Source organism: Peromyscus maniculatus, chromosome 10 (assembly GCF_049852395.1).
Source record: "Peromyscus maniculatus bairdii isolate BWxNUB_F1_BW_parent chromosome 10, HU_Pman_BW_mat_3.1, whole genome shotgun sequence".
Lineage (NCBI taxonomy): Eukaryota > Metazoa > Chordata > Mammalia > Rodentia > Cricetidae > Peromyscus > Peromyscus maniculatus.
This window is the reverse complement of record NC_134861.1, coordinates 40,465,641-40,583,790: the sequence shown is the minus strand read 5'-3', so window position 1 is coordinate 40,583,790 and position 118,150 is coordinate 40,465,641. Positions and strand designations below refer to the sequence as shown.

Below are 118,150 nucleotides of genomic sequence, written 5' to 3'. Positions count from 1 at the left end.
TCTCTCCTTCCTCTCTCTCTCTCTCTCTCTCTCTCTCTCTCTCTCTCTCTCTCTCCTCCTTCCTCTCTCTCTCCTTCCTCTCTCTCTCCTTCTCTCTCTCTCTCTCTCTCTCTCTCTCTCTCTCTCTCTCTCTCTCTCTCTTTTTACTCAATGCATAGCAATGAATGCCCTACCTCTACTTGGGAGCTTTGGTAAAATCCTGCCCCAACATCTCAACATCTTTAAAGTGGCAGCTTCAGTCTGCTCCTCTTCTCTGGAGGTCTCAGTTCAAACCCAGCCCTGGCTGTTAAAGTGCTGTCTGGTTAACTGGCCTCTCTGAGTTAGACTGACTTGAAACAGACTCACATTCATTCCAGCAGGGTTTGCTATGACTAGATGGGTTGATATCTCCAAGGTGTTTATATAATTCCTAAGACATGATAAGTGATTACTGAATAAATGTAAGTTATTACTGCTTCCTCTAGGAGGCTGCTGAAGAGATGGGATTTCATATTTGATGGGATGTTTGCAACATGTCTCATATGCACTAATACTTCACCCCAAGTGGGAATCCCAAAATACAGTGGCTTTTCCTGCCCTCTCCCTTCCCAAGAGGACATCTATTACTTAAGCAGAGGCTTGTCACATAATGGATCACACAGGATTTCCATGGGACAGTCATTTTCCAGACAGAGGGCATATTAGGTGCAAAAAATTGAGGCCAGAAAGCCCTGTGTCCTGTTTTTAGGTGCAGAAAGTCAGCCATCATAGCTAGACTAGAAAATGGATAGGGGATAGTTTTGAAGGTAGCAGGAGAGCAGGTCTCTGCAGCTCTGTAGCACAGGAGGATTTTTTTTAAGTGCATTTCATATTTTAAAATTTTTGCTGCCATTTTGCTTATTCATTTGGTGTGCATCTGTGTGTGTGTATGTGTGTATGTGTGTGTGAATATATGCCACAGCACACAAGTGGAGGTCAAAGGACAACTTTGAGGAGTCCTTTCTTTCCCTATACCATGTGTGTCCAAGAGGTTGAACTCAGGTCATTAGACCTGACAGCTGCAGAGGACTGTACAGGTTGGGCCACCTCACCAGCCCACCTTTCAGTTTTAAACCATTCAAAGTCAGTGAGTCACCTAGTGTGCCAAGGGAAAGGCTCAGTCTGGCTTTGGAGAACAAAGATAGAAACATAGGGACCAGGTATCATGACTTTACTTGTAGAGCAGTAACAGAATGGCAAACTTAAAAATGATCAGACCATAGAAATGGTTCCAAAGTAGAAGCAATATGATTTGCCATGTGGTTTGCAAGGACAGGAGGAGTCAATGATACCACCAGTCCTTTTTGGTCTAAGAAGGGATCAAAGGACAGACCCTATTGCTGGGTATAGAAATATGAAGGCTAGAATGAAGTATCTTCAGTTTTGGGGGAAAGGCATAAGTGGAGAACTCTGTTCAGATGGAGTTAAGTTTGAGATCCCAAACAGGAGACACTGAGTTGGGTATAAGTCCAGAGTGATGACAAGGGACCAGTGTTATAGATCTGGTACATGAGGCTTCTTCAACTGAGCTTCAGAACAGGCTTGTAAAAAGGATCACAAGGTCACAGAGAGACTGTGTAACAGACAGCAGGTGGAAGTTTCAAAGTCTCATGGGACATGCTTGAAGCAGGAGCCAGAAAAGTGCAGGAATCCCTGTGGTGGTAATCTAATTGTACTGAAATGTGATTTTGATTGTATGTTAATAAATAAAGTTGTCCGGGGGTCAGAGCTATTAGAGCCATAGACAGAGTGTGGCGGTGGTGGCACACGCCTTTAATCCCATAGATCTCTATGTGTTCAGGGATACAGCCAGCATTGGAGACATATGCCTTTAAGACCTAGGGGGCTGTACATTCAGACAGTGACGAGGCAGTCACGTGTTTGGGTTTACAACCAATGAGAAGGCAGAATGACTGGAAAATCGACTTACAGACAGGAAGTAGCTCTCTTTCGCGAAGCTGGGACAGCAGGAGGAAGGGTGAGATTTTATCTCTGAGCTCTGACCTCTCGGCTTTCTCTTTTACATTGTTTCTGTGTTTCTTATTTAATAAGACAATTGATTACATCAATATCTGTCGCCCAACGTGACAAGAATCCATTAAAAACCGCTTGGCTTGGCGGCAGGTCCGCTTTCCCCGCAAGGGCAGCAGACGGGGCGGCCGGCGTCCTAGTCCGAGTGGCGGCCCCCTAGTCCTTGGCCTCAGGCAGGACTAACTGAGCTGCTTGCTTAAAGCCTGCTAGCTTAAAGCCGGTGCTACAAACAACTTAGACCTGCCCTGCCGAACAGGGCCCTGCCTGTAAAGCCAACGCACATGGTCGGAGCTTAAGGAAGCCAGACCCAAGCCTTGACTAGGCACAAAAGGGAACACGTGGCTGCATTTAAGCTTTAGCCAGCTACGCTTTCTTGTGCGCTCTCTCTCTCTCTCTTTCTCTTTGGATTTACACCTGGGACACTAGGTGGCTGCTTTGAAAATCCCCTTGGATTTCTACTGTTCTACGCAGATTTGGTAAGTCATAACATATCAGATGTTTTAAAGGAAACTATCTAAAAGAGAATTTTTTCCACATTAAAAAACAAATGGGTTTTATGTGTACATTGGAAGAAAATTGGTTTTTGTTCGAAATTTTAGGCAGTCTGATAATGGAAAACTATATAAATTAGTATTGGTGGAATTATGCAGTTTATCACTATACTAATCCACATTTTAATATTTAAAAAGATAGTCAATTTAAGTGCCAGGATAACAGCTTTAGAAGAACTTGTTAAACCTGTAAAAATTCAGACAGAAGAAATTAACAGTGAAGCTGTTTCAAGTCGGGATCATAAGGTTGCAGAAAGAAAGCCTGTTTTCACACAGTCACCCTTAATTTATCCTGTAACCGTACAGCAGATGCCTGATCAAATGGCTACACAAAATATTTGGGCTCCAATTGAAATGTTGGATTTAAAAAGGTTTAAGGAGGCAATAGTATCTTATGGCATGCATTCCCCATATGTAAAGCAAATGTTAAACTCTTGGTCAACATATAATAGGATAGTACCACAGGACTGGCAGGACCTTGCACAAGGTGTTCTGGAACCCAGCCAGAGACTTCAATTTCTGACTTGGTTTAAGGAGGAAGCTAAAAACATAGAAAAACAATGGAGGGATAAAGGAATACAAGTTTGCCAGGATCAGCTTATTGGAGAAGGCCAATATGCTTCAGTACAAACACAATGTTTATATGATGTCCAAACCCTAATTTTATGTCGAACGGCAGCCTTGAATGCATGGGACAGAGTTGAGGAACCAGGAAAAAAATCTGAGTCATTTACAAAGGTGATGCAAGGCCCAAAAGAGTCTTTTACAGATTTTTTGCAAAGACTGGCTTCAGCAGTAAAGAGAATGGTCTCGGATTCAGAAGCTGGTAAGGCAATAATTGAATCTTTGGCCTTTGAGAATGCGAATGCAGCATGCAAAAGAATAATCAGGCCATTAAGGGCAAGATCTGCACCTATGGAAGATTGGATTAGAGAAACAATTAATGTTGAAGCTGATGAGCATGATGATACATGGGTAGGAGAAGTAATTTCAAAAGGTTTGAGGAGTGTTAGATGTTTTGGATGTGGAAAGCAAGGACATTTGAAAAGGGACTGTAGACAGGTCATTCCCAGAAACAATGTTTCTTCAAGGAACAATGGCAACAGAATGCCCCTTCCTTCTGGAGTATGCAGAAGGTGTGGTAAGGGAAAACACTGGCCCATCGAATGTAGATCAACAAAGGACAGACAGGGTAATCCTTTGCCTCAGTCTTTGGGAAACTCCCAGAGGGGCCTCACGCAGGCCCCCAGTGCAAATCCAGTTCAAACCTTTCCTGCAGCCATAGAGGAAATCCCTGCTCTGGAGAGCAATTAAATAACCAAATGCCTATTGGAATAAATCATGCTGGTCAGGTTGATGAAACAGAGAGAATAGAAAATTCAGGAGAAAACATAAAGAAAATTTTTTGGCAAACTTCTATTAATGAACAAAGACCAAAATTAACGATAAAAATAAATGGTGTTTGGTTGTCTGGTCTGGTAGACACAGGTGTGGACGTTACCATAATTGCACCAGAATTTTGGCATCCAACTTGGCCTCTTCAGGAGGTAAACGTTCAACTGTTAGGAATTGGGACATTATCTCAGGTGAAACAGAGTGCAAGATGGCTCGAATGTATAGGTCCAGAAGGACAGAGAGGAAAATTAAAACCATATGTGGCTAACATAACTATGAACCTGTGGGGTCGAGACTTGTTGCAACAATGGAATACTCAGATTAACATCCCTCCAATCTCAGAAACAAATCATAAACTAGCACATGTTACTGAGAGAAATATTAGAAGATATTGTTCTAATGAGTGGTCACCAACCATCCATATTATACAAGAACAGGGCACAATAGCTGATGATCTTCCAAAGACACCAACAGCTCTACCTTTAAAATGGTTAACAGACAAGCCTGTATAGGTCCAGCAATGGCCTTTAACAACAGAGAAACTCCAGGCTTTAGAAGAGCTGGTAGAAGAACAGTTAAATGCTCAGCATATTGAAGAATCAAGTAGCCCTTGGAATTCTCCTGTATTTGTTGTTAAAAAGAAGTCTGGTAAATGGAGAATGGTAACAGACCTTAGAGCAATTAACAAAGTAATTCAGCCAATGGGCTCTCTACAATCTGGGATGCCTTTGCCTACTCTGTTACCAAAAGGATGGCCTCTCATGGTTATTGATTTAAAAGACTGTTTCTTTTCAATACCCTTACAAGAAAAAGACAGAGAAAGATTTGCTTTTACAGTACCTACTTATAATAATTCTCAGCCGGTTAAAAGATTTCAATGGAGGGTCCTCCCTCAGGGAATGTTGAATAGCCCAACTCTGTGCCAATATTTTGTACAACAGCCATTGGAAGTGATACGTAAAAAATTTCCTAAATCTATAATTTATCATTATATGGACGATATTTTACTAGCTGACTCAAATGCAGATACTTTAGAAATAATATTTGAAGAAGTAAAGAAAATTTTGCCTTGCTGGGGATTACAAATTGCTCCTGAAAAGATACAAAGAGGAGATTCTATTAATTATTTAGGCTATAAAATAGAGCTACAAAAAATTAGACCCCAAAAGGTGCAAATTAGGAGAGATAGACTACAGACTCTTAATGACTTTCAAAGATTATTTGGAGATATTTCTCATCTACGAACTATTGTTGGGGTAAAAAATGATGAACTGACTAATTTGTTCAAAACCTTAGAAGGTGACAAGGACTTAAATAGTCCAAGAGAATTATCACCTGAAGCTGAGAAAGAATTAGCCTTGGTAGAAAAGAAAGTGCATGATCGTATTGATCCAAAGCTGGATTGCATTTTGGTTATTTTACCTTCTAGGCGTTCTCCTACTGGAATATTAATGCAGAGGGAAGATATTATATTGGAATGGATATTTTTACCAAATAAACCAAATAAAAAATTAAAAACTTATGTGGAAAAAATCTCTGACTTGATTTACAAAGGAAAATTGAGACTTCGTCAATTAGCAGGCATAGACCCAGCAGAAATTGTCGTACCATTAACTAAGGAGGACATTGAAAAATTATGGACAGAAAGTGAACCTTGGCAAAGAGCTTGCAGTAATTTTTTGGGAGAAATTAACAGCAAATATCCCAAAAGCAATAGAATTGATCTTATAAAGAGAGCTGATTGGATCTTGCCTCGAATTGTACGGCAAAAACCCATATCTGGAGTTCGTACATTTTATACAGATGCCAACAAAGAAGGAAAGGCAGGTTACAAATCAGAAAATTTAAGTAAAGTGGTTCAAAGTCTGTATAATTCAGTTCAAAAATCAGAATTGTATGCTATTCTGTTGGTATTAATGGATTTTTCAGAACCTCTCAACATAGTAACTGACTCTCAGTATGCTGAAAGAGTGGTGTTACATATTGAGACTGCAGAATTTATCCCTGATGCTTCAGAATTAACTTCATTATTTATTCAATTACAAGATACAATCAGGAAAAGGAATCATCCTTTATATATAACTCACATTCGATCCCATACTGGTCTGCCAGGCCCTCTAGCACAAGGCAATGATGAGATTGATAAATTATTGATAGGAAATGTGCTGGAGGCCTCAGAATTTCATAAAAAACATCACGTCAATAGTAAAGGTTTAAAAAAGGATTTTTCCATAACCTGGCAACAAGCCAAAGAAATAGTAAAGAAATGTCCTACTTGTTCCTTCTACAATCAAAGGCCATTACCAGCAGGATGTAACCCAAAGGGTACTCAGAGGAATGAAATCTGGCAGATGGACGTGTTTCACTTTGCAGAATTTGGAAAATTGAAATATGTACACCACACTATCGATACTTATTCAGGATTTCAATGGGCAACTGCTTTGAGTTCTGAAAAAGCTGATTCTGTAATCACTCATTTGCTAGAAGTTATGGCCATCATGGGTATACCTGCACAAATCAAAACTGACAATGCTCCATCATATGTCTCTGTAAAAATGAAACAGTTTTTTGCTTATTACAATATAAAGCATATTACAGGCATACCACATAATCCTACAGGTCAAGCAGTTATAGAAAGATCAAACAGAACTCTAAAGGATATGCTAAATAAACAGAAATGGGTAACAAAAACCCCCAGAAATAGACTGCATAATGCTCTTCTAACTTTGAATTTTCTGAATGCCAATGAGAAAGGAACAACAGTTGCAGAGAGACATTGGATAATAGAAAAAACTACAGAATTAAATCAGCCTATATACTTTAAGGATGTGCTGACCTCAGAATGGAAACCAGGGTATGTATTACATTGGGGACGAGGTTTTGCTTTTGTTTCTACAGGAGAAGATAAGCTGTGGGTACCATCAAAATTGATAAAGGTTCGATTTGAACAAGAGAGACCTCTTAATTGAGGAGGTGATAGTTCATCAACCAGCATGAACATCCAATTTAAACTAACTTGTACCAGTAACGCATGCCTTTTCATTTAATCAGATAATAACTTGTCAAAAAGGAACATCCCCAAAATTAGTCTTGGGGAAAGGTTTTTGTTTTTGTCTTTTAGGAGAATGAAGGTTAAGAAATCTGAAGAACACTGGACAAATGAGACAACTGAAGAAAAGGGACAAATCATCTATCCCAAGAAACAGAATGAAACGGTGTATGGGTATATATTATCTAAAAAATTTTATGTCTTCCAAAATGTTTGTTTCTGCTTTTCTCTAAAGATTTAACACTATTGGTTTTCTAATAGTCCCAGTTCAATTAAAATTTAAAGCTGACTTTGGAGTTGGAGAATGGCTCTCTCCTTCTTTAATATCAAGCATGTTGTTAAAAGGAAAATGCAAACTCCCTGTATCATGCCAGAATAAAAGAGCCATCTTCTGCTATGGTAAAGGACAAAAGCAAAATTAATTAAGGGACTATTCCATTACTAATCTCAACTCTTTGATTCTATTCTGATTCTTTAAACTTTCCTCAAAGTATAAATTTTATATCAAAATTTACAAGATTAATATATATATATATATATATATATATATATATATATATATACATTTTAAACTTTGTTAAGATATGAATGGTCATATAGAGTACTAACTAATTCTAGAAAAAAGGCTAGCTGCATATATATGTTTTTGTGTTCGAGTCTCTTATCAGTTTTCTGCAGGAAATCACGGCCAGGCCTAACATCAACTGAAGTCTCCAGGAAGAAGATGGGGCCCCACAACAACAATTCCACGTGGACAATAATAATATCATTAAGCTGACAAACATCATCCACAGATCAGCTTTGAACTACAAGGTGCTCAGAGCAATTTTGAGATGACTAGCTGAGATGATCCAGTCTCAAAGACTACTTGAATAAGGACTTGATATAAACCCTGAACTTTGGCATTATACACAGACTGGATAATGAAGGATATAGTTACCTCTCCTAGAATTTGACAATTAACCTAAAATTTTTCTTTCAGGATAAAGAAAACTTCGCCCATACCCAGCAGGAAGCAATTTTAAGAATACGACGCCCACATTCCCAAAGAGGTGGTGTGGGGCGGGTGGTTTTTTGGTCTTTTTAATGGGTTTTGGGTCTGGGATAATTTTCAGTATTTAGGGGGGTTGGTTACAAGTTATTGTCAAGGGTTAGGAAAAAGGCTAAGCAAAGGAGATTAGATTTAAGGTTCTTGCTTAAAAAAAAAAGAAAGAAAGAAAGAAAAGAAAAAGACAATTACTAATTTTAAATACTTTACATTGGATTGAATTGTTTTATATTGTATACAAATTTGAAACTGATATTGTTAGAAAATGCTATATGTATATTTCTAATTGTATTCATACCATTCATTTAACAATATATTGCAAATTTCTGATCCTTGAATGTTATTATTACCAACTATTAGGATATAAAGAAATGAAAGTTAGTAGTTAGACATTACAATATAACTTGTAGTCATATTAGATATGTTTTAAAAATTGAGCAGAGATGTGTTAGACAGGTCATCTTCAAACCCTTCAGAGATCTACAGAATATGGCATTTAAAATGTTTTAATAACTTAGAAAATTTTTCTTTTTTGAGACATGTCAGCTCCTGGCAGTACCAATCTACTTCAGAGAAAATATGGGCATTGAAGAAACTGCATATGGAGTCAACTTTCATTGTGGCAAAAGTTAGACATTGGACAACAAAGTATCCTCGAATCAATAGGACAAAATGGACAGACAGGACACGAAACAAGGGACTACTGATTCTTGCCAAAACAAGTGTGGTTATGGCTTTATCAAAAGGCATCTTCTGAGGCCAGGACAATATAGCCCCATCCCTGAAGTGGCCTTCGCATCCGGAAAAGGTACGGTGCCCTTTTCTTCGAAGGCAGCTTAACAGGCAGAGGGCCGATGGATTCTGTTGTACAATGGAACAGCAGCTGAAAGCTCATGCCTCTCGAAAGTAGACTGGCATTTAATAGAGGGATGTGGAGAAGAAGGGGATGCTGAGATGAAGCCATATATACACAGCCAAGAAGAAAGGACAGCTGAATTTAAAAACTGTCAACAATTTCCAGAATTTAAAATCCTGAATCATGACAGGACACTAGTGGAATTCAGGTGTTTCTGGTATGTGGACTGCTCTCACCCAATGTGAGGTTGAACTGTTGACCTTGTGTACATCCTACATCACAAATGAGTCTGTCAGATACACTAAGCCTATAGGCTGAAGATGATGCCCCAACACTGTGGAGAAACCTCAGGTGACTGCCCAGGCAGCTGGCTGTTTCTGTCAACTCACAAATTTTTTGGAAGTTGCTTGCATGCACTTCCTGTTTTTATTTTTGTTAGCTAATATTATTCCCTTCTTGGGTCTCTGAGGGAGTTGAAGATTAGTTAGTTATGGTTGAAGATTAGTTAGTTATAGTTGAAAATTAATTAGGATAGAAAGTACATTAGATACATCTTGGAATTACCAAAATAGGATAGATAATGGAATTATTTTCTCTGATTTGTCAAATACCTGTTTAGGTATTTATTACTTGTATATATTGTATATAGTTATTGTACTTTTGTATATAGTTTTTCTTTTGTTAGTTATAACCTTTTGCTTTTTTTCTTTTTATTAAAATAGAAAAGGGGAAATGTGGTGGTAATCTAATTGTACTGAAATGTGATTTTGATTGTATGTTAATAAATAAAGTTGTCCGGGGGTCAGAGCTATTAGAGCCATAGCAAGAGTGTGGCGGTGGTGGCATAGGCCTTTAATCCCATAGATCTCTGTGTGTTCAGGGATACAGCCAGCATTGGAGGCATATACCTTTAAGACCTAGGGGGCTGTACATTCAGACAGTGACGAGGCAGTCATGTGTTTGGGTTTACAACCAATGAGAAGGCAGAACAAAATACTATAAATAGACGAACAGACAGGAAATAGCTCTCTTTCGGGAAGCTGGGACACCGCAGGTGGAAGGGTGAGATTTTAGCTCTGAGCTCTGCCCTCTCGGCTTTCTCTTTTACATTGTTTCTGTGTTTCTTATTTAACAAGACGGTTGGTTACATCAATACAACCCCAAATCAATGTTTTCCTTTATAAGTGTGGCTGTGGTCATGGGATCTCTTCACAGCAATAGAAACCCTAACTAAGGCAGGGGGAAAAAAAAAACCTGACCCACAGGACCACCCTGCACTGCCAGGCCTGGGTAGGTAGACACCCACTGGCTCACCTGGTGTTGCTGAGCCTGGGTGGGTGGAAGATACCCATGGGCCCCCCTGGCACTGCTAGGCCCAGAGAGGCAGAGGACACCTGAGATGCTCCCATCTACAGCCATGTTGTATGGGCCAGGCATGAGAGACACTGGAGAGGCCCTGCCTGCAGCCTTGCAGCACAGGAGGAGCAAGCATCACTTCGATGAGCAAGTTCATGGTGGAGAGATTGTAGAGGAAGGGAAACAGAATGATTTGGGCACTATGAAGATAGGCAGAACTGAAGTTGTGAGGATGGTGAGGAACAGCTCGATGTGAGCAGCTTATGCTGCCACCTAAGGCCACAGAGATGCCCTGGCCCGTACTACCACCAAGAATCATGTCTGGGTCTGTGGTCCTGCAGTAGCAGCAGCAGCGGTCTGGGTCCATGTCTGTGGCCCATGCTACCACCAAAGGCCATTGGGCTGTCCCTGGTCTGGGCTACCTACCACCTGTCTGAGAGCTGTGCAGAGCTGGCCCCGCCCCTCACGAGCTGGCAGTGGGGAGAGCTGACTCTATCCCTTGACTGGTCAGTGGGGGAGAGCTGACCCCATTCCTCACCTGGGCAAGCAAGAGAGCTGTCTGTCCCTGGTGGCATGGGTGCAGGAGCGTGGGTGGGCTGTCCAACTCAACTAGCACCCAGGCCCAGATTCAGAGCTTTGAGTTGGCCCACTCCAACATGTACCCCGTCTAAGAACTGCTGGAGCATGTGATGAGGCCAGTCCTGCGGAATCAAAGCTGCCGGGGTTCCATGACACACGGCAGCCAGCAGCAGGATATCTGAGAGGAGTCCAAGAATCCAGTACTGATAGTGTAGCAGAAGCCAGATTCCAATGACTCATTGCAATGAACATATGCAAGTAAAGCTTTTTGGGCAAAAGGGCAGACTGAGTGGCACACTTTGACACCATGACACATTGCAGCTTCCATGGCGAGATGTTGTTTTTTCTTTCTTCCTTTTATAAATTTTCTTTCTTTCTTTCTTTCTTTCTTTCTTTCTTTCTTTCTTTCTTTCTTTCTTTTTTGTCATTTTTATTTTTTCCCTTTGGCAGGGAGGTTGCAACGGCAGAGGGCAGGTATGAAGGGATGGGGAGATGAGTGGGTTTGGGGTGCATGATATGAAATTCACATAGAATCAATAAAAAAAGATTTTAAAAATCTAGTCAGAACAGTGGGTGTTTTGAAGAGTGGTATGATGCATAGATCCCTCACACATCTCAGAAAACAAAAACAGTGCAGAATTCTTTAGGAAAGTGTGGGAAGCTAGCTCCCACTTTTTCCTGGGGTGCTCTTAAGGAGAGAGGGATAGAGAAATATTTAGATATGTGGAGAAGACAGACAGAAACACAGGATAGCTTCGGGAGGACCTGGATCAATATCCATCAGCCTTTTCTGTCTTTTCAAAAGGGCTTTTTGTAGGAATGCCAAGGGGCGGGGCAAAAGACCTCCCCCCAGCACAGCCAAGTGCAGACACTTCCAAACTCCTGGTAACCACACACATGGTCAAACCATCCCCTAATGCAGCCCTGCTGGGTAAAGCAAGCTCAGCTCTCACTAGGAAACCTCTGTGGGCCCCCACAAGAAAGCTCTATGGAAGAGGCTCTCTTTGTAGTGGAGTGAATCATTGTGAGTCACAAAGTATTCAAGACTAAGAAACACTAAGTAGGACTGAAGAAACAGAGAAAAAGAAATGATTTTAAAAATAGACTGGGGGCAGGGGAGGAAGGCAGTGGGCTACCAAAATTCTACAGGCAGGAAACAGACTATTGAGATCATTCCAGGACAGACATGTGCTACCCTTCATAAAAACAGACGGCTTTGAATGAAGCCACAGGTTTAGAGGTCACAGACAAGAATGACAGGTTATTCCTAGGCTTTGAGCCTTATCTGGGTAGACTTTGGACATGGCTGTCTGGCAGCTCTGCTTTCCCTTTCATTTTCTCCCTTTGTGGAGCACAGAGTCCATGGACTTCACCCTACTCCAGCTTCATTCATTCCAGAGCACAGAACTTGCTGTCTGACTTCACAAGTGCACAGATAACCTTGGCCCAGAACACAGTACGGCCAGGGCTACCCCCATTTGTAATTTAGGCAGTACAGATATGAGGTTTGGGACTTGAACTGATACTGAAATAAGTTCAGAACTGTGGGGGACATTAGGATGGGTGATGGTATTTATCATGTGGTATGGATGTGAGTCTTTGAAAGTCAGAGGATTAACTACAATCAAGCTGAAATGCCCCTCAAAGATGTCTGAACTCATATTCTGGAGACCTGTGACTGTCACCTTACATGGTAGTAGATTTTGCAGAAGTGATATATATATATATATATATATATATATATATATATATATATATATATATATGTATATCACAAATCCAAACCTCTCAGGGTCTGAAATATGAGTTATGGCTCTCACCAAAACAGCAGCTACAACAGCACTGTGTTGGATCCCATGTTCCACATCCCTCTACGTGACACAATACAGGCCAGGTGCTACCTTTGCTTCAGTGGCTTATACCACAGAGGAAGCCCACCCCCACCTTTTAATAGACTGAGTTTTATCTCTAGACAGATCACTCATTATTCCTGGGACATAAGAAAACAATTCTTACCAAATATCTGCAGGCAGGTGGGGTCAGGGAGCAAGCTTTTATCTTTTTGTATTTGTGGTATAATCTCTCTCTCTCTCTCTCTCTCTCTCTCTCTCTCTCTCTCTCTCTCTCTCTGTGTGTGTGTGTGTGTGTGTGTGTGTGTGTGTTTCCTTTACTTTTAATAGAATGTAAGGTCTGCAAAATCCAACATTGCAATAAGGCCAGGCATGGGAGAAATGTAAAGTTAGAATTCACTTGAGGAAGACCTGCTATGTAATACAATTTGCTTAATCAGCAACATCATGAGGATATAATACCAGGCATTGCCATTCTGGATGTGTATACTGGTTATTGGGTATAATCAGATGGCTATTCTGTTTGTTTGTTATGGTAATGTAAGACAAACCCAGGGCCTTGGGCATGCTAGAGCTACACTGAGCCTGGGGTTATATTTTTAAAAGAAGTCCAAAATTTACACACGTTCACTTTGTAAACATGACTGTAAAGTGCAGCCATTAGGAAGCACTGGTTCAGCTGTTCTGTGTCAGAGGCATGTTGAACACCCACTTTCTTTTGTACCCAAAATGTCTCCAGGAAAGCTTCTGGTCTTTAACTTTAACTTCATGTAATTTTTATCATTGTTGTCCAATCAACATAAAGTCAGTTGATTTTAACTAATATTGAAATTTGGCAAAAATTAAACCAGAAAAGCTACCACACTTTCTTAATAGCAGTATAAAAAAAGGGTAACAAAATAATATTTAACATTATGAAATGATACAAAAGTTGGGTAAGATCTCAGGTAATGAGGTGAATGTATCTGCTCACAAGCTCATTCCAACCTAGAAAACAGGAAAGTTGTATTACTCGTGTGTTTGCGGTATCATTTGTTCTATTTCTCTCCTTTGATCTTAACTGGGTTAAGCCTGAAAACCCCACTTCACCCAGGCTAGCTGTTATGAATGGTAGCAACAGCAGGAACCTCTTCCTATTTTGCAAAGGAAAATGTGTTAATGCATGGAGTCCACAAACTTAAGGTCTAGTAATCATTCTTCAGAGAATATGAAGAAGTTGTAGTAAGTCACTTTCTCCTTCAAGTTTAACTCAATTCTTGTTTTCTGGGTTTAAAAATAAATGGATCTTTTATGCAACTGGTTTCTTAACCCTAAGCACTGAAATTTCCTTTCTGGAAAGAAATGGTTAAAAGTTTGAGCAATATTTTTTACTTTATTGCTTTCAAAGGGTTTTCATTAACAGTATCCTCATATATGTATATATATATATATACATATAGATATATATGTGTATATATATATATATATGTTGGAAACACAGTAACTAGGATTCACTTCTAACCCTTGCTTGCTACAGTAACAATTCTGCAGTGTTTAACTCAGTTCATTAAGAAATGCAAAAAATGGCAACACAATATGGCAAACTTGTTACCCAAACATCATCTTCAAAACTATTTTCTAAGTGAGATTCTTTCTTCAGTGAGAAAAATGTGACCCTCATTCCTGCATTCATAAGCTCTGCTTAGTATTTTCCCTTGGGAAAACCAACAAACCGTGGTGTGCTAGATAGGGTAGGTGGGTATGAGTCATTCCAATTTCTGAACCAAATGTTTCCAGAAATCAGCTATTCAGTGAGCTTCCTCTAATAAGGTAAACAGTTTTCAATGCTTCCGGGAGCCCCTGTGCAATTTCTCTGGATACCAAAGCTTCCCAGTGTGTGATGGTATTCTAATTGTACTGAAATGTGATTTTGATTGTGTGTTAATAAATAAAGTTGCCCGGGGGTCAGAGCTATTAGAGCCATAGACAGAGTGTGGTGGTGGTGGTGCACGCCTTTAAACCCATAGATCTCTGTGTGTTCAGGGATACATCCAGCATTGGAGACATACGCTTTTAAGACCTGGGGGGCTGTACATACAGACAGTGATGAGGCAGTCACGTGTTTGGGTTTACAACCAATGAGAAGGCAGAATGACTATGAAACGACTTACACACAGGGAAATAGCTCTCTTTTGGGAAGCTGGGACCACTGCAGGAGGAAGGGTGAGATTTTAGCTCTGAGCTCTGACCTCTTGGCTTTCTCTTTTACATTGGTTCTGTGTTTCTTATTTAATAAGACGGTTGGTTACATCTACACCAGTGGATGACACAACAGTTCCACACTGAACTGACACTGCCATTTCTAGCATTTTGTTAATTAACCTGCTATGTTCTCGGTGAGGCTTGCTGTCCCGTCTCTTGTGAATCATTTATAATTTTCAGTTTAACTTCTGTTGACCATATGCTTCTCTAATTCTTTAAAAGTATCTACAGACTGAGTTGTGAGGCTAAACTTAAAAAGCACAAAAATTCTCAATAAAGTCCTCTTGCCACACATATCTGACATAAACTTTTAAGAAGTGCGCAGCTCACCTTATTGGTATTTTTATTGAGCTGGCTTGTAAAATCTATCCTGGATTGTAATCAAATAATGAACACTGTTTCTAAATATTCTGCAATAGTACACATTTGAAGAGTGGTCATGTTATCACTAAGTAGAGTTTTCTGCTTATCTACTGACTCATCATCAGAAATTGTCCACACCAGAGCCAAACATGCTGGAAGAATTCCTCCAGCACGTGTGAGATCCACAGTCAGTGTGCTGACAGCAAGGCCTTCTCACTCTCAGAGGGAGGGCAACTGGGTTGATAGCTTTCTGTCCTTGCTTTGAAAACACTTGAGAGGCTCACCACTAAGTTCAGCATTCTAAGTTTCTGGGGGCCTCCTAGTTTGGAAAGTTTTAAACTTTCATTTGCAAGAATATTATTACAAACAATACATGGAAGTCTTTCATTTTCAAAGGGTTCTGCACATTTGATAAAGACCCACTTTAAGTAATCTTCATGTAGTGGGTAGCTATTCCAGCTTGGTTCTGGAAGTTCCAACCCCCATTGAGACTCTGGCAACTGTCACGCCTACGAGGCGGGGCCAAGGGAGGCGTCTGGAGACCTGAGACCTGGATGGGCAAGCGCTCTCTCTGTTCCTGGACCCTGGATGGTGGAGGTTGACTGAGCAGAGCTCCAGAGAACACTGTTGGATTGCAATACACCTTCCCCAGACCCCCCGCAACCTATCTATTCTTTCATTTGTAAGTCATCCACTAAATAAATCTTCCTTTTAACTACGTGGAGTGGCCTTTATAATTTTCCCCAATATCTTCATTATAACCTTTTATGCTCCCTTTTTTTTCTGGAATGTGGCTCAATTGAAGTTGAAACTAGAAAATTAAAATCATTATTCTTCTCCATTATTGCCAGCATTCATACTCACAGATCCAGAAGTTGAACTTACTTAGGCATGTGTATGTATTCCTTTTCCTCTTAATAAAGAAATGGCTCATTTTAAAAGTAATTCTTTCATTTTAACTGAAATGTCATAGTTTTCACTAATAAAAACAAACAAAACAGCTTAAATAACAGTTCCAAACATGCTCTTAAGGTTTGCAACTGAATCTCTTGGGTATCTTAGACTTCACCTCTACTTGCAAGTCATGGTGATGGAAAATTAGAGTGCACAGCATTACTTTTGCTTTCATGAATACTAAATGGCATCCATAGGCAAGTTATTGAAAACAGTTTCTTAGCCAATGTAGTCATCGTCTCTCATTCTTTTCTATTGCATTAAAAATTGATCCCAATAATCGTGGGCATGTGCAAAATTCAGGCAGAGGATTTATGCAAAACATTCTGGTACTTCGTGTTTTATTTTGCTTTTGAAAAGTTCATCATATGGCCAACAACTGATTTAAAGACTCAAGAATGGGTCAAAGACATACTGTGATATAAAAAGACATAAACACTGATACAATATTTTGTGATGTCTGCTACTTGAGTGTCCTTTTGATGATGAGAGATTTACAGATCTGCTGGACATTGCATATTTGCTTAGGAACTTTTTGAATTGGTTGGAATGCATCTTAGATTTTCATTACTGATGCCTTCTGATGGGAGAGTTTTAAGATTGCTTGTTACAGCTGGATCTAGTGAGAATAGAGTGAGGTTTTCCATGATCAGGTAAATTATCAGGTTGAAGTTGGTGAGATATTTTCACAGAACTTTCTTGAATGCATGCTTGACCTTATAAGACCACAGACACGACAGGAAAGAATCACAACACAAAGTAATACTATGGCCAGCCTTGTTCTGACCGGTATATTCCTTTTGCATGTAATACTTTGTCTTCTTCCAGGCACATCTCATTATGTTGCCCAGGTTCGCCTCAAACTGGTGATCCTCCTGCCTCAACACTCCCCTCCGTCTTCCTATGTTGTCCTTATACACGAAACCTTAAAGATAATAACTTCCAGGTACCAACTGCAGGTGTATTAGAATGTAACCATCTTCTCAAGAGATTCCTGACTGGTTACCTCTTGACCTCAAGGGACCCAGCTAGGACTGCAAAGGACTTCAGCCTCATTAAATGAGCCGATCTGTGTTTATGTCCCCTGGGATACCAACTGCTGCCTCATTCTCACAGCAGAACTTAATCCATCCCTGAGCGAACCCGGAAGGTCACTCCTTCTGGTCTATCCTCCTGTCTTTCTTCTTCCTTCACACCCCCAGCTGCGGACCTCACTCTTAACCCAAGTCGCTGCAATTCAACAGGCCCTGCCTCATCCCTAAAAACCACCTTTGGGGTAAACCGGGACTGACCCTCTGCGCATGTGCGATTCCGAGTGCTGGGCAACGATCCCATTCTCTAAGGATCCAGAGGCTCTGGCAATGTTATCGCAGTATTTCCTCCTCTCGCGGGAGTTTTTTGAAGGCCCTGGCGGTGACAGAGCTTTCAAGATCCCAGCCTGAGGAGACTGTGGGAAACTAGAATCCAAGGCAGTCGCTGGTTGTAGCTGCGGCGATGAAGCAGCCGCCAGTGAAGGAGGCACCCAGGCTGATGGTGGCGCTTGACTGGACCCTGCTCTGCTTCCGGGTCCAGCTGCGAGCCAGGTGATAAATCCCAGAGTAACCCACAGTCCTTGTGCAAACATCGTGGAGATTTTTTTGATATCTGAAATCCGGTTTATCTTGTTAACTTATTTAGAGTACTATAGCGTTTTTAATAATCACAGTAGACTTGTGTGCTCTTTTAGGTTAAATCGACCATTGATTTTTAAAATAAACTATAAATATATTAACTAGACATACATATGTATTTTTCCCTGTAATGATTTTAATAAAACACATTTCTTAATCACGAATAAGTCAGTGCAAATGAATGCATCTCTGTCACAACCCATATTATTTCTGGTTGACTTATTTGTAGGCTTTTACTACTGTTTATAGATCCTGATCCTTCCACCAGGGGGACCTGCCTCTACTGAATGTACCATGCTTTGCTGACTCCCATGGGAGGCCTTATCTTTTTCGGAACAGGGGATGGGGGGTGGGTTAGGGTGGGGGGGAGAACTGGTGGGGGGAGCAGGAGGAGGGAAGAGAGAGGGATCAGTGGTTGGCATGTAAAATGAATAAAAAAATTCTTAATAAAGAAAAAAAAAAGGTAGACGGGATAGAGAGATGGCTCAGCCATAAAGAGCATGTATTGATCTTGCAAAAGAGCCGAGTTGGGTTGCCAGCATGACCATCAGGTGGCTCACAATCACCTGTAACTCCAGTGCTTAGGGATCCACTAACAATCTCTTCTGGCCTCCAAACACACACACACACACACACACACACACACACACACACACACACACACACACACAAACACACTTTTAAAAATTGGGGGAAAAGTTGGGCACAGAAGTTTGAATCTCAACTCACACTTAAAATGAGCTTTAGAGCATTTCTTTCTCTTGAGCTGCTAATTTCATAATTTGAGAGGTTCACTGCACAGAAGTCTAAAAGCTTCTAATGTTCTAAAGTAAGTTAGGTTACTATGGTTAACAGTATTTGCATACTTTGCAATATCTCATAGAGAAGACTTCAAACATTCTCAACACAAAGAAATAGTAAATGTTTACTGTAAGGGGCACCAGTTAATCGCAATCTATTAGGCATTGCACATTGTATACACATATTGAAATAGTACATGGTACTCTACAAATACATACCCATTGTGTGTCAATTATAAGTTAAAATGCTCTTTGATTTTTAAAACCATTTGTTGATTAGTTGACTAGCAAATATTTATTTTACATGTCTCAAACTATATAAAAGGAAATTCACTGAGAAGACTCAACCTCCTCTAGTCCGCTTTTGTCTTAATTATTTTTTATTGACTTTACAAAACACTGTGACCAAAGCAACATAGAAGAAAGAGTTTATTTTGGGACTTGCTTATAGTTTCCAAGGATAAGCCCACAACCATCATGGTGGGGAGCATGGCAGCAGACTGGCATGGTGTTGGAGCAGTAACACAGTTTACATCTAATCCAAACGCACTAGTCAGAGAGAGAGAGAGAGAGAGAGAGAGAGAGAGAGAGAGAGAGAGAGAGAGAGAGAGAGAGAGAGAGAAAGAGAGAGAGAGAGAGAGAGAGCTAATTCAGAATGGCAGGGGCTTTTGAAACCTCAAAGCCCATCTTGGGTGACCTGTCTCCTCTCACAAGGCCACACCCCCTAGTCCTTCCCAAACAGTTTCACCAACTAAACCACTACACCATCCAATACTATTCCTTATAGTTGTCTACAGGTAAGCATTTTCAATTAATGTCTTGCTTATTTTTCCATTCTTATATAGACCCAAGCAAAAGAGAATATATATTCTTTTTGTTTATTTTGTTGTTGAGATGGTCTCATGAACTAGAACTCCCTATGAAACTAAGAATGATCTTGAACTCTTGATCCTACTGTTTTTAATAATTATTTTTATTTATTATTATCACAATTCTATTATTTTAACTTTGTTTTTTTCTTATGTGTTTGAGTGTTTTGATTGCATGTATTTTTGTATACCATGTGTGAACAATGTCTGTGGAGTCCAGAAGAATGCTTTAGGTCCCCTGGGACTGGAGTAAAGATGACTATGAATCATGTGGGTGCCAGAAATCAACCCTGAGTCCACTGGAAGAGCAGCCAGTGCTCTTAACCTCAGAGCCATCTCTCCAGCTCCAGAATGAACATTCTTATTTCACTCCATCTGTCCTTCAGTATTCCTGTATTATTCACCACTTTTTATAGACTTGGTGTGTTATAGATATTCCTCTTTACTGGTATTTAATTAAGCTTACCCATTTCCCACACCCCCTCCCCGGTCACATATTTCATTTTGTCAATACAATCAAAGCCCTATATGGGCATTTGTATCATTTCTAGTCTGTGAATATTAGAAACCATACTTTATTGAATGCATTATTTCTTAAATTTGCGAGTATAGCTGCCTAACTCTTAGAACTGCTGGATCCAAGAAGAGATGTATTTGTAAATGTGATAATTTTGACACTTGCCCTTCACAGGGAAGAGGTACAAATGAGAACAAAGAATACTGACATGAAAATGTCAAAATGAAACTTGTTTCTTTGTATACTAATAATCAACTAGAGAGATGGTTCAACAGTTGAGAGCACTTTCTACTCTTGCAGAGGACTGGAGTTGGGTTCCTAGTACTTATATGGGATGGCTCACAGTCATCCAGCAGCTCATAATCACCTGAAGCTCCAGCTCCAGGGCATCTGACACCCTTTTCTGACCTCCAACAGCACCTGCACAGGTGCACATCATCAAACACAGTCACACACATACAGACATAAAGAATCCTGTAAAAGATCAGTGAACAGTTTTCCTTAACAGAGTATAGTCCCTTCTACACATTCATCAGCAGAGAATGAGAGGTATTGTTGGCCTTTTTTGTTTTTTGTTTTTGAGGGATTGCCTGACTCTAAGTTGGGGGGCTACTCTTATTCTCCCTCTGAAAGTTTTGATGATGTAATATAATGACAAAAATTGAGGAAATGCTATACATAAAATAACAGTTTTAGTGTAAAAGATACAACTTTGGGGACACCAAATGGAAAAGGCACAGGGCAAGCTATAGGAGCCTGGGTACGAAGCTTTCATGCCTTCTTTGTGTGTGCTTCTCTCCCAGCACATCTGTGTCTTCAAACTGGACAGTCATTGAATGTGATTGCTTGAAAGGTTTTGCACGAGCTTTTCCTAGGTACCTATGTTCAATTGTCCCAACGCTCTCTCCTACTCTTAGAGATAGAAGGAGGGGTTGAAGAATCCAACTCCATATACTTAGTTGATTATTCTACGGACTGGTCTATAGCCTGGAGCTACCTAAGATTCCTCTACAGTCCATCTCTCATGTGTCACCTCTCTAGTGTAAATTCAGAGATGATTGAAAGAGTGAATTATGAAAGGATTCATATCAGGAAATGCCAAGGATTTAAATGGTTCTGCACTAGGAACCCAGCACAAAGATCAAGTACCTTTTATCATCATCATCATCATCATTATTGTGCTACATAAATGGATAATAAAATGAGAGCGTGTACCTAACCTCCAAGTTAAGAAACAGAGATATGGTAGTAGCTCATACCTGTAATGCCAGCATTTGAGAGGCTGAGGTAGTAGGATTTCCATGAGTTAGTGGCCAGCCTGGGCTGTCATGTGTGATTCAGTTAAGAACCAGAATGTTAAGGTAGCTTTTTAAGTCTCCTGTGATCCTTTCAGACTGTACTCCTTTTAACTAGAAGAAACCACTAGCACAGATTTTGTGTTATCTATTAATATTTCTTGTTTTTTAATTAATGTCTCTTAGTTATTCTTTTAGAATTAAACATTTTGTAGCAATTAACAATGTTTAGTTATATCTAATTCAAATTTGTGTGTCATGTGTAAACAACATAATGTTCTTTACAACTGATCTTTCTACATATGTCTAGCAAAGTGTTATGTAACTTGTTCTCAAAAGCTGGATTATGAAATCTTACAGCTTGGAAGTGTTGCTTCTAAATGTTCTGCAATGGTTAAAAAAATAAATAAATAAGATTATTCTGGGGCTGCAGATCAGTGGTAGAATGGATTCCTGGCATGTGCAATGCCCTGGGTTTGAGTCCCAGCACATACTTTAAAAAGAAGAAAAAGTCAATGAGCTGGATTGTTTGTTACTCTGCCTAACTTTTGGTTAATTAGCTGAGATATCAAAGTATACATATATCTACAAACATGTAAGGGAACACATGAGCTGCTTTCTGTCCAATGGTGGGTCTTCGATGAAAATAAGATTGTATTGACAACAGTGGTAGACTAACTAAGAAGTTAGGTGGGACTCTTGAAGATTACTTCTCAAGTTCTTTATATTCTCCCTTTCCTTGTCAGTGCTAGAGATTATGGAGGCCCTGGCACACATTACACACATGCTCTGTGTTAATCCTCAGTTCCTAAGTAGCTTTCCAGTTTTTAATATTTTAACCTTTCTCTCAAGAATACCATTGACACACTTGAACTCACAGATTAAATTATCTCCATTATATTTTTCTTCTCCTTCTTCTCCTTCTTCTCCTTCTTCTCCTTCTTCTCCTTCTTCTCCTTCTTCTCCTTCTTCTTCTTCTTCTTCTTCTTCTTCTTCTTCTTCTTCTTCTTCTTCTTCTTCTTCTTCTTCTTCTTCTCTCTCTCTCTCTCTCTCTCTCTCTCTCTCTCTCTCTCTCTCTCTCTCTCATTTTTTGTTTGTTTTGTTTTCCCCTGAGACAGGGTTTCTCTGTGTAGCCCTGGCTGTCCTGGAACTCACTCTGTAGACCAGGCTGGCCTCAAACTCACAGAGATCCACCTGCCTCTGCCTCCCGAGTGCTGGGATTAAAGGTGTGTGCCTCTGCCACCCCATATTTTACCTCTTTTTAAGAATATGCTTTGAAGTCATAATTTGCTATTTAAAATAAACTTTTAAAAATGTCTTGATTTATTCTTTGAGAATTTCATAGGTTTTTATCATATTCTTTCCCTTCCCCTAACTCCTCCCAGACCCTCCCCTACTTCCCTAACTACCCAAGTTCATGTTCTTTCTCTCTCCTGAAAAAAAAAAAGAAAACAAAGCAAGATTGTGGAGTCCAATTTATGTTGACCATTATTCCTAAGCACGGGGCTGCCTAGAGTGTGTTTGATATAGTCAATGTCACTCTTCTGAAGGACAGTGATTTTCTCTGTCCTGGCAGCTATCAGTTGCAAATCGCTTCTTGACTAGAGGTGGGACTTCATGCCTACTTTTCCTCCTCCATACTAGGACTTTGGCTGGCCTGAGCTTGAGCAAGTTTTTTTTTTTTAAGATTTTATTTATTTATTATGTATACAGTGTTCTGTCTGCACACATCCCTGCAGGCCAGAAGAGGGTGCCAGATCTCATTACAGATGGTTGTGAGCCACCATGTGGTTGCTGGGAATTGAACTCAGGACCTTTGGAAGAGTAAGCAGTGCTCTTAACCTCTGAGCCATCTCTCCAGCCCTTGAGCAAGTTTTGTGTATACTATAACAACATTTTTCTTTTTCACTTAAAAAATTATGTATGGGGCGGCATATACATGTGAGAGTGCATGTGTGAAGGACAGCTTCTGAGATTTGACTCTTTCCTTCCCCCCCTGTGGGTTCCAAGAGTCAAACTGAGGTTGGTAGGCAGCAAGTGCCTCTGATGTCTGAGCCATCCCCCTGGCTCCAACATATTTCTGTACGTGGTCACTTATTTTATATGGGAGTCTGTGGGAGTCCAGCTCCAACCTGTTGAAGGGTTCTTGGCGGGAGAGGAGGGAGGAATGAGGAAGTATTAGAAAAAAAGATAGAAGGAAACGATAAGAAAGAAATAACACAGGATAGCTTTGGGAGGGTCCTGGGTCACTACCCAGTTGCCTCGAGGTTCATTCCAAAGGGCTTTTTATCACTACCTAGGGGAGAGGCAAAAGACCCTTGTAAGATCAAAGCACAACATACAGCCAAATGTAGACCCTTCAAAACACCTGGTAAATATGCCCGTGGCCAAATCATCCCATTATGCAGCCCTACTGACCTTGAGTAAGGTCTCACTAGGAAGCCTCTGTGGGCCTCCACAATTTTACATATTAGATCCAGCTGTTGGATTTAAACATTGTTTTTCTTTTACATTCTTTATTAAGTTTTGAAATGGTTTTAACTTTTAAAATTAGCCTTTAACATTTCTTTATGATAATTTTCATACATATTATTTTTGTTTTTAAAAGTAGAGTGTTGGGGTTGGAGATATGGCTCAGTGGGTGAGAATACTTGGCTGCCCAGGTCTAAGGATCTCAACTCAAAATCTCAGCACCAGTAAAGATCAGGCAGCCATTTTTACCTATGACCCCTTGCTGTGTCAGCTAGAAACAGGAGAATTGATGGGGTTTGCTGGCTGCCAGCCTAACTTAAGGTGAGAGATCCAGTATCAGGGGAATGTGGTGGAGAATGATACATCAGTCTATCTGATGTCCTTGCCTGTCCTCTGCATGTACAATTGCCCACATCTACACACAGAGCATATACATCATACACATACACCCACACCCACACACATTTAATTAATAATAAAAAAGAAAGTAAGGTCTGGTTACAGTTTACATTAGTTTGATTAAACATTAGAAAGGTATAAATTCAAACATCTTGAATATGTTATGTAGTATATGTACAGTATGATATACTGGACTTTCATAAATGATACCTTTTCTGTCGTGAGACTCTGGTAAGCAGCAGTGAACTTCCTTCAGATATTGTTGCAGCTAATTGAGTCACACTAACTACAAATGTAATTGCACAGCTGTTAGCGGTTCCATTAAGGTAGAGTTATATTGACATACAGGAGGAACTCCACTGAGAAGACAACCATCAAAATAGCCTGTCAACTCCCGATTTATTTAACGTATCCTCTTCATTAATTATTTCTCATAGTGGCTGCAGATGGCTATGGTATTTGTCAGAATGGAGTCCTTGCTAAAATCTCAAGTAAATTGTTCTGTTGAGTTCTGTTACAAAGAATTGTGGGTTTATCGTCCAGTAAGAACACTTACAGCATAAGCATGGAGACCTGAACTCAAACCACTAGCATTCACAGAAAAAATTCCAGAGTGCCTGTCACCTCGGTGCTTTGGAGGGCAGATATAGGGGCATTTCTGGGGCTTACTCGCTACCCACCTAGCCCCTGGTTGAAAGACCCCATCTCAAGTGGATAAAGTGGAGATAGATCAGGGCACCAATAATGTCCACCTCTGTTCTCAGTGTGCATGGGAGAATCACTGTTTCCAATCCATATTTAGCATGTGACCAAAAGTTTTGGAATAAAGCATCTTAAATGGTTTAACTTGATGTTTAAATCCTTTACAGATCTTCCAACAAATAGGAGGGCACTGTGCCTAGTGTGTAAGTCACAAAGGCAGTGATCTATCTAGTATGATCTTCTGTTTTAATAACCGCTAAATGCTGCCTGTAGGAGGTGTCAGGTACCATGCTAGGCATGTCACATGTTTTCTCTGGATTACCATGAAGTCTAAAAGACCGTGTGTAGTAAAAGAGCAGTAATGGAATCCAAGGACTATGGCATTTATCCAAGGGTGTTTGTACCACCTCGTGATTCCAGGCAGTACGAGTGGGATGAAAGTTTAAGGTTATGTATTAGGTACAATTTTTAAAAGTACCAACATGGTTTATAATTTCATTAAACTTGCAAATATTCAACAACTGTTTTATTTTCGATTATTTTATTGACATTTCATACCTATATACATTTATGGAGTATAATGAAGACTTTTCATGGACATACACAATATAGAATGATTAAATCAGTTAATAAAATTATAACTCACTTCCCTATATTTCTTACAGTGAGCCATTTGAAATTTACTCTTACTTATTTTGAAATACAGTATTGGTGACCATAGTCACAATTCTTTGCAACATCTGATCCTGTCTGAAATTCTGCCTGTTGGTCAACAGCTTCCCATCTTCTTCCCCCGGCCAGCCTTTGTACTTCCAGTTAAGTGTTTTTAGAATCTATATGTAAGTATGATCATGCATTATTTACATTTCTGTGTTTGTCTTAAAATAATTTCTTTCTAAATGAAGCTTACTTAATAACAACAGATTAAAATATTACCACTGTTTGAAGTCATAATCTAGTAAGAAGTGGGTGATTTTTATCCATTAATACTGTATTCCCCAATAAACTGTAGTTTTATCGAAGAACAGCACAATATAAATAGTAGCAGCAACCATCATAAACACAACACTTGTAGCTTTAAAATTGGAACAGTCAAACCAACTGAAAGATTTCTACTACATGAGCAAGTTGGGGAAAAAAACAACAACAAATACCATTGCTGGGAAAATGAGGCAATTCTGTACATCAAACCACAAGGAGAGTGAATCAGCTTCCTCTTGCTTCATTTCAGAGGGGTGCTGTCATGTGGTCTTGAACAGTTCACTTATTTGTGACCCAGATCCTTTCAGAGGGTTCTAGAACATAAATGTGGGTAGACTCAGCTCACATTCTGGTTTTGCCCCCTAATTTGCTTAAATTGCAAGGTTCCTGTGAAGTTTTTGAGTTGTGTCCTTTCCTCACATAAGCATTAGTTCTACTCCAATGGTGTAATTTTTTTATTAATTGTTAAAAGACATTCATGGGGTATTTGATACACACAGAACTCTGGTAGGCAATGGAAGAGGGTGGGGAAGAGTGAGACAATTACCTACCCTAAACATTAACTATGGGTACTTGGGGATTCAAATAACTTTAGATATATTTGGTAGAGCTGTAGATGACCTCATGTGTAGATGTAACCAATCGTCTTATTAAAATAAGAAACACAGAGCCAAGGTAAAAGAGAAAAGCCGAGAGGTCAGAGCTCAGAGATAAAATCTTACCTCCTGCAGTGCTCCTAGCTTCCCCGAGAGAGAGAGCTACTTTCTGTGTCTCTGTTTAAATAATCTTTCTGTTCTGCCTTCTCATTGGTTGTAAACCCAACCACATGACTGCCTCATCACTGCCTGTAAGTACCGCCCTCCAGGTCTTAAAGGCGTATGTCTCCAATACTGGCTGTATCCCTGAACACACAGAAATCTACCTAGCTCTTCTAACCACCATGCTCTTGCTATGGCTCTAATAGCTCTGACCCCAGGGCAACTTTATTTATTAACATAAAATTAAAATCACATTTCAGTACAAATAAAATATCACCACACTCATGAAGTATTGTCAAGCATTTTAGCTAAGTTACTAATTATTCTGAGGCAGATTATGAAAAGAAATTATCTGAGTCAGTAATAAAGCTATTGCTAGAGTGGAGGAGAAAGTGATTATGGTGATATATTAGCTACTTGTACATCACTGTTACCAAAAAACTAACAGAACGTCTTGGGTTCATAGCTTCACAGGGATTTCTGTCTGTCATGGTGAAGGATGGTGGCAGGGGTGAGTGGTAGAGCTGTTTGTGTCTTGGTAGACTAGGAAACAGAGACTGTGGTCAGAGCCAGGGTTGTTTTCAGTCCTTGAAAGGCTCACTTTTAGTGGCCTTCTGACACATGGGCCCTACCTCCTAAAGACTCCACAGGAGTCCAAACCTGGGGGATGAACATTCAAAACACAAGGCTGTGGAGACACTTCTGATTCAAACCATAACGGTTTAGCCCAGCCCCACAAAGGCTTCTGGCAATCTCAAACTGCAAAATGGCATTAGCACAACCTTAAAAACTATCATAGTTTTAACCAATAACACTGTTCAAGGTCTGAAGTCTAAAGTATTTGCTAAAATCCATGCCAATCACTTAGCTGTGTACTCTTGTTTAAAAAAAGTTATATGCTTCCAATATTCAGTGGCACAGGGTAATAATTCCCATTCCAAAAGGGAGGGGGTCAGAGGATATCCAGGAAAGATTGGATCAAAGGATGATCAGAATATATTATATGAAAAAGAACTATTTTCAGTTTTGAAAAAAGGCCAAAAAAAGATTTTTAATTCTATTCAAATATAGAATTTCAATATTAAAAATATAACTGTCAAATCACACCTACTCATTTGTTTTCTAAAATTTCAAGACTATATTCCCAAATACAAGAGAAACTGTTCTTACCTTCAGGTTATGTTTACAAAGATCTTTGTTATATATATATAACATATATATATATTGTTATATATATTGATATATATATTGTTATATATATATATCAATCCTATAACAGTGAATTAAAACAAAACCAGAAGGCTAAACCACAAATTGTATAGCTCCATCATTTTAGCTCTGCCCCCTTCCCCCCCCCTCCCCCCCGGTGTCTCTGACCTGCTGCACATGTGGCCTGTCATTTGGGCTGGCTCTACTCAGGGCCTTCAGCTTTCCTCTGGAGACATCTCATGATCCTGGCATCTCCACTTCTTGGGCTCTCCATTGCAATTTAGCTTCATAAACAACCTGTTCAGTGCCTCCATTCAGGAAAGCTTACCCCATTTTTCCATTGTCTTGCCCCGGAATCTTGGTGCAAGCCACCTTGACCCCATAGCTGTTGCATTATGCAGGCCTGCAGAATCAGCACCATAAGGACGATGTTGAATTCTGCTACCAACCTGGACCCTGGCTGTAGACGTCTATGAGTACCTGCATGTCTGACCTGGGAAGACACTTCCTGAGACAGCTTTTCCTTGCAGTGTGCTTCTGTGGCTTTCTTTCCAGGCAGTTTTTCACATACATTTGTATTTTCACATCTTGGAATCCGTAATGTGTGGTTTCTGGCCCTTGGGGCATTCCCCCTGCCGCCCTAGTGCAGTGTTCATAGGCTACTTTTCAACGGTTCTAATCTCTTTTACCTTATAGATGTTTTGTCTGCAGATGTTAAAGCACCTGTGCTCCCTTCTCCAACAAAACTGCACATTTTAAAGTCTGTCCCCTCAACCTTTTGTTCCAATTCTCACAGAAATACTGTATAAAAGCAAGACACAATAACCATGACACAGTCTGAATGATATTCTATCTTAAAATGTCCTCCACCATTAATATTCTACTACTTTTGAATTTGGCCTCTCTCAAATCTTTGGGGAACTAACAAAATGTAGTCAGATTCTTCTCTAGACTGTATCATGAATAGGCTGTAGTCCAATTCCCAATAAGTTCATACTCCCATCTGTCTTAGGGATGTTATTGCCATGAGGAGACACCATGACCACAGCAACTCTTATGAAGGAAAATATTTCATTGAGGTGACTCACCTACAATTTCAGAGATTCTGTTTATTATCATCATGGTGGGGAGCATGGGGGTGCAAGCAGATGTGATGTTGGAGACAGTTCAGAGTCCTGCAGGCAACAGGAAGTCAACTGAGACACTGGGTAGTATCTTGAGCACAGGAAACCCCAAAGCCTACCTCTACAGTGACATACTTCCTCCAACAAGGTCATCCCCACTCTAACAAAACCACACCTCCTAATAGTGCCACTCCCTATGAGATTATGGGGGCCAATTACACTCAAACCACCACACCATCTGAACCTAATGAGCAGCCTTTTCTGCCCACATTCCTGTTGGTATTCTGGTCTTCTGCTTTCTCACCAAGATGGATCATTAAGCAAAACTCACAGCATATTAGGACTCCTCTAGCCTAAAATTTCAAGTTCTCCCAGATGCCTCACGCAGATTAACTCCAAAGTCTTAAGAACCACATGGTAAGGTTTTGTCACAGAAATGAACCCACCATTCTGGTATATTTTTTTTTTATTCTCCTGATTGGGTTAAATTTGTATTGCTTTGATCAGAATACCTAACAGAGACAACTTAAGGTAAGACTTTATTTTTGCTTATATTTTCAGATGGATTTCAGTCCATTAGGGTGGAGAAGGCATGTTTGACAGGAATAATTCTGTCCATGGGAGTAGAGTGTGGTGGAACACTTCACATGAGAGTAGACAAGATTCCATAGAAGTAAGAAGTCTCTAGTGACTGGCTGTTCTGCTTCTCTGATCTTTCAGCTTTCACCCTCAATATCTGACCCTGGGTTTTTATTGTTGAGTCTAATTAGGATTGCATTTTAGTACCCTGAAATTTCAGAGCACGTAAAATGTAGATGTAACCAACCGTCTTATTAAATAAGAAACACAGAACCAATATAAAAGAGAAAGTCAAGAGATCAGAGCTAAAATATCACCCTTCCTCCTGCGGTGGTCCCAGCTTCCTGAAAGAGAGCTATTTCCCTGTGTGTAAGTCGTTTCATAGTCCTTCTGCCTTCTCATTGGTTGTAAACCCAAACACGTGACTGCCTCGTCACTGTCTGTATGTACAGCCCCCCAGGTCTTAAAGGCATATGTCTCCAATGCTGGCTGTATCCCTGAACACACAGAGATCTATGGGATTAAAGGCGTGCACCACCACCGCCACACTCTGTCTATGGTTCTAATAGCTCTGACCCCCGGGCAACTTTATTTATTAACATACAATCAAAATCACATTTCAGTACAATTAGAATACCACCACAGTAAAATATTTCAATACCCAAAGAACTTCAGGGATCTAAGTGACTGCAACTGCAAACTATGTCACTAAACATGTAGGCTAAAGCAATCCTCCACTGGGACTCTTAACAATATGTTTACAAAGGAGTAAGCCATTCTTTTCTACCTTACTACCTAAGCCCACAATGACTGCATGGGAATGTAGGATTCTGAAGAATGGGGAAGACACATTGGCTTACTTTTCATGTAGGGCATTATCATAACCATAGTGGTGATACATCTATGCCTGAGTATGTGGAAAGTGTCCATGAGATCACAGATGCCTGTTGGTAAGATGGGAAGTGTTCTGATTTACTCTGCTGGTGGTGAGACAGTGAACCAGCTCAAAATTGAACACAGACAATTGGAGTCCAAGGTGATGTGCTGAGCTACTACTACAGTCAATCCAAATGTGCCTCCTGGCTCTTACAATTTTAATACTAGAGTCTAACAAGGGAGAGTATTCTATTTCATATAGCTTTACGTGTGCTGTCATCAAGATACCTATTGTGAGGGCTAATCTTTAAGGTCAACTTGGATTAAGAAGCACCAGTAGAACATTAGTAAAGCACCCATCTAGGTATGTGTTGATAAGGGTTTTTCTCGAGAAGATTGACCAAAGAAGTAAAACTTCCCTTGAATGGAGGGAGCACAGCCTGTATGCTGGGTCTTTAGATGGAAGAAGGAAAAAAGGAAGCTCACTAACCCAGGTATTCTCTGCTTCCTAGCTGCCATGATGTGAGCCATACCTCCCTGCCACGATGGACCAAAGCCTCTGAAGTAAGGAAGCAAGAATGACTCTTTCCTCCCTTAATTTATTTCTCTCAGGATTTGTCACAGTGACTGACTAATTTGCGACTGTTTTGGAGTGGCCGCTATGCTAGGAATTATAATCGCGGATTTCCTAAAGTATGTGGAAGCTAATGTTCAGAGAGATTTAGAAACATGCCCGCAGTTGTATATGCAGCAGAGGAGAGTTGAACACAGGTCTCTTTAGTCTTTTCTATTTCTACACTGATCTTTTAAATTTAGCGTATTATATATTTAGCCCTCCTTCCCTGTAGACTCCACATTCACGAATTCATTCAACCATGAACTACAAGTATTTATGTCTCTCTGTGTATATGTGTCTGTACCTTCGTCTACTGTTGTAGGGGTGAGATCCTTTCTGCACTGAACAGTACAGACTCCTTTTTCCTCATTATTTCCCAAACAAGTGTGGTGGACTGAATAATGTCTCCTGTAGTTTCAGGTGTTCGGGCCCTTGGTCCCCAGCTGAGGTGCAGCTTTGGGAATAGTACAGCTTTGCTGGCGGAAGTACATCACTAGGGGTGGGCTCTGAGAGTTTATATAGCCTCGTCCCACTTCCAGCTCAATCTTCCGGCTTCACGTTTGTGTTGAAGTCATCTCTCCACTTCCTGTTCCTGCTGCCTTGCCTGCCACTTGCTGTCATGTCTCCTGCCCATATGACGGTCTCAGCCCTCTGGAAGGTAAGCCAGAATAAACTCCTTCTACAAGTTTCTTCCATAAGTCATGGTGTTTTGTCACCGCAGCAGGAATGAAATATTAAACGAATGATTTAAAGGATACAGGAGAATGTGTGGAAGTATAAATTCAAACATGACAACATTTTATGCAGGAGCTTGATTATCTGGAGATTCTGGTATCCTTGAGTCTGGTGAGAGAAGCTGTTCTGGAACCAATCACTGTACTTATGGTATCCGTATACAGTATGCTTTACAGCTACTTACCAGGTTTGAAAAGTTTTAATTATGGAAGCATCATCAGTAACTGGAATGGTGTTTCTCAAACTTTAGTTACAAAGCAATATTATAGAATCCTGGGACTTGCTCAAAATGCATTAACTCACCTGGATGAGACTCAGATGCCACATCCTTTAAGGCTCTTTAGGTTCTGATGTGGGCTCTGATGTGGTTCATACTTTGAGGCTCAGTCTGAAGGTTGCTAGGTCAATATTCTTGGCATTTAAGCTTTCTGGGTAAAGTTTTACTACAGTGGCATTTTCAGGGCCATAGAGTTTATCACATCTCAGTTCTTATCAGCTATCATTACTTTAGCTGAGGGCAAGCACGTGGATAAGAACTTTGAACAGCATGTACTCTGCCTCCTGCTATGTCAAGCAATATTTTCTGTTATGGTCCCTTTCCACTGATGACCATGTAGCTCAGCAAGTCTACATGGTCAGATTTGTATTAGTGAGAAGTTAATAATTATGTAATAATTATGATATGGGAGAGCATTGACTAAACCTTACTGCCCATCTCAATTTAGGTTCCTTCCTCTGTTGACAGAACCCCCTTTAAATGTAAGATAACATGCTGCTAGTGTATAGCCAATCTTTCAACAGCTAAGTTTATCACCAGTACAAAATTCCCCCCTCCCTTTGGAGAGGAATAAAATACAAATATCATGCTATGGGTAAAGGAAGGACTATTATTTCTTAGGGGAAGGGAAATCATGATCAAAATGTATTATATGAAAAATATGAAATAAAACTAATGATAATAATAATAAAAGAATTGGCTTGAAGTCTATTTTGTCATATGTTAGAATAGCAACACATGCCTCTGGAATTTTATCTATGTAATTTTTTTATTGGGGGTCATTAGTATGGTCTTTATAAATTTTGGAGATGATTGTCTTTTTTTTTTCATGTTTACTGTGTCTTTATACTAGAATCTGCCCATCTGAGGTTAGATCATTAGTTAAGACTTGTTGGTTTTGTTCTTTTAATTCAGGTTGCCTCTCTTCTTTTGGTGGATTAATTTTCAGTGCTCAAGAGAGACCAGGGTGTAATATAGTTGTGATGATATTTCAGCCCCTTAGACTGGAGTTCTAGGTATCTGGCTGTATCTTCATTCTGCCCCTATGAGATGAGTACTGTCTGCGGCAACCATCACAACCCAGTAGTTAACCCACTCTGATAATAGAGTAGCAGGGACTTCAAAGCAAACTCTTGGTAGGTACTGATTAGGTGGGGAGTAAAGGAACCCTAATGATACTGCATATAGTAATATGTTAGTATAAATGCAAAAGAAAAGCGAAGAAGAAGAGGTAAACAACCACCGTGAGACCAGTGATGAGTATTAGGTTATGTGGGAAGTAGAGGGCAGGGACATACATAGGGGTGGAAATAATTGAGGCAAAGGAAGAATAGTGTGGCTATGTGGCATTTTGGTTAATAGTAGACTGTTAAGGAGGAGGTCAGCCTCTGGGAGGTCAGGCTTTGGGAGATGTAACAGTAAGAAGAATAAGTATGGGAAAGAAAGAGAAAGGAAGAAAATGGAAAAAGAAAAAGAGAGGAAGAGAGAAAAATAAGAAAATGAAAGAGAGAGAGTTGACGACAGAGACAGAGAAAGGGTGGGGGTGCTCACCAGAACAAGTGTGTGAAACAGCAGAAGGTGCAAACAGTAGGGACATGCTGTCTTGCTTCAGTGCCCTCCTTCATCATGTAGATAAGGACAGCTATAGGGGAGTGGGGAGAGCTGGAGACAATGGAATAAGGCAGGTAAGGATAGCTCTAGCAGCAGAGCCGCTTCACAGTTGAGAGCAGTGTTGCTCTTCCAGAGGCCTCGGGTTTGATTCCATCATCCAGATGGTGCTTCGCAGCCTTCCAGATGCCCTCTTCCAACCTCCATGGGCACAAAGCATGCATACAGTACACACACAGAGAGAGAGAGAGAGAGAGAGAGAGAGAGAGAGAGAGAGAGAGAGAGAGAGAGAGAGAGAGAGAGAGAGAGAAAACACTCACATATAAAGTAAAACGAAGATAAAACTTTTTAATGAAGAATAGCTATAGTGGGGAAGGAGAGCTGGGTGGGAATATAAGATTACTAGCCTGAATGTTGCTTTCCTCTCCTTGGCTGACCACAGCTTTGCTGTCTTGGTCCAGGTCCAGTCTGTGCTCCTGCTGCATTTAAACACAGTCCCATTCTTCTCTTGTGGGCTCACAGATCCAGTCAGCCATGTTTTCTTGACTGAGACTATCAACTGTCCAGATTCAGTTGCTGTGTCCCCACAGAGTTGGGAGCAGCTGGTGGCTATATGGTACCCCAATCAGTGTTCAGACTTTTGCTTACCTCCCACAGCTTTGCCTTTCCCTGTTGGGGTTCTGATGGTGCCCTTGGAAGCAGTCACTGGGAGCCCCTTCTGTGAAATCTCTTAGGCCCTGCTTTTGTAGAGTTCTTGGTCAGAGTCCTTTAGCCCAGTTTGCCTGGACGAAAATGCCCCTATGGCAGAAAAACAAGTCAGATCCTGTTGTAGATAAAGTTTGTGGCCAGATAGCAGAAAGGGTTGTTTGAGATGTTGAGCAAGGCAATTCCAGGTCTGAAGAAGCAGCTGATGGAATGATAAAATATTCCTGCTCCCCCTTTTTCTAAATTGTAATCAGCTACTCCAGCTGATGTGGCTTCTATTCCACTCTCTTACCCTGAAGTTCTTATTTTATTTTTTGTTTATTAATATTTAGGGGCATGTATGTTTGAGCACCATTTGCTTATTTAGTACCCATAGAGGCCAGAAGAGGGCACTGGATCCCCAGAACTAGAGTTACAGACCATTGTGAGCTGCTCTGTGGGTGCTGGGACCCAAACCTGGATTCTCTGCAAAAGTAGCAAGTGCTCTTTACCCCTGAACCATCTCTTCTGCTCCAGTGAGTGTTTTTTGTTTTGCTTTTTAAAATAAAACCTCATGGAGCTGGGGAGGTAGATGGCTCAGAACACAGAGCCCGATGGCCTGAGTTCTACACAGAGACTCACTTGTTGGAAGGAGAGAACAGACTCTCATCAGTTGTCCTCTGACTACCCCATGAGCTCTTTGGTATTATTAAACCAGGACACAAGAAGAGAATGACTAAATCTACAACCGTCTGGCTACAGCAAGCTTTAGTTTAGAGGTGTACCCAGAACTGGCCTGCTGGCTGTCTCACCCTAAGTCTGGATTTGAGAGATCAGCCCCTTACTGGCCTTTTTGGGTCCCTTTTATGAAGAAAATCTAAAGGTTAATAGAAAACAGCTGTAAGTGTGTTTCCAGGGTTGAGATAATTGGCTATTAGAAAAAATACAATGAAAGGTAATAAAAGCAAAAAATATACATCATGTGGAAGGGGAGTCATACATTATGGGGCAGGTGGTCAAGGTATAGATCAAGGTCTTGAAAACATATTTTTATAAGGCAAAGGGCAATCATACATCATGGGGTCATGAGTTTGGTGCTGGTTGAAAAACATGTTTAGTAAACAGAAACTTATTCTTAATGAGAAATAGAAACCGATTCTTAGAAGGTATGGGGACTTAACAACAATGTGGCTCCTGTTCTGATTTCACAGTATGTATGTGGTGTGCCCCCACAATAAATGAGTCAGTATAATAAATAAAACAATAACAAAAATACTTTTATAATAATTCAAGGGCTAAGAGTACAGTGCATGCTTAGCATGCACAAGTCACTGAATTTTACACCCAGCCCCTAAAAGAAAAAAAAAAAGTCAATCACAAACATATCAGCTTTTTATAATCTTGCTTACAAGGAAAATGGTCAAAGTAATTCAAGAGAGTCCCCTTCATATGGATATTTTAGGACAATGAATGTACTAGTCAATTACCCTGATCACACTAAGAAATAATTGATTGTAGGTAATATAAGCACTGACCGATTTATCTGCTTGTTGATGATGACTGACTTCCTAGAACAGGCTAGTATTTACCCAACATGGTTATTTTTCCACATGCTCTGGATTAGTTAGTATTAATTTTAGTGCCCCCTTGTCACTCAGCAGCATCCCAGACCAAGGCTGCAGTTGAGAAAAATGAGTCCCCAGAATGGGGCTGTCTAGGCAGTGGCTGGGGCAAGATAAGAATCAAGCCAGTGTTTCATGGATTCATGGTTGTTTTAGAACAGTGGTGAGTCTGTCCACAGGAATCCTAGTCTTTCTGCTCACGTGATTCCTAGCCTTGTAAATTTCCAGACAGTTACTTTATATAATTATATTTTTTGAACTCTGGTTTGGTGTGTGTGTGTGTGTGTGTGTGTGTGTGTGTGTGTGTGTGTGTGTGTGTGTGTGTGTGTCCATCCCCACTTCAGCCAGCCAGAGCTAGTGAGGGAGGAAATAGACTGGTATTTCCGTAAACATTTTCCCCCTCTTTGGATGGGGTTAGGCAATTACCTGCCAGATTTCATCATTACAGTGACTAAATCCAACAATTTACAGGAAGCTTATCTATCGCCCTTTCATTCTGGCTGCTTGTGATACTTCTCACTACAAGGTAAAATAGCTGGATTGAGCTGGCTCTGAAACCATTCACCTTCCCTCAGGCCAACACATCCTGCAAAACAGCCCACAACAGATGCTTTGACTGGAAGTCCAAGCTGGTATTGAGTTGACGACATTTATTAAGAAAAGGAGAGGGCCGGGCGGTGGTGGCGCACGCCTTTAATCCCAGCACTTGGGAGGCAGAGCCAGGCAGATCTCTGTGAGTTCCAGGCCAGCCTGGGCTACCATGTGAGTTCCAGGAAAGGCACAAAGCTAAACAGGGAAACCCTGTCTCGAAAAAAAAAAAAAAAAAGAAAAGAAAAGGAGAGGATGTTGTTTCTCCTTTGCTTTACAGTTAATATACACTTATGAGTTAGTAAATAACATGTTGACCCAGAGAAGCTAAGTAACAAAGAGGGCTGGCAGTGAAGGCGGGGGTATTGCAAGAATCTCATTGTGAAGGGGAAATATAATGGATATTGCCAGTGGACTGGGGTGGGTCTGGGAGGGGGAATGGGGATGGGAATAGCAGGGATCAAGTGGGGTGAAGATGGAGGGAGAGAGTACAGGGAGAGAAAACTGGAATCTAGGGACATCTCTGGGATGAGCTAGAAACCTAGAGCAATGGAAACTCCCAGCAATCTATGAGGGTGACCCTAGCAAAGAAAGACTCACAACAATCTATAAGGACAACCCTAGCTAAGACTCCTAGCAATGGGGAATACGGGGTCTGAACAAGCCATCCCCTATAACCAGGCAAGGCTTCTAATACACCAACCCAGCCACAAACCCTTTGACCTACAATTTGTCCTACCCACAAGATATGCTGGGGTAAAGTTGGTGTAGAAATCGTGGGAGTGACCAACTAATGACAGACCCATACCCTGAGAGGTCACTCACCCCTGAGGGCCAAAACCCAGAGTCAGGATAACCCAGAGATCTAGGATAGAGCCAAACACAAATGGGGAAAAAATCAATGAAATGACTTCTAGTGATATTCTGCTATACTTATAGATTGATGCCTAGGTCAACTGTCATCAGAGAGGCTTCACACAGCAACTGATGGAAACAGATACAGAGACCCACATCCAAACATTAGGCAGATCTCTGGGAATCCTGTGGAAGGGACGCAGAAGGATTGTAGAATCTAGTGGTGTCAAGGGCCCCACAAGAAAACCCAAAGAACTAACTAACCTGGGCTCATAGGAGCTCACAGAGACTGAACCAACAACCAGGGAGTCTGCATGGAACTGACCAAGCCCTCTGCACATATGATACAGTTGTGCAACTTGGTCTTTATGTGAGACTCCTAACAGTGAGAGCAGGGCCTGTCTATGACTGTGTTGCCTGCTTTTGGGATCCACTCCTCCTACCAGACGGCTTCATTCAACCTTAATAGGCGAGGAGGTGCCTGGTCTCACTGCAACTTGATATACCATGGCTGGCTGATATCCATGGGAGGCCCTGAACAAGGCAGGGAGGGGGTATGGGGTACAGACTACTAGTAGTCAGCAAGCAAACAACAACAACAACAACCAATGAAAGAACCAACCAACAATAAAAAGCCTAAGAGAGATGACACACAGATATGTTTAGGAAATGGAAGGATCTTTTCTGGAGTGTTTTCGAAGAAACATGGGCCTCTCTATACATCATATCTCTAGATTTGAAGCCAAACAAATCATGGTTTATTGTCTAAGCTTTCTCAACAAAAGGAGCTCTAAAAGGTAGGCATGACTGTGCATGCTTGTAATCCCAGTGCTTAGGAAACTGAGGCAGGAAGATTGCCACAAGTTCCAGGTCAGTGTGGGCTATACAGCCAGACTCTGTCCTAAGAAAGAGAAAAACTGGAGGTGAGCAAGGTGTCCTAAGGAATAATGGACCATCCACATTTGGATGCTTGAGTAAATTATTGTATGGTTTGCTCCTTTCTGGAAACCAGAGCAAGGCTTTGTTGCGCTTACTCCATTATTAGTAGGACAGGGTTTCTCTTTGTAGCTTTACACCTTTCCTGGAACTCACTTTGGAGACCAGGCTGGCCTCGAACTCACAGAGATCTGCCTGCCTCTGCCTCCAGAGTGCTGGGATTAAAGGCGGGTGCCACCACTGCCTGGCTGGACTTATTCTCTTAAGTGCCAACAACAGTCAACTTTGGTTCCAGTTCAGAGGTTAATAGCACATATTATTAAGTATGCAATATGTTGATATAAACTAATGACAGAAATTATCTGAGCATAAGGTTACATATATATGCATAAGGCATGAATTTTGACCCTAATATTGTCCACTCACTAATTCTGATACCGGACAAGCCAATGACTATCTTCGAACGTCATCTTCCCTTTCTGTTTAGAGGGGAAAATATAACCATTAACATGAAATTACATATGATCACATGGAAAACAACATAAATGCCCAAGGCATGCATTGCTGTATTGCAATTACTGTTTTTAGTTCTATGTATTTTTTCTTTCCTGTATTCTGTTCCCTGCTCTGATTTTCCTCATCTTTAAAAGTTTAAAAAAATTTTTTTTTGATTATTTATCCGTGTGTGTGGATGCACATGCCATGGCATACTTGTGGAGGAGATCAAAAGACAGCTTTCGGGAGGCAAGTTTTTCCTCCTACCATGGGACCCAGCAGTCAAATACAGATCATCAGGTTTGATAGCAAGCACCTTTACCTGCTGAGCCATCTCACTGGCTCTTCTTCCTCTTTTTATTTCTATCAAATCTGACTCTTTTTTCCCCTATTTCCTCTCTTTGAATTTCTTATTTTATGCCTTTGAATATGTCCAACTATTTCTCTGAATATCAGTGAGCTTATGGTGACATTTTATTTGTGCTGAAATGTGCTTTTATTTGTATGTTAATAAATAAAGTTGTGTGGAGGTCAGAGCTAATAGCAAGCCATTTAGCAGAAGTCTGGCAGTGGTAGCACACGCCCTTAATCCCAATCACATGACAGGCAGAATCTCTGTATGTTCAAGGACACAGTCAGCTTGGAGACACACACCTTTGATCTCAATACCAACCATAGAGACCTGGAGGTCTGTATAGACAGGCAGTGATAAGGAGGTCATGTGGTTGGGTTTATAACCAATGAGAAGGCAGGAGAGAAAGTCAATAAAAAGACAGACACACAGGAAGTAGGTCTCTTTCTGAGGGGAAGGACGACAGCGACAGTGAGGGGTAAGAAGGAGGTCTTGGTCTTAGCTCTTGGCTGCTGCTCAATCTCTGGGCTTTTAACTCTGCATTTGGCTCTGTGTTTCTTATTTAATAAGACTGTTCAGAATTACATCTACATGAGCTATCTCTAGGGAACAGAATTCCACATCTTCGGAAAAGGGCACACTATGCAGTATCTGTATTCCAATATGATGAGCTATCCTTCATATGAGAAAGGAACTATGTGTTGCAGACACGCTCCATCTGTCAGCTCTCTATTGCTGTAACCATGGTGGCAGTGGGTGGTAAAACTACTCAACACATGGCAGGGACTTGACAGAAGAAGCCAGAGTTCCTGTGTCCCCTCTAAGATTATATTCCCCAATGACTGGAAGAACCCTCTGATGGGGATGTCATTCTGTGTGCTGTGAATATATGATGCTCTGATCGGTTGATAAATAAAGCTGTTTGGCCAATGGTGAGGCAGAATAAAGTTAGGCAGGACATTCTAACTGGAGAGATAGGAAAGAAGAAAAGAGAGCAGAGGAGATGCTGCTAGTACTGCCACGAGAAGCAAGATGTAAAGATACCAGTAAGCCAAGAGCCACATGGCAAAGTATAGATTTATAGAAATGGGTTAATTTAAGATGTAAGAGCTAGCTAGCAAAAAGCCCGCCATGGCCATAGTTTAAAAATAATATAAGGCTCCGTGTGTTTACTTGGGTCTAAGCAGTTGCAGGACCAGGTGGGACACAGGAATTTTATAAGTGGCTGTGGGACCTCGGTGCCAGGCAAGCACAGGAAAACTTCTGACTATATACCTCTTAAAGTGTCTACAACTTCTCCAAAGCACTATGAATTGGGGACTGTTAACACGTGGGCTCTGAAGGATACTTAGGTAAATCACAGCAAATGCAATTTGAAAAAACTTGAAATTCTGAAAACAGACACCAAGATCAATGGTGCATACAAAAGAGACCCCAGTTAGGAAAATGTCCAAGGTGAAACATGCCCCAACCTTCTGACAGTCATATGGATTTTAAAGACACTAGCAAGACATGAAGGGAGTCAGACATACAGAATGGAGGAAAGGTAAAAAGACAAGTGGCAGAATATAGATTAATATAAATGGGTTAATCTAAGTTATAAAAGTTAGTTAGAAACAAGTCTAAGCTAAGGTCAAGCTTTCATAATTAATACAAGGCTCCATGTCATTAATTTTGGGGCTGGTGGCCCTAAAGAAAGTCTGACAAGAAAGAGCAGCTACAAGAAAAAACTTAAGTGAGGAAAGGTTTGGCTTACTTTTTGAGAGCAGAGTCTATCATGGTGGGAAAGGCACAGCACTGGAGCACTCAAAGCTGCTCCACAGACCCATAGGACAAGTCAGCACAGGAAGTGAAGTCCAACACCCATAGATTCACTTCCTCTGGCTAGGCTTCATGTACACTTATCAGAGAAAAGGCTATTTGTGGACAGTTGGCGGTGGCCATGAGAGGCTCCAGAAGAAAACAAACCTGTTGTCACCTTGATCCTGGACTTCTGGCCTCCAGAACTGTGGGAAAATAAATTTCTGTTGTTCAAGTCATCCATGATGTGGCATTATGTTATGTCAGTCCTAGGAAACAAATACATACAGCAACATGTCTTTACTTGTATAGTAAGAACCAGAGGGGAAATAATGTTAGTTCATTAAAGCAAAGAAAGTAAACACTGGGGAGCCTCTCTCTCTCTCTCTCTCTCTCTCTCTCTCTCTCTCTCTCTCTCTCTCTCTCTCTCTCTCTGTAATGTGTGAGATCTGACCTGTCCAGGTGGATTCTCTGGAGCTCAGAGAAATTTTGAACATATTAAGAAGCAGCCATGAGAAAATTCAATTCTTGGGCTGGTGACCATTGTAGTGTTTAGTACTCTGCTTATATTGGTTAGTGTTAATGAGAGAGAGAGAGAGAGAGAGAATTAGAACATGTTTTCAATTTTTACCTGAGATAAGCTTTATCAGAGACAGATTATTTTAAGGCACCTGTTTCCTTTACTAGTTTAGCATCCAGGAGACACAGGTAATCAATTTTTGAGAGCATTTAACAATAACAGATTGTTATATTAAAGTCTGTTTTTGCCGAGCCCAGACCCTTTTTGGTCTCGGGGTGTAATACCTTTTGATTGTTACTATTCCTTTTCCTTACCACCTGGATATATTTGATGATCCTTGGACTCCAGCTCTATGGTGATTCTGTAACAATTAGCTGAGTAGTTAATTAGATGAGGGAACCAGGTAGAGAAAAGTTGGGGGGTGAGATCTCATTCTTCTGGAATTGGTGACAAGGCAGTGGATCCTGATGTCCTCTGGAACTTGAGAGAGAGCAGGGTCCTCTCTGTGTCGCTGTGCATGGGAAGCACTGCTGACTGGTCTGGAGTGAGGCACATGGGGGAAGCAAATGAACTGAAAGCTCCTACCTTAGCTGGAAAATCTCTTCCCATTAAGTAACCCTGAAAGTACAATTAAGTCTGGTGAAGTGGGTAAGTCTGCCCCCCTACCCTGACAATAGGGAAACAAGAAGGAGAGGTAGTATCCCCAAACTCCCTCAGGACTGAATGAGTGGCTTGGTGTCCAACAGGAAGGAAATGGATCTCCCCATGCTGTATCCTGGGTTCCCTGTGAGCTGGTGGCCAAGCCTAGGAGGTCTGCTGGAGGTCTTTGTTTGATGTCCCCATGCCACGAGGTGCACAGAGGGCAGCCAGCTGACCAGTTATCTCACTAGGTGGCACTTTGAACAAGACTCAATTGATTGCGTGGCAGGGCACGCACTAGCTCTCGTGGCCTTCTAAAACAGGGACCTGGAAGCCCTTGTGCAGCTGCTGCTGGGGTAGCGTGTGCCAACATTTGGCATTTCTGTTCATGGGCTTTCTCATCTCTCCCATGGTACACCTTAAATGCCACAGCTGAAACTTCTGCTTGTGGTGTTAGCAGCCTTGCTTTCCAGATATTTAAGTTTATCCCTATTGTCGGGGAGCTGTGAGAGACAAAGACAGATTTTATTCTGTATCTTGAATTAAGTTTTTTTTTTTTTTTTTGATAGTTTGATGGTTTGAGGACAACTTTAGGCAGACCTGCCAGGAGGCAGGTTGTAAACTGGAGTGAGGCACATGGCTAGATCTCTGGCTAGAGATGTAGGACCCCTTACTTAGCTACTGAACTGCACATCTTCAGTCATAGAGCTAGAGTGGCAGAATCCTAACAGGCTTGGCAGGTTTGAGCCGAGGAAACATGCCATGCTGCTGGTGGCCATGCAGACATGGCATCCATATGCAAAGTTTTATTGGGGGGAAGGGAGAAGGGAAGGGAGAGAAGGAGAGAGAGAGAGAGAGAGGAGGTGCACACCTCATGGGAATAGAGAGAAAGATGAGGTAGGGTTCTCTGAAAGGGGACTTTGCATAAGATGATGTTAGGACACTGGGCAGGTCCTAACACTTATGATTTGCTTCATAATGGCAACCCTGTTTTTTTCAGTGTTTATTTTCACAATCAACCCTCTGTTGGGGAAAGTACTGTCACATATTCAAGTAAGCTAAGTTATATGCTTTAGAATTGACCGATTCTGACTAGGAATTCTTCTTTAGGCCTTTAAAAAGACAGCTGGAAATGTTCAGAAAAGATCTTGTGTCAGTATCTTTTCAGTTTTCTAGAGAACATGTTGATACCCTGCTCACCAAATGTTTGTTTGTTTCTCATAAGAATGAGAGTGAGGGTGAGAGAAAGCTACCAGTCTAATGAGGTCTTCTGTCAAGTGGTTTTTCATGGCTCTGTTCACATGTATTATCCGGCCTCTTTGTGGTGGTAAGTGGACAGAAGAGATAACAGAGGGATGACTACACTGCCAGCCTGGACTTTAGTAACAATTCCCATCTGTTGTGGTTGTAACTTACAGTGACAGCATAACACTAATCACTCTTGTCTCTTAAGCCAAAGTTCAACATGAATTAACCATATCTATACCCATATGATTATTATCATTTGTCAGCCCGTGGGGATAACAAGTGTTTCCTTGAAGAGGAAAATGACCCATGGGATAACAACAGCTTCCTTGAAAGGAAAGTGACCCATAGGCCTCATTTTTTAATCACTTATTTTGTTTGTTTTAGTCCTTGAAATAAATTCCTTGAAATAGTAAAAGTCCAGAGTAGCTGTTATTTTCCTTAGCGGACTACAAACCTTCTAATCTGGGTTAGAGTGTAACTCAGTTTGTAGGTGGCTATTTTTGTTGTTATATACCTATCCAGTGTGTTTTGGTCTAGGGATGTGCTAGCAATCAGGGACACAAATATGTGAATGATATGGTGATATTTTATTTGTACTGAAATGTGATTTTAATTTTATGTTAATAAATAAAGTTGCCCTGGGGTCAGAGCTATTAGAGCCATAGCAAGAGTGTGGTGGTTAAAAGAGCTATGTAGATTTCTGTGTGTTCAGGGATACAGCCAGTATTGGAGACATACGCCTTTAAGACCTGGAGGGCGGTACTTACAGGCAGTGATGAGGCAGTCATGTGGTTGGGTTTACAATCAATGAGAAGGCAGAACAGAAAGACTATTTAAACACAGACAAACAGGAAGTAGCTCTCTCGTGGAGAAGTTAGGAGCACTGCAGGAGGTAAGATTTTATCTCTGAGCTCTGACCTCTCGGCTTTCTCTTTTACATTGGCTCTGTGTTTCTTATTTTAATAAGACGATTGGATACATCTACAGAATGACACACACAATATGGTATATTCATAGTTAAAATAGAAAAACCACAAGAATGCTAGGTGATACCCTCATTCATTCTTTATTCTGATAGACCCTGTTCTAACTGCCGAGGATAATCTCATCTCGCTCTATATAACTGGTACACTTGAAGTCTGTATTCCAAGATAGCCAGAGTGAAAGATCAGGATGAAATAAATAAGGGGAAAGCAAATGTCCTTTGAGAATTATTAAAAACATAGAGGCAAAACTTGACTGAACAGCAGAGAAAAGGAAAACAGGCTGAGAAGGTAACTGAAGGAGGGAAAGGAGAAATCTGTCAAGAATTTTTCAGTTCAGTAAGCCTCCCCCTGCCCTCCAGTTAGTTCTCCAGGCACCTCTTTTTTCCAACTACCACAGCACACAGGGGTGAACTTCCTGTCAGACCTAGATTCATGTGGCCAGAATTTTCACTTACTGATGTGTGAAACCTTGGGCAATGTCTTTATTTCCTACCTCATAGTTGTTTTCTCTAACACTGTTTACAGACATTATTTATGTTGAGCCAGATACTCCTATCAGCACTTCAAATATATGTATTTAATTCTCCTTAAAATGTTATTAAGAATGTATCCCCCCCCCCCCCCACACACACACACATATTTTACGGAAGAGAATATAGAGGTTGGAACACAGAAGTCCTGGAACTTTCCTAAGTTAGTACAACTAGGGTTTGGTGAAACTGAACCTAATTTTCATCTCCAGAGTCTTGTTTTCCTGCTCACCTTGCATGTTAATATCAAATGGTAAGATTAGAACTGCACAGATGCGCTCCGGGGTTCTTTCTCACCTCCTTCTAACCCATTTTTTGAACGTTTGATTACTTTTACCCGTTGCCATGAATCTGTGGTAGGAGATAAAAAGGTGACTATAGCGAGTCTTCTGCTTACTGTCCCGAAGTTGATGGCTATTAACACATTCTTCCCGGGGTTCCCAGCCTTGCCCTCCTCTCTCCATCAGCCCTAAAGCCACAGATGAGAGCTGCTTCCATCCGTCAGGTGGGAAAAGTCTACTGGGGGCTTAGACGAGGCCAGGTGAAGTGTAGGGGGCGAGACCCACTGGCCTTTGTCCGAGCAGTGACCTCATTTAAGGCCTTCTTCCTGTCAATGGCGGGATTTGTGCTAAGGCTCCTTCCCCCTTAGACCGCCATGATGGCTCGCCCTTCCCCCACCAGGCTCATCTGGCCGCTCTGGGGGGCTGTGGCTCCGGGGCTGAGGTGTCCGTCCTCCCCTCTGGCATCTCCAGGTCCCCACGCGCCCGTGGTGTGAGGAGACGCGGCCGTGTCCCCAGCACTCAGCCACAGCGCACGCACGCGGAGGCCAGGCTAGCAAAGGCCCAGGGCGAGCAGCCCCGGGGCTAGCCAACCCCGAGGCTCTTCACAGTCGCCCTCAGGCCGTGCGTTCTGAGGAGACCCTGGGACGCTCAGGCCTCCCCACCGCACCGGGAGGAGGACCCGGAACGAGCGAGCGGCCGGGAGGTGGGAGCCCCACGCCTCAGCGCGGGGCCGGTCACGTGGGCGGCCGCCCCGCATGGCGACGCCCCGGCCCCCCCGCGCCCCGGCCCCGCGGAGCTCGTCGGGCGCGCGCGCCGACGGGGCGGGCGCATGCGCAGGGGGGCGCGCCGCCTCTGTCCCGCGGCGAGGGTGTCTATGGAGAGGCGGCGGCCGCGGCTGCTGAGGCGGACGCTGAGGCCGCGGCGATGGCGCCCTTCCCCGACGAAGTGGACGTCTTCACCGCCCCGCACTGGCGGATGAAGCAGCTGGTGGGGCGCTACTGCGACAAGGTAACGGCAGCGCGGGTCGGAGGGCGGCGCGGAGGAACGGGCGGGTTCCGGGGACGGCCTGGCCTGCGAGCCTCCCGCAACCCCCACCCCCCACCCCCGCGTTGGCGCCGGGCGAGCAGCCGCCTGCGCCCCGGTTCCCGCCCCCGGCGCGGCTCCCGCACCTTCCCGCCCGGGGGGTCCTGGGAAACCCGGGCCGGCCGCGGCCTGGGACGTGCCCTCGGGGCGCGCGGCGCCTGCCCAGCGTCCTGCTGGCGGGTCTGGACTGTGCCGGGGGTGGGGGTGAGGGGCGCTCCCGGCTCCCCGGAGCCTCCGCCGCTGGCCCTGCAGGGGTGTGGGGGACCCGGGGTCGGCCTCCCGCGGGGGCTCCCGGTCCGCGCCCGCAGGCCGCTTCTGCGGTGGCTCGCTACCGCAGTACTGCCCGCACGGCCCCTCCGGGCTCTTGGAGTCGCTTTGCAAACACTGCATCCTCCGCCTGGACCTGTGACTTGCTGAGACAAAAGTTCCCTAGCTAAATAAATGATAGACCGGGTCTCTTAGAGAATCAGAATCTATGGATCTCTGTGATTCTTATGATAATACTTACTACCTTTTAAAGAAGATACCTAGTCACTTCTGTTCTGTGTAGATTGGCTTTACTTCAGTCTTAATGCCACCTTTTTCAGTGTTCTTCCATCACAGTTCTTACTGTGAAAGGCTAGTAAGACAGCTTAGAGTGTACTTCTCTTCAAGAAGACAGAACCACACTTTGGAAAGAAGCCTAAGAAGTTTGGTGTTAGTAACATTTGCCCTCTAATTTATCTACCTGTTGTATTTAACCTAATTGTTTCCCATTTAAAATGAATTTTGTAATAGAATTGAACAGTAGAAGTTAGATTTAATATAGATAATGAGATATTTGAATATTGCTTTGAATTTATTTGTGATTTATTTAGGCAGGGTCTCATGTACATAGCCCCTGGCTATCCTGGAACTCAGTATATAGACCAGTGTCTTAAGTTAGGGTTTCTATTGCTGTGAAGAGACACTATGACCATGGCAACTCTTATAAAAGAAAACATTTAATTGGGGTGGCTTACAGTTCAGTGGTTTAGTCTGTTATCATGATGAGACATGGCAGCATCCAGGTAGACGTGGTACTGGAGAATGAGCTGAGAGTTTTACATCCTGATCCATAGACAACAGGAAGTGAACTGACACACTGGGCATAGCTTGAGCATATATGAGACCTCAAAGCCTGCTTCCACAGTAACACACTTCCTCTCACAAGGCCACACCTGCTTCAACAAGGTCACCCTCCTAATAGTGCCACTCCCTATGAGCCAAGCATTCAAACACATGAGTCTATGGGCGGGGGGGGGGGGGGGGGGGGGGCATATCTGTAGAAACAACCACAAACAGGCTGCCCTTGAACTCACAGAGATCTACTTACCTCTGCCTCCTAAATTTTGGGAGTAAAGGCCTGTGCCACCATGCTCAGCTTACTTTGAATTTTGAAACAAATTTCTTGATGTGTGTGTTTTAGTATTAGAATTTAATTTTCTATTAAGTGTGAAAGCTTGGCATTACACTGCAATGGGAATTTTTCTCCAATTGAATGCTAGAATTTAAAAAATGATGGCATACTTAAGGTGTTACATATTTATGTCAGTTTTCTTAAAAATACACTTCTCTTGTGGTTGTCTTGGCTCATGCCTTTAGTTCCATCCAGCTCCTGGGGTGCAGAAGGTGGGTCTCTGTGAGTTTGAGACCAACCTGGTTTACACAGTGAGTTCCAGGCTAACCAGGGACCTTGTCTCAAAAAAAAAAAAAAAAAAAAGTGTGTGTGTACATATGTAAATTATCTAGTAATATTTTATCTAATAGCTCTATATTTTATGCTTCCTAAACAGATCAGTTTCATCTTGACACTAAAACTTACAGTGAAGTATTTTCCCAGTTTTAAATTGTAGTAGTATAATAACATGAAAAACATTTTGAACAAAGAAGAGAAAGCCACATTATCCTAAGCTTATTCTTCTAATGTAGGTGTCTTTGGTATGATTTATGATACAGATAGAGTAATTGAAAATTAGACTTGGAGGGAACTGGGTCTGATCATTTTTATTTGGGTAAACTAGGTGACTTTTTTCCTTTCTCACCAGTTATTTGAGAATGCCAGCCAACATCTTCTTAGTGTAGGGGACTCTACAATTATACATCTATGAAATAGTTTTTTTAATGAATTTCCTTTATTTGTACTGTGACATAATCGATGTAAAGGAACTATCTTGCTATATAAAAAAATTGGGTATACATTTGAATGTTTCTTGTTACATTGTCTTATGTTTGCATCTATTTACTATGTCTTTTTAAATTTTTATTCAGCTTTCTAAAACGAACTTTTCCAACAACAATGACTTCCGTGCTCTTCTCCAGTCTTTATATGCTACTTTCAAGGAGTTTAAAATGCATGAGCAAATTGAAAATGAATACATTATTGGTTTACTTCAGCAACGCAGTCAGACCATCTATAATGTCCATTCTGACAATAAACTCTCTGAGATGCTTAGTCTCTTTGAAAAGGGGCTGAAGAATGTTAAGGTGAGTTGAAAATTCATATGTAAGTAACTATTAGAAATAGTGCGAACCTGTCATTGTAATTTTTATTAGCATCTTTAGGAAATGTTATTTTTTTTTTTTTTTTTTTTTTTTGGTTTTTCGAGACAGGGTTTCTCTGTGTAGCTTTTGTGCCTTTCCTGGAACTCACTTGGTAGCCCAGGCTGGCCTCGAACTCACAGAGATTCGCCTGCCTCTGCCTCCCGAGTGCTGGGATTAAAGGCGTGCGCCACCACCGCCCAGCGGAAATGTTATTATTTTAAAGATATTTCATTTATTCATGATGCCTAGGAAGGCTGTTCATCAAGAATGGTTACAGTGGAGGCTTGTAGTAAGGCGGAGAGATAAAGGTCAACTCTGGATGCAAGAAAAACCAGGAGTTAAGAGCCAAGTCACAAGCGCTAGTAGATGGAGAATTACTGAGAAAAAAGATTAGGACCAGGAGAATTCTTGTTGCATTAACTCTTTAGGATTTTTGCTGAAGATAGGCCAGGGTATTAAACCGTAGAGGCTGAGGGGGTAGTGAGGGATTTGTTTAGATACTGCCATAGTCACATACTGAAAGTAGATGATGATTGTTAAACTGACTCAGTAGGATTCTTCCCAAAAGTGAACTGAGAGGCTAATGACAGAGTCTAAGGTCCCATTTCATTGGAAAGAGGATTCAGAGGATCTGGCTCACGTATGGTGAGAGTCTTTGGAAATTGGCTCTTTATTAATGCCTAGTAAAGTCTTCTTTTTGGTGAACACTGACCACCAAATTTTAAAGTGTTGTAAGTTGGAATTTTAATTACCATGAAATTGTTAACAGACATTTGCCATTTTTTTTTTTTTTTTTTTTTTTTTTTTTTTTTTTGGTTTTTCGAGACAGGGTTTCTCTTTGTAGCTTTGCGCCTTTCCTGGAACTCACTTGGTAGCCCAGGCTGGCCTTGAACTCACAGAGATCCACCTGGCTCTGCCTCCCAAGTGCTGGGATTAAAGGCATGCGCTACTACCGCCCGGCCATTTGCCAAATTCTTAAAAAAAAAAAAAAAAAGCTATCAATGTGGGTACTGATGACTAAAGGTATAATTTTTGTTTAGGGTAACACTTCAGTTCCAAACATTTTATTTAAAATTAAAGATGGGGCCAGATATGGCGGCATATATCTTTAATCCAGTACTCTGGAGGCAGAAGAAAGTGTATATTTATGAGTTCAAGGCCAGTCAGGGCTACATAGTGAGACCTTTTCTCAAACAAAATAAAATTGAGGGTGGAAGATGTAATTCAGTGGTAGAGTTCTTGCTTAGCATGAGCAAGGCCTTGTCTCCAGTCTGTAACAGTGGAGAAAAATGGAATGGCAGCTATAGTGTTTACTGGATTTTATTTTTCCCTCTTGTAGGAATCAGAATGGTTAAAGACGACGATTTCAGTTGTATGGCACTTGTCTGAAATTCTAGTGGTCAGGAGAATGAGGTAGGAGAGTCACTAGCTCAAGACCAGTCTAGGGTACATAGTGAGATTTTTATCTCAAAAACAAAGTAATAGTGAACAAGAAAATGAAATGCATTTGTGAGTATAGTTTAGGATAAGGATGTATGTACATTTTCTTAATAATATTTGTCTTAAATATTTGAAAGTTAAACTTTGTTTAACCTTTTCAGTTCAGTGAAACATATGAGTAAGTTATAATTCCATCAAGACACCTTATACCCTTTACTTAGATACTTTGCTTTAGAAAGGTGATTCAGTAAGAGGGAGGATTAATTTTGAAGGACTGAGAACACTCAAACTGAAGACCATTATTAAGAAATTCTACCAGTAGTCTCTGGAAGAAGGAATACTTGGTAGATATCCAGAGGGGAGGTGGTTGATTAGTAGAGGAAAGCATACTAGACAGTAACAGAAGGGAGTTTTACTTTTCTATTGAGTACTCCTTGTACTCTTGGTGTTTTAGATCACATTCATGTATTATGTAGTCAGTGTTTCTGAACCAAAGTAGTAGTTGTTAAAAATATAGGTAAAGGGACATGCTTGAAAATGATGTAGGATGTAGCTGAAAGTTTTCCCCTGTCCCGCCTGGCCCGTGGTCAGGACAAATCTCTCTCACCACCAGTCCCACAGCAGCTCAGACCCAAATAAACACACACAGGCTAATATTATTTTTAAACTATGCCTTGGCAAGCTTCTTGTTATCTAGTTCTTACATCTTTTTTTATTATTATTTTTTCTTTTATTTTACAATACTATTCAGTTCTACATTACTATTCACTTCTACACTTCTACATAACAGCCACAGATTCCCTTGTTCACCCCTTCCTGCCCCCTCCCCTTCCCCCCAGCCCACCCCCCATTCCCACCCCCGAGGACTGAGATCGACCTGATAGACTCCAGGCAGGTCCAGTCCCCTCCTCCCAGATTGAGCCAAGCGTCCCTGTATAAGTCCCAGGTTTCAAACAGCTATCTCATGCAGCGAGCCCAGGACCTGGTACCACTGCCTAGATGCCTCCCAAACAGATCAAGCCAATCAACTGTCTCACCTATTCAGAGGGCATGATCCAGTTGGGGGCCCCTCAGCCTTTGGTTCATAGTTCATGTGTTTCCATTCGTTTGGCTATTTGTCCCTGTGCTTTATCCAACCTTGGTTTCAACAATTCTCGCTCATATAAACCCTCCTCTTTCTGGCTAGTTAGTGGCAGGAGCCACAGGGGACACTGCTTGCTCGTTCATAGATTTATGCTAAGTTAGCTTTTTATATAGCTCAGGACCATCTGCACAGGAAATGGTGCTGCCCACATTGGGGTAGTCTCTCCTACACCAATTATTGATCAAGACAATCCCCGCAGATATACCCACAGGCCAATCTGATCTAGGGAGCTCCTCGACTAAGGCTCTCCTCTCTCTCATATGGCTATATGCTGTGTCAAGTTTACAGCTGCAGCAGACCATGACAGTGGGTATTACTGTGACTCCCATTTCAAAGGGAGAATCAGAGCTTGTTCTAAGAAGTAATTCAGATCAAGTCTTCACATCAGACAGATCTATGCAATAAATTCGAGACTGATACAGCAATCAAGTATCAGGACCATGCCATCAGGACCTGCCATCCACCTCTGTTAATTTTATTCCCAGACATAGCCGTTACTGTGTCCTATCACTGAAGGATAGCACAGTGTCTAGAAGGCAAGCAAAGAGTATTTTACCTCAGCCTTGGATAGTGGAACAACTGAGGATGTTATTTTTGCCTGGGTGACTCCCAAATCTGTTCCTTGCCCTCCTGGAGAACCCATAAAATCCAAATAGCATTTAGAATCTTTATATACACCCCAAGTTGCATTCTGCTGCTGCAATGGAGGTCTCTAATGGCTACACTGTGTGGAGTGCCTACTGCAATAACTGATATTTTCTCTTCTTTGTTGGTCTGCTTTTTGCATCAAGTTTTTAAGTGTTGTCTCACATTTGTGTCATTTAGCAAGAACCACACAATTTGTTATGTCATTATATGACATCCTTAGAGGGACACAGGTGAATTTTCTTCATAGAGAACAGATCCTCCATTGCAAGATTCTCAAAACCAAGACTTAAAAAACAAACAAACAACAAAAAAAACTGAAACAAAGACATAGAATTTGTTTATGAACAAATACATTGCACATCACAGACATCAGGGGTTTAAAGTTACAACTTTCTGGGTAGCTGGTTCTTGTGTGACAAAGAGGATGAAAGGGAGGAGTGAGAAGAGGAATGCCTTAGGGAAAGAAGAGAAGAAGCTATGGCAAGGAAAGGAGAAGAGAAAGCAGAAGAAAGAAAGGAAGCCTTGGGGAGAAGGCAACTTAGGAATGGAGACCTGGCATCAGACCCTCTGCATGAGAGACCAGGCCAGACATCCCTAGGCCTCGGTTGCTTCAGCTGGGCCTGCTCCGGAGGAAGAAATTGCAGCTTGATGAGGGGTCCTTAGAAGGACCTTGTGGCTTTGCACACACATAGAAATGGCGGCCCAGGTTGGATCCTGTTTTTTTTTTTTTTCACATTCTGCACCACACATGGCTCCCTGTGGCCTCTGCAGAGGGGTGAGAGTGAGGACCCACTCAGCACAGAGTTCCAAAGCAAGGTCTGTACCTCTTCTTTATCTTTGACCTCAGAAACTTGGCCTGCTCGTCCACCATTGTGGCCATCACATCCTCTTCTGAAGTCTTTGGGGTAACAAGCGTGCCCACCAGAGGCAGCCTAGGTAGTTCTACAGCAGGAGAAGTTTGGGAAAGATTAACAGAAGGCTGAAAATAACTCATCCGGTTTTTCTGGTGTCTTCTGGGGCCACCTTGATGTTTTCGAGGCTGGATGATTGCCTGTGGGCCTGTGCTTTTCACTGTTTGGGGGCCTGGATTTGATGATAGGGATATAGTACTGGCTGCCTTCAAATAGGTTCTTGTTCAGGAGGGACTAGGAAGCCAGGAATCTTGATCTAGGTGCCTGCAAACTCAGGGAGGAAATGGGCTCACAGAGCTGGGCACTGTTTTGCTAGCACACAGGACACATGCAAGACAGCTCTCACTGGGCAGTGGTCAGAGCTCATCACTCCAAGGAGCGGGAAGGCAGTTTGGAAAGTGTCTATGATCTCCTTGTACATAGTCAAATAGGGTACCATAGTTGAGACAGCGGGCACCAGTGATCACTGACCAGAAGGTGAGGAACCTCTCCTGTTTTGGATAGAAATAATGGTAGCTATTCATAAAAGGTACTCAGCCTGGTACTCCAGGTCACTGAGCAAGCCATCCATCCACTTACACCCCGGGTCTTCTTCAAAGCACTCTAGACTGCCAGCATTGCAGTGGTCAATGGGATGGTGGGCTGTATTTAGGTCCCCTGGGATTATCACATGGCAGCCAGATAGAAAAGCATCTTAAAGGTCAGCTGCTCAGGCTTCCCAGAATCTGTATGTAAGCAGTACACGTTGATCAGGCTCAAGGGTTTCTCCTTCCCTTCCCTCGTGCAGACCTTATGCTGTGTAAGGAGAGCCGGGCCCTCACTATCCAGAGCCTGTAGTTGCTCTTGGGTGAACTCTGGCATGTTTCCATAGCAACCAACATCCTGGTTCAGAGTGATAAGCAGGCCACTCAGGCGTTCTTCAGCAGCCACTGGGGTAGCAAGGTCCTTACAGAAAGTGGCTACACCAGAACAGTCACTCCAGCTGTGGCTGAAGCTGCAATGGGAGTTATAGCCCTCAACAACAGCCAGGGGTTCCGATAGTGCATCTCTGGTCACTTTGGTCCCCTGGAGACAGACAATATCAGCATCCAGCTCTTCCAAAATAGGTCGCAAAGCCATTGGACAATTACTGGGCACCTGGCATCCCAGACCTTGTAGGGGCTTCTGGTTCTCGTTGATATTCCAGCTTACCATGCCCAACATTTTGGTTAACTATACTGTTTCACAAAGAATGTATAGGCATAGGCAAACTGTTGGCCAGAAGTTAACTAGCTTCCACCTTCCTCCTGCGTTTGCTCAGGTGCTCAGGCATTCTTATCCCCCCAAACCACTGGACTGCTCGCAGGGGCTTCAAGTTCAGTTCTCTTTGGTGAGAGATGAACTTTTGTGAAAACTGAAAGGGTGGTGCAGATCCCAAAGAGGAAGGAAAGCTGAGTTGTATATGCTTGTAACCCCAGCACTCAGGACACTGAGGCAGGAGTTTTCAGTGAGTTCAAGACCTACCTGAGCTACGTAGCAAGACTCTGTCCAAAAACCAGGGCACAGTGCATGGTGAGAGGAACATCTGTGATGGTTCTTTTCTTCTGGATGCACAGGAACTCCTGAGTTCCTGATTCCCTTTCTCCTCTGTTCAAAAGTCCCCTTGATGCATCAGGTTAGTTACAGCGGGTTTTCCAAAGACTTACTAAAAAGCAAAAGAGTGTTCTTCCTAACACTTAATAGTTAACCAAGTGGAGTCTTCCCAAGACACACAAGATATAAACACGGGAATTTGTTTTCAGAAGACACAGGCCACTAAAGAGGCAGTCTTTGTTGGTGGTATTGTCGTTTGTATCTGAGAGCGTGCAGACTTGAGCTGGGCTGCTTTCAGACAATGGAAGAGCAACATAACAGGTAACTGAGACAAAGCTAAGGAAAAATATGTATTTTGCCCAAATATTTGGTAGTTTGCTTGTCAGCTGAGAACACTGATTGACATAATTTAGTGTGCATTTCCAGACATATACACACACACACACACACACAGACACACACACACACACCCTTTCAAACACTCAGCCTGCCATTTCAGAACTCCCTTTGAAACGATGCTTCAGATACTGTAAAGTCACAAGTCACCACAGTAGAAAAAGGGTGAGCCTAAGGAAATTAGAAGAGAGACATTAGATCTCAGGTTATTTCTACAGCCCTTGGCTAGCTATGATGGAAGACACCGTACAAGAGGTGGGAGAAGTTTATTAAGCAAAACGGAGTGTGGAGAGAGGGTATAGGGAGTCTATGAGCGCACCGTTAATCCAGCAGTCACATAAAAAGAGGAATATGTACAACCTTTTGTGTATGTAGGCCATCAAGTCCTTAGGGCTGGAGATGGCTGCAAGGTCATTGGTATAGATGCTTAAAGAACTACAGAGAGGATGGATTCAGGGTAGCGTGTTATGGTGATAAGGGGGGGGGGGTAAAAAAGAATACCCTAGCCCCCAAGCTACCTCTGAGTGTTCCAAGGACCCTCCTCAGCATCATCTGAAAATACTGTGATTTGCCTCCTCTGAGATCTCTCCTGGCTTAAAACTTGATCTCAGACAAGTCTCCATGGGCTTGCCTTCCAAGTTGATTTCTATTCTATCCACTCCATCTCGGAAGGGGATGTGATGGCCAGTAGTTTCTGACACAAGCGGCCACTTCCAAGTATGTTCGTGAGCAAGGACATTAGTAAATCCCGACTCCAGGAACCAACCTTCACAGCAAGGTAGGCAGAGTCTTGTGTAAAATCCCCAGGTTGCAGGCTGGACTGGCAGGGATCCGGTTCTGAGGACCTTCAGTAGTGGGAGCTACTTGAAAGCTGGGGCCGATCTGAATCCCTGTTAGAACTGGTTTGTCAGGCCAAGACTAAATTCCCAAGAAGCAAGAATAAGTGGTAGCCGGGCGGTGGTGACGCACGCCTTTAATCCCAGCACTCGGGAGGCAGAGGCAGGCGGATCTCTGTGAGTTCGAGGAAAGGTGCAAAGCTACACAGAGAAACCCTGTCTCGAAAAACCAAAAAAAAAAAAAAAAAAAAAAAGAATAAGTGGTCCAGTTGTCAGTGAGGAATTCCTGGGCTGCCTACTGTGTGTCCACTGTGGCTATAGCCTCAGGGGCTCTTAAAAAAACTGGATCTTCAACCAGAGGAAAACGAAGAGAAACATCTGTGATAGATAGTCTTGGTTGTGAAATTGGCTACATCTGGAAATAGCTAAAACCTAAAGGACTGGGCACATCTTTAAGGGATTTTTTTTCTTAATTAAAGCATTTGAAGTAGGAAGACCCAGTTCTAATCCAGATCTTTGAGGTAGGAAGATCCTTTAATCTGGGCCAGTCCTTCTGCTGGCAGCCTAAATAGAGGACATAGAAAAAGGAAGCTTGCTCTCTCCTTGCCTGCTTGCTCTTGCTCTCACTAACAAGACCATTCCTCCCAGTGAAGGAGCCTGCTTTTTCAGGATTCCAGCATATACTGAAGATGAATTGAGACATCCAGGCTCACAGACTGAACAACTACTGGGTTCTTGGACCCTCTCTTGATAGACAGCCATTGTTGGAGCAGCTGGACCACACAACCAGTAAGCCAAGCCATTCTACTAAATCGTGTGTGTGTGTGTGTGTGTGTGTGTGTGTGTGTGTGTGTGTGTGTGTGTGTGTGTAGTGTGTATGGGATTTATTAGAATGCATATATCCTGACTAATGCAACCCAAATTGTCAAGGCTTTGTGACACGTTGCCAATTTTTATCACACAGTCTAATACCATCTGTGTGTGTGTGTGTGTGTGTGTGTGTGTGTGTGTTTTGCAGGTTCATATGTACTCATGCATGAAGAGGCTACAGAACAAACTGTCATTCCTTAGATATCTTCCACCTTGATTTTTGAGAGCATCTTTGTTTGGGACTTGGGCAGTACCTGGCTCCAACATTTATGCTATTTTCAATAAACTAAGCAAATTCTTTGAAACTGTATTCATTTAGTTTTATTAATATCTACTAAACACACTTATTATAAAACAACTAAAAATACTCTGGATGTTGAGAAGTAAATAACACATTTCTAAATAACAATGGAATCGAGAACTATTTTAGACTGAACGGTAACCAGTGGAGACATACAGAATGTCAGTACTGCAGCAAAAGCAGACCTCAGAGGAAAACTCATAATACTAAAATACATGTGTAAGGAAAGAAAGCAGACTGCAATATCAGTGACCTAAGCATCTGTTGCAAAAAGTTGAATGAAGATCTTCAAGAAAGCTAGAAGAAATAAGAAATTTCTATATATCTAAAAATAAAGAAAAAAAGCTCAAATAAATAAAATAAATGAGGAAAGATAAAGATTGGAGCTTTGTAAAACAACAAAAATTAGTAATCCCAAAGCAAGACTGATCTAAGAGAAAAGTACAGAAAAAAGTTGTCAATATCAGCAACAAATATGGCTTAACACAAAATTTAACTCAATATTTTCTGTTTTTGTTTTGTTTGTTGAGACAGGGTTTCTCTGTATAACAGCCCTGGTTGTCCTGGAACTCACTCTGTAGACTAGGCTGGCCTGGAACTCAGAGATCTGCCTGCCTCTGCCTCCAGAGTGCTGAGATTGCAGGTGTATGCTACCACTGCCTGGCTCATTAACGCAATATTTCCACAAAAATATTTTACTACCTATAAAGGGCACCAAGTATGAGGAGGAAGAGAAATGGGGTGAAATTAGCTTTGAAACCACCCATAAAAATCAGATTTCAGATTCTTTGCATTCAATTTAATACAACATTTGCTGGACAATAACACGGACTCCTATCAATTTGACAGTCAAGGCCTAGAAAAGAAAAAAAATATCATATGCTGTGGACTTGGACAGAACTGAGTCAACTCCATCTCTAACCATGATCCCAGCTCTAACCATGATCCTAAGAATATGACTTTAGGAAAATGTATAACCTCTCTGGAAGCTCGATTGTCTCATATTAAAAAAAAATGAAAACAATAGCCAAACTTACTAGGGACATGTTGGAAGGGTGACAGGTTGAAGCACCAAGCAAGTTCAAGTTCCCACAGACTCTCTTCACCATAATGACCCCTGATCTCAGGTTTACTATTTGAATATTTGTAGGGAAAATGCAAAATCATCAGAAAATAAGATCATTCATTTTGAAGCTTCACATTTCATTTCCTTTGTCCATTCCAACAGGTGAGGTTTGACTGGCATTTTTCAATAAAAATAATGTTACCAGCTGTGCTGAGGATGTAGTTCAATGGTGTACAGGCTTCTCTACCATGTGTAAAAGTTCTCAGATTTGATTCTCAGTTTCAGTAAGAGAAAAAAAGAGAAGTTAGTAATATATAAGCAATATAAAAGCACCACATGAGAGAGTTAAAATGAAATAACAATGTAAATTTGCACAATGCTTCGGTGGAGTAATTTTTTCTTGAGTATTAGTGGTATGCAGTACAAACTAAGCTGATCATGTAATGTTGCTATCATTGGTTGGAAAGTTCTTCTATCTCTGGTGTTGACATTGTAGTAGAGACCTCTTCCTGACAACTTCAGCTTTGCATCAGTGTGGTTTCTGAGTCTTTCATCTTGATGCATGCTACGGAAGTGTCCTAAGATCCAAATTTATTCAGATATTAGAACTACACAGTGGATGCTCCGGATTCTTCACACACTGAACAAACCTGACAGGCCTGTGGGAGAGAAGCAAGAAAGGAAATCAAGGGACAGAATGAGGACTGGCGAGATAGATCCTAGGGTAAAGGGACTCACTGCCATGCCCAGTGACCTGAGAGTTTGATCTCAGACTTCATGTGGTAGAAGAAAGCACTGATTCCTACAAGTTGTCCTCAGAGGCCCACATGAAAGCTATGGTATGTGCATGCATTTGCGGATGCATATTCATACAGTAAATAAATAAATAAATAAATAAATAAATAAATAAATAAATAAATAAATAAAATGTAACAAAAATATGACAAAAATTTAAGAGGGAAGAGACTGAATGATGCACCTATGGTCCAACTCGTCAATGAAAGAAGACCCTCCTTGGCAACCAAAGGAAGATGGACCACTGAGCATCCACCCACATGCCTCTCCTCAGCAACAACACTGAGAAATGCCTAAGTCAGGAGTCAGTGACTTGACAGTGTGCCTCAATTTATTTGCAGTTCACTTGTAAGACCATAAAACTAAATACCAAGGAAGACGTGATGGAAATGTATGGAGGTGAAAAAACGAGCATGTGACAGCTAATGATCATGAGATGTGGCCACTGAGACCAGGCCCACCCACAGTTCCTGATGATTCTGCTTTCCTCAGTCAGGAAGCTTCCCGGTGACTTTTTGGTAAAGGCATGAGACAGCACAGAACTCAGGGACCATGCTTAAGCGGTTTGGATGCCACTGTCAAAGGACCATGCTTGCTCTACACATAGCATGCTCAGGTATCTAACTGGTAAATTAAAAAGACTGTCATTTCTTAAATGTAAGCTAACAAAACCATAGAGTCTGTGCTCTGCAACCTTCTCCTAGTTGGCCAGTACTATTTCCCATACAAAGTATCTTTCAGTGACTTAGCCTAGTCAGCTGTCTACAGACTTTCTTTTATAGTTAATCTTTTCCTTTCTTCTGTTTTTTGCATTTAACTTCTGCAGCATGTTGGTGTTTGTTTGTTTTTTTTTTTTTCCTGGCAGTTTCCAAAGAACAGCCAGCTGATTGATGGGAAATTCAGGCCCTCTGGGAAATGAGCCATCCATCTTTTAAATCTGTCCTTCTGCCTTTGAGATATGGTGGGTGATGTGAAGAGATACAAAATATTCCATCTCTTCAGCTTGTATATACTTCAGGAAGCCTTTTCTCTATGCTTTAGTCTTAGCTGAAGCTATTCCTCACAAGAAAAGCTCCCAAAGTGCTTCTTTGTGAAGGTAGATGTCCCTGCCTGTATCATTGGCCACAACCAGTTACAAACAATGAGGGGGCCCCCCAGTTTTGGAGTTACAGGTAACTTTAAAGATATATACCTGCAGGTAGGTTAATGGTAAGTTTTTGTTAAGCATTTACATTGGTTTTGGTCTTAATCTAGAAAAGATAAATCTTTGTAGACTGCCATGTGGAAATTTACCAAATAATGGGCATTTATATTTGAATCTAACTAACTAAGGAGATTTCACATGAAAATGTGTAGCCAGTCACAGACTTTTAAAACTTGGGAGAAAAGTCTCTGTTGGCAAGACACGTTTTTGTTCCCCTGAAGCCCAGCAGTAAAGCAAGAAGTGCATCCCCTGAGGGTCATTCAGCTTTTGGAGCAAGTCACTGCTCAGGGATGGCAGAGAAGGAGGACGAGAATGAATGGGCAGGCGGCCAGATTTAAGCCATTGACTAGGGAAATAAGATATGTTTGGTGGCAGGGCATAATGCATCATACATCACACACCACCAACGCCTGGGAAGGATCCCTGAAGTCCTCTCAGTTCACACAACTGGTTTTTCTTTTTTCCCACAAGAACTCAATTACCTGTAGTTATCCTGGCAGGCAAAAGTGATATTCCTTTGGTGCACAATCAACTTCAGATCATTTATAGAGGAGCCTGAGCATGAGTTACTAGGGAAGAAAAAAAATATTCAAATAATAAGATCTTTCAAATTCTCTGAGTGTCTTGCTTTGTCTGCATAACTGCTCCTGGGAACAGCATTGAAGAGAGGTGAATCACAAGTCCACCTCTGGGGTTCTCAGGTCAGCAGGAGTGAAGGTGTGAAGCAGTCACTGTCCTTTGTGGAGACAGAATTAAGAGACCATGAGGAGGGCTAAGTGCAGAGTAAGCCCCATTCACTTGCTAAGCCTGTCTGTTCCCAGCATGTTCTTGTTATCTTGAATTTCTTCGCAGGCTGATTCATATCCTATCACTCTGCTACAAAGTAGAGACATACCTGGAATCTGCTTCGATGTCATGCATCACCCAGGCCTGTAGTTTATGCACCTTTTTTGGGTCCAAATTAAAGACTTCTACACTTCCAAAGGTGCTAAAACAGAAGAGATAAATAACATCACTGACTCCAAGCCAAAGTGCAGGGCATCCATACCTCCTGTCACAATCCAGCCAGTGGGACACCACTGAGTAGAACCTACCTTGCCTCCCACCTTTCTTCATTCACTATGACTCTTGGTTACCAGATTTTCAAGGTAAGATTTGTTTTTCAAGACAAGCTTTATCTCTGTTACAGCTCTGGCTGCCCTGGAACTTGCTTTAAGGCCAGTGTGGTCTCGAACTCACTGAGCTCCACCTGCTTTTGCTTCCTATGCTGGGATCAAAGGCTTGAGCCACCACTGTCGAGCTCAAGATAAGATTTTTAACTATTCTTTGGTAATGATTAATATATCTAAGATACTTGATGTTCAAAGAGTAGCATTACCAGAGAGCTGGTTACAACCATAGAATCTCTGTTCACTAACACTTATCTAGATTCTTCCTTGTTAGTGTAAATAGCTACCTCTCCTGTGGCAGGGACTTAGCTATCTGCTATCAGATGACAAGTTTCTGAGTGCCCATAGGAAAAGAGGGTCAGAGGAAGACAAAAGAGTTAATATTGCTTTGTTTGTTTACTTAAACATTAAAACAGAAGAGAGTAACGGTTAATAGAGGTACCTACAGTGCCCAGAGAAAATTAATATGTGCTTCCATTTTCAGAAGTATTTTTGTCAGAGAAAAATTAGAGAACAAAGGCCATGGACGTGATAGAAATTAAGATGAGAAGGAGACCAGAGATGGGAGGCTTGAATGTGGACCAATTCAGTCCTGAGGATGAAATGAGGAAATAATAGCTGATGTGCACTGGGGAGTTTTCATTAGGCATGGAGCTCAGCACTGTTCACAGTATATCTCCATTTTTCTCTACAGCATCCTCATCATTTATGTATACAGGGACTCTCAGAGGCTAGGTGCCCGTATGTGTAATGACCTCTGCTGTCCACCCTGTTAAACCACTACAATGCTTTGTGACAATGTTGCCAAGAGAGGGTGATGGCCCAGGATACTTCTCCTGCTGAAGTGGGATTCTCACTCTTCACAGGGGAGAGAGAAGTGAGCCATTATTTCTGAATGGAGAGGATGCAGACAGAGAAAAGAGGGGAGTCAGGCCAGAGAGTATGGGTGAAATAGGAAGATAGAATTCAAGGGGAAAGAAAGCTGAGAAAATTATGTGGGACCTCAAAAAGTCAAGAGTGATGTCTGGAAACCATGTAGTGGCTCTTAGGAACATTGGAGGATTTTAGACAAAGAAGAAACCAGACCAAACATTGACCCAGAATAAAAATATCTTCAGAGAATACAGACGTTTTGCCCTTTTTAAGCTGAGCTATTTAGTACGTAAAAGAAGGCACATCCTTTTGAGGAATGCCAGGTCCAAGAGACTATGGTAACTGCAATTAACTAACCCTTGCAAACAGAATACAAACAAAGGAAAGAAGTACCTGTTTTTGTAAAATGGTTCATTGAGGGACCCGTTGAGCATCACTTGGACAACACCACAGGCAGCTTCTGCAAACTTAAAAAGAAGTCCATCATTATTCTCCAGCAATTCCATTCAAACGAATATTTAGTACTAGAAAGGGAGGGAGAGGATAGGCTCTACACCTTCAGCACAGGAATGGTCAATCTATCCAATGGTCTAAGCCATTGGAAGTGTGCGCTTTGCATGAGTTCTTGATACAGCCATGTCAATCTGTAAATGATGCAGAAGTTGAAAGTCTAGAGTGGGAAACAGAGTATCTCTAGAGGAAGGAAAGGAAGGCAATCACCTGGTGTCATGTGCTGTAGAGGCTACATTTTATTTAGCAGAAGCAAGGTGGACAATTTAGGGGTAAGGGAAATGGAATCCTGTGGAAAGAGAAACTTAGGTGTGAGACAGGGACCCCAATGCTCTAAAAAGGCACAAAGAAAAAGGGAGATTGCTTGAAGAACTCGCTGTGTAGACCAGGCTGGCCTTGGACTCACAGAGAGAGTTTTATTTCTTCATGCAACCAACTTTCATCTGGAAAATTTGCTAAGAACTGGAGTAAACAATGTGAACAGAGTACTGTCCAGCTTCCTCTGGAGACAGACCCAGACTTCTGGGACTTAGGTCTCCTTCAATAACATCTGTGCATAGTACCCAATTCATACATTGTAATAATAGGTTGAACAGCTTTAGCCATTGGTATGAAGATAGCTGGGAGAAATGAGAGCTTGGCTTCCCAGGTTCTTTTGGAGTCTTCAGTGATTTATATCTAGTACATGGCAAAGGGTGAGTTTTGCTCAGTAAAATTCCAAGGAAGGAAAAGCTGGCAGGAAAAAGGAAGATACCCTGTACTAGAGATTAGGAAAGAACAAAAAAGTGCCATATAGGAGTCCACGTCGCAAAGAGTAGGTGGGATTCCACCACGTGAAGAAGCTGTGACTGGAAGAGGCCCTGAGTGTAGGAGAACAGTGGTGTCAGTGGGGGAAACTCATGGAACGCCAAATACTTCGTTGAGGAAATTGAACATTATTCTGCAGGTGACCTCTACAACACTGGAAGATTTTTTGCTGAATTATGAAGACCAGGGATGCTTGTCTAGCTAAGGAGAGAGATGGACAGACCCCTGATCCTTAAGAATAATCATTAAACACTGACTCAAAAGAGCACTGGACCCCACAATGTAGAAGTTTCATGAGTCCCATGACACAAGATAAACATTGGCTCAGTTGAGGGCTCAAGGTCACATGACTTAGCAGCAAGAGGATCTGGAGATTCAAACCTATAAGAAGAACAATCCTTACTGTCAATGATAGGGACTAGTCTGTTTGTCTTCCTCTATGAGAGTCTGGCAAGGATCAAGGTGCGGGTGCCACAGTGTATCAGAAGGCAGGGTGCCTTCGGTCACCCTCGCCATTGAACTCTTAGTACGAAGGGCTGAGATGGGAGTACAAGAAAGCTCTTTTCTTTCTGTTGATTGCCTTGTCTAGCCTCAAGGTGAAAGTTTTTAGTTTATCTTTTGTATTTTATTTTGTCATGTTGGTTATGTCTTGGAAGCCTGTTCTTTTCGAATAAGAGACAGAAAGAGAATGGATATAGAGGCAGGTGGGGGAGGTGGGGAAGAACTGGGAGTAGTAGAGGCATGGTAAACTATAATTAGGATATACTGAATAAGAAAAGAATCTATTTTCAATAAAATGAAAAAAAATGACTTACTACTAAAAAAAAAGTGTCCCTTCACTTCCATGCTAATTTTTTGTCTCCCTACACCACTCCACTCCTAAGTCCCCTTGAGGTAGGAATTTAGTTGATACAGGGAGGTGAAGAAGAGCACACCTGCATTCATGCAATTATTCTACCACTGATCTAATTCCTGACTCTTAACCTGCCATTTAAAAGCCATAAGCAGTAAGCAGATAGTGTGAAGTCAAGGCTAATGCTCTAAAATTAGGCTGACCTACACTAGGACCTCAGTTCAGCTACTTACCAGCCAATGACCTTGGATTTAGTCTCTTTTAGGAAATTTTTATTAGTTCTTAGGGAGTTTTTTCACAACGAGTTTTGAGCATATTCACCACTTGCCCAGCTCCTCCCAGACCTACCCACCACCACCACCCAACTTTATGTCCTCTTTTCTTTTCCTACCCATCAAGTCCAACTTTGTTTGGCTAGATATTCATGAATATGTGACCTACCCCCAGAGCATGGTTGACCTACCTATGGCAACACACTTAAAGAAAACTGACTCCGGCCCAGCAGCTATCCGTCACCAGGAGTTGCCCTGCTAGTGAGGACACTTTGTGTCCACCTCCTCTCTCCGCGCTGAGAGTTGTCCTTACGTTGGTACAGGTCATGTGCATGTTGTTACAACTGCTGGGAGTTTATATGTGCAACTTTCCTGTTGTGCGCAGAGAACACGGTTTCCTGGTATTCATTCACTGCCTCCAGCTTTTACAGTCTTTCTTCCCCTTCTTCTGCAATTAGTCTCTTAAGCTAAGAATATTAGTGTCTTCACCTCTAGTGTAAAAATTTGTTCAATTCTTACACTATCTATTTGGAGAGAGAAATGGGAATGACATAGAGACATGGGACTTGTTGACTGTGAAATGTGTATGCTTCTGTGGCTTGGATGCGTGTTCTTCCACTCTCAGCCCCTAGGTCCTAGGTTGGAAACTGGGTTGGTAAGAGCACAACGGCTCTACCCTCATGAATGACGTCAGTACTCTTGTGAAGGGGCTCAGGGAAATTCTCTAGGCATCTTTTGTCTTCTGACATGTGGGGACACAGCAATGAGTTGGCATCTGAGAAACACAGAACAGCCCTCATTAGACATCAAATTTGCTACCACCTTGACCTGCTGGCACTTAACCCAACTGAGGTCCTTTCTAAATTACACAACCTGAGCTTTTGGTTAGAGCAGGGCCAGTGGACTAAGGCACATGTTTTGACAAATGTGTTTCCATCTTCCACACCTCCTCAGATGTGCACTCCATTTGAATACATAATCAATACATTTGGGCTTTTTTTATTCTCCTTTCACTGGTTTTTCTTCATTCTTTTCCCACTGTGGTCTACTTACAAAGGAATTTTTCTTGCAGTGACACACGAATAGGGAAAAGTAAATAATGCCTGTGCAACTTCAAGTGAAGTTAGACACAGATGTGAGGTGAGCGAGCTAGTGTTTCTCCACCCAGATTCAAGATCTGGAATCCATGAGTAGCTCCCATGTTTGCTTGCACCTCCATCTTGCCACCTCCAAAGTGGCCACGGTATTCATGATATTTCATAGGGTTGTTGTGAGGATAGAGTTCTTAACTCCTGCAAAGGGTTGGGCACATATAAAGTGGTCTACAAATGCAGATTATTCAAACTGTTCCAGAAATCGAATCAATACCTGGGAGTCAGGATAAGTCAAACCTAGCTTCCTGACAGACACAGCTAATGAATGTCATTCACTCATTGGGTATAGGGATTCTTTCTCTGAGCTTGCAAAGCCTCTGTGGCTGTTCTGAAGCAATGTTCGAAAACCTTCTAGCGTGTATTTCTGAGCTTTTGTTCTCATCAAAGATTTCCACACTTTCACACCACAAAAAGGGTCAAAATTAACCAACCAGTGACCAGACAGCATCTTCAGCCAAAACTCTAGAATTTACTGCTTGGAACTTACCTTTTGCGAAACCACTTTCCAGAACACTGAAACAGGGTTGTTGGGGCAGTTTTCATCCCAGTGTGGGCAAGAGTCATAGTTCATGTCTAAAACATATAGTTTATAGGAAACAGTTAAGTGGAAAAGGCATTATACCTTTGGGCCCATTCTTGGCTGTTCAATTACAGTGGAAGTGTTTTCCAATGACATCTGCGCCAAGGCAGAGGCTGGAGAATGGACACATCTCAACCCAATTTAATTAAGTGTCCCTGAATTCCTTCCAACTCCTTGCCTTCCCCTCCAGATCCCAGACAGGAACAGTGTGATAGGTTTTGACTCATCATTCTGGGAAATGGCAACAGAAGTTTGCCCCAAAGAGACCAGCCCCCATCACTCCCCTGGAGTCCAGGAACACTTAGAGAGAAGGCCAGGCCCTTTCGGGAAGAAGACTCGTTCACCAGACACTTCTCTGTTTTGCCGGAAATTCTCTCCTGGAGAGTTTCCTTCTCAACCTCCAGAAGTTTGAGGGCTCAGGTGGTCTCAGGCTTTCTACAGCCAACCCCATCAAAACAGGCTCAGCCCCTAATGTGGTACAAAGCATAGAGTGTGGATCCCTGGGTTCTATGACACTGTTCTCAAGGCCATCTGCCTTAGTATATAAACATTTACTGAGGGTTAGGCTCTGCCCCTAATGTGGTACAAAGCATAGAGTGTGGATCCCTGGGTTCTATGACGCTGTTCTCAAGGCCATCTGCCTTAGTATATAAACATTTACTGAGGGTTAGGCTCTGGAGATAGAGGGTTGAATCAGGTGGGAGCCTGGCCTCACATAACATGTGATGTATGGAAGTCAAATAACCAGAGGAAGAGTTACTTGTGTTGTGCAATACAACCGGAAAAAGTTCAGGTTGAATTTTGCTTTGGACAAGAATCAGAGTCTTCAGACAGACTCTAAAGAGAAGGGCACCTTATGCAGATGGCATGTGCAAAGGCCAAGAGCTGTGATGAGCTTTGATCGGAGAAAGGAAATGATGGAAGATGAGGCACCTGAAATACAGAGGCCATGCCAAACCAAGGAATTTATATTATTAGCCTAGAGGTAAAAAAAAAAAGATTGTTAGGTTTTAAAAGGAAATAGAGACAGTCACATTTCCACTGTAAGAAAAACTCTGTCGTGTCAGATGGAGACTGACCTAAAGGGGCAAAGAGTGATCAGAATAACATTACAGCTTTCCCAGCAAGAGAGGGTGTTAGTGTGTTAGACTCAGACAGTGCAAGTGGAGATGAAGAACAGATGGGTTACTAGGCAAATAGATTGATCAGCTATGAAGGGAAAAGAGAGGTCACCAATAAACAATGGGGATGACACCTTAAGATGCCCATGCTAAATATCTCAACTATAATAATCAGTTCACCGTGCCTATTTATAACCAAACATTACACTGTACATCTTAAGTATATATAATTTCAGTTTCAAAATATTTTTTAAAAAATGGCCCAGATTTATGTTCAAGAATACACAGTGCAGAATGAAATAGTATATAAAGGTCGAGGGGGTCGTTCCTTGCAAAAAGAGAAGAAGAGAAAGTGAAGAGGGAAGAGGGAGTGGATGAAGGAGAAAGGGAGAGTGGGAGGGGCGGGGAAAGGGGAAAGCAGGAAGGAGGTAGAGAGGGCAAGTGAGGGAGAAACTAGATTTGGGGGCTTACCTCAACAGCATTATAAAGTAGTACTGTTGTTTGATACAGTCTGCCTCACCAACATTCACATTATTAATTCTCTATTGCAATGTGTTGAGTTGATGAGACCTCTAAGAGGAGTTGGAATCACGAGGAAATCTACCCTCATGAATAGATTAATGACTTTCTTGGGACATTGGATTATTTTCCTCTAGACTGTGTTAGATCTCATGGGATTGGACTGGCTATCACAAAAATGAGCAATAAATAAACTGGGCTTTCTCAGCTCTCTCTTGCTTCCTCTCTTATGGGGCCAATCATTTCCTCCACATGTATACTTCCCACCCCTCAGAGGCCAAGGACAACCCTAAGCTCTGAAGCTGGTATTTCAAGAGAATAGGGATTGCTATTTTCTAAGAGCCTGACTTGTCATTTAGGGCACCAATGGCATTAGGGTGCCCATTGACCTTTCAAAGTTCCTTGCTCACCTCAAGGATCCATTCCCATGCATCCCAAGCCATCCCAGATGGTCCAGATCCTTACCAGAAGTGCTGGGGTCTCCACACCACCAGAGATCATCAGCGATGTAGCCCAGCAGCGTGTCCTCCAGGGTGAACATCTTTCCCTCGACCCTGGTATACTGATGGGCTAGATGTTTGGATTTGCTCCAAAAGAGAGTCTGAGAAAGAATAAACAGACAATTAATTAGGACCAAGAATAAATCCAAGGACTGGGGATGTGGTTCAACAGTGGAATGAGTGCTAACATTCATGAAGCTTTGGGTTCCATCCCCAGAACTTCAATCAATTAATAAGTCAATCAAACAATTAATCAATCAATTGATCAATTGACCTTTTATAAATAAAAAAAGCAGAAACTATCAGAGTAAATCACACACACTAAATATCCAGAGAAGTCAGTTTGGTTATTGTCTACCATGGACCTCCTCTGTTCAGAGCACTGTACTCAGTACTCCTCGGGGAGGAGCCACAGCAATGTCCATTCACTGAAAACAGGATGAGAGGTGATAACTGTGAATGGGTTGGAGTGCCTCACTTAGTTTCAGAAATGTGCAATTTTGCTTTAACCACAGACTTTGAAAGAGTTGTACCTCATGACAGACCTTTTCTAGTATATTCAAAGGACTGAAAACCAGGCTTCTCTGACCCCAGGGCTTGTTCCTTTTACATTTCACCTGGCTACTTTAAAGCCTTTTATACTTAAGCAATTTCTTTTCACCAAGCCTGAGCTTCCCTGGTGGTGAAATAAAGACTCTGACCCCTGGTTTGCCTACCCCATAGAATGGTTCTAAAAAACTAAGAAGGCGAGGGCTAGGAGAGTAAAGAGCAAAAATCACTCATCACAAATAAGTCAGCCTTGTGTTACCATTTACATGTCTATGATTATCAGAAGCTAGGGGAATGTCCTGTGATTATATAAGTCTGGGTTACTTCTCTTCGTGTGGGATGGGGTTGATGCTAGATTCTTTTCTCTGTGTCCCATCTCTATCTGATCTTCCTTCCCCAGATATCCTAAACCCTGATGGTATCCTAGTTCTCCAAAACCTGTCCTCTACCAATACTACCCCACCAACCATATCAAATAATGCCTAATGCCAACATTTCCTCTCTTCCTACATCCTAACTTTGGGCCTGGGACCTCTTCCCTTTGGCTCTGATTCTCAGTTCTGAATGTTATAACTTGTTACCTTGTTACATGGTATGGTTTGAGTGGCCAACTTAACCAGTGGTTCGTAGTCTTCTCTTGTGATCTTGCATGGATTCTTGGAAACAAATGCTCCTTTGAATGTACTCAATATCTCCTGGCAGTCCTGATCACTATAAAAGGAAACACAGAAAACAGATTTTTAAAATATTTCGGAAGGGTCTGGAGAGAAGACTCATCAGTGAAGAGCATTTGCTGCCTAGGATTGGTTTCTAGCACCTATATAGTGGCTCACAACTGTGTGTTCAGTTCCAGAGGACTTGACATCTTCATCTGGTCTCCATGGCCACTGCACACACATGGTACATAAACACACATACAGGCAAAACAATGATACACATAAGATAAAAATAAACCTTAAAAATATTTTTGGAGCATAGATAACAGCAACAAGTGCTCTTTGTCTGGGAATCATATACTCAGGGTCAGCCAGTCCTCTACACCATTCTATCAGATGTGCAGCACATTCCTCTGAGATGCAAACCAGTCTCCGTGCTGAGGCTCTGAGAGGTTAAAGTGACCCAAATGCTGGATAAAATTAAGGAGAAAATAGGAAGAAAACTAGTTTTTTTTTCCTTATCCTACATCTTATATAAAGCATTTAAGTCTTCTTAGTGCCTTTGGAAAAGGCAAGATTTCAAAACACCTAATAGAGAGGGCTGAATGTTCCAAACACAGAGAAGTTACAGATGCCTGAGGTGATAGAAACGCCAATCACTCTAATCTGGTCATTATATAGTAGTGTATACATGGACCAAAATGCTGTGTTGTGCCCATAAATATGTCCAATTGCTACATGTCATTTAAAACTTTAAATAAATAGGGCTATTGCAGTTGGACTCGTTAACGTAGGGCAGGGTTCCACAGTCTGTGCATTCATAGCTTCCCTTGCCCCTGGCAATTCTGACCCTGGTTATGTTTGAAAATCAGTGGATACAAATGAAAATGTGAAAGGTTAAATAGCATTTCTTTCCAAAGTCGAAACAGAGTAGTTTAAGTTCATCAGCACCTGCCTTTGAAAACTATGCCAGGATCTCATTAGTGATCTCTCTTTCCATACCTTTTACATATGCAAAAAAGAAAAAGTTATGAGGCCATGTACTTTAGTGTCAATCAAAATTTATGGGGTACTATCACAGGCAATTTAGAAAGTAGACGTTTGGCGGCGACCTTGCTTTCAGTAGGGTTTATGCCTTAATTCCAGTAATTAATGCAGTGGCCTTCTCAAGAACTTTCTGTTCTAAATTCCAAATGTTTAAAGCTCCTCTGCTTTTTCCCTTGGTAGTGTCTGCAGGACTGGAGGCAAAATAAGATGGGAGACTGAGGAAGAGTAAGATTGGAGACTGAGGAAGAATTCAATGGGACACTGAGGAAGAGAAAGATGGGGGACTGAGGAAGAGTAAGATGGGAGACTGAGGAAGAGTAGGATGGGAGACCGAGAGTGTTTTCCACTTGGAAAAAGGCCTGGTGGAAAGAAGTTATCCAGCATTGAGAACCTGCCACACATCAGGCTTTTTCATCAGCAAGCCCTTATTTAACCACCAAAACTCACAATGCTACCAAATTATTTTTATGCTTCTCTTAGGTCTTATATTCCATTTCAAATCATAGTAAAGATTCAAGAAACCCCAGGTTAAAACCTGAGGAGAGTTCTTTGTTCAGGAGGGGAGACTGGAGCAATACTGTTGAACCTGACTTGGAAGAGTTGATTCTACTTGGAAGAGTTTGTAATTCGAAGAGAAAAACCAAAGACATCATCTTGCATACATCATTTTATGTTTTTAAAGTCTTCCTTATCCTTTTTTCACTCATAGCAAAATAAAGATAATGTTAGGATTAAAGTTTTAGGGGCAAACTCCTACACTTTAAAAGTGTCTTTTCTTTTCACCAACTAAAACTTTCTGTTGTTGTTTTTCTATCTTTTTTAAAAAGAAAGGTGAGTTTGCCCAGAGCTGTTACTGGCTGCCATCTTTATCATTCAAGCTGAGTATGACCCCAAAGTGCTCCTGTCCACCATTTTAATCTTGCAAACATATGGCTCACAATCTTTACCTAAGTATGCCCCCAAAATGTGTGTACCATCTTTTTTCTTTTTGAACTTGCTGTTTGCAGTGAACCTTTCTCCAACCTTATCTCTCAGCTATGCTTGTCTGTCGTTTGCACTCACCAAGATACAAACTTCCACTTTTCTTATAGTAACAACATTTCTTTGTAGCAGGAACTACAGGCATATAACCCCACGACAGTAGTGGCAGTGGGTAGTTTCAATTTGGTTTTGAGATGCTAGGAATTAAACTCTCAGCATCACACATGCTAGGCGAGTGCTCTACCACTGAGATTCACCTTCCAGCCCATCTTGACTATTTTTAAATGTACAGATAAATACAGTTATGCTGTTTTGTAACTCATTCGCATTGACACCCTGGCCTTTTTCCACCCAGCCCCTGGCTGCTATAATTCTGTTTCAATTTGACTATACTGGGTATTGCATGAAAGTGGAATCTTTACATATGGCTGACTTTACTTAGCATTATGTTCTTAGGATAGTCATGCTGTGTTTTATCTTAATTAGGGTTACTATTGCTGCGATGAAACACCACAACCAAAGCAGCTTATAAAAGAAAGCTTTTAACTGGAGACTTGCTTAGAGTTTCAGAGGGTGAGTCCATAACCATCATGGCAGGGAGCATAGTGGCAGGTGGGCAGGCATGGTATTGGAGCAGTAGCTGAGAGCTTACATCCTAATCTGCAAGCACTAGGCAGAGAGAACAAGACTGGGTCTGGCATTGGACTTTTGAAACCCTAAAGCTCACCACCCCCAGTGGCACACCTTTCAGTAAGACCACACCTCCTAATCATTCCTAAACAGTTCAACTGGGAACCAAACATTCGAGCCTATAGGGGCCATTCACATTCAAAACACCACATAGTGTGTATTAAATCTTCTCCTGTTTGAAGGCTGAACAATATTCCATTGTGCAATTATAACAACATCAGTTTGTCTGCTCATCAGTCAGTGGGCATGTAGGTTGTTTCTTCTATACATTCTTTTGTTCCATATTTTCTGGGAAGCTGCCATAAGTCCTACAATGTGTCCCAGCTGCTATCAAGATAAACATTTCTGTTCATGGCGCACTTGAACATAGACAAGAATAACACAACCCAGTATTGGAGCAAATACACTTAGTCCTGACCTGAATGCTAGCTCTCACCACAGGGTCTTTGGTTCCAAAATCCATTATCTTTTCACATTTCATTATTGGGTCAAGGACCACAGAATCAGCTAATACTGAGCATAGGTGTCCATCTCTCATCCTGAAGCCCAATGATGTGAACTCTGAGGTGAAAAAGGAGGCCTGCAAACCTTTTACAATTAACTTTTCCCTCCAACTTTAAAATAATTCCCTGCCGGGCGTTGGTGGCGCACGCCTTTAGTCCCAGCACTCGGGAGGCAGAGCCAGGCGGATCTCTGTGAGTTCGAGGCCAGCCTGGGCTACCAAGTGAGCTCCAGGAAAGGCGCAAAGCTACACAGAGAAACCCTGTCTTGAAAAAACCAAAAAAAAAAATAATAATTCCCTATTAAGTCACACACAAACCACAGATAGACTCCAGGGCCAGACTTTGCCAACAAGGTCAAGGAGATGGATAATGAAAAATCTCGCTGGGCAGTGGTGACGCACACCTTTAATCCTAGCACTCGGGAGGCAGAGGCAGGTGGATCTCTGTGAGTTCGAGGACAGCCTGGGCTACAGAGTGAGTTCCAGGACAGGTTCCAAAGCTACACAGAGAAACCCTGTCTTGAAAAAACAAAAAACAAACAAAAAACCTTAGACAAAACAAAGAAAAGATGCCCCACTCTGCTGAGTCCCCTGAGTTCCCCTGTAGATGTAACCAACCGTCTTATTAAATAAGAAACACAGAACCAATGTAAAAGAGAAAGCTGAGAGGTCAGAGCTCAGAGCTAAAATCTCACCCTTCCTCCTGCGGTGCCCCAGCTTCCCGAAAGAGAGCTATATCCTGTCTGTTCGTCTTTTTAAGTATTTTGTTCTGCCTTCTCATTGGTTGTAAATCCAAACACATGACTGCCTTGTCACTGCCTGTAAGTACAGCCCTCTAGGTCTTAAAGGCATATGTCTACAATGCTGGCTATATCCCTGAACACACAGAGATCTATGGGATTAAAGGCGTGTGCCACCACTGCCACGCTCTTTCTATGGCTCTAATAGCTCTGACCCCTGGGCAACTTTATTTATTAACATACAATCAAAATCATATTTCAGTACAAATAGAATACCACCATATTCCCCCCCTTTTTTTTCCTGCATATGGTACATGCTTTTTAAACTGAAATAGAAGGTAAGAGTATACGTTCTTTTCATGTTGCCGGAGGAAAATGGCTCCATTTCATTCCCCTAGGGTTCTTCATTTTGTGTGACTTTTCTAAAAGCCATACCTTACAGGTTCTGAATATATTTTCTGGAAATGATGCTAGACGTGCAATATACTCAAGGGCATCCTGCTAAGGTCCTAACGAAATAAGGTTCTGTTCTGGTTGCTACAGTCAGTCTGTCTACCCAAGGTCCAGATGACAAGGAAACTGAGTAAGTTCCCTCCCTGGTTTCAGACTGAGCCACTGGTGGCAGGCTGGGTCTTAGCTCCTCCTCCCCAGGACAGGAGATGCATAGGTTGTTTGTGGAGGTGTTGGTGAGAGACAAACAGCTCTGCGTTCAGAGAAGCTGAACAGTGTGACTTCATACCTAAACTGCATCTTAAGTTTCTTCAATTCACTACGAGCAATTCCACAGGACACCAAAGTCAGATAAAGCAATGGTAGATTATAATTTGAATACAGACAAAAAGGAAATCACAGACACAAAGAAACGATGGTAGAACCATCTTTGCATGTAGCTGATAGAAGTGATGGCTGCATCTTAACCTGTTCCAACCTCAGCTTTATGCTTCCAGCCTGGTGTAGAGAATTTATTAAGATTTCATATCAGAGAATTGGGCCCATCCTGTTGGCTCCCGGACACTGTACAGGTAAAGCCAGCTTCCTTGAATCTTCCCTTAAACTCTTAAAAATGAGCCAGATCTTCCAAGTTTCCTGAAAACCACGCCTGCCCCCACAACCTTTGTTGGGAGTGTTTCCCTTCTTACAGAGAGCAACAAACCCAACTCACACAATTACAGGGTTCTCCCAGTGGCCCTGGGTAAAGGTCTAGACAGTAGTGAACAAGCTTGGGGCACTGGAGATGCTAAAGGCCTATGACAACGGGAACGCATTCATGAGTATGTAAACTGAACAGAAATTTCATAAGGAGCCCCTATCGGCCTTTTGACTTGTGGGAATAAAGATTTTCTTGATCTGAGGGAAGTTTTTTTTTTTTTTCTTCCCTTCCGAAATGGAGTCTTGGAGGCTGGGCATAGAGTAGGTTAGCCCACATGTCAGGACTCAAGGTCAGTGGTGTGCACTCCTCTTTTCTACCCCCCTGCTCCTAACTTTACTGCTCCCACAACCATAGACCACTGACTACAGTTTGCCCCTCATGGCTCCCCTTTCTGCTAAGTTCCGCAGGGTTGGTTGGTTCCCAGTGGCCAAAGGTGGAAAGCAGCAAGGGGGGGGGGGGGCATTCATGACCATGCCATTATGCTACCTCTGAGCTAAATGCTGCATAAGATGCCAATGACTTGTGCTTATATCAAAATCTCACTCCAGCCACTGAGGGGGGAGGGGGGGGGTTCTAGTCTCTTAAAAGTAAAGAGACCAGAGCTCAGAGCAGCTTAGGCCCTGTCCAAGGTCAATTAGCCAGCTCCAGAACTGCCTTGTAGGCCAGATCTTGCTCTTTTTGCTAGACAATGCTGCCTCCCACAGGAAAATCAAAACTATGCAGCTACTTTCCAAATAAAGTGGCTCCTAGAAGGAAAGAAAGTTATGATTCCTTGAAGAGTTGTGTCTCTAGATCACAAGAGACATTCAAGATTAGAACTGGGCAGTCATTTCTAGATGCTAGGATACCATGAGTCGAGAAGGAAAGGGTAAGTCTTATCTCGATGGGGGGACATACACACACACACACACACACACACACACACACACACATATACATATACATATATGTGTCTGGTAAACCTGGTTTTTATATGGACAGCCTGCACTGTATCAGAACTCTTTTATCACCATTCTAAATTCGTACCACTCCCATAATAACCACATTTCCACCTTCATAATGTGCCACTCCTGTGGGAGGCTTTGACACCCTAAACCCCTGTTCCTTTAACACATTTAGCTCTCGAGGCGTAGGGATGCACAGTCTATAAACTCAGCTATCTGGTCCTCCAGGTCATGCTGTCTCTGCTCAAAGAGAAACTGCGGGCTCACTGACCTGCATTAATTCTTGAATTGGAGGCCACTACAGCCTGTATTTAAAGGAAAGACTGCCACCTTGTGGGCAAAGTGAGTGAGTGACTGGTGAGACACACGGAAGCGATGATGAGTTCCTAAACAGGGTCTTAAGGAAAGGGCCCACAGAATCAACTAACCAGGGCTCATAGAGGCTCACAGAGACTGAACCAACAACCAGGGAGCCTGCATGGGTCTGACCTAGGTCCTCTGTGCATATGTTATGATTGTGTAGCTTAGTTTTCTTGTGGGACTCCTAACAGTGGGAGCAGGGGCTATCTCCGATCCTTTTGCCTGCTTTTGGGATCCTTTTCCTCCTACTGGGTTGCCTCATCCAGCCTTAAGATGAGGGGATTTGCCTGGTCTCCTTATAATTTGATATGTCGGTTTGGTTGATATCCCTGGGAGGCCTGCCCTTTTCTGGAGGGAAAAGAGGAGTGGATGAGGGGAGGGGAGGTGTGTGCAGAGGAGGATTAGGAGGAGAGGAGGGAAGGGAAACTGGTCAGGATGAGAATTTACATGGGAGAATTTTAAAAAAATGGCTAAACCACAAATCTGGAAAACACTTGGTTAAAATCTGCCCTGCGCTCAGTGTAGAGGGTAAACCCAAGAACAAGATAAAAACTATGAAAGTTATAGAACATGCTAGAAAGCTATAAGTTCTGTGTGAAAATGGCGGGGGCTGACTACGATGAGAGTGTGGGGTGGGGGGGGACAAGCTATATGTGTTCAACATCCTATAAGGTGGGGACATTAGATGGCACGGAGCAAAGCATTGAAGGAAGACAGAACCTGAGAGCGCTAACATCCAAGTAATAATGTTCTGGACAGAAGGTCCTGGTACCTGATGTGAACCAGGAAAGACGCCTTTCGGCTGGAACAAAGCAAGCAAGAAGGAGCTGCTGGAAACAAGGAAGAAGTAAATTTGATCTTAAACCGTGGACTTCTATTTATGGTAGAGTTACGAGCAACGGTGGACTTTGTGAACAGGAAGTAGAAGATATGACTTAAGTTCAAAAGAATTCTCTTTCTTTGCTGGCTGTAGTCTGAAAGGAAGTGGGGACAGAGGCAGGTAGATCAGTACTGCTGACAAGAGCTGACTTTGCACCATCGTGGGGAAAGAGAAGATATCGGTCACGGTGAGAAAAAGTAGCTGGACATAGTGATGCATACTTTTAGTCCCAGCACTCGAGAGACAGGTAGGAAGATATCTGAGTTCAAGGCCTTCCTGGTCTACAGAGCAAGTTCCAGGACAGCCAGAGCTAACACAGATGGGGGAAAAAGAGGAAAAGAAAAAAAATAAGATGGGAAAAAAATGATATATTCCAAGTTCACTGTGGATTTCTGTAACACAAATTTCAAAACAGTCTTAAAAAACAAAGAAAGAAACAAAAAACCCAGAACCAGATGAAAGCTGAAAGATCAAGTCACAGCTAACCTCACCTTACCAACTCCTCAGCCTCCAGAGCGAGACTCCCTGTTTATTCATGCCTTATATATCTTTCTGTGCCCTGCCATCTTATTTCCTTCCTAGTGCTGGGATTAAAAGCATGTGTGCTTCTTAAATACTTGGTAGCAAAGGCATGAGATCTCAAGTGCTGAGATTAAAGGCATATGCCATAACACCTGGCTCTGTTTCCAGTGTGGTCTTGAACTCACAGAGATCTAGACAGATCTCTGTCTCCCAAGTGATAGGATTAAGAGTGTGTGACACCATTGTCTTGCCTCTATGTCTAATCTAGAGGCTGGCTCTGTCCTTGGATCCCTAGATAAGTTTATTAGGGTAAACAATATATTGAGCTACACAATATATCACCACAGATTTCTACTGGACTGTGATATGGTGTTGAACAAATTATCGAGTCAGTAACTAGAAGGCTTGTGAACAATGGAGTGGCCATCAACTGGAAGAGAGTTTTCAGAAGAATTGGCCTTGGCTACAGGTTCAATTTGGGATAGTTGGAGCTTGGCATGCCCATAAGACATCCAAAGGAAGTCACAGAACAGAGAAATGGGCATGTAACAAGGACAAAGAAGAGACAATGATGGGCTCAGTAGGACTGAATTTTGAGGCATGGCAACGTGAAGACACTGGCAGGGGAAACATGGATGAGATCAAAAGCAAAATGGAGGGTTGTGTGTGGGAGGGAGTCCAGCTCTGACCTGCTCCCACTTTTCGAAGGGTTCTTGGGTGGAGAGAGGAATGAGGAAATAAGAGAAAGATGGAAAGAGACAATAAGAAAGACAGAAACACAGGATAGCTTCTGCAGGGCCCTGGGTCAATACCCAGTCACCCCAGGCATTTATTCAAAAGGGTTTTTTTTTTATACAAATGCCAAGGGACAGGACAAAAGATCTCCCCCTATCAAGACCAAAGCACAACATACAGCCAAGTGTAGATCTTCAAAACACCTGGTAAACACACCTATGACCAAATCGTCCCATTATGCAGCCCTTCTGAGTAAAGTAAGCCCAGATTCCCTGACCCTGAGTAAGGTCTCACTAGATAGTGTCTGTGGGCCACCACAGTTGTGACACATGCTAAGTGAACACAATCTGTCAACACGAAGGAAGTGCTCCACAGTGACAGGTCCTACCGATACCAAAAGAAGAAGACTGAGACAAGACCATTTCAAGTATTGGAAAGGAAGCTCTGTCAAGAACTGTATGGTTTCTACATGTAATGGCAGGGGGGGAGAGGATCTGGTTCTTCCATTTACATCAAACACTGTATCTTGAGAACTTATTTGGGAGAACACTACTTTCACTTAAATATAATATACATATGTCATGAAGAAAGCAAGAGGTCCAAACCCATCTTCCATGTTCTCATATTTCTTGCCCATTTCAAAGCTTAGCATGTTTTCTCTTAGGGTAATAAGTAAGCTTCCTTACCAGTCACTGGTAGGAATGACACATCAAAAAGTTTTAGGCTTAGCAATTCTATGACAGTCATTTATAACATCTTCAAATTCCTGTATTCTCTAAGATCTATTTATCATTTTCTCTTAAAAGATCCCCCATGTCTTCTGGCTGGAGGTGGTGCATGCCTTTAATCCCAGCATTCTGGAGGCAGAGACAGGTGGATATCTGTGAGTTCAAGGCCAGCCTGGTCTACAGAGTGAGTTCCAGGACAGCCAGGGCTACACAGACAAACAACAAATAAACAGCAACAATTTCCCAATCTCACAAATTTATACTTACACTGTATCAGTACAGTGTAACTTGATCTTTTTTTTTTTTTTTTTTTTTTTTTTTTTAATGTAGAAGAGATCATATCCTGAGACGGAAGTCCAGAACAAGCCCCTTTCCCATTTTCCTTCTTGTTTTAGAGGGAGGATCTCATTATTCCAGGCTGGCCTTGAATCCATGATGTAGCTGAGGATGATCTTGAACTTCTGATTCACCTGCCTCAATCTCCCAAGTGTTGGAATTACACCATATCAAGTTTTATGGAGTACTCAATGTTGGACCCCAAAGTCCCAGTCCCAGTTTGGGGGTCTTGAGTGGGTGCCCCAAGAACCCAGACTCCAGTCCAGTTGATGCAATAACAGGAGGATTTATTAAGCAAACCCCGCTCCTAAGAGCAAGAGCTGCATCTTACTGCAGCCCCATGAGGGCTTATAAAGGAAAAACCCACAAAACCCATAAGATTACAATTCCCATACAATTTTGTTTCACAAGATCATGGTCTGGGTACAGAGTGATCACAGAGGGGGTACAGTTACGTCAACAGGTACATTTTTCCTGAAACCTCAAGGCGGGGTATCAAGGCGGGAGTGGAGTTTACACACAGGTCACGGTAGTCCTTCCTGGAACACCTGGAACTATCCCAGTCACAGTTGAGCACATCTCTTAACAGAAATCTTTTTACATTGTTTTATGGTTGCAGGGGAGATTGAACAATGGCTAAGTCAGGTTGCTCTTGGAACTAGATTTTTAGTTTCTCATTTCCTGGTACTTGAAGTTTCTCTTTTCCTGAGGCTTGGGGGTGTAAGTCTGAAGGGCTAGGGTCTTTCACTCAAGACAGAATCCAGGGCTTAGTGCATATTAGACAAGCAAGCTACTAAGAGAGCTGCATCCCCAGCCCATTGACTTGTTCTTTCTATGACACCATCTTAGGAACTAACCCTTGCAGAGATGGGCAGAGTCTCTTCTATGAACAGTATCCCAATGAGTTTGTCACCTTCCACTGGGCCCTGCCTCCTAAAAGCTTTCCCATCTCTTACATCACCACAACGAGGGCTAAACTTTGAGCACAAGTACCTGGGTGATATACTCAAACCTTATCTATTCCTTCTAAAACATTACCCTTTAAAACTATATCCAGACCTTTAAAACTATCCCAGCACCATTCAAAACAGTTTAGTGGTTTCTCAAAAAGTTAAACAGTCATCTGCCATTTGGCCCTTTATTTTTGGATATTGCCACCCCCAGATGAAACTATATGCCCATACATTAATTTATACACTAATATCCAGAACACCTCGTTTATCATATTCAAAATGTGAATATAAGCCAAATGTCCATCATCCAAGAAGTTGATAAACAAATTGTGGCATATACATACAGTTGACTTAGTAATAAAAAAGAACCAATCTTTAAAATAAAGTATGTGTATGTACATGTGCAAGCATGGCATATGTATGTGTAAAGTATATACACATGTGTGCAGACACATGCACTTTTGTGTACACTCACAGAGTCTCAAGGAGGACAAGGTGTCTTGCTCTATGACTCTCCACTTTATTCCCTGGAGACAGGGTCTCTCACTGAACTGGAGCCAAGCTTATGGCAAGAAAACTTCATTGACCTCTGTCTCCACTCCCCACAGCTCTGGGTTATAGGCCCTAGGGCAGCCACATGTAGCCTCTCACACATGTACTGGGATCTCAACTCAAATGGGCCATAGAAGTGGCATTATCAACCCTGGGTTAAGTGAAATATTAATACGAAGCATTTATATAACTGATTATACACCTGAAGGTGAGGGTGAAACTATTTTCCTAATTTCACAATACACCAAGATGAATTCCAGATAGCTAAAGGACTTAACTGTGAAAAGTAGTAGTTTAACATTTTTAAACCCATATGACTCTTTATAATGTCACATAAAAAATCCATTCTTAAATAAGATAGAAAGACACAGCCATGAAAGAAAATATAATTGCATTGACATTTAGATTTTCGGGATGAAAGGGACCATAAATAAAGTCAAGAATGGAGCCACAGATTGGGAGAATATGTTTGCCATCCATATAATGGACAAGAGATTAGGATGTTAAATGTAGAAAGATGGGCTAAGCAGAAAAATTCGGGAAGGCCAAGGAATGCATGAAAAATGATCAGTTGGCCTACTTGATCGGGAAAACGAAACCAAAACTCAGTGTCACAATGCAAAAGGAAGTTCAGAGTGTTCATGCAAAGAGACTTGTTCTGCAAGTTTGAAAATAGATATCAATGTTTTGTCCCCATGTGATGGGGCGAGCACAGTTGGCCCTAACCAAACAGATTTCCCTCACCCTTCTTCTCTGGATAGCATGTCTCCAGTGAAGATTTCAAAATGCCAAACATGTCTCAAACCTCCTTACACCTTGGGCTAGCCATGCAGGCCACTTCTGGCCAATGAAATTTAAGGAGACATCAGAAGCATGAAGGAGGGATTCTGGGGAAAACATTGTTATACGCTAAGAAGAGGCTTAAAATGAAGTCCTGTCTCCCTGATCTTCGTTCCCTAGATGTCATTATGTTAGGACACAATGGCTAGAAATCCTGCAGCCATTCTTTGACAAGAAGCTTAAGGATAAAAGACATCTCAGGAGATGAAAGACTAGAAAGAAAGAGCTTGACTCTTACTGACCCTGGGGTCATCTCTCTTCTGGGTATCTCATTATATATAGATCATACATCTCTCATGTAAAGCCTGTTTTGAGTCTCTGTTGCATGAAGCCTAAAGACATTTAATTGGTATACCCTGTGTCATGAGTTGAACTGTGTCTCGACAAAGACATTAAAATCTTTACCCTAGTACTTCTGAATGTATCCTTACTCGGAAATAAGATCTTTGTAGAACACACACACACACACACACACACACACACACACACACACACACCCCAAAGGGTGTGTATTTATGAGTCACTGAGGCAGGTAGTTCTATGACTGGGCTGATGTAAAAAGGAAGAAATTGGGGCTAGGGAAATGGCTCAGTGGCTAAAGTGTATGCTATGCAAGCATGAAAACCTGAGCATTCATGTAAAACTTAGGCACAGCTGCATATGGGGAGCAGAGACAAGGACCCCCAGCCCTCAGTGGCCAGCCAGTCTAATAAAAATCCCAGGTTCAGTGAGAGAACTTATCTCACAAAATAAAATGGAGAGCAATAGAGAAAGATACCCAGTGTTTTTCTCTGGCCTATTATACACACACACACACACACACACACACACACACACACACACACACACACACACACACGGAAAGTTAGATGTAAAAATAGACATAGACAGAGAGAATACAATATGAAGACCCCCAGGGAACCCCTCCCACCCAGCCAAGGATGTCTAAAGATCCCAGGAGCTGGGAGAAGGGCATGGAACAGAGTCCCTCACAGTCCTACAGGAGCCACCCCTGCCGAGATCTCCTCTTTTGACTTCCAGCCTCCAGACTGTCAAATAGTCCATGTCTGTTGTTGAAGCCACACATACAATAAGTACCTTGTGATGGCAGCTCTAGAAAATCAAAAGGCCAGTGAAAAAAACCATGGCACATTCTGTGACTCACATTTGTGCATAGATTATTTGTGCATAGATAAATGCCATTAAATTTTAAAATACCCTTCCCTGAAAAAAAAACAGTTAATTCCACAGAAGGAAAGTGTGCAATAAACACAAATTAAGAGCAGCCTGGAGATGATGCTTTCTCTTACCACACTGGTGATCAGCACCCTGGGGACACCTGTCAGTAGGGTGTGAGGAAATGGAAACACTTCCTGTGTCAAGAAGAAAAGTGCCCTATGAAGAGAAACTTGGCATTGTTTTCTTCAAAATAAAAAGTGACATATGTCTTAACTTAGATAATTTACTCCTAGGATTCTATCTTAAACACACACACACACACACACACACACACACACACACACACACACACGGACTTTATCCTAGCATTGCTTAGGAATTAGTGCAAATATTAAAACACTGAAAATGTCCTTGTGTGTGAATCTAGCGCACAGTAAATTCATCAAGTGTTGGTCTACTAACTGCAGAAGTGAGAACCAGCTGTGCTCACCGTCAAGCACACTGTTAAGTGTGGGGGAAGAGGGAAGTGAGACAGAGAAAACCTGTTGAAGAGCATATGCTGCCTTGTGCTAGGTAAATTTCTAGAAAGCCATGTGAGGAAACAAATGGCAGGATTAATCTCTGAAAAAAGGGAGAAAGTAACTGAGCGAGATACTTTTTGTAATTATTCATCTGTAACTAACTACTTTAAAACAGAAAGAAAGCTATGACACAGTATGGTAAATTTTCCTATTGTGTTCTTGATAAAAAAGAGAAGTTCCTAATATTTCATAGACATCCCAATGTGTTTAAAATATTCATGATTTAACTTCTTTCACTTTAAGACAGTGACAGAAGGTACAGGTTGAGGTGTACGCAATGGGGAATGAATCATTTAGTGTACTGAGAGTGATGAAAAGCTAACTTGGTAAATGAGAAACACTCACTTCTTGGCTGTGAATTGATCGGCTTGGACCCTGAAATTGCACAATGCCTTGGAAAAAAAAGATTACAGCAAGAAAGTAGGTCCCAAACTCTAATTGACTGTCCTTACCTCTGTTTCAGCATCCTTTTGTGGCATTAAATTTCTATCAGTTGTGTATGTTTTCTGCCTCTGTCCTTGAAGGACTCCCAAGGAGATTTCATCACTGCCAACTTAGATTCCTCAACAGGTAATTCAACTTGTAATAAACTCTTACCTTCAGGAACCAAAATGACCAACTTTACTATGAATTTCACCCTATTCAACCTATGAATGCAGAAATGACTTCATAATATTTTATTGTTAATCATAGTAAGAGGAGGAAGGGAAAGGGGAGAGAGGAAGGAGGAGGAGAAGAAGGGAGGGAGGGAGGGACAGAGAGAGAGAGAGAGAGAGAGAGAGAGAGAGAGAGAGAGAGAGAGAGAGAGAGAGAGAGAGAGAGAGAGAGAGAAAGTTGAACAGTGTCAGAAGAATCTGGGTGGTAGCCATAGGAGTGTATCCCTTGAGTATGCCTTGGATGAAGTTCTTTCTTCAAACTAAATTAGCCTAATCATTTCTAAAGATTCCAGGATCAATTATTGTGCTGGTTAGTTTTTGTCAACTTGACACAAGCTATACATACCTGGGAGGAGGGAAGCCTAACTGAGGAATTGCCTCCATTAGATTGGGCCTGTGGGAACATCTATGGGACATTTTCTCAACTGTTGATTGATGGGGAAGGGCCCAGATCACTGGGGGCAGTCCCACCCTGGGTTAACGGGCCTGGGCTACATAAGAAAGAGAGCAGAGCAAGCCAGAGCACAAGCCAGCCAGCAGTGTTCCTCAATGGCTCTGCTTCAGTTCCTGCCTTGATGTCCCTCTGTGAGTTCCTGCCTCCCGCAGTAATGGACTGTGACCTGGAAGAGCAAATATTCCCTTCTTCTCATTAAGTTGGTTTTGGTCCTGGTGTTTGTCATAGGAACAGAACTCAAACTAAGACAGTAATATATGTAGAGTCAGACTTCTCCCAAGTGTGTATACCACACCTGACACATTCTGGCGAGGAGAAAACACCACAACAACTAAAAACAACTTTCATTACAAAATATTTTAACTGCATTGTTTAAAGTGCTTAACATGGGAGCAATCTGTCTAAGCAGACATAGGTTGCTTTTGTCCTTCACTTTAAACTTGTACTTTTAAATGGTGGGACTACCCACTATTTAAAATTCTAACTGGGGGTTAAGAGGTTTCACATTCTTAATCTTGTATTTTAAATTTCTAAGGGAGGAAATGCTTCATTTTCATTGTTTGAAAAACATCAGTCATTGAAAGGAATAAAAATATTAGTCTCCTGCTTGGTTGACTCTGTATTTCTCCCCTTTCTGGCCCTTCATAACACGTTCACAAGAAACAGATTCTTCATCTTTCACTCTGTTTCCCGTTTTCTTTTTTTCTCGGCATCTTAAATCTATTCTTGCCACTCACCTCTCCTTTGAGAAAACTGATCTTTTCAATATCCTGATCTGATCAATTTCCAAGTAGTTTCTCAAAGAACAAGAATCATAGCTGATCAATTATGGAGTTATTTTGGCAGAAAATCATGTCCTACTCCACAGCGATTCGGTGAAATAAATCCTTTCCTCTCCAATTTGCTGTGGATCATGGTAAACAGAAAGCAAAGTAGGGAAGTCATATATGGACCTCCACCTCCCCCCATGTGGATATACCTTGTCTGACACTTTCTCTGTAAAAGAAGTTGTCTTCACCTCAGCTCCCAGACACCTCTGGAGCACAGGCAAGACCTTTTGTGCCCACCCACTTGGATGTGTATTTACCCTTTTTGCAAATATGTTTATGCTTTGTATTTTTAATTATATAATTCCATTAAATTGTATGTAAGTAAATTAGGTAAGTGACAAATAAAAACTACACTTCCTATGAAAATGAAGGGATTGTTTTGGTAAATAATGACCTGTGTGAGTCTATTTTTAAAAATGTTGCATTTGATATTGAAATGCCAGGTGTAATGACCATTGGACATTATGGATTTCTGGAGGCATTCTGCACTTAGATGATTTAGCCCACTTAAAAGGCTCTGCCTCTCCAATAGCTCCCCCAGTTTCTTCCATTTTGCTTACCAGATGTTACCTATTTTTGTTCTTCCCAGAAAAAATACAGATGAAAGATGACTATGATTTGGATAGATAGTGATAGATGTGGTGGGAAGTGGATGTACATTTGGGACAGGGGACAGACAAGACTCATGCCCAGGCTGTCCTCACACTCACCATATAACCCAGGCTAATCTTAAACAGTGGTCCTTGGCTTCTTAATGATGGGATGAACATATGCACCCACACCAGCCTGGATATATTTCCATAGTAGAACCCATTTCATCAAGTATATAATTGTATATGAAATGTGGAGGGGGAAAAAAGAGAGAAGTGATGCCAAGATTTTGTTAGCTGAGTGACTGGAAAATAAGTTGCTATTTCAAATACGGGAAGAATGGAGTGAAACAAATTGAGAAAGGCACCAGAGATTTGGATTTGTAAAAATGAGTTTTGTAACCCCCACTGCATTCAAGCGGGGGTTTTTCAATAGGAAGTTGGGTTGTGTCAGTCTTGGGGCAGTGAGATTTTGGGTGAAGCTATGAATTTGGAAGCCAATAGTGTGTTGAGAGATGAAGGGAAGAAAACATTTCACAATGAGGGTGTGAAGTCAACTCTTTCTAGTGATTGGTCAAGTGAGACAAAGACAAGAAACTAACAGCAGGTTAATGAACATGATAGGATTGGTTTAAGGTGAATAGACATGATGCTGAAAAGGACTAAAGAAAAATTAACTCAAGAGCCTCTGGATGGCCTTCTTAGTTCCATTCTTGTCTTGCTACTATCAATTCTTAGCGAGACAGCCAGCATGAGCTTTTCCTTAATTAAGCAGTGACATTCCAGTACACAGTATTTTCAATACACATCACTGTGGCATGAATCTTGACTGTGAAGGTCAAGAAAGGACCTTGAAGATACCTTATGTCACTTAAAATATAGTGTGCTAACAATAACAATGACATAAGCATAAAATAAATATATAACAATTACATATCGCATATCCAGAGATAAAGCAACCACGTAATTATATTGTTACTAGGAGCAAGATTTTCAGTATAAGAGAAATGAAACACAAACATAAAATTATGAATATTAAAGCCTTATGCTTTTGTTCTGGATTGAAGTTATAAATGTGAACTCATAACATTTATGTCTCTCCTTTAAAAGACTATGTCTTCTAGTGGCCAGAGGGATGACTCAGCTGTTAAAGAGCATGTACTGCTCTTCCAGAGGACTTGAGTTTGATTCCCAGCACCCATGTCGGGCAGCTCAAAACTACCTGTAACTCCTTCAGGGGATCCAACACTCTTTTCTGGCCTCCAAGAACATTCAATTCACACACACACACACACACACACACACACACACACACACACACACACACAAACACATAATTTCAAAAACTAAAATATTAAAAATACTATCCTCTAGAACCATCCACTAATGTCGAGAAAAAAAATCATGCCATACTATAGTGAGTAGCCCTGACACACTCTCTAAATTTTGTTTCTATCAACAGTGGTAAGGGTTCTTCAGAATAGTAGACAATCCCATCTCTATGGCAGGACAGTTACAAGATACGTCCGGGACACTGAGGACTGAGGCTTAGTCTTACCCTGAGAGTGTGCTCTCCTGCCTTGTATATCAGCGGTCCAGGCTCTATGGCCCTGGGAGTCCAGGCCTTAAACTGATCCTCTGGATTTTGGTCCCAGATTTTTAAGTGTCATGTTATTGGCCACTCTGGCTCTGAGGCCTCAGACTTGGGATTGAGCAATGCTGCTGGTATCCTTTGGTCACCAGCCTGCAGAGGTCTGTTGTGAGACTTCCAAGTCATCAGAATTACACAAGCCAGTTCTACTAGCAAATTCCCCCCTTGTCTACCCGTCCACATCTTTTCACTGGCTCTGTTTGTATGAAGAGCCCTGACTAATATGTCTTTCCTGATTGGTAAAGGAGGAAGAGTTAAGCACTATCAGCCTTTCTTTTATGAACTCTCTTTCAGGACAGCCAGTAGAGAAACCCATCTCCTTAGAAGAAATAAAGTAAATACACATCAAAGAACTCTTCTAGTTAGAAGACAGTGATTTGCTAACCCCAGTGGAACTGATCAATCTTGGCTATGTTATCAGATGCCACCAAACTAATGCAATGAAAAGTCATTGTGGAACCTGAGAACAGATGGCCCAGGCATACTGCACCCAGCTCTGATAATCTTCAAACTGTAGGACGATGTGACATCATGGGCCTTTTGATGGGATGTGGCAACAAAAGCTAGCTCTGTGAGATATTTCTGCCCTGTCCCCAAGTCTAACTCGAACCTGGCTGTCAGTTTCTAGACAACACTGCTTCTAGAAGAGCATGTTAAACAGCACCACAGAGCCCAGTGAGGTGATGCAGCAGATTGAAGCATGAGCTGCACATGCCTGACAACCTGAGTGTGCTCCATGGAACCCCCATGAAGATGGAAGGAGAAAACCGACCTCCGCCCACGCTCCATGACACATGTGTACCCATGCATATGTGCACTCGCACACTTCATGCACATACATTCAGTAATAATAAATCAAAGCATAAAAATAAACCAATAACACCACAAGAATGTAACTATCCAAACCCAGAGGGTGAAAAATCTTAAGATGAATGGCCATTCTGTTCCATATACTAACTGATATCTGTAAATGGAGAGAAAATGGTAATAAGTCAAAGAAAACTTACTGTACTCTGTACAGTGTAAAACATGACTCTGCATTAGAACACATCCAAGTTATATTGCGTCTTTAAGAAAATCCTGGAAGATTAAACACAGGCTGGACATTACTAAAATGTCACCTTGCAGGGCAGCTGCCCTTTTCCTCCCATAATTGAAAGTGTAAACCCTCTTCTACATTCTTTCTAGCTCTTTCCACCACTTGCCTATAGTGTATATGTTCTTGTTTTGTTTCATGCCTACCTCTGCCTGTGAGACTCTAAGTTCTGGAAGCTAAAAGAATCCTGTATGTTTTGTTCACTGTTAGAAACCAGAAGGATCTGCAAGAGTTCAGAAACACAGCTGGCCCTCAGTACATGTGGCTGCCACACTTGTGAATGGAAACCACTGCAGATTGAAAATATTCAGAATAAGTTATCTCTATACCAAACACATATACATTTTCCCTCTTGACATCATTCTGCTGTGGGATGGTCTGTATGTCAAATTACTCTGATTGGTCAATAAATAAAACACTGATTGGCCAGTGGCTAGGCAGGAAGTATAGGCGGGACTAACAGAGAGGAGAAAAGAAAGAACAGGAAGGCAGAAGGAGTCACTGCCAGCCGCTGCCATGACAAACAGCATGTGAAGATGCCGGTAAGCCAGGAGCCACATGGCAAGGTATAGATTTGTGAAAATGGATTAATTTAAGCTACAAGAAGCCTGCCACAGCCATACAGTTTGTAAGCAATATAAGTCTCTGTGTTTACTTGGTTGTGTCTGAGAGGCTGTGGGACTGAGGGTGACAAAGATTTGTCCTGACTGTGGACAAGGCAGGAAAACTCTAGCTACATCATTCTCTGGACTACATGACATAATAACAATTAATGTAGCATTTGTGTTGGATTAAGTTTTTAAGAAACCCAGAGAAGACATAAACTATAAGTGACAAAGTGAAGATTATATGCAAATATCTCAGGATTTATAGAAGATTTTTTTAGCACGCAGATTTTGGTAGCCTTCTGAGAGTCCTGGGAATCCTAAGACGCTCCCCATAGGTACAGAGGAATGAGAGTATTCATGAATAAATATGTTACAAAATACTCAAAACTTAGAAGGAAGACCAAATTAAGCCTAAAGGATAGACACCATTTGTTTGCAATGTCATATTGTAGTGTTGCCATAGTTAGAATATGGTCTGCGTCTGTACTCTGAAGAGTTTCCATGCTGGGAGCTTGGCCCACCATATTGCAGTGTTGAGATTGTGGGACCTTTAAGAGATGGGTCCTCATAGAAAATGTTTAAGTCATGTGTAATCACTCTTGGAATAAACTAATCTTGTTCTGAAGGTGGGAGTTAGTTCCTGTGAGGATCAGGTGGTCCCTCTCTAGTCTCTGGCTTCCTGTGTGACTGAGAGATACCTTCTGCAGTTCTCATCATCATGATGCAGCCTGCCATGCTACGATGTAGCCAGAAAGTCCTCATCAGAGCCCAGGAGCTGCAGCACCATGTTCTTAGACTTCTGAAACTGTGAGCTGCATTTTTCTTTCCTTCATCTATTTCCAGACATCCTATACTTCATTATACTAGTAGCAATAGACTAAGACAGGTACTGTTGGAAAGATTTACTCAAAAGACAATTACCTAGTGAAATATGGTTTTCCTTCCTTTCATATGAAGTTATAGCTCCAACCTTTTAAGCTAGAGGGTAGTCTGTCATCTTTGACTATTAGAGATACAAATAATTTCTGTGCAATAAGATAATCATGGAGTTTCTGCTTCATACTGCCTTCTAGAACATTAGCTAGTTTTATGTCTACCCTATCTATCTAAGTCCAATATTCATTTTAAGTAACAGTGGATACAAAGTGCCTGAAAATATTCTTTGAAGTGAATTTATCAATTGATTGACTTTATCACAAATGAAAATTTAAAGCCAGATCTCTCTGGCTCCAAGTTCTGTTCTAGTTACATTTCACCTGGTCACTTTCAAGGCACTCACAAATGAATAAATGAATCTCTAATGTGTGCAGATCTCTTTGCTATGAAAGAAAGTCACACTCTTGTAGAAACTTACACTTTGAAAAACGTTTTCAGATTGTGAGAAGGTTGGCCATCTGCTGTTGAATCTTGTAGTTGTTCTAGATTCTTTTCTCTGATTAATTGGTTTTCTATTGCTGTAATGAAATGCCTGACACAATCTTACATAAAAAGAACAGGTTTATTTTGGTTCAGTGGTCTGGCAGTTCTGTCCAAGATCAGGAAGTCTTTACCCTGTGTTTGTACCAAATTTTCACTTTCATCAAGACTTAAGCAAAATGTGAGTCTATCAAAGTGCAAACCACAGAGAAGTAAAATGCACAGACTGGGCCTCTTAGAAAACCCAGAGGTGAGTATCCAGGCCCAACCCGGACCCCAGCCACTTCCTGAGACTTAGAAACCGGTCCCCAGCTCCCATCCTGCCCCCGACTTCCCTTCTGGACCAGAGGTTGAGTATCCAGGCCCAACCCGGACCCCAACCCTGGTCACCAGCCACTCCGGGAAGACCTGCCCAACTTGGCCCCAGGTTCTGGGCACCAGCCAGGTCCCCTTCTAGCCCCACCGGGAGGGATCCCCTTTTCCAACCCCCCCCCCCGGCAGCCCCTGCAATCTCCACGCCCTCCCTCCACCCCCATCTGCCCGAGACCCCAGCCAATACCTGAGACTTAGAGACAGGCCCCCAGCTCCCATCCTGCCCCCGACTTCCCTTCTGGACCAGAGACAGAGGGCTCCCATCTTGCCCTGGACTTCCCTCCTGGACAAGATCTCACATCCTGACCTGGACTTCCCTTCTGGACAAGAGCGCACATCCTACCCTGAACTTCTTGTCTGGACAAAAGCTCCCATCCTTCCCCAGACTTCTGGTCCAGATAAGAGCTTCCATCCTGCCCCGGAGTTCCCATTTGGACAAGAGAACTCCCATCTGGACAAGAGAGAGAAACTTCCTGAATCTGTCAGCTCTTTCTGAACCAAGTACACTGATAAGACCAAGAAGGAACCACAGGAGATGGGCAGACGTTAAGGCAGAAGTACAAACAACAAAATGAAGAGCAATACAGCATCACCAGAACCTAACCGGCCTCCAACATCTAGACCTGAACATCAAAAATTGGAAGAAGCAGAAGAAAGTAGCCTTATGAGTAACATCATGAAGAAGGTAGAGGCTTGTGTAAAGGAAAAGACAAAAAAAAAATTGGAAGAACATTGTAAACAACTAGAGGAAAGGGCAAACAAATTAGAAGAAAACAATAAAGTCCTGGAAGAAAACAATAAAGTCCTGGAAGAAAAAAATAAAGTCCTGGAAGAAAACAATAAAGTACTGAAAGAAAATCATGAAAAAGCAATGAAACAAATAAAGGAAACAGTCCAACACCTGAAAAGGGAAATTGAAAAAATAAAGAAGACACAAACAGAGGGAATGCTGGAAATAGAAAACCTGAGTAAAAGATCGGGAACTTCAGATGCAAGTATAACCAACAGAATGCAAGAGATGGAAGAGAGGATCTCTGGCATTGAAGATACAGTAGAAGAAACAGTTTCATCAGTCGAAGGAAACACTAAAGCCAACAAAGTCATGAACCAAAATGTCCAAGAAATTTGGGACACCATGAAAAGACCAAACCTACAAATTATAGGGATAGAAGAAGGTGAAGAATACCAACTCAAAGGCACAGAAAATATATTCAACAAAATTATAGAAGAAAACTTTCCCAACTTAAAGAAGGAAATGCCTATGAAGATACAAGAAGCCTATAGAACACCAAACAGACTAGACCCCCCAAAAAAGTCCCCTCGACACATAATAATTAAACAACTAAATGTACAGAATAAAGAAAGAATATTAAGAGCAGCAAAGGAAAAAGGCCAAGTGACCTATAAAGGTAAACCCATCAGAATAACACCCAATTTCTCAATGGAGACTTTGAAAGCCAGAAGGACCTGGACAGATGTAATGCAGACACTAAGAGACCATGGATGTCAGCCCAGACTAATATACCCAGCAAAACTTTCAATCATCATAGACGGAAGGAACAAGACATTTGAAGACAAAGCCAGATTTAAACAATACCTATCCACAAACCCAGCTCTACAGAAAGCACTAGAAGGAAAATTCCAACCGAAGGAAGTCAGACACACACTCGAAAACACAGGCAATAGATAAAGCCACAACAGTAAACCACAAAGAAGAGAAGTACACACGCACTACCACCAAAAATAACAGGGATGAACAATCACTGGTCGTTAATATCCCTTAGTATTAACAGACTTAATTCACCTATAAAAAGACATAGGCTTACAGAATGGATACGAAAGCAGGACCCATCTTTCTGCTGCATACAAGAAACACATCTCAAATTTGAAGACAGACACTACCTAAGAAAAAAAAGGCTGGGAAAAGACTTTCCAATCAAATGGTCTTAAGAAACAAGTGGGTGTAGCCATCCTGATATCCAACAAAATAAACTTCAAACTAAACTCAATCAAAAGAGATCAAGAAGGGCATTACATACTCATCACAGGAAAGATCCACCAAGATGAAGTTTCAATTCTGAACATTTATGCCCCAAACACAAGGGCACCCACATATGTAAAAGAAACATTACTAAAGCTTAAACCACATATAAAACCCCACACATTAATAGTGGGAGATCTCAACACCCCACTTTCACCACTGGACAGATCTCCCAAATCGAAACTTAATAGAGAAATAAAGGACTTAACTGATGTCATGACCCAATTGGACCAAATAGATATCTACAGAACATTCCATCCTAACAAGAAAGAATATACCTTCTTCTCAGCACCCCATGGAACTTTCTCTAAAATCAACCACATACTTGGCCACAAAGCAAATCTCAACAGATACAAAACAATTGGAATAACCTCCTGTGTTCTATCAGACCACCATGGTTTAAAGTTAGATTTCAACAACAACAAAAACTACAGAAAACCTACAATCTCATGGAAACTGAATAATGCTCAACTGAATCACCAATGGGTTAAGGAAGAAATAAAGAAAGAAATTAAAGACTTCCTAGAGATCAACGAAAATGAAGACACCACATACCCAAACTTATGGGACACTATGAAAGCAGTGCTAAGAGGGAAATTCATAGCACTAAATGCCCACATAAAGAAGTTGGAGAAATCCCACACTAGTGACTTAACAGCACACCTGAAAGCTCTAGAACAAGAAGAAGCAAAGTCTCCCAGGAAGAACAGACGCCAGGAAATTATCAAAGTGAGAGGTGAAATTAATAAATTAGAAACTAAGAGAATAATACAAAAAATTAATGAGACAAAGAGTTGGTTCTTTGAGAAAATCAACAAGATAGACAAGCCCTTATCCAAACTAACCAAAAGACAAAGAGAGAGAATCCAAATCAACAAAATCAGAAATGAAAAGGGGGGCATAACAACAGACATTGAGGAAATCCAGAGAATTATAAGGTCATATTTCAAAAACCTCTACTCCACAAAACTGGAAAACCTAAAAGAAATGGACATTTTTCTGGATAGGTACCACATACCTAAGTTAAATCAAGACCAGATAAACTATTTAAATAGCCCAATAACCCCTAAGGAAATAGAAACAGTCATTAAAAGTCTCCCAACCAAAAAAAAGCTCAGGACCAGGTATTCTCAGCACAGAATTCTACCAGATCTTCAAAGAAGAGTTAATACCAATACTCTCTAAATTGTTCCACATAATAGAAACAGAAGGAACATTACCAAACTCCTTCTATGAGGCTACAATTACCCTGATTCCTAAACCAAACAAGGATGCAACAAAGAAAGAGAACTACAGACCGATCTCCCTCATGAACATTGATGCAAAAATACTCAATAAAATACTGGCAAACAGACTCCAAGAACACATCAGAACAATTATCCACCATGATCAAGTAGGCTTCATCCCAGGGATGCAAGGGTGGTTCAACATACGAAAGTCCATCAATGTAATACACCATATAAACAAACTCAAAGAAAAAAACATCACCCTTTACAATAGCCACAAATGACATAAAATACCTTGGGGTAACACTAACCAAGCAAGTGAAGGATCTATATGACAAGAACTTTAAGTCCCTGAAAAAAGAAATTGAAGAAGATGTCAGAAAATGGAAAGATCTTCCATGCTCATGGATAGGCAGGGTTAACATAGTAACAATGGTAATCTTACCAAAAGCAATCTACAGATTCAATGAAATCCCCATCAAAATACCAACACAATTCTTCACAGACCTGGAAAAAATAATACTCAACTTCATATGGAAAAACAAAAAACCCAGGATAGCCAAAAGAATCCTGTACAATAAAACAACCTCTGGAGGCATCACAATCCCTGACTTTAAGCTCTACTATAGAGCTACAGTAATAAAAACAGCTTGGTATTGGCATAAAAACAGACATGTGGACCAATGGAATCGAATTGAAGACCCTGACATTAACCCACACACCTATGAACATATAATTTTTGACAAAGAAGCCAAAAGTGTACAATGGAAAAAAGAAAGCATCTTCAACAAATGGTGCTGGCATAACTGGATATCAATGTGTACAAGGCTGCAAATAGATCCATATCTGTCACCGTGCACAAAACTTAAGTCCAAGTGGATCAAGGACCTCAACATAAATCCAGCTACTCTGAACTTGCTAGAAGAGAAAGTAGGAAGTAGTCTTGAACGCATTGGCATAGGAGATCACTTCCTAAATATAACACTAGTAGCACAGACACTGAGACAAACAATCAATCAATGGGACCTCTTGAAACTGAGAAGCTTTTGTAGAGCAAAGGATACAGTCAACAAGGCAAAGCGACAGCCTACAGAATGGGAAAAGATCTTCACCAACCCCACATGTGACAGAGGACTGATATCCAGAATATATAAGGAACTCAAGAAATTAGACATCAAACCGACCAACAGCCCAGTTGAGAAATGGGCTTTAGAACTAAACAGAGAATTCTCAACAGAGGAAACTCAAATGGCTGAAAGACATTTAAGGAATTGCTCAACATCCCTAATCATCAGGGAAATGCAAATCAAAACAACTCTGAGATACCACCTTACGCCTGTCAGAATGGCTAAGATCAAAAACACTGAAGACACTTTATGCTGGAGAGGATGTGGAACTAGGTGAACTCTCCTCCACTGCTGGTGGGAATGCATGCTTGTACAGCCACTTTGGAAATCAATATGGTGCTTTCTTAGAAAATTGGGAATCAATCTCCCCCAAGATCCAGCTATACCATTCCTGGGCATATACCCAAGAAATGCTCAATCATACCACAAGAGCACTTGCTCAGCTATGTTCATATCAGCATTGTTTGTAATAACCAAAACCTGGAAACAACCTAGATGCCCTTCAACTGAAGAATGGATAAATAAATTGTGGCACATATATACAATGGAATACTACTCAGCAGAGAAAAACAATGACATCATGAGGTTTGCAGACAAATGGATGGATCTAGAAAAAATCATTCTGAGTGAGGTAACCCAGACTCAGAAAGACAGATATGGTATGTACTCACTCATAGGAAGATGCTAGATGTGGAACAAGGATGACTGGACTGCTACTCACATCACCAGTGAGGTTACCTGGAAAACAGGACCCCAAGAAAGACACGGAGAAATGGAAGAGATCTACATGAACAGCCTGGACATGAGCGGAAGCAATGAAGGGCGAGAGTCGAGGGAAAGAGAGCGGGAGATCCTAGCTGGATCAAGAAAAGAGAGGGAGAACAAGGAATAGGAGACCATGGTAAATGAAGACCACATGAGAAAAGGAAGAAACAAAGAGCTAAAGAGGCCCACAGAAATCCACAAAGATACCCCCACAAAAGACTGCTGGCAATGGTCGAGAGACAGCAGGGACTGACCTACTCTGGTGATGGGATGGCCAAACACCCTAATTGTCATGCTAGAAACCCTGTCCAGTGACTGAGGAATCTGGATGCAGACATCCACAGCTAGCCCCTGGTGGAGCTCTGGGAGTCTAATTAGTGAGAAAGAGGAGGGTTTATATGAGCGAGAATTGTTGAAACCAAGATTGGATAAAGCACAGGGACAAATAACCAAATGAATGGAAACACATGAACTATGAACCAAAGGCTGAGGGGCCCCCAACTGGATCAGGCCCTCTGAATAGGTGAGACAGTCGATTGGCTTGATCTGTTTGGGAGGCATCTAGGCAGTGGTACCAGGTCCTGGGCTCGTTGCATGAGTTAGCTGTTTGAAACCTGGGACTTATGCAGGGATGCTTGGCTCAATCTGGGAGGAGGGGACTGGACCTGCCTGGACTGAGTCTATCAGGTCGATCCCAGTCCTCGGGGGAGACCTTGATCTGGAGGAGGTGGGAATCGGGGGTGGGCTGGGGGGAAGGGGAGGGGCGAAGGAAGGGAGAGAACAAGGGAATCTGTGGCTATTGTGTAGAACTGAATAGTATTGTAAAATAAATTAAAAAAAAGAAAAAGAAAAAAAGAAAACCCAGAAATTTTGAAAAAGCAGAAGCAAAGGATAATTTTAAAAATTGTAACCTGAAAACAAAGGGATCAGAAAAGCCAGTCAACACAAGAAAGAAATGAATCAGAAGAACAGAGGAGAATATTCTCTGACTCTTTTATCATTTATGTTTGGGTCCAGCCATCTTGATATTGACATAAGTGAATTCAATCTGAAAGGCTTTGACAAAGAGACCAGAATGTGATGAATACCATATGAGGCAAGTAGGGGTCGTAAGGTGAATTAGAACCCCCCCCCCCTCTTTGGCTCTCAGTATCCTCTGTGGCTGTGATGAAGGGCTCTTTCATATGCTTAAACCCCTGCATTCTTGCCTGGACCTCCAGTATCTGCACCTGTCATCAGAGGCTAACATCCACAAAATCTGTGGGGGAAGCTGATCTTCCCCAAGATGGGAGAATCATGGGATTTAAGTCATCCCAACCAGACCCCTCTCTAGAGACCCATCTAGTTCTGGGTGCTGGATCTCCACTCCACCCTCAGGTTCTCCCCTACTTTGCACGTACTCTGAGCACTGACTGTCACATGAACACTTCACACTCTCCCACGGTGCCAAGAGCTACTGTCAGGGATGACAGCCTGTGCACACTGTGGTGAATCCTGGACATGTGTCTCTCAGCATGTCTAGGGCCACCTTAGTCAGAAGATAGCTTCTAAGTGTAGCCTTCAAGATAGGGACACTAACGGTGATTCTTCAAGTGTACTCTACATCTGATGCCCCTGGATCAACTTAGAGAGTTGAGTTTCATCTTCAAAGCCAAGCTTTGATATTCATCTTCCCCTGGGGCAGAGAGTGTAGTGCATCCATAGAGTGTGTGCTCGGCACACCTAGAGTCCAGGTTCAAACCCCATGTATATATGTTACTTTTCTTGTCACTGAGAACAAATAACTGATGTATTTCTTGATTTCCTTTTGAAAACACTTGACAAAAGCCACTTTAAAAGGAAAGGCTTTCTTGTGGCTCACACTTTGAGGGCATAGTCTATCATGGTGGCAGAAGAGAGAGGTTGGTCACATTGCTTCCATGGTCAGAAAGCATAGTGAGATTAATGTGGGTACTTATCTGGCTTTCTCCTCTTTATCCTGTCCCCAGTCAAACCATTTGGAATGATACTAATAGCATTTACATTGGGTCTCCCTACTTCAATGAAGCCAATCTGAAAACTCCCTCCAGGGATGCCCAAAGATTTGTCTCTTATCGTTTGTGCTATATGATATTCATCAAATACGGCCACAGGCACAGTGGATGCCTTACAAGCTGGGATGAATCACCACCATCTAGAATGCAGGAAGTGATGCTATGGGATTTCTCCATCTTAACCTTAAGAAGGTGAAGCATCTCTCTGGCTCATTGGCTCTTTCAAGACAAAATCAGCTGGCCACCATGTTGGCAGGACTTCTAGATCACTTGGAGTGTTCAAATTTGGAAATAGCCCCCAGTAAGGCTTTAGCTCATAGCTGAACCAGTCATGACCCAGGCAAGCAATTACAAAACTTTTGGAATAGCCCAACCCCTAACTGAGGCCCAGATCTTACAGAATCAGGTAAATAAATTTCCTCTACTCTGGAATTCTCAGACCCAGCTTATCAGCAAAATAAACTGTTGTCTTGAGCACCAAAAAAAAAAAAAAAAAAAAAAAAGATTTGTCTCTTAGTTGATTGTAGACCCTGTCAAGTTGATAGTCATTATTAACCATTACAATACATTTAAAAAAAAAAAAAAACTTAAGGGAGGATTTGTTTCGGTGCCCACTCCACCACATCAGGGAAGGCATAGAGGCAGGGGAGTAGCTTAACCTGTGACTCTGACCAATAACTAGAGAAAGGGGAAGGGTAAAGCCAGTACATGGCTGATATTTTACCTCCCTCCCTGCTTTTTGTCCAGCCCAGAATCCCAGCCCATATGATGGTGCCCCACCCCCACCTACATGTTTAGGATGAGTTTTCCCTCTTGGTTAAAGCTCTCTGGAAATTCTTCCAAAACAAGAAAACATCTAAAGATGCATTTTACTAATGCTATAAATAGACCCTAACCCAATCAAGTTGATAGTGGATGTTAACCCTCATATCCAGCACAGAGAACCTGGTAGATGAGTTTTGTGAGGATAAGAGAATTTTTTACAAAGAATAGAAGGGAAAGGAGCAGGTAAGAAAGATAAAGATCATGGACTAAACCTCTGAAATTATAAGCAAGCCCTCAATTAATTACCTCCATTTACAAGAGTTGCCTTGGCCACGGTGTCTCTTTGACACAATAGAACAGTAACAAAGACAAGCCCCAAATTAAATGTTTTCTTTCCTAAGTTGTCTTAGTTATAGCAATTGCACCGTTGCCTCCCCCTTACACAAAATCATACAACCTATATAGAAGCTGTCTGCCCCCTTCCCCATCCCAGTCTATATAACCTTCTATAACTACATTCATAATGAAAAATAATCTACCATGTGCCTCCTGCAATGTTACCCTGTTGAGTTTTGGAATTATCATCCAGTGATATATTTTGAGCTCTCAGATTAATCCTTAAAATATAATAAGCATTAAATATTTAGTTGAATCACGTAAATGGCATGTAAATCAGTATATCACAAATAGTATAAACAAAGCCATAATAAATATACCTCCCTGATATCACCACACTCAAATCTATCAATTTGTGTTTGGGTTATATAGACTGGGATGGGGGAGGGGGCAGATAGCTTAAATGCAAATGGGCCCCTTGTGCTCCCGATAATGAACTCTTGGGAAAGGGTTAGGAAGTGTGGCCTTGTTGTAGAACCTGTGTCACTAAGAGTGGGCTTTAAGAGTGAGATGCGCCTTTAGATGGGTTTCAAAATCCCATGCCTGCCCCTCACCCCACCCCAGCCCCAGCAATGCCACCCATGGTTCAGGATATTAAGCTCTCAGGGGCTACTCCAGTACCATGCCTGTAACAGAAACAAGGATGCTCCCATGCAAAATGTGAAGAGCTGAGGGTACCCACCAAATGTGTTATCCCCCACATTGAGAAGTAGAGTTTCTTTCTCCTGCCCTCAAGTCTGAGATGGCCTTGGCTTTGTGACATGTGGAAGTGAAGCAATACTAGTTATGAGCCTAAAGCTTTAGGAGGACCCAGCAGACTGTACTGGTAGAATGTGTAAATCCTTCAGAAACCCTGGTCTAATAGAGAAGGACCATGTGGAGAGGACCATGAAGAGACAACAAAAAGAGAAAGAGAAGCATCTCTGCTGAGCTAAGTCGTCAGTCATGAAAGCAAGGCATCTTGAATGATGGCTTGAGTGATGGCAGACCCAGATGACATCGAGTGAAGCAGGCCCCTAGATGATCCCTGTCCACTCACAAAAGCATGAAATTTAAATGATCCCTGATGTAAGTAATTGGATTGGGAAATGGTGGTTTATTATAGAGACATAGAAAAAATGGCATCTGGTAATAAGATTCTTAATAAAAATAAAAAAATCTTGAAACAAGATTTTTGGAAGTGCCATTGCCATTCACGGCACACAGATATGTGCTCAAACATATCTGCCTGCTGCTGGGAAGGTATTCTATTAAATGAAAGTAACATTAAAACATGGACCTGGTAGAAAGTACATCACGCACCATAATTGTGAGTGCGTCACATCTTATCAGGTCAGGCCTTAAGAAAAAGACTATGGTTCCAGAAGATAAGGGAATCCTGCCAGACTCCCTTCAGATTAAAGCCATAGCATCAGCAATTCTAGAGCTTCCAACCTTTTGTCCTAGACTGCAGATATTTTATATTGACAGCCTCCACAATTACATGGGCCAGTTCCACACCTCCTCACCATTTCCATTTCTCTGGAGACCCTATGACATCAGTACTGACACTAGATGTCAGGCAGAAGAAGAAAGGTCTCAGGGAGAGACTGTTCATGTTGACTTGATGAACACATCAGGAAGTGGTTATTGGAAGCTGGCAGAAAGGCATCACCTTGCAGAAGTGATACAAGTTGTTGTAATCCTGTCAACCACAAAAGTAAAGATGCATAACACCCCTCAGGAACCTAAGGCTGTCACAGAAGCCTTAGAGTAGAACACTGACAGTCCAATCATTTTTTTTGTCCTTTTTAGTTGTATAAGAGAAAGTGCAGACACAGAGAAAGAGGAATTCTTGATTCTTAGTGCAGAATTGAGAGCAAATGCTTCAAATTTGCTATGCTTGAAAATAAAACTGTCATTCTGTGTTTCTTGACAAAGGTATCAAAATAAGAAACAACCCCAAGATAATAATGAAACTCAGGATGTTGTCAGTAAAATGTGTCTGCAGGACAGAGGTCTCAGTGACGTGGATGTGGGACACTTTGTGTATGTGTATATAAATATTATCTAGAAACATAAAGAACCCCCAAACATATATGTAAGTAACTCAACAGAAAGGATGAAGAGCTGAACAAAGTTGAAATAGACAAAAGCCAGACAAGAACTAAGGCTTGCTGGCCAACAGGGAAACTTAGATGTTGTTTTTCTATTCTTCTCATAATTAAGAAGAGTTTAAGACATTGAATAATGGTCATATTGTGGAGAAGCGGACCCTGTAGACTGATGTGGGAGTGTGAAATAATAAAGCTATTTCAGAAAGGATTTGGAAACATCTGGAATTCAAAAACCATTAAAACTGAAAATAGGTACTGTGGTAGTTTGAATGAAAATAATCCCCACAGGCTCATAGGGACTGGCACTATTAGGAGGTGTGACCTTGTTGGAGTAGGTATGGCCTTGTTGGAGGAAGTGTCACTGGAGGTGGGCTTTGAGGTTTCAGAAGCTCAAGCTAGGCCAACTATCTCTCTGTCTCTTCCTATTGTCTGCCAACCCTGATGTAGAACTCTCGGCTCCTTCTCAAGCACTGTGTCTGCCTGTGTGCCACCATACTTCCAACCATAATGATAATGGACTAGACCTCTGTACTATAAGCCATCCTCAGTTAAATTTTTTTCCTTTATAAGAGTTGCTGTGGTCATGGCATCTCTTCACAGCAATAGAAACCCTAACTAAGACAGGAACAATATCCCATTTTACCCAAGAATTCCATCCCTGGATGTCTGTCATACAGAACACTCCAGTATAAACATGAAGGTGTTCACTGCAGAAGGAAAGCAGCACAAGAATCAGAACTTGAGCATTCCTGTGCCGTTAGTAGCCACACCACTGCCTGGAACACAGTAGGGGCTCACACACATTTATTGAATAAATAAACGGGATTGAAAAATTATAAAATGGGCCAGTAAGGTGGCTCACTGAGTAAAGGTGATTGCTGCCAAGCCTGAAGACCTGAGTTTGAGTTCCAGAACCTGGGTAGCAGGAAACAGAACTCACACAAGTTGTTCTCCAACAGCCATCCATGTCCTGAGGCACATGCTCTCCAAAAGTAATAAAGATACATAATTACAAATTGGAGTTAAACTTTTGTCAACTGGAAATGGTTGCATCTACTGTATAAAGAATGAGGTGGATTTGCATGTACCGATTTAATGACCACCACAGCCAACTGTTAAGTTAACAAGATAACTCAATAAATTAAATGTAACCTTCAGTACTGGAGGACTAGATTATGGGAATTTTGAATTATGATTGAACTGAGTCTACATTTACACAGCAGTAACATTTTGGGCATTTACCATGGCAAAATTATCCCTCTTAGGCCTCTTCATTTCTCCAGGTGCTGGATGCTATCATTAATGTTCCCATTTTACATGGAGAGAACTCACCATGGCACAGATGCATTGAGGAGCTGGTCCAAGGTCATACTGCAACAGAGCCAAGACTCAAGCTCAGATGACCTGGCTTCAGAGTTTACATTCTTAGACCATGGGAGGATAAGGTGCCATGCGGTAAGGTTAAACTTGTTGACTTATTATGCTTATAATTATTGTTTCTTTTCTGTTTCAAAGGTCTCTATACATGGCCTATAAACTTCATGGCCACTCTTCCTATAAAACACGCATAGGCAGTTAGTTTAGTGGCTTGGGAGTTCAATCCATACAACCTCATGTAGACAGTTTACTCAAACTTTCTGACTCAGTTTGCTTATCTGTAATGTGCAGATTCCATTCGAAACTCCCTGTGTGTGATTGTCTTCTGTCCCATTCTATCCTGTTCCATTCATTCATTTACTGCGAAGCTGGGGATGAACCCAGGGCACTGTGTAAACTAGGCAAGAGTCCTCCAGTGAGCCGCACCTCAGCTTGTGGGGTCACTAAAGGACTACATAATTGGTTTTTTTAAAAAACTTTTTGTTGCCGGGCGGTGGTGGAGCACGCCTTTAATCCCAGCACTCGGGAGGCAGAGGCAGGTGGATCTCTGTGAGTTCGAGGCCCAGCCTGGGCTACCAAGTGAGTCCCAGGAAAGGCGCAAAGCTACACAGAGAAACCCTGTCTCAAAGAAAAAAAAAAAAACTTTTTGTTGTTTGTTTGTTTGTTTGTTTGTTTGTTTGAGACAGGGTTTCTCCATGTAGTTCTGGCTGTCCTGGAACTCACTCTATAGACCAGGCTGGTCTCAAACTTAGAGATTCATCTGTCTCTGCCTCCCAAGTGCTGGAATTAAAGGCGTGTACTAACTCTGCCTGGCGCAATTGGTTATTTTTAAGTGCCTGGAACACAATAAGTACCTATCACTAATCTATTAATATAAAATGTGTGTGTGTGTGTTGTGTGGTATCTGAAAAGATGGCCTCACAAAATTAACAGGTTAGGCCAATAAGGTAGACCAGTCTTTAGGGATGCTTGCTTTTAAACCCAATGATCTGAACTTGATTCCCATAATCTACATTGTAAGAGAGAGACCTGATTTTATGACCTTCACATGTATGCAGTGAAACATGCACGTGCACACACACACACACACACACACACACACACACACACACACACAATGAAATAAATATGTACAATTTTCAATCAATCCTGTTATTTTTAAATTGATTGTGATTTGACAAACACAAATAATTAATACTTGCTGGATGCTTATATAAACACTTGAGCAGATAGGTTGAACAGGTGCTTGTCAGAATCGACACTCCACAGAGTTAATGCTAAGTACACATCATGCCAATTCCACACATCCAGTTTGCTAAGCACAGTGAATTTACACAAAATGATTGAGCAACCAAGATCATTTAAAATTTGTAAACAAAATACTTATCAGGACCCTGAGACTCTTTCTACATGAAGATTTTCAAATAAGACCAGGACCCAAACCACTGAGCATCTGGGAAGCTTGAGCATCTGGGAAGCTTGTGCATCCGAAGACAGAATGTGAAATTGGGCATCTGGGCATCCCCAGACTGTTGTGCGTTCTGTTTGAGTTCAGACGTCAGTTCTACACTAAGACACCTTGAGGGGATAGAAATGCAACAAGTCCTCCTTCCCTTAGCTTCCCTTAGCTTCACGCAGTAGGCGGACGTAAGTATGAGGGCTGATTTCTATGAGCTGATGAAGGCAAAGGTCTGCACAGGTTCACCAAGCGGATTCAGCTTATCCGATGAGTACTATTTCCGTTTTATAGTCTGTCTTGCTTTGTTTTATGAAAGATCAGGTGCGAAAAGAACCAGGATGCTGTCTGGGCTTGTTTTTTGTGGTGTGTGTTTTAATTAATTAATGTGTTCATTTTAAGGCTGGTTTCCCTTTGCAACTCAAGCCTGTCCTGGAATTTACAATGTAGCTGTGCAGCCCAGACTAACCTCGAACTCACCCCGATCCCCCTGTACCAGTCCCCTTAGTGCTGGAGTTACACGCATGAAACTACCACTTTAGGATGCTGTTTTATAAAGACAAAGAAAACTCCAGGCAGACTTCTGTCCTTTCTGACTCCCTCAACCCCCACAGCATGCTCAGTAAGCCCCTTAGTCAAGAGTCGCCTGTGACCATAACTTTCTGGGCATGAACGGTGGGAGATCGAAACCACAAAGCCAAATGACACTGTGAATGCCTGCGAGTCATAGTCTGTCCCTGAAGCGCAGCTGTGGCCAAGGGTGAGCCCAAGGGCCCAGCTCAAGACCCGCTGTGGGAGGCGAACATCTTTGTGGAGCTCGGCTCAGATCAGCGTCCCCATTGCAAGGAAATGCAAACCCCGAGTTGGTGGCGGGGGGAGGGGCGGTGTTCTGGTAACTTGCTCAGGGGACTTAGGGCTCATCCGATTCCTTTTCGGCACTGCCCCTTGGCTCCCAGCTGACCCGCACGCAACACAAGATTCTTTGTTTGGGACAGTCTGGATACTCCCCCGTGCGAGCTCCAGCTGGGTCACAGCCTGCCTCCCCGGTGTCTAGCGGTACACCGTGCCCAGTGTGTGCCTCAAATGTCAACTCACCTCATCTCAGGCCGCAGAAATTGAGTGTAGATGAAACACCGTCCCAGGAAGATCTCAGGAAAGTGCTTCGTGGTAGGCTTCCCTTTCCACACCAGGGGTGCACGCGGCCACAGAAGTATGCCCACGATCACTACAGAGGCGATCAGGATCATGAGACTCACTCCGAGACAGATCTGGGCTGTCCTAGAGAGGCGGCAGCAGGGTCTGTGCCCAGACACCTGGCTAAATTCGTAGTTGGCCATGGGGCTCCTGTAGAACTCCGGCTAGGCTAAAGGGCGCACGCACTGGCTGAGTCTGAGCCCGCCCCTCCTCCTTTTCTTTCACTTGCTCTTTCCCTTCCCAGCCTTTACCCCTGCTTCAAAGTTCTAACTGGGCAATAAGGCTTTAAGGATGTCAACAGACACTCCAGCTGCTTCCTCCAGACTCCGGAGCCTCCTTCTCCAGGAGAAGCCGTCACCTTAGCCTCTTCAGGTACACAAACAGCTTGAGCATACTCCTGGGCAGCACCTTCTGTCACTGGTACATCTGACACTTTGAGGCAAGTGCTTCCTGGAGGGTAAAGTCTGCCTAACACTCTCTCTCTCTCTCTCTCTCTCTCTCTCTCTCTCTCTCTCTCTCTCTCTCTCTCTCCCTCTCCCTCTCCCTCTCCCTCTCCCTCTCCCTCTCCCTCTCCCTCTCCCTCTCCCTCTCCCTCTCCCTCTCCCTCTCCCTCTCCCTCCCCCTCCCTCCCTCCCCCTAACTCTCTCTCTCTCCTCCTTCCTTCCTCTCTCCCTCCCTCCCCCTAACTCTCTCTCTCTCTCTCTCTCTCTCTCTCTCTCTCTCTCTCTCTCTCTCTCCCTCTCCCTCTCCCTCTCCCTCTCCCTCTCCCTCTCCCTCTCCCTCTCCCTCTCCCTCTCCCTCTCCCTCTCCCTCTCCCTCTCCCTCCCCCTCCCTCCCTCCCCCTAACTCTCTCTCTTTCCTCCTTCCTTCCTCTCTCCCTCCCTCCCCTAACTCACTCTCTCTCTCTCTCTCTCTCTCTCTCTCTCTCTCTCTCTCTCTCTCTCTCTCTCTCCTCCTTTCTCCTTCTCTCCCTCTCCCTCTCCCTCTCTCTCTTTTTACTCAATGCCTAGCAATGAATGCCCTACCTCTACTTGTGAGCTTTGGTAAAATCCTGCCCCAACATCTTTAAAGTGGCAGCTTCAGTCTGCTCCTCTTCTCTGGAGGTCTCAGTTCAAACCCAGCCCTGGCTGTTAAAGTGCTGTCTAGTTAACTGGCCTCTCTGAGTTAGTCTAACTTGAAGCAGACTCACATTCATTCCAGCAGGGTTTGCTATGACTAGATGGGTTGATATCTCCAAGGTGTTTATATAATTCCTAAGACATGATAAGTGATTACTGAATAAATGTAAGTTATTACTTACTGCTTCCTCTAGGAGGCTGCTGAAGAGATGGGATTTCATATTTGATGGGATGTTTGCAACATGTCTCATATGCACTAATACTTCACCCCAAGTGGGAATCCCAAGATACAGTGGCTTTTCCTGCTCTCCCCCTTCCCAAGAGGACATCTATTGCTTAAGCAGAGGCTTGTCACATAATGGATCACACAGGATTTCTATGGGACAGTCATTTTCCAGACAGAGGGCATATTAGGTGCAAAAAACTGAGGCCAGAAAGCCCTGTGTCCTGTTTTTAGGTGCAGAAAGGCAGCCATCATAGCTAGACTAGAAAATGGATAGGGGATAGTTTTGAAGGTAGCAGGAGAGCAGGTCTCTGCAGCTCTGTAGCACAGGAGGATTTTTTTAAAGTGCATTTCATATTTTAAAATTTTTGCTGCCATTTTGCTTATTCATTTGGTGTGCATCTGTGTGCGTGTGTGTGCGTGTGTGTGTGTGTGTGTGTGTGTGTGTGTGTGTGTGTGTGTGTGTGTGAATATATGCCACAGCACACAAGTGGAGGTCAAAGGACAACTTTGAGGAGTCCTTTCTTTCCCTATACTATGTGTGTCCAAGAGGCTGAACTCAGGTCATTAGACCTGACAGCTGCAGAGGACTGTACAGATTGGGCCACCTCACCAGCCCACCTTTCAGTTTTAAACCATTCAAAGTCAGTGAGTCACCTGGTGTGCCAAGGGAAAGGCTCAGTCTGGCTTTGGAGAACAAAGATAGAAACATAGGGACCAGGTATCATGACTTTACCTGTAGAGCAGTAACAGAATGGCAAACTTAAAAATGATCAGACCGTGGAAATGATTCCAAAGTAGAAGCAATATGATTTGCCATGTGGTTTGCAAGGACAGGAGGAGTCAATGATACCACCAGTCCTTTTTGGTCTAAGAAGGAATCAAAGGACAGACCCTATTGCTGGGTATAGAAATATGAAGGCTGGAATGAAGTCTCTTCAGTTTTGGGGGAAAGGCATACGTGGAGAACTCTGTTCAGATGGAGTTAAGTTTGAGATCCCAAACAGGAGACACTGAGTTGGGTATAAGTCCAGAGTGATGACAAGGGACCAGTGTTATAGATCTGGTACATGAGGCTTCTTCAGCTGAGCTTCAGCACAGGCTTGTAAAGAGGATCACAAGGTCACAGAGAGACTGTGTAACAGACAGCAGGTGGAAGTTTCAAAGTCTCATGGGACATGCTTGAAGCAGGAGCCAGAAAAGTGCAGGAATCCCAGCAAAGGGAGCATGGAAGGGTGACTCCTGAACAAGAGAGAAGAGCAGCTCAGTAGTTCTTCTTGACAAAGGGGAACTTTAAAAAAAAAAAAAAACTCTGTGTGTGTGTGTGTGTGTTGTGTGTGGTATATTCAGGCTCATATGTGGGGTGCCCACACAGGTCAAAATAGGGCATCAGATCCCCCAGAGTTGAAGCTGTAAATGGTTGGACACTGCCTGATGGTAGATGCTAGGAACAAACTCCAGTCTTCTGCAAGAGCAACAAACACTCAAAAGCTGACCCTTCTTCCCATCATCAAGAGGGAGCATTCTCAGAGAATGAGAAGGACACAGCCCAGCACAGTGGGTACAAGAGAGTGTGAATGTGGTATCAGTAAGTTAGAGTGCAGTTGCATTAAAAAGGAGAGTTGTTTTGTTTGTTTAATGTCAAAGGGAACAGAGAAATAAAGACCTAAGTGGACGCTGCTGGGCATCATGATTACATTGGACATGTAAAATCCTCTATAGGCTCTTGATTTTGAACTCTTGGTACTCAGGCAGGGGTGCTATTTTGGAAAGTTGTATACACTTAGGAGGAGGGACTGCGATGGAGGAATTGAGTCACTGGATATGGGTCTTTAGTACTGTGTTATCCCTGGCAGCTTCCTGTCCAGTTCTCTGCCTCTTGGCTGGTTATGAAGTGAGCCACTCTCCTAAGCCACATAAAGTTCTACCCAAAAGTACGAGGCCAAGAGATCATGAATTGAACCCTGTAAAACTTAAGCCAAAGTGACCTTTTCCTCTTTTCAGTTATTCTGTTGGTTGGTTTCTCACAATGACGAGAACGTAAGTAACCCTGGGATACAGGAAAGAGCATCCTGTTCCAAGATTAGACTCTTGCAGCACTTTTGAAGGCTCATCAGCTGACTCACTAGTCCAGTAACACTTGACAAAGGCAGGAGAGGGGGAGAGGAATCCCAGGCATGGTGGGGGTGTGGGCAGGAGCTCTGGCCCTCACAAAAAAGAGGTGGAGAATATGGCTGGGGGGGGGGGGAGACTTCAGAGGATTTGATGATAACGACAGAAGGACGTTCTCTCCTGATTGCTTCTTCCACATGAAGTAAAAAGAAAGCTCCTGCGGGCACAGTGGAGCACTGGTGGAGACTAACCAGGCTGGGGAGTGGACCAGTTCTCAGTGTGTCAGTAAATAGCAAAAGTTCAAAGAAAGGCCAGTTAGTGAACCAGTGTTTGTCCAACCACACCCACTGCTTAGACAAAAACCGGAAAAGGGACAGTAGCCGCTGGGTCAGCCATCTGCTAGAAATGCCATAACGAGGACCATGTACTGGATGGCTAAGCAAAAGAAATTTATCTCTTGCAATTCTGGAGGCTGGAAGTTCAAGGTCAAAGTGTCCAATGGTTGGTTCCTTCTGAGACCTCTCCACTTGGCTTTTAGACTGCCCCTTCTTCTGTGTCTGTGTTAGCTGAGGAGGTCTCTCTGTAACAGCCTGTGACCTAACTTCCAGTTTGTATGAAAACACCAGGTGATGGGTTTGAGCCCTCCCTCAATGATCTCATATTAATTACTTCTGTAGAGGTAATTGAGCTGTCTCCACAGAGACACTGGGGTTAGGGCTTAGAGCTAAGAATTGTGGGAGTCATTACGAAATGCTGCAGTCCCTCACACTGGGTACACACTGAGAGCAGAAAGGCTGAGCAAGGATAGGACTTTAATAGTGAGCCATGGCTCCAAAGTCCTACAGAAGCTGAAGTAAGAGCAAAAGGAAGGTGAGAAACAGCGAGAACGTGAGAACGTACCAGATGTCACTGCCACTGATGGGACTGCCTGGACGGCTAAGCTTGTGTAACTTCATAGGTCAAACTCAACATTAGGTTCCTCCTCTAACCTACGTTCTTCCTGGTCTTCTTTATTTAAGTAATAAGCATCGATATCCTGGACACACAACTGCCCAACCTGAGAACTTCCCTCTCCCTCACCACACAAAACCCTGGGGAGGTTGGTCCCTGCTGCCTGCAAATGAGTCACGAAATACGATGGTCTTCCTCTCCTCTCCAACTCAATCCCCTCTCTTTTTCACCTCAGAGTGGCTTTCAACTCTTTTCCCAAATCCAGCCTGCCCTGTCTCCATGCATTCTATGCACCACAGCTAGGGAGGTGGTCCAGATGTCATTTTTTACAAAATAATTTTCCCAACGTAACTGTCTTTCTCACTTCCCAGCTTGCTCCAGACACTTCCTACAGCATGTGGGCCCCCTCTCACCTCACCCCTCTTCCACAGTCACCTTGGTCCCCAATCTCCATGGCCCTCCAGTGCTCTTGGTCCTCTCTGTCCCCAGTCAGCCCAAGCTCTCCTTGGCCTTTGACCTTCACAGGTGCCATACGCTGCTGCTGAGTCATCAGGTCTCAGTACACACTCTCCAGGAAGCCTTCCCAAATGGAGGCAGGTGTATTAGATGCTTTGGTGGTTGTGGTGACAAAAACAAGAATAGGAAGGTTGGTGTGAGCTTATGGCTTGAAAGTCTTGTCCACCATGGCAAAGATGATATGGAGGAAGCATTAGGCAGCTGGTCCTCTTGCTTCTTCAGTCAGGAAGCGTAGAGCAAAGAGAGCTAGCACTCACTTCACATTCTTTTCATTTAGACTGGGATCCCAACCCATAGCATGAGGCTATACGCATTTAGGGTGGATCTTGTTACTCCAATTAGAAAATCTCCAATCTAGAAAATCCCCCACAAACATGCCCAGTGGCTTGTCTTCTAGATGATTTTAGAGTCAAAATTAACCTTTACAGTAGGTCTCCAAGTTGTACACTCTCCTAGATGCCAGCAGATCTCCTGAAACAAGACAGATCTCAGAGGCTTAGAAATGAACTACACAGCCACCAAACACAACTTTGGAGTTTCTTCTGGGCTTCCTTCCCACTAGATCAGGTGGTTGCTAAGGGTGTGGTCAGTAACAATTGATTTTTCTTTCCTCTTTGTATCCTGGAATTCAACTTGAAGTCCTGAAGTGCCTGTGAAACAAATGAATGCCTGACTCCCTCAGTTTACTCCAAGTATCCATTTTTTTGCCCCTGAGAACTGGAGTTATCCCCACAAGCCAGATCTAAACTATAGATATGAAAGTGGCCCATGAAATGCTGGTCTTGCATTGCCTCAAGGTTGCCTCCCTTATCTCTGACTGTGTTGGGCTTCCCCACATTCTTTTACCCCTGTGCCCTGCGTTTTCTTTCATGAAACCTGCAGGTGCAAAGTTCAAAAACAGTTACGGTGTAGCAGACCTTCACCTCCTTCTTGCTTGTAAAACAAAATGAGACTCTCCTCCCAATCACAACCATCCCTTTACAAGATTATTGCTAATTTTTTCAAAGACGTGTTTATTTTTTTTATTTATATGTGTTTATGGAGCCTGTGGAGGTCAGAGAGGGCATCAGATTCCCTGGAGCTGGAGGTATAAGGTGACTGTGAGTCATCCAAAGTGGGGTCTGGTGTGTGAACTCAGATTCGCTCAAGCACTCTTAACCACTGAGCCATCTCTCTTGCCCTAAGGATTGTTTTTGACAATAAATATACATACACATGGAGCAAAATGATAGATGTAGAAAATAATTTTTCCTTCCTTAGCCTCTTCTTAAGTTAATGAACAAATAAGACATATTTACATATACATACACATATATAAACATATACATGTGCATCCACACATATATAGACAGATCATTATGTCACAAAAACATAGTATGTTCTCTTTGTTACTTGGATTTCTTCCCATGCTGCTTACATTGGCAGTATTCAGTAAGTTGACTGCTGAACCAAAATCTTTTCAATGGTCTCTGATATTCCAGTACACAACAGTTTGCTTAACTAGACCTCTACTCATGGGCACTTGGGTGATCTACATCTCTGTTACTACATTAAACATTACAGTATACATGCTTGTGTTAAAATATTTTTCTATATCCAAGTGTATACATTCTCCAGATCATAGACTTTGTGGGTCAAAGGGCATGAAGTATAAATATAATTTTGGAAGATATTGCCAGCCAAAAAGATTGTACCAAGTGACATGCACTCTGTGTCTAGAATGTGGGTTTCCCAACATTCACATGAGTAAAACTGTTATTTTCAATGTCTTCCTTTCTTGTAATTAATCCTCAGTGATTTGAGGAAACGTTGGCTTTTAGTTCCTCTTTCTGTTAATATAACAAACATGGGAGAGAATGAACCCAGAAAGAACCTGTAACCCTTGACTTCTGCTAATTCATTTGTTTTGTGAGTACTCTGTTTGCATTTTATCTTTCTGAAAGATGGCCATAGTGTCTGACACTGACACAACATACTTAGAGAAGAAAAGTACATCTGCACAAAAACTGTCCATCTCTTCCACCCATAGCATACTGCTGTAATATGACTAGGGCTTGGTTCCCTTCATCTTTTCAACACGTCCCCATGTTGCGTCTAATCAAATTGAAGTGGGGGCTGATGGGAGAGAATCTACACACCTAAAATGGACACAGTCTTGTTATGACAGACTTATTTGGATATAGTTAACACACTAAGACTCAAAGCATAGCATATTACAGTATTCATTCATTCATTTATTGGACAAATATTGAGGACCCACCACTTGCAAAGCACTATGTTAGGTGCTGAGAGCCCAGAAAAGGAGCTTTGATCACTGTGTCACACAGTGAAAAACACAGTCTTTGTGGTCAGGTAGGAGGGCTGGGCCTTTCCAGCAGATTATAAATCTGCTCTGAAGCACAGATGCCTCTTTTGTATTATGAGATTAATCTTGGGACTCTGTACAATTTTTTCCCTAGGTACTACCTCCAACATGAGTTCAAAGAGTAAGCTCGAATGCTGCAGCAGCTGGGTGGTTGGCACGAGGGATGCCAGTAAGTCCCAGCAGCTTTAAGAGAAGCTTAGAGAAGACAAGCGACTACCTTAGGCTGTGGATAGCAAGCAAAGTTTGTAGAAGAGGAGGACGGGCATCTAAACACAGCCTCAAGCAATGGAGTGGATCCGAGGATGCCTTGGGGATGGGCAGAGGAGTTACTCATGCAGGCCTTACACAATACTCATCAACATTTTGATATCTCTCTATTTAGCATTTTTTAATTATGAAGCCAGAGGATCATGAAGTCTGCTGTTAAACTGTGTCCCCTAGAAATGACAGCAAAGCAAATACTCATGATACTGAAACAATATGGCTGCCTAAATAAGACTGAACAAGAACAGCATAGATAGACATGATGTCATGGAAGGAGGAAATCTCATGGGCTCTATCTCCAGACAAAGAACCACAGGCAGCTAAGGACTGTCGAGAGAGGGAGAGTTAATTTTCCCCAGGGAGGAACTCCCTACCTGGCTATACAATACAAAGCAGTCAGCCCAAAATCATATGTATGCAAACAACACTAAATAAACTCAGCATGTTGTACTTATGTATTTTGTGTGTGTGTGTTTGTGTATAAAATAATAATAATAATAATAATGAAGCTGTGAGTTTGGGAAGGAGTTCGGGGTGGTAGGAGGAGTTGGAGGGAGGAAAGGGAGGATATGATGCAATTATATTTTAATTAAAAATGGGATTAGGGATTTAGCTCAGTGGGAGAGTGCTTGCCTAGCAAACACAAGGCCCTGGGTTCCGTCCTCAGCTCCGGAAAATTAAAAATAAATAAATAAATAAAATTTTAAAAAATAATAAAAATAAAAAGCAAAAAGTAGTAATGATAGGTTCTGTAACTATACATATTTCTGAATGTGTGTGCTGCACATATAGTCCCTACTGGGCATGTTTCCCCTCTGAAACAGAAGAACCCAGGTTCACTCTTCAGTAGCTCCTTGAACATGAGTGCCCTATACAGTCTCTGCACCTTCCAGGCTGGCTGTAAAAACATGCACATGAAGAGCAGATACACCTCCTGGGTTCAGTTTCCAGAAATGGGTGGCGCCTCTCGCTGGTCCTCTCACTGGCAGGCTCCTCCTCTAGGCCAGGGCCATTGCTTGCCTTGGTTCACAAACCATCACAAGAACACTGCACCCCCAGTACCAAGACAGTGCCCAGCATGTGACTGCTGCCTGGGCAATACCTGTGGGAGGAAGTCCTCTCTCACTGCCTAGCTGATGGCACTGGGCTGAGCATTAGTCCACAAATCCAAGTTCTTCCTCAGTTCTCCGGCTGCAGTCCGTCTAATGACAAACACCTGCTGCTGTTCATCTGCCGAAAGTAAAGCAGAGAGATGGAGAGAGAAGACGGAGATGCTACAACCAGCTGCGTAATTATCTGCCTTTTCTCCTTCAACAATGATTGCCAGCCTCTTAGAGTGTCTAACTCCTTGCGAACCATAAAGCCAATGCAGAAACATTTTATGAATGGCGGGTCATAGGCAAGACACCAGAGACCTTGAGTGGACAAGCTGACTGTGTCCTTGAAGAGGATTTATGGTCCAAAGTGGACACTTCTGAGGACATTCTTGGGTTATGGCTCCTGGCAGCTGTGAGGAGCTCTTTGTGACCTAGGAAAGCTCAGAGTTGATCGTTTTGCTTGGTAGGGATCTGTCTCAGCATGCTGTGTGCATCTTTGTATCAGGAGGACCATGAAGAGACGCTGAGCTTCACAAACAACAGGAAAGCCTCTTTACTGACCCTATCAGGTCACAACCTTGGCTTTTATTTCTAGCAGACTCAAGAGGACTGCCAATGTTTCTCCTCCCACATCCTGGAACTGAGCAAGGCCCAATCTCCCAGGCACTGTTTTTTTTTTTTTCCCTAGATTTTTAATGAAACAAGGGTAAACAGGACTTGACACAATGCCTCAAAATATTTCCAATTCACTGCTCTTCCTTGTAGGATGTCTGTTTATTAGATATGAGTAGAGCTTAAAGTGCATGAAAGCCAATGTAGCCACTTCCTGGGCAAGCACTAACCTCAGCCTACGTAATTCAGTGACATTTCAGCTCCCTTCTCTCCACATCCTCTCCCTAGGCCCTTGTTCTCCCGAACCTTCAGATGACCCCTGAGATGCACTGCCTGTCTTGACAAGTTTTATGGTTTTCCCTTATGGGCAGCAAGATCTTGTCATGTGTTCTCATGTTTACCCTATACTTCCAGAATTCTTGAAAAGATGAACTTGTTCTATGAATTTGGGTGTTTTGCCTGCACATATGTGTTTGTAGTGCCTGGGGAGGCCAGAAAGCAGTGTCAGATGCCCTGGAACTGGAGTTACAGACAGCTGTGAGCTACCATGTGGGTGCTGAGAACTGAACCCCAGGCCTCTAGAAGAGTGAGTGCTTTTAGCTCCTGAGCCATCTCTCCAACACTCATTCTGGATTTCTGGAAGTTTCCCCTCCTCCACAAGCCTGTGAATGGACACCAAAACAGTCTTTGTTTCAATTACGTCCCTAGGGACTAGACAGTCACAGGTATCTAGCAGGCACTACAAAATCATTAACAAATATACTTCATTGCAACATTATTTCCCCTTTCTGTTTACTTACTCACCCTATTATTCATTAACTATTTATTGAGTGTTTACTCTATCATATGAGCTGTTTTAAGTACCAGGTATCCAAAAACCAAAAATATTTAGTCCTGTAGTCTAATAGAGGCAGATATGTCATAGATGCACTCAAAAGTAAGCCATATATAACACAGGCAAGGCAGTGATGAGAGTCAGAAGACCAGCTGAACAGGGGATGGATATGGAATTGGAAGACTGGGCCTAGAGGACTGAGGAAGGTCTCACGGGGAAGGTAGTATTGGGTAATGATCTGGACAAGGTGAAGAAGCCACGTAACACAGATATACAGAGCAGGCAAAAGGTCAGAAGTCAGAAGAAAGCTGGGTGTGCTGAAGGAGTAGCAAGAGGCAACTAGAGGACCCTGGTGCCAGGATCCAGGGAAGAAGAGAGGGAGCCAAGAACAGGGATGCCACTGCCTGTGTGTTGGCAGTGGGTGGCAAGCAGACACGTATACAGAGGAGTGGCACCTACTGACTTAGAGTTTATTAGAATCCTTACTGAAAAGCAACAGAAATAGAGCCAGAAGCAGAAGCAGCTAGATCATTTAAGAGTCTGTGGTGTCTGGATCTCGACAAGAGACGTTGATGTCTAGAACTGGGTTAGCTTTAGCAGATTAGATTAAATTCTGGGTGTGGCTACAAAGACTGGCTGCTGGAATAGACAGTAGCGTCAAAGGCAACCATGATTTGGGCTTGAGCAGCTGGGAGGATAGAGATGATGTGAGCAGCTGGGATGATAAAGATGTTGTTTGCTGAGTTGAGAAAGACCGAAAAAAGGAAATTCTATTTGGTGACCAAGTTTGGGAAGCCCATGACTTCCACAAGTAAAAATGTTGAGACCACAAACACCTATGCTAGGCTTTACAAATATTAACTCGTTCAGTTCCATAACAAGTTCAAAAGACAGGCAGTGCTTGTGGATCTGAGTGAGGTCGTGAGAGAAAGACTGACTCACCAGTAGCTGGTTGAGGAGGAGAACTGGGATTTAAACCCATGGTATGGACACAGAGTGCCTGTTTCTCTGCACTATGCCACCTTGTGGCTGAGCACAGTGAGGTCTCACACACACATGCACACACCTGGAGCTTCCTTCTAACAACTAAAATCCTAGCATTACCTTTCAACCCATTTCTGCATCTATCACTTGGTCAATGGCTAGAGTGTGATGGATATGTTAAATATGAGCAAATCTTATAGCCTGCCCTTGGAAGTGGAGCCCCAAGTGGATTGTGGGTAAGGGAATATTCCCTGGAGGAAAATCAAGTTATGGACACTAGAAAAAGGTGCTCTGATGCTGAATATCATAAAGAGCAAACTCATCAATGTCAAATATAGCCCCCTCATGGCACATATGCTAAGTTTAAACATTAGTCATTCTGTACATGCATACACAACCCACTTTGACCACCAATGTGTGCCAGTGTTTTTCTCAACCGATTCTCTTATAAGATGTTTACTTCATTTCTGGGGAAGTAAGTGTTTATGCTTTCCATTCTTACATTCATCACCAAAGGTTGAAGGTCAAATATCTTAGCTGGAGAATTCTGGAATAGCTGAGGAGCAATGAATGCTCTCTCAGCCTAATATCATTTCGAAGCAAATTCAAAACAAAACAAAAATGAAATAAACATCATGAGAAAGTCCCAAATGGAATTCATTTGAAGACTTTGACCCTAAACATCAGTCACTGGTGTTTAAACTCATTTCAACCATGAACTTCCTTTTAAGGCAGGTTTTTATATTCACAGCAAAAATAAGCAGCAAATAGGATTCTTTTTTTTTTTTTTTTTTTTTTTGGTTTTTCGAGACAGGGTTTCTCTTCGTAGCTTTGCGCCTTGCTTTGCGCCTTTCCTGGAGCTCACTTGGTAGCCTAGGCTGGTCTCGAACTCACAGAGATCCGCCTGGCTCTGCCTCCCGAGTGCTGGGATTAAAGGCGTGCACCACCACCGCCCGGCAGCAAATAGGATTCTTACACATTCCTTTATCCTTCCACCTGTGTGAGCTCTACCCATGCCCCCCATTTCCCCCACCCATGTGAGCTCCACCCATGCCCCCCATTTCCCCCACCCACGTGACCTCCACCCATGCCCCCCACCCATGTGAGCTCTACCCATGCCCCCATTTCCCCCACCTATGAGAGCTCCACCCATGCCCTCCCACCCATGCCCCCCACCTGTGTGAGCTCCACCCATGCAAGCCCCTGCTAGATTAATATTCATTATCACTTTATCTGAAATTAGAATTATCTAAGAAACATGCCTCTGGATGTATCTGTGAGAGTTTCCAGAAAGATCTAATGGAGGAGAAAAGACTCACTTTGAGCGTGGGTGGCACCATCCATAGCCTGGATGGAGTCTGGAACTGAATTAAAAGGGAAAAAGAAGGGGAAAAAAGAAAAAAATGGAAAAGGAAAAGTCAGAGAAAACGAGTCTGCGAATCCACATCCGTCTCTCCCATTTTTCAGACTGTGAAGGTAGTGTGACCAGCTGCCTCACA

General features: G+C 42.3%; 2 protein-coding genes, 2 long non-coding RNA genes and 1 pseudogene across 4 annotated transcripts; 2 read left to right on the top strand and 3 right to left on the bottom strand.

The window, feature by feature from the left end:
* Window positions 1-24,817: 24,817 nt before the first annotated feature.
* Window positions 24,818-36,758, bottom strand: LOC143267595 (uncharacterized). The gene is made up of 3 exons (XR_013042876.1): window positions 31,463-36,758; window positions 29,052-29,138; window positions 24,818-26,310 (listed from the first exon to the last, which is right to left on the bottom strand). It is a non-coding gene; the product is annotated as an uncharacterized LOC143267595 (long non-coding RNA).
* An 8,756-nt stretch (window positions 36,759-45,514) lies between these two features.
* On the top strand, window positions 45,515-57,086 carry LOC143267488 (uncharacterized). Its single transcript, XM_076545633.1, has 4 exons — window positions 45,515-45,649; window positions 45,786-46,322; window positions 48,687-48,902; window positions 56,576-57,086. The coding sequence occupies exons 1-4, from the start codon at window positions 45,515-45,517 to the stop codon at window positions 56,591-56,593; spliced, it is 906 nt and encodes a 301-aa protein (XP_076401748.1). The 3' UTR covers window positions 56,594-57,086.
* LOC143267592 (DNA-(apurinic or apyrimidinic site) endonuclease 2 pseudogene) lies at window positions 52,516-54,305 on the bottom strand (annotated as a pseudogene).
* On the bottom strand, window positions 57,072-106,284 carry LOC143267593 (ADP-ribosyl cyclase/cyclic ADP-ribose hydrolase 1-like). The gene is made up of 8 exons (XM_076546234.1): window positions 105,476-106,284; window positions 69,631-69,760; window positions 68,466-68,601; window positions 66,268-66,353; window positions 62,578-62,651; window positions 61,038-61,130; window positions 60,625-60,711; window positions 57,072-58,802 (listed from the first exon to the last, which is right to left on the bottom strand). Exons 1-8 carry the CDS (start codon window positions 105,715-105,717, stop codon window positions 58,739-58,741), a joined length of 912 nt encoding a protein of 303 aa, XP_076402349.1. The 5' UTR covers window positions 105,718-106,284; the 3' UTR covers window positions 57,072-58,738.
* On the top strand, window positions 105,882-113,577 carry LOC143267594 (uncharacterized). Its single transcript, XR_013042875.1, has 2 exons — window positions 105,882-106,013; window positions 112,954-113,577. It is a non-coding gene; the product is annotated as an uncharacterized LOC143267594 (long non-coding RNA).
* Window positions 113,578-118,150: the final 4,573 nt, after the last annotated feature.

Bases quoted from the DNA above. Each gene is read 5' to 3' on its own strand.
- LOC143267488 (XM_076545633.1), top strand. From the start codon at position 45,515: ATGAGAGCTGCTTCCATCCGTCAGGTGGGAAAAGTCTACTGGGGGCTT. The intron at 45,650-45,785 runs GCGGGATTTGTG...TGGCATCTCCAG, and splicing joins AGGCCTTCTTCCTGTCAATG to GTCCCCACGCGCCCGTGGTG. The intron at 46,323-48,686 runs GTAACGGCAGCG...ATTTTTATTCAG, and splicing joins TGGGGCGCTACTGCGACAAG to CTTTCTAAAACGAACTTTTC.
- LOC143267593 (XM_076546234.1), bottom strand. From the start codon at position 105,717: ATGGCCAACTACGAATTTAGCCAGGTGTCTGGGCACAGACCCTGCTGC. The intron at 62,652-66,267 runs GTAAGTTCCAAG...CTTCTTTTTAAG, and splicing joins GGAAAGTGGTTTCGCAAAAG to TTTGCAGAAGCTGCCTGTGG. The intron at 58,803-60,624 runs GTAATTGAGTTC...TCTCTCCCACAG, and splicing joins GCCTGCCAGGATAACTACAG to GCCTGTCAGGTTTGTTCAGT.